This window comes from Chlamydotis macqueenii, chromosome 6 (genome assembly GCF_036417535.1).
Source record: "Chlamydotis macqueenii isolate bChlMac1 chromosome 6, bChlMac1.mat, whole genome shotgun sequence".
NCBI classification, from domain to species: domain Eukaryota; kingdom Metazoa; phylum Chordata; class Aves; order Otidiformes; family Otididae; genus Chlamydotis; species Chlamydotis macqueenii.
The window spans coordinates 33,788,600-33,910,495 of NC_141561.1; the positions used below are offsets into that span (position 1 = coordinate 33,788,600).

The window sequence follows — 121,896 nt, forward strand, 5'->3', positions numbered from 1 at the left end:
CCAGCAACATTGGTTTTTTCATAATACTCTGCACAGCACTGTCATACCAGTATGTTCTCCAGAGAGGGACAAATTTCCACTGAAGCCTTAATTAAATCCACAGCTTGAGCACTCACTGCAGCTGACGGCTTCAGCTTTAACTCGGATGTTGGCATCACCAGCCCAACGGTTCATGCCTGGAGGCTGGTAAGATGTTGGAGTTCCACCACGAATACAAGGTACCAGGGTGGAAGGAAAAGGGGAGTTTGCAGAAAAGGAGAGACAAGGCTTGCACAGTTCCCTGGCTGCTGCGTCCTCCTAGCAGAGCACAGCGCGCAACCAGCCTCACCCGGGGGACACCAAGCAGACCAGACAACGTTCTCATTAATTACAAGCAAAGAACCGAAACGCGCGTTATTGGCTCAAATATAATAATCATCCTTGGCTCTTCATTTACATGTTCATTAGCTTGTTAATAGGGTACCTGTTATGGAACACCTAAAACACAGTCATGCATATATGCACCCGGGAATTTATTATAACAACAGCTTCGTCTCTTTCTATTTGACATATTTCTCCCCTGCCCAGAAAATGGCTCAAACTGCGCCATCCAGGGCAAACCATAATTGATGAATAAATCTCAGGGAAAGCAATTTTGCTTTCTGTGCATTATACAGCCAATTATCTTTGCCAGTACCGAGAACTGTGTTTATTTACTAGCGATGGATCCGGGGAGTTGCTGGATGGAGGGACCCAGGGGAGGGTCAGACCTACTAGCAACCATCAAATAAATCCACGCAGCCTTCAAATAAATACACATAGCCCCCATAAATAGGGGAAAAAAATAATGGAATCATAGAATGGTTAGGGCTGGAAGGGACCTTCAAAGGCCCATCCAGTCCAACCCCCCTGCAAGGAGCAGGGACATCCCCAACGAGATCAGGTTGCTCAGAGCCCCGTCCAACCGGGTCTTGAATGTTTCCAGGGATGGGGCATCCACCACCTCTCTGGGCAACCTGTTCCAGTGTTCTACAACCGTTAGTTTAAATTTTTTTTTCGTAATGTCTAATCTAAATCTACCTCCCTCTATTTTGAAACAGTTACCCCTTGTCCTGTCACAACAGGCCCTGCTGAAGAGTCAAAAGCGAGTCCTTATAAACAACATGTCTTCAAATGACTGTGCCAGAGCAGAAGGAAACTGCCACTGGTGAAGGAAGCATCTGCTGGACAGAGGCAGAGGGGTGGCCTGGGCACAGGTGAGGACAGATCTCCTGCGCCCGGGAAGGGAGGATGAGGAATGACACGTCCGGGGAAGCAGGGCAGTGGTGGCACAGGCAGCTCGCTGGGGACAGGGAAGCAGCGTGCAGCCAGCCTGGTGAGGACAGTTGCTCGTGTACATCACCACACATTTCATCTTCACAGCAGAAAAAGCAACTTCAGTTTTCTCTCTTTTGTTAAACTATTTCAGGCAGCGCCTGGAGGGAAGGCTTTCGCGGAGACGACTGTGCTGGTGGTTTTGGGACAGAGCATCAGTCTGTCAGCAGATTAGATCTATTACAAATGTTATTCTCAAGACATCTTGCAGGGTATAAACTTCAGACCAACAGCTCAGCACAAACTTCATTTCATTATGAAACCGGAGCCTTTTCATATTTCATCTGTAACACTTCTAAAACATTTCTGTTCTTCATTGCACCCTGCTCCATTTCTTTGGTTTTACTCTACCCCTAAATTTGCCGCGTGCCTCAGATTTTTACATGGGCAAGGGACAGCTGCACCTCAGATGCTTTGCTAGCAAAACTCCACAGCCACACAGCCCCACAGCAGTTGGGGAGGACAGAAAAATGGGCTCAGCTGGTGACCTACCTGACAGCAGGGGAGCAACAGAGATTTTGGTAACTGCGTTGGTGGGTGTGTGGAATTTCCCATTGCGCAAAAAGCACTGGAGGAGACTTTGGCACGTAGGACCGGGACTAAATGCGTACGTTAAAATGCTGACTACGTCGACTATTCACTCTGCTGAAGGTTTAAATATCACTAGTCTCCAGAATGAACGGTCGGATAAAACAAATTGCTATACTGAGTTACGGTTGAAATCATCACCCACAAAAAGATCACCACAATGCATCGCCTAAGTTGAGCTCACGTTTCCAAGATCTTCCCCTAAATTTATCAGCAGGGAAATTTTAAATAAGTATACATGGCCAAAGAGCTGCAATTCATGCCAGAATACGATAGAATCTATAGCTAATTCCAGGATCAGAGAAGTATTTTAAGAAGCACACAGAAGGGTAGTTGCACGGTGGCTAACACCAGTCAGTAGCATCCTTGCTGCTGTCAAGGATGGTCCATTGTGGTAAAGATCTCTTGGGGTCATCACTATGTGTTTTGTGAGCTAGCTTTCCCCACAGTTTAAAAAAAAAAAAAAAAGTTCATCCAAGATAAACTCACAAAAAACCAGCAACACTGGGGAACAAACTGTGAGGTTCAAGAAGAGTAGGAGACTGTTCTTCACATTGACGGGTAGTGGTCAGCTCAGCTGGGGCTGGGGCGGCTGGAAACGCGGTTGCTTGGAGCTGGCAGGAGGAGGAAGGATCATAAAGAAAAAGCCCAGAGACCCAAGGAAGGTTGAAGAACACACACACAAAAAAAGAGAGCACGTTGCGTCCAAAGAAAGTTCAACAATTTTCCCAGCTCATTGGATTGTGGGAACTTTGCTTTTCCAGGGAATAACTATGCTATTTTTAGCATTTTTATTATACAATTTGTCACGAGCCGTCTCAGGAGACTATCAACAATCGGTTTCAAGCAGCATCTGACCACAAACACTTCTCTGCATGTGATTTAGAACATCTGGAGTGAGGGAGTCGGCTTTCAAAGCATGCCAGAACCGCGCTGCTCCCTCACATTTCTTCTTCCTTCCATCTTCACATCCATTGTCAGACCACGCGTAGAAAGCAGGCGGAGAAGCCAAGCTCCATGGCCCTGGCAATACACCCACACTCTGCGTTTGCCGTAAGCGCGTGGGGAGCACGCACACACCGCCTGCTTTGAAGAGGAGCGCGGCCAGGGATTGCTGGTGGCACATTCCCTGCATCGCCGAGCTGCAGTGATTTATCCATCACGGCCCCTCAGGATGGAAGATGCGATTCTTGGCCTGGAGGTGGGCCAGCGCGAGGGCTCGTGCCAAAGCGTGCACGCTGCTTGTCGCATCCACAGACCTGACAAGGAGGCACGTGCCCTGCTCCGTTCCTGCCGTAGGCACCAGCTCTGTGTTTGGTGCATGGATTTCTCTGACAACCCGGGGAAACCTTGTCAGCAGAGAGCTCTGGTAAGGAAACCGTAAATTCACACAGCACTTCTTCAGTAAGGCTGAGGAGGGAATGGGAAGATATGAAAAAGGAATTTGAGCAAATAGCAGAGGAAATGACATTATGATCCCAGCTGGAAGCTCTGTAATGATCTGCTTGATGTCTGCGCAGAAACCTGCATGAGAACGGGGAGAGGTTCAGGCCCCTGTGGAGCCGATGAGAATTTTATCATCGGCTGGAGGAGGGCGAAGGTTTCACACAGCCATTAATTTTGCATTTGTCTTTAATTTCTCTGACTAATCCACACGGATGTGGTCAATCATAGAGCAGTCTGCATCTGCACCATCGGATTCCCCACCCAGCTTCCAAAAGCTGTGCTTGTTAGGACGTATGCCGTGGTGCTACCAGCGCTCCCCAGCCAAATGCCGTACAAATCCTGGTTTGTAACAATAAAGTCAGACCAGGGGGAGAGAGAAACCTTGAACCACACTTTATAAAGAGCCAGTGACATGGCAGCAGGGTCTGTATCCACTTCTTGTTCTCCTTTATATGTTTTCAAGGAACAGCTGGTAAAACTCCGGAATGTTTGTCTTTCTTAAAGGTAGAAAATCTGGGATTGTGGCACAGTGTCTTTCAAGAGAGCTCACAAAATCCTTGAAACCCGTTGCGACCGCAGAAAGCACAGCTGCTACCCCAGCACATGGTTTCGCATTGTGCCGGAGCCAAATTCACAGCTCCCCATGCCCTCTCCCCCCCATCCAGCCCCTCGGGGCTGCGCAGGGACCTGTGTCCCCCCAGGGACCCTTCTATAGCGTGTGGCCCCGGCTCACTGCAGGGTCAGCGTGGCACAGCCAGAGCCGCGGGCAGGAAGGACCAGACCACGCTGCTGCGGTGGCAGGAAACGCGCTGGTTCAGCTCAAGCCGAAACATGAAACCTCCCTTTCACTTTTCCAGCCATTTTTAGGAAAGAAATAGCTATAAATACAGGTCTCGTTTGTAGTTGCTAGGATCTGTTGTGTTTCTTTTTTTTCCAGTACTGGCAACTCTTCTAAACTTCATTAGTAGTCAGTTCACTCAAAAAAGGAGGAAATTTGTCCCTCTCTTCCCTCTGTGTAAAATTACATTCTTTTCATGAGGAGAATTATGTATCCTTAAAGCAGCAGGCACCTTTATGTCATATTGCAAGAGCAACAATCAAAAAAAAGAAGAAACAAACACACATGGCCCAGCCAAAAAAAAAAAGCAACTAAAGCTTCCACAGGAGACCAGGCACTATCTCCAAGAACAAAGTGGCCAAGTCCCTTAGATACTAAGGAACTGCATCCAGCAGACGTGCCAGGCCAAAGCTGTTCACACACCGGGCACATTTCCATTTCCTCGAAGTACCTACGTTCACACACGCTGGTTGAAGACATGGAGGAAAGCTTTCCAAGTGCCAGAGAGCAACACGTCCTCATGGCCACCCTGCCACGTCCCAGCAAATGTGCTTCCCACCAGTTAAAAGCTGTCATCAGTACTGACCAGAGCAACTACAAACTCCAAAAGCCACATGCCAAACCGCACAAGCAACCATGAAGCACGAGTAAGATGTCTGCCATTTTGACCGATATTCTGTTTTTTGAGCTCAGGTCTTCAAGACTGAAGCAGCAAAGTAGATAAACCCTGCGGTAACTCCTGGTGCCTTGCAGCTCAAGTGCCTTCTCCAGATGACTCTTTCCCCTGTGTCCTGCTTTTGATTTGGTCTCCCTTCAGAAAAGATTTCCTGCTCCCCCTTAGATCCCACCTCTTTCTAGAAATTCCTCCCAAAGCGTGACCGAGTCCTAGCAGAGATGGGCAGAGAGGTCTCAGGCAAAAGGGAGCTGTAGGACACACTGGAGTTATGAGGGAGAAGGGAACATCTGGCAGAATTGGGCACGAGGAGAAAGCCACACCAAGAGAAGCCTCTAAATAACACCATGGACTGGGTGAAAACACAAAAATAGATCAAATCTACAACAGGCTTTGCTCCACCCTGGCTGGAGGAAGACACAGGTCCCCACCCATGGCATCCCAGGGTCTGGCAGCTGGAGAAAATGCTCTCCTCTCTTTGGAAAGGGTTTCCTTGTCCCCTTTGTACAAAAGAGCCTGAAGATGCGACTGAAACTTGAAGAATAGATCTGGCTCACAGTATCCCTTTCTTTCTCGGTTTGTTCTTTTTTGTTTGTTTGTTTGTTTTACCCAGAGAAATCCTACCTCCACCTCACAGAACAGAGAAAACCACCTAGGCAGGATCAAAACCCACATCCCAGGACCACGCAGTGCTCAGGAGCCAAGCGTGTGCAGGACATCACATGATGCCAATACCGCAATGCTTTTCTAAATACAGCTTCCAAATAAAGGACGGTCAGGGAGAGCAACTCCGTGCCAGTAATGGGCTGACTGTGAGCTGGAACAATCATACCTTTACGTACATTTATGTTGCAATGAGTTTGCTGTTGATCCCAAAGGAGGCTGTGGCCTGTAGAGGACCCCACACCGGGGTCCTCAGAGGCCTGAAGGAGGCTGTGGCCCGTGGAGGGCCCGCTGGGACAGCCGTTCTGGAGGGACTGCACCCCGTGGAAAAATGACCCACGCGGAGCAGTTTCATAAAGGACTGTGGCCCGTGGGAGGGACCCCATGCTGGAGCAGGGGAGGAATGTGAGGAGTTCTTCCCCGAGGAGGAAGGAGCGGCATAAAGCATAACCCCCATTCCCTCTTTGCCCCTGTGCCGCTCAGGGTGAAGGAGGTAGAGATAATTGAACATAAAGTTAATCCCAGGACAAGGGAACAGTGGGGGGAAGCTACTTTGTTCTCTTTCTCATTATCCTGCTTTGGTTTTAATACTAAATAAATAGTTTTCCCCAAGTCGAGTCTGTTTTGCCCGTAACGGTAACCTTGAGGATCTCTCCCTGTCCTTATCTCAAGGCCTTTTTTTTTTTATATTATCTCTCCCTGTTCCCTCAGAGGGTGGGGGGAGTGACTGAGAGACTGCATAGCTTAGTCCTGAGTGGGGCTAAACTACAGCAAGTCTTCATGGTTAAACTTGTGACCAGGTCTCTCTCCATAGCTACAGCAGCACACAGGCAAGTGAAAGCAGATGTAAGTGCATTCGCAGCTATTTAATGCTCCTTTGCATCTTAATATAAATGAGTTCCCTCCTTTTGGCACCAGGGCTTGAAACTACCTGCTTCGTACTCTGCTGGATTCCTTTTTTCAGGCTACAAGAAGCACACACAGCAACCCTGAAGGCTGCGTGCCGTGAATCAAGCCAGCAGGGACTTCATCCCAACATCACTTCAAGTGGATTTCTCTTCTAACAGGAAGAGACAGAGCGCATAGCAACAGCAGCCTTTCATGTTTCAGGCTTCAGTTTTGCTTTCTGTCAAGAGTTTTGGGAAACACTGGTGGTACTGATAGAGCTAGCAAGTTAAATTGAAAGGAAACAAAGCATCTTTCATTTAAAACAGCTCCTGGTTAGAAGGGAAATAAAACATTTCCTGCATGTTCATCTGAAACCAAGGTGCCAAGATGCAGTGGTAGATAATGGAACAGCCAAAAAGAACAGAATGCTGCTTTACCCTGGAGACATACGACTCCCGTTATCACTGCAGAGACGGCCAGAGGCAGGAGGGAGTGGGGGCAGGAGGAAATCAGAACGTGATGAGAACCAGAGCGGGAAACAGCACCCAGCATCTCTGAGAGCACCCAGCATCAAGATACTGGTGGGGAATGGATTTGTAACGCCCAGAAGGGACACAAAGGCCAGCAAACATCACCGTTCATCCCAGCAAAATGCATTGTCCCCCACTTTCAGAGAACAGCCTAAGGCATGCGATGTTTGAGAGGGTGAAGGTGAGACTGGGCAGTGAAGTCTGGGGTGTCTGGGCAAGGACTCCTGCAGGAGGACTCGCTGCAGATCCCAGCGCTTTGACATCTTTCTGGGGAAGAAGATTCCCTGGCCAGAGGAATATTTAGTTTTTCTCTTTTCTGTAATAATTAAAGCCCATAAACAGTAGAATGTTAGACAGCAAAGGGATCCTTACCTTGGGTTAAGTGCAGGGTACACCTTCAAAATCAGTTGAATTATTAAGAAGAGATATTCAGATTCTGCAGATTTTCTTTTAATTAATGTATAATAGCCTTTGTGCTTCATACTTTAAAATTTTGCCTAGTCAGTTCACAATCAGGTGTTAAAGTCTTAAAAGTTCAGGATGAAGGACAGAGGGCATCTCTTTCTAAATATCTTTTAGGATTTGATTTCGTCAGGTGATCATAGCCAAAGTTAACTGCAATGGCCTCAAACTGTCCTAACTCTCATTTCAAGTTAAAGCCTGAATACACAACTCATCCACGTGCACAGGGGAAGAGGAGCAGAGCTGGTTCTAGCTGATAACTAGATTAAGTTGGTATTCCTCTCACAGCGCCAATCCTTTAAATAGCACTAGTTTACCATAGACAAATACAGCCAGGCGTGAAGTAGTGCTGCATTTCCTTAAAAACAACAAATTCCTAGAAGCACTTTTTTTCCTCTTTTCATGCCAGCTATTTTTTTTTGAGACTAGCCAATGCCAATCTGCCCCACTCTATGTAAAAACATTTTTACAAGAATTATTAACAGCAACTGTAAATTCACCCCAATCCTCCTCCATCCTCTATGTACTCCTCTTCAAAAGTGCAGAAGAACTGAGAGACTCAGTTCAGAGTACCGCTGTCCGTGTTACCCTGCAAGAAAGAACGTGGCTTTTCCAAGCAGCGTATACACAGCGCGTGCTTAGAGCAGCGACCGCTTGTACGTATGTTTCAGGAGAAGCAAGTGCTGCTCTGCCAATGAACTCTGGCAGTGAAGTTTTTATTTAACACACTAAACCTCCCTGTACCTACATCTCTAGAGGAAACACTCTAGTTAGTCATAAAATGGAAAGCCTCACCACAACCGGGACTGACACGCGAAGGCTGTTCTCTTTGAGGGAGGATGCCACTACCCGATTTAACTCTCCTGAAACTACTTAACAGGTCACACAATTTCAGATGGACAGGTCTGTGGAGCAAATTAGCAAACACTGTGCTGGAATGGCTACGAGATCGCGCTACATGCCAACAGCCTTCAGTTAACATTTAACTGGAAGGTCATGGGACAGTGACACAACATGTAATTATTTTAAACTACATGATTAAAACCAGTATCCAGAGAATTCTAATCACATTGAGGGGTTTTACAAACATTTGTAAAACTGTCCCTGCCACTCACAGTCAAATGTCTGTGTAAGCTACAAAAGACTCCAATAAGGACGGGAGTCAGAGAGGAGGAAAGCCAGAACTCGTCTGTTAATGATGCTAGAGATTACTTAAAATTCACACTTGTCTGTACTGTTATAAGTTGGCAGCATCCCCATCAAACACTTCCAGTTCTGTCTTTGAAACGTGTGTTTGTTGGGAAGGTCTAATATCCAAGGAAGCGTAGACATATGCATCTCCCTCCTGCCCATCACCATCCCATGACAGTGCAATCATCTAAAATGACCACAACCATTTCCTATAGAATATGGAAATTTTTTTTTTCCAAGATTAAGGATCTAAAAGCTTAAGAACTAACAGTGAAAGTTATGCTGATGGATGAAATGATCTCATTTCATGTTACAATCTTGAATTAATTCTTCAACTTTTCCCCAGAACTCTTTAGAAGAATGCTCTCATTTTGGCAATGAAAACAAACCTGGATTAAAACTGAAGCTGCTTTTCCTGATTTTACATTTTAATTTTTTTCTTCTATAATTTGTATGATGAATGAAAAATACTTAAATCAGGATAAAATTGTTAAGGAATAAAAGAAAGAAAAAGATCGCAAGACAAAACACATGGAATATGATAGGCTTGGGGCTCAAAGCCATTTTTAAAAAAATCAAGTTAATCTAGCTATTAATAGTGTTCTTAGGGAATACATCCACATCCTAACATTAGGAAAGCTGAATTTGCAGACTTTTCAGAGAAGATAATGTCCAGGAAAGGGAGCTGCACTGAAAAAAGTTACTGTGAATCACTGAGAAAGACGTGCTGCCTCTTAAGGAATCACGTAAAAAATAAAGATTTCTTGTGTCTTCAAGACACATACCAATGTTGTATATATTTAACCTAAAAAACAGGCGCCCGCACTTTTTAGATTTGAGATAAGGAAGATACAGAGATAGAGAAAGTATAGGTCTAGGAACGGAATTTTATTTGATTCTGGAAAGTATCATGCAACAAATCTCATTTTTTAAATGATCCTTGCTCAGCGTCCAGATGACAAATTAAAATTTACAAGTAAAAGTATGTGTAAGGTTAGCACCATAGGAAGAACAGTGTTCTCATTTGATAGAAGGTTATATAAGAAAACAGAGGAAAAGAAAAAAGCTAGCTGACCTTGCATTTTTATTTTCAACATCCTAGATACTTAAATCCAAACATCAGGATACCATGACTCTTCTAGCGTATCTAAATAATTCACATTCTGCAGAAATTGCTCAGTACGTTAAGAAATACATAAGTGCCAAACTGTAACTATCACAAAGTACCAGCTAATATGCAAGGCAAAAATTATAAAGGTCCAGAAAAAGAAATGAAGCAACAGAAACCAAAGCAAGGAATTCTGCCCCTCTTCCAGTCTTATGCTAGTAGTGTAGCTATCATGACTTGCTGCAAAGATAAAAAAATAAGAAAGGTGTGTACTGGGTCTGTCTGGGATGGGTCAAATATCCTACTATTATCCTGTAAGACCCTCATTTCTTGGGCCAAATATCCAGATGCACTTATTCTAAACTCTCCCATTTCCTACCTGCAAACAACTACAGGGTTACATCAGACTTGAAATGTTTCTTTTCCTGATTTTTGTATTAATTTTAAAAATTTGTCCCTTTTGGTTTTTACTGTAAGGTTTTCAAGATACTGGACAGTTTTACAAACCCTCCAATCTTTCCCAAGCAGCAATTCTAATATAGGATTTAGGAGTTTTAAACACCTTGTTATTATGTCCAGTCGTCTTAAGGCAATGGAGGTATCCCAATTTTGCATTATAAAGTGATAGTAAAATTTCCTTTGTAAGCATCTCTAATTACAATACATGTAAAATGATTTACTAAACTATTAACCTGACTCAATTATTAAAAGAAGAGTTCAAACAAAGATCATCAGAAGAGGTAACTTTTGGTCGTAGTTTGGAAAATGTATCTTTTGATTACTCCCACCTGTCAAGATCATGTGCATGGACTTCTAAGAGCAACATTAAGCAACCAGTTAAAACAATTGTTTTGCATCCAGATTATAGCAAAATCATTTACTTGAATCTCAAAGCAACATGTGGTGTAGCCCAAACCAGCTGGTTTTTTTGGATCGATAACCCTTAGCACTAGAACATCTATCGCAGCAAACGTCGTTTTAACGCAGAGAGCCAACATGAACGTTGAACTACCCAGAGGAGCCTCCGCAGCCATGCGCGCTACACAACTTTACCAGCGGGAGAGTAACGAGACTCTGAACTTTTCTTTATCTTTCCTTTATTTATGCTTGGACTTCCAGCACTGCACATCAGATACCCAGGGTCTTAATCTGTCCTACATCAGACTGCAAAAATACAATGCTTTCTCAGCTGTCCTCGCATCAACAAATCAAACAGTCACATCCAACAAACCCTTCACTTGAGTAGTTACTTCTACCTAAAATGCATCTCTCCTCTTCAGGATTTCAGCTAAAGCTTCTGGCTTATAAAAGATTAAGTGCAATCTGTTACACTGAAAGTTTATAACGCAGCTCTTGATTGTGTTTTCTGTGCACGCATTTACATCAGGCACACAAGTTATATAAAATAGGTTGGAGTACAAAAATATGGTTATAACACAGGAGTACCAAACAGCACAGAGTTAGAACAGTTTTATTACTGTAATACCAATTTATATACAGACCCCCAAATCAAGGATTTTTTTAAATCTAAGTATTCTTCCCAAATTGACAACTGTAGTGTACACTCTAAAAAACTGCAAATTAACAACACAAATCTATTTTAACCCCTACATTGCCTATGCAGTCTGCACCAATCCTCCCTCTTGCACACAAATCTGTATTATAAATAATTTTTCACAAAATGTCATGTATGTTTTATTGCACATTGTACATGCCAATATCTAAAAAAGAAAGGCTCAAGCCCTTCACTTGATAACTAACCGTTTAAATACCTAGCAGTTACTTGTGTTATTAATACTATTGCATTTTTCAGGCTCTAATCTTAACTGATAATTTAAAAGAAAAAAAAAAAAAGTCAGAACAGAAAATATGCCTTGAACTATATAGCTTTTGTGAAAGAAACACGCTTCTTCAACTTTACTGATTTCTACTGTATAAAGTTGTTAAAAACTTCTGACCTAATTAAAAATTCTGTTTCAAAATTTCTGCATTTTACTAAAAATTAAGCTTATAACTGCTTGTGTAATCATATATTCCTTCTGTTTTGCAGAATTAGGTGTTCCTGTGCTGTGCTGACTAAAAGATCAATTAGGCAGGTCCTAGTGTTTAACTACAGGAGTTAGTGTGCCAGTCTCTGTTCCGCTGGTCTCCCCAGCGGGGCCAGCAAGGAGCCCCTCAGAACACCAGAATGGGTCACTGGGCTCCAGTGGGCTTCAGTGGCCACCAAGCACCAAGGCCACATGTAGTCCCTGTCAAGCGGGTCTCTAGACTAAGGAATATGAGTAATTTATCATTAATATGTGGGTTTACGGTATGCTGCACTAAAATACGACCGCTAAACAAAGAGAATGATTCGTGTGTGACAGATACATGCCAGCTGGAAAAAATGCCTCACCGGGTAAAAATCTGCATTTTGAGGGTTAAAACACTCATGAACAACAAGATTAAAAAGTCGATCGATCAAATGTTTTGCCAAGGGTTTCTAAAGCTATTCGCCGTCAACAGCTCCAGAAAGGAATAAAATCAGCAAAACCAAACAACTAAAATTGCACTGTTACAAAGAAACAAGTCCGTGGAAGGGAGAGTCACCAGCTGCAGTTAAGGGACGGCCACTTCAAGAAGCCGATTGTTTTTTCGCTTGCAAGTTGGGATGTTGCCATTTTTCTGGCTGCCTTGTATGAACTTCACACACACTTTATCTTGTCTGAACTGGACCAGAAACCTAGGAGAGGGAATAAGATACGTTTTAGTTAAAGGGGGAAAAAATCCACATGAAGAGCAGAAGTCTTTTCCCGTTGGTTCTGAGCATCACTCCAGAAGACGTCATTTTCAGGTCTGTATTAATAACAAGAGATAGGGAATTAAAAAAAAAAAAAAGCCACGGGTTATGGTATGGCTTGAGTTTCCTTCAGGTAGTATCTCTTAATTATTGCCTTTTGCCTGTAACTCTCGACCCTTCACAATAGTTAGTTTGCTACTCCTTTAGAAAGAAGGTGGTTTAAAACAGAATTTCCAATGTATCAGACCTGCAGCAAAGACTATTTCCAACTGCTTCACCATCATCCAAAGGGACTTTTTTGTTTTCATGGAAGGAAGCTAAATACTTCTGTAGCAACACTGCGAGCGCTCTTCTGGTTTACGCTTAATTGAGTATATCTGATATTTTAGCAGCTCTCCTATTTCTAATCCTTACTCAGCCTTTACAGCCTCCTGCTTGGCAATTGGGAAAATTCACTTCCTTCCCAGCAATCTCCAAATTGGTTCAGGACAAATTAATCTGGATTTGACTCTTCACTTTTTACTGGAAGAGAAATTTCACTGAATGTGGAGAAGCACTTTAAAAAAGCCCAAAATTTAACAGGCTTTTCCCTGATCTGGATAGCAAGATGAAAAGCAATAAACAGGGCAGCACTGCCTTTTGGCTCACATACAGCGGCTGCTGACCTAAAAAGTCCTTGGTAATACAGCAGATTTTCCCTTTTAGCATCCTTTAAAAGTCCTCCAGCAGAAGCCAAAAACTTCAAAGAATTTGTTCTCCAGGCGGAAACAACAAATCAAGCTGACGGCAGAGCTCAGGGGAGGAAGTGGCCTCTCCTGTGCCGAGCTGCCCTTCGGTCCTGCTTTCCTGCTGCACAGCCCAGACGCTCCAACATTAACTTGTTCGCTGCTCCCAGCTCCCTACCCAGAGTAGGTCTTACAGCCATCATCTCTTGCCACCAATGCTGCATTTTCCTAGACCCATTGTTCCCATGTTATATATATATATACACAACACACGGTGTATGTCTCTTAGTAGACATACCCCTGGATCAACAGCATTTTTCTTATATCAGCTATCTGCCCAAAAAGTAGTGTACAGTAGTCAAAATAAGGCCACATTTTCTCCTCGACCCCTACCTGTGCTCGTACCTAAACTCTTAGCAGGGAGAAGAGAGCACTGCTTCACCATTAACAGAGATGAAACTGCTAACAACTTAAAATTATTTAGTCTGGATAAATTCAATAGCAATACACACGTAGATGTTTTTAATCTGCAAAATAAGAAACAAAACCGCATCCCAAAATGCAGGGCTCCCAGAAAGCAGACTGTTTCCCAGACCTAAGGCAGTGCAGACTAGTGCAACGCATGCTTAAACTTTGTTTTAGTAGTTTATTCCTCTCTAGCCATTGTTAAACTAGAAACTTACTGGGGACAGCCACACAGTTTTAGAGGCTAAAAGCACACACCCTTGAGCAAATGAAATGACATCTGGTAATGGAACAAAGGAAAACAGCAGATGTCATTTTCAAGGAAGGCACAGAATTAGCCTTTAAATAAACCCTCAAATCTGAACAAAATACAAACTGCACTTCCCATCATGACTTTAGAATACAAACAGTGCTGTGCAGCCAGATCAAAGGTTCCATTTTTGCCTACAGAAATTTTATTTCGCTATTGTTAAAAGGTTCCAAATTGTCTTCTTTATTCAAAATTAACAAACCCACCAAATCAACACTACTGAAATCAGGAGGCACTTCGCACAGCAAACTGAGCACACAACAACGATGTTAGACTAAGTGAGCGACTCTTGCTCAGCAGGCTTTAGGAGTTCACACGCACACAAGCATTTTTATCCCATGGCTATAAACCCTGCAAGTGCAGTTCTTTCTTAAGGCCAAAATAGGAAGCTACACCAAGCAGAAAGAAATACTAATTTGAGATGCAAGCTTTTTATCCAACAAAGCTTTTTAACAACCAAAAATCCCAGAACAACAAAAGGTGGTTCAAACACCATCAGCAAGAATATTAAGAGTGCATTTTTTCCCCTTCACAAAAGGGAAGGTAGAGCTTTATAGATCTACAGTACTGGCACCATCATTATGTATGTTTGGAGAGAAGCTTTTCATTCTGTTTTGGTTGTTTTCACTAGAACTTGGCACTTAGTGTCCACTGTAGTCAATAAACATCTCATAGGTATATGCAAACTTTTCAGGCACACACAAAATGATTCTCTCAAATGTAGTATCTATTAATTATTTCTACAGCAGCAATTGTGCTTCATAGCCCTGTCTGAAACTACCTTAAGAAAAGCACATGTTCTCTTATGACTTTCAAGGAAGTAAGAGCCAAAATGAATACTAGAAATGAGTACACATTGAAAATTAGATCCTTATTTACAAGTATTCTGTCAAGAGAAAAGAAGTATTAGTTACACAACAGTGTTTTGTTTTGCTAACATTAGCTACTTGACTTTTTAGCCTGTTGCACTGAAGGAAATGCACTTTTAAGCAAACAAGAAACATACTCATCAGATATCTCAATGTTGAGCTTCTGTTTGGTTTGGCTGAGGGTAGTGCGGTAAAGTTTAGTGGCCATTTCAATAAGGTGATCGCTGCTGAGCAGGAAATCTCCTTTACTAGCTGCTCCTGAACCCTGAAACAGAAAGGAAAGTAGTTCAGACTACCAAAACCTAGAGTATGAAAAATATTAAATACCAGCCAAGGAGGAGGTTTTACAAGGACTATTCTCTTCCCAGGACAGCGAAACAAGATTTACAAGTCTTGTAAATTAAATAGAGATGCAGTGCAGTGTATAGGATCAAAACACAATTAACTCTCAAATAAACTACAAACCTGTGGAGAAAATTAAAAACCCCTTCTGACCCATTTGTCCTACCAAATGGTAGTGTTTGTGTCCCTCTTCTGGCTTCACCGCAGCAAGCTCACGATATTTTCAGAAAGGAACAGAAACCAATTACCAAGGTTAGGATCAAGGTGGCCAGAATGAAAAGACACTACATATGATGTTCTTCAAATCCATTTAAGATAGAACACAAATGCCAGCTTAATGATTTTAGCAGAGCAATGTTGATAGCAGTGAAACAAATATAGCACTGAGCTAAGTTCTTTAGAACCGAGTAACCAGACTAGCTGTGCCATCATGTGGATTTCTCAGCATCCCACAAAGAAGAGAGAAATACTCTGCCAGGGTGTAAGGAAGAATTATATGAGCAGCTGAAAAGGAAAACACTGCCACAAGGTATCTGAACCAGACTAAAGGCCCATATTACAAATGGAAAACTCCAATCCTGGAGAGGCTACAGTGAAATATGAAGTCCGATTTTCACAAGTAAATGATCGTTCATAACATAATAACTGTTCTCACTTGGCTTTAGTAGTTTTAAATCAAAGTTTTTGCAGATATGACGAACTTCAATAAACTTCTAAACCTACAGGCTGACTACTATGATTTAACGCTACAAAATAATTAATAAACAATTTTTATATAACTGCATGTGAAACAGCCATACTATTGCATTATAAAGTTGTAACCAACCTCCTTGAGGTGCACTGCGAAGAAGCCATCATTTTGGGAGCTCATGGACACTTTGGTTACATCTCCCAGTGGAACCTCTGACTTGATATTCCCAGATTTTTGATCCGCAAGAAGAACGTTATTTTTGGTTAATAAGAAAATCCTGGATGTAGCCTGTAAAGATACAAAGGTGCAAACCATTATCTGCACAGAGAGGGAGCTGGTCTTTACTGAGCACTTACTAAGACTACCAGCAGATCGTAGAGTTAATAAGCTTGGCCCACATGAATAAACATGAACATCTGATGGTCAGTAGAAGCTGCAGATCAGTTAAAATCAGGGCAAATTTATTTATGTGTCTAATTATAGATTGAGAAGCTTAGCTCATTTTGGCACATATGCTAAGATACAAACAGATCCTTTAATTACTAGCTTACAGCTATAAAGTTCAGAAACTGAAACTCAGAAACTATGCAAACCAGGATAACCTCATATCTCATGCTCTGTCAATCCCCAGGAAAACCAGCGTACCTTTTCAGTGGTAGCTAATACAGGACTAAGCCTCACTATTTACTGTTATTCACCAAAACCGTGTTGCAGAACAACACAAATCATGTAGGTATTTCCAATGTTATGTTCTCCTCCCTTTATCTATTGGAATTATTTTTTAGGAGGATACACCTTCATATTTTCAAATGACAAATATTTTTAAAGCATGAATGTATGTTCTTAAATTAATCTTAGAAACCAGTAAGAAAGAGAAATTAGAATTTTATTATTACTCTATTATAAGTAAGAAGTAGCTGTCTTAAGCACATAGAACCATAGCACTTTTTTTTTTTTTTTTTTAATCTTGAGAGCTGTAGCCCATGGAAGTACAGGAAAGATATTGTCTTCATTTAATTAGTTTCTTCTAAACCAGAAAAATTAACGTGGCATCAACAACAGGCAATCTAATTTCACTCCTACAAATGCATAAATGACATCTACATCTGAGAAGTTGAGATCTACTGTTTCTAACATTTAGACAGAAATGGTGAAAACAATTACATTTACTAAGGGAGGATAACACATCCTGTTTTAATAAGTATAATTTAAATGCAAACCAAGTTCTGTGTTGGCAGGATAAAAAAGTACCCAGCATATTTAACAGCTTTGTAGACATGATACAAGAAACTTGCCTCTTCATTCCAAAAAGCTTTTGATATCAATCAGAAGACAGGCAAAGGTAGCAGAGTATGCCACTCACAATTTTAAAACATAATAAAATGTGATAATTAGGAGCTTGAATGACAGTGTGAATGTTGAAAGGTTAAGTTTTCTAAATACTTAAACAACAATATTTCTAAATATTTTTTCTTCAACTTGCCAATAGAGGTTAGTACACAAACTACAATTAGTTGTGAATCAATACAGCCTGTTACCAGTTGATGAGATGTCATTTTTGGAAAAGTCACTGAAAACTACAAACACAAACAAGATTTTAGTAATCTTTATGCAAATTTAGAATGGGTGCTTAAAATCAGCAGTTTACATAAATCCAACATTTCCAGTCTTGCCCTTAAAAAAAAAAGGCATTTTTAAAAATCCTCAGATTATTACGTGACAGAAATGAAGTCTCCCTCTGTTTATTTAAAACAAAAATTATTTACATTTCAGGATAAAGCAATGCCATTTTATTACCTTCCCATTAGCTCTATTGATCTTATTCACGACTTCTGCAATAATGATCTTTTCATCCACAGCATCTTTAAGTTTTTTGTACTTGGGGTTCTTGCTGATTTCCAAGTAAGCCCCTTGGAATGGCTGCCCAACACTGCCCAACCAAAAGACAAGAGAAACATGAATTAAACGAATCGCAGGGAAGAAGTAAACTTCCTGAAACCATCACGTTCTGCTTCAGGTTTTGTAGAGCCAGGAGAACCACTAAATATCATTTTCAATGATTCGACACTGCCAGAAGTTTTCTTAAACTTTGATACAGGAAAAGTCATTTGCTGCTTCATTTTTATCAAAAGAACACTCTTATCAACCCAGAAACCTCTACCCACAATTTCTACCTGTTTTAACAATAGCAACGCAAAATAATTTGCCATCGTATAATGGAATAATTAGAGCAATATCTAATTGAACACAAACGGGGCTCTCAACACGGTGTTGGTTTATGCAGCGCATTTGTCCTCAACCCTGCTGAGAAGCTGGAAACTGCAGCCCCCTGAGCTCGGCGGGTCGGTACCACCGTTCACTCAGTGCAGTGGTGCTGGCAACAATCTGGGCCATCTAAGCATACTACATCAGCTGAAAAGAGTTTGGGAATTGCTAGAGAGTAGTGTGGATATATCTCCCAGCACATTATCCCAGGAGAAGGGAAGAGGAGGAGGGTAAGAAATGGTATGTGTATTAGACACAGCATCTTGTATATATTAACAGCACAGTGATGGTGAATAAAGAGAAATTTATCACCAAAGACATTAATAGGATTTTTTTTTCCTTGCTCTGGAAACCATTAAATGGGCCAAATCACTACGGATATCGGACACAAGTACATCCTTGCATATGCAATCAATTTTGATTTAAAATCACCCAATAACAGTCTCTGAAAACAGAGGAAGTAAAACTTCAGTAGGACTGACACCTCTGCTCCTTCACAGTATTCCAGAGTGACAGACAAGAACTTGCCTTCAGGATCTGCTTTTGTTTGTTACATGTGTACCAGCTCTTCCTCAAGACTTGTTGCGCTTGCAAATCACCCGATCTTCATCCACCTCAGGGTTATACAGCAAGAGCTTCGCTATCAGTTAAGAACTGGTGAATAAAGTTGCTGCTTGCTTTGTTTGGCAGTCACTTTAACTAATTGCTTTGCTTAAATTACAGTCAAAGCACTAAATGCAAAGGCTAGAGCCCAAGAGGAACCAACACATTATGGGGAATAGCACTACCTTTGTAACTGCACCTCCGGCACACAGGGAGATGGGAGAGAAAAGGCAGGGTACTGGTATTACAGTACTCACAATAAGTCCCTGTCCATTCTTAAATAATTGTATTACACACAGAAAATTAGCCACATCCCATTAATCATTATGTACCAGCTCATCAGAAACTTTATGCAGTAATTTCCTCCACCCTTAGGCTAATTAAAAAAAAAACCAAAACAACAGGAGCTAATCAGCTCTGAACACAAGACAAAAAGAGATGGCAATGTTTCTCAGTGCAGGGTGGGGAAAGCATTGCAACCTTCTACCATGTTGGAGCTTTGGGGTTTTTTGTTTTTATTAATTAGCATTATGAAACCATAGTCACCAAAACTGTAGGTTCCCTTTGGACTTTGTCCCTAATCAAACGATAATGACTTACAAGCTAAAACTGAAGTGAATCAACAATTACCCTCTGTCACATAAACCACTTAAGAATGTCTTGGATAAAGTATCTCAGATATATATTTTGCTGTATATGTCATTGTTCAGTCTTGGTGTAAGAAGTACCAAACCAGAGAAATACATAAAATTCCCTCCATCCCAAGGAACTCTACACACATTAGAGTGTGTAGACTCAAAGCAGAAAAACCTGCTTGCTCCTAGAGAAGTCCAAAGGCAGCATCTTTCTCTTTACCAACAGCATAAAAAGACATCCCGAAGGAAACAAGGAACAAACCACAAGCTAACATACACAGCCATTAAATAAGTGATGTACTGAAGGAAAAAAAGAGAAACATACACTGAGGCCATTACAGGAAAAAAGGAAATGTCTCAATAAAAAATGTAACAAAACAAACCTAATAAAACAAACACCCACGCAGAGCTTGTCCGTGCATGGAACTGCCCCCATCAACTCTTGCAGATTCCTATTCCTCCCTCTACTGAACCTTACTTCTTGCTTTACAATGCCTTGTTCCTGCTCAGTTCAAACTATGGCTTCTAAAAGAAAACTCTCCTGAGATGGACGAGACCTTTGTTTTCAAGAAAAACACAATTTCTAAGCTCATATTCACTTTAAAAGTTTTATTCAGCTTCTTTCAAGGACATCAGAGCTCTATTTTGTCAGTTTTATTGCATGAAAAGAAAAAAAAAAGTGCATTCCTTAAGTAAGATCAGATACTACTGAACCTTCTTGAGTAAGGTTAGTTCTGCAGATAGCAATGACAAGAACTGATCAGTTTTTAAGAACTCAGTAATCTGAGAAACTGAAAAACTTATCTGCAGATACTGCACATTTTTTTTAAAAGTCTCCAATTTAAAGAAAATATTCTAAAATGGAAATGAGCTTCTAAGCATTTTTTTTAAGTATCCTTTAAAAAAGATATATGCAAATGTATCTAACTCTTAAATTACCTCGTTTTCACATTAGAGCAGTATGCCGAAGGTACTGTTTGAACACAGGAGAGCTCCCCGGCACGCCTCAGCCGGGAGAGACATTGTCACTTACAGTCTTTCAGTTCACTCTACGTTATTAGTTGCAGGAACTAGCGTGATGGAAACTAGGGGAAAGGGCAAGAGTTATTCCTTTCTACAAGTCCTCCAATTTTATTTTTTTTTTTTTTTTTACTATGTGAACAGGTCACAGAGGGTTAGAACAACAAAACATCACCGTTTCTCGACAGAAGTGTTCAGTATCACAGGATCAGTGGTCTGCAACAACATCTAAGTTAGAAGCCAACTGAGGTCAGTTTCCAGGATTTTAAAGTATAATCATGGAGGGACATTGTCAAACAAGGAAAATGAACTTTTCTGCTTAAGATAAAAAACAAAACTCTTCTTAGCTCGCTAGATCTGTTAGGATATTGAATGCATGTACACTAAAAGCAGTAGAATAAGTAATTACCTGGCTGGATATAAAGCCTTCTTGTCCTTGAAAAGTTCACTTGCTTCCAGTTTTTCTTCATATATAAGCTTCTGCTGATCTGTGAACTGGTCTCTGTACTTTTTACACTACAAAACATATTAAAAAAAAAACAACAAACAAAAAAATTATCCTTCCAAATCTGATTTGAAGCGGCAGCACCACAGACTAATGTTTGTCTATTGCTCAAGATGCACATTCTTTGTATACTTCTGAAGTGACTCAGCTCCATCCTACATGCCACTGTAGCTCAGTAACAACCAGCAGAGGTGTTTTTCTCCTCAGCCATTCTAGATAATTCTGAATTACACCAAAAACAGTCTCTAAAACATGCCATTTAACAATGCTGCATTTGAACATGAGCTTAATTTATCAGACACCAATCACTGGAAGACTGTACTAAAAAGGTTCACAGAAACATATATAGTTCCACAATTGCAGAAGTTTATGTAAATAGATAGAAAGAACGAAACATAGCTGAGATGATGAATTTTGCAGAAAGACAAACTGTTCCTTGACAATTCACAGAAACTGTAGCCCACAAGATCAGTAAAACGTCTCATCAGCACTTCTACAGACTCTTGCCGTTTTATCCGTCCAAAGATCCAAACCAAATTTCAGCTAACCACAGTTCGTAAATAAAAAATTCCACCCGATACTTCCAATGTTGGTCTAAGAGCTAGTCCGAGTCCTGGCCATGGACACAAGTATTATAAGCTACCAATTAACAGACATACTGCTTTACTATTAAGTTAAAAGCTGATGGCAGGAAGCAATCCTCTCTCCCTAGCCCCAGAAAGGAGTAGGCAGAATAGTTACACCCCTTGCAGGCCAAAGACAATGATCAAAAGATACATTTCTTCCAAAGAAATAAAATAGCCTGTCTGGAATGGGAAGAAATACATCCTAAAAATAGGCTCTTCAAGAACCACACAAAACTACTGAAAATCATGTGACGAAGTTCTGTACAGACTGGACCAGAATGTATCCTACCCGCCACAAATGGAAAATTCTTTTTAGTTCCTTGTGAGTTGAATCCAAGAAAAGGTAAGGTCTTGCTGGCCAGTTTTTATCTATTGGTGATAAAGAAGGCATCTTATTCTTCATTTCCAGGAAGTATTTTTGCATCTGTGATAGAATTGAAGCAAGATGTTTTATTAATACGCAGAGTTACTGAAATAAGCACGGAAAAGCAGATGCTTTATGATTAAAAGCACAGTTACCAAACCGCAACCCTCAGCTTTCATAAACCTGAATAAGGATTTTAAAAGTCAGGTATACTGAGAAATATAGATTTAGATATCATACAAATGTGGCAAATGCTTAGTTAGTACCATTCCCACACCTTCAAAACACTATCACTATCCTTTCTTTAGAACACTCAGGTTGTTGGTTTTCCATATGCTTAGCTTGGACATTTCCCTACAAAGACTATCAAGGCCATAACAACAGCTGTTACTTTTGCTGGAAAACAAAAATTTATAACACAGAAAATATACATGTGCTTCATATGGATATATACATACAAGTCTCTGAAGGGTAAATTCATAAATTTTTCTTCCAGCATTGGCTCTGAAGAATTTCCTGTACTCTCTACGGACCTGAAAAGTTAAAAAAGCCCTCAAAGTGAGTACAAAGAATGAATTTGTTTGCACAGGTACTGTTTAATTAATCTCTATGTCAGAAAATACTAAAAACACATACAAACATGCAAAGCATTCCCTGAAATAGGAACACAGACTGGGTACACTTAAAATATATGAACTAGATCATGCACCAAGAGGTCAGAAAGTTACCTCAGATGACCTTAGTACACTCACTTGCAAATTTCACAGAGAATTTGAAACACTTTCCTCTCAAAAGCTATTCAAATATTGTTGAATTCAAGGATGAGTCTTACTTTCATAGGCTTTTGCAAAAGTTGGACTGGAAAAAGTGAGGGTTCATCAGTGATATGTATTTTATCATGTCTGAAGTGACACTGAACTGATGCTAATGACATAGGTAACTGATGAATTGTTTCTGATTTTTCTCCTTAAAGAGAGTTTTCTATAATAAAAAGGGATTTTTTTTTTCCAGAGCAGACTTATGCATGAAAAAAATTATTTTCACACAAGCAGTGCTCATTCCAAAAGAAAAATAAGGTTTCGGTGCTGGAGAAGAGCAGAGAATCAACACAAAGGTTGCTTAATGTCAGCAAGCTTGATATTTGCTCTTAAAGAAAATAAACCAAAAAAGCGATCATTGAGACCCATTTTTGCAGGTGATACTTATTTTTCATATGTGCTTGTAAATGCAAGTTTCAGAGTACTTGTTTTGCCCTTGGTTTTTTTATCAGTGCTAATTAGCATAGTATCTAAATCCTGTCCTTCCAAAAATCCAATCTGAGAGCACACACAACCGGTTTGCAGTTGTGTGTGACGCCCAGGCTCACATCAAGGTAGCTGAAACATCCCCTGACATTTTTTTTTTTTTTCAAACTTTGGCACGGCCTGCAACACACCTCTTAAAAAGTTTTGAGCAGAAACCAGGGAAAACGGCGTGGCTTTGCATAATTTACCCCAGGGCAAACGTAGTGATTTTCGCTAACTCGCTATGTGTTGCTGAGTTCACTGTAACCAGAAGATAAAGGGAGACCCATGGAAGAAAAACCCACATCAACTCGTAAGAGAAAGTTCACTTGGGTTACCCTGGCACATCATCTGCCCCATACTGAGTGTGATGCATTTTAAGGCAAGCCAGCATTTTGAAAGCAAGAATCTGTCACCATTCTGGGATTAAAAAAACGCCACAAATAAATGGGCTTTGCTTAATTACACATTAAGATGCATCAGCAAAATGGATAGCATTCAGCTGCCTTCATTCTATGCAAATACAGCATATAAGTTTTCCTCCTCACTTTATAAGAAAAATTATTAGAGTTCTTATTCACCGATTTTCTGTAAGGTTTAGTGCTCTGTAATTAGAGTGCATACTTCATTTATTATTCAGGGATGGAAATTAACACACTCAAAGCCACTCCAACCACAATCATCCCAAAATCTCACCATTTTTCTCATAAACTCTCTGTAATGATGGTGCTTTGTGTTATTCTTCCTGAGCTGCAAGGTGTGCAAATTAGTTTGGAACAAAGGGACTAACAGACACCCACACATCCTACTGCTGCTGCAGGAAAGCTGCAAAGCAAGCCCTGAGAAATGCAAGCCATTCCAGAAAAGCCTAAATCTGGAAAGTACAACAAATGCTATTAAAATCTACTTATCTACAATAAAAAAAAGAAAAAGACTCAAGAATTTATGGGTTTATATTGATCACTTGTATCAACTGTAAATCTTCACCTCTATAGGTCACAGGTGAAAATACTTTGCCGTCAGATAAATGAGAACTGCCCGTGGTAACAGTGATACATTGGAATCACAGAGTATGTTCTCATTCAGAAAAAATCTGTCTTTTTCAGGTGAGACAGAAGAGCCACTAACACTGTTTTAAAAATACACTAAAAAACCACACCACGGACAGACAGAAACATATTCCTGCTGCAATGTGCCTTAAAGGTTTTGGATTCATCAGTTTTCATTTAAATGCTGCTGTTTGATATAAAACAGCCTCCGAGTTCTCAGGAGGGACATATTCTTCTTTTAAAATCATAAAAACAGACCCACTTTGGCAGTAGTACCTAAAGTGTGATTCTGATCTGCAGAACGACTTCTTAAAATGGCTCCTTTGTATTTCCAGCTCTGGTTTCCACGTATGTATTGTAATGCCTTTTTAAATATACATAATATACAAAGATTACATAAAATTATATGTTTTGTAACTATTTTCCCCATTTCATCATTGTTAGAATGAGAATATGAGAGCTGGGCTTTACACTGCATTATCAAGTAAACTGTTCCCTTTTACAGTTCTGCAGTTCTACAATATCCCTATTAGCAAAGCGACACCCAGCCAAACTAAACCGATCGACATTTCTGCAGTTCTTCAGGACTGCATCTGTAAAACTATGGTTGAGAACTGTGTTATGTCAATCATTTGGGCGCAGACCTGAAACATCTCAAGATGCCATTTCCATAGTCTATTTACAGAGCAGAACTACATTTTTCCAGATTACAAATGTGTTTTCTTTTGCCAACCAGTCCTTGAAAGCAAGGGATAGAAAACAAAAAGCCTCTTGTATATCTCAGTTTTTCTGTGAATTCATGGCTGCCACCAACTGCATTCAATGCCACGGCCTAAAAAGGCCTGATGGAAGCGACATCATCATTAGTCTTACACACGCACTCGACACTGGGGTCAGGGGTCTAACGTGAGCAGCAGTGAAAGTCAAACAGCTCCACCCTACATCCCATTCAAACAAGCAGAGGTCACAATAAGAAAATACATCCTTGTAATCTTTCCAGATAGGATCTTTGCCAATGTGGGTCAAGTTTTTAAGTCAACAACCATAATAGGGTCCATTTAATCTTGCATTGGTCTTTCACTTGAAAACAAATTCCTGATATGAGAAAAAACACTGATGCCTACATATTGCTGTAAATGAGGCATTTTCAGCTTATGAATTTTTCAGTCCATGACAACATTAAGCGATGTAATTCCGTGTAAAAATCATGCCTACTAAGTGAGCCCACATAACTGCTTGTTTATTAAGTAAGATGCCACGCTTTATTGAGTTCATGCTGACACATGGGAGTGTTTGAGAAAGTACCTTCAGTCCAAGCCAGTAAGCCCAAATGACTGCAACAGCATGCTTACGCCTAGCCTCCTCCTTCAAGCGTTTCAATTCCCTTCGAGCCTAAAAGGTTTAGATAGTGAACAAAAGAGACAGCCCGATGCAGACAGCACAATGACCAGGAAAAGGCTTCTCCCAAACAGAACAGCCAACTTACAACCAAGATATAGAAAGATGGAAGAATAGTGTTTAATCTTTAAAACCCAGCGTGTTGGTGTGAACTGGTGTGAAGGCCACAGGAGGTCAAAAAAGCCTCCACTGCTACTTAAGTGTCATGTACAGATAAGCATTTTGTCATCCCCATTACTCGCTATCAATGTTTCCATCTTCTCTTCTGCGCACACCTCACCATCAGTGGTAAGTATCATGTAACTTGATTCTAATGGAGAACTTTGCCTGCAGTTGCATGATCAAAATTATGTGTATGAAAACCAAGACTTACTAAAATCTGACTATCTAGTCACTTCTTCCAGTGGCAACTGCCTTGGCAGAACAGAATCAATTCTTAAACTACGTATGTAAGGATGAATTACTGGCACTGTATTCAGGGCTTTTATTCTGGAGGTTATTTTTTATTTTGAACTTTATGTACTTCTAAAAAAATTCTCCAGCCTAAATGTCTGTCTTTATGGAATAAAGGGGTAAATCCCCCAAACCTAGTGCCTTCCTCACATACAAAAAGATAGGCACCCACCTAATTTAATCCATCACCCCCATTTCAGGAACGCAATTTGCGAAGTATTCTAAACACAAAGGCATGTGTGGGCAACCTAACAGAATCTCACATTTTTGGAGATACCAGTACATTTGTTATTCTGTTATCTGATGAGAAAAGTCAAGTAAAACGAAGAGTTCCAGTACTATCAACCAGCAGCTCTAGCGATGTAGCTGCAGTTGTCAAGTTCTATGTTGTCAAACCCACTTGCGCAGCAGCAGCTCCAGCCTGTGCCAGTTACACTTTCCTGATGTAGCTGGAAAGGTTAATTTGCGTTAGATGTAGGCTCTCATAAAGAATGTTTTCACTCATCTGCTTGGAACGAAAGCTTCTACTACACAGCACTGTAAAAACAAGGACTCTGCAAGACTAAGCATTTGTCTTGTGAAAAGGAAGGAAACTGAGTACTTGAGGTCTATAGTTTTTGGGGGTTTTTTCTGTAAAGCAAGCAATCTCTGAAGATAACTTTCAGTAACTTTTGTTTTAAATATTCCCCCGGGGAAAGATAAAACATCACACCAATAACAAGTTTCATCTTTTACCAGAATCTGTAATTCTTTTTCTAATCTTAATTCAATTCAGATTATTATCTTCAGAATTATATCTATTATTCTATTTAGATTCTATTTATATTTAAGGAATAAGGAGGAAACTTTTTGTGAAATTCCTGTGAGCCAATTGATAAAAATAACTACCAAAACATGTTAAAAGTTATCCAAATCTACAAAATACTTAAGTGAGGGTCTCTAACACAGTTAACACTATTGCATTGCTTTCTGAACGTGTTCTTTTTAATTCTCAAGAACATCTTAAATCTAGGAAAGTAAATATCACTTCTGCAGTACTGAGCAATGTTTTGGATGAAAGCAACTCTGGCTAAAAAGAAAAATTATCAATGCATTGCACTTAAACAAATGTAGAGGAAAGTGTGCCTGCCAATTACGTAGCTACCTAAATATCAAGCTAGAACTGAGAAGATGCAAAGTGTCTCTAGTATGAGGGAAGATCTGTACATCTTTGTTTGGATTCCCAGGGTTGCCACTTCATTAGAAAACTAATAGATTTATATCAAAATAGTGAAAGTCAAACTCAGCATTACACTGCAGATGTAATTTGAGAAAATTTCTCCATCTACTTGGCAAGGTGTTCTGACAACATCCCCCCTCCATACACCCCTCCCATGTCAGTAACAACTGGAAGATGTTGTAAACTTAATGCATTTACTGAATGTGGTTTTCAACTAAGTTATAAATTTATTAATTGAAACCGCCAGATTTTTTACCTCTAGTGAACAGCATTTCAAATGTTCACATAACCCACAACTGCAGGCTGGGGATTAGCAAGAATCTTTCAGTGGGACTTTGCTTCTGAAAACAAACAGCTGATGCTGGAATTCCTGGGATTTTTCTAGGGCTGTAAGTTTAGAATTGCAAACTAACAATTTTTTTTGCTAAAAGACCAGGTCATAAAACCGTGCTTTACTTGTATTTACTGAAATTTTCTTACTGGTTCAAATCACAGCCAGAGAATCAATTAAAACTAAAATTTAGAAAAACGTAAACTGTTGGTTTGAACTTGTAAATGAAGACTGTCCAGGGTGCAGAATAGGCAGCCTGGTGAAAATCTCAATGGGATTACTAACACAGTGTCACTGAAAGCACTTGTTAGGGGGGAAGAAAAACCACACCAAAAAACCCCAACCTTCTTTTCCCCCCACAAACCATGCTTTGCATATTTACATGTAGTTTAATGCATTTTCTAATTTCTAATACTGTAGTCTAGTTATTTTTAATCTAGTCTAATGGCTTGTTAGTGCAAATCACTACTTGGCTACCATGCAAAGAATTTCCTACTCTATAAAAAAACTGACATACAGAATGTTGTCAGATTTATTAGGTGTGGCACAAATGGAAATGGAAGGAATCAATGATCATGCTCTATTATTTTAAAGTCAATTGTATTAGTCATTAATTCTCACTATTTACTACCAATTAAATGTTCTTATTGTTGGGTAATGATGGCGGGCATATGGTATGTGCATGAAGTACCTTAAATCCAAGCCAGTAAGCCCAAATAACAGCAATAGCATGTTTATTTCTAGCCTCCTCCTTCAGTCGTCTCAGTTCCCTTCGCGCCTGTGATGCATTTGAAAACGGGATATAGAAAAGCTTAGGAAAGAAAAGGTTACTGCAAGTTCCCAATGATGCAAGAAAGAAAGCAAGAAACCATTCACTACAAACAGCAAATATTAAAGCGTGTCCCAGCTTCCCAGATTGCACCAGCTAAAACATGTTAGCAGCAAAGAGAAACATAAAAATCAGTAGTATAAGCCACTGAAAACATTCCCAGATAGCTTTATCCTGAAGGATCTTCTTTATTCTATGTAGAGACAATTACGTGCACAATTTGTTGCCATTTTCTTACCTGGGTACCGTGCCAATAAGCGGCAATTATTGTGGCAGCCTCGTTACAACGCTTCTGATGCTTAAGCTCCCGAAGAAGTTTCCGAGCCTACACACAATTGAAAACATTATTTTATTCAAATAAATAACTATAATTTCTTAATTATTTTCAAACTAAGGCACTGCAACTTGTAAATCTAGGCACAATCAAAACACAATGCCTCCAAATCCCCAAGCAAATAAATTCATAAATGCTACGCAGCCTAATATTCGCTGTTCCAGGGAGGATGTGGTTCACAAGTGAGAGCTTGGGACTTGCAGTTCAGGGGATCTTAGTTTAATGTTTAGTTTTCTCCCAGATTTGCTGCATCACCTGAGATATCATACAGCAAGACTACTTTTCCTCCAGCACAGTGTATGTCTTATCCATTTAGACTGCAATGAAGAATAAATCACAAGTGAATTGCCTGGCTTTAGATGACACTTAAGGCTGCTGTCATATCAAGCTTTTATCCACGGCGGTGCTACCGCAAAAGAGCGTGCTCTCCAATGACAAACAGAAAACCGTAACTCGAGACAAGATGATGCTTTTACCCAGTTTTCTTCAAATAACACTCATGGGAAAAGACAGCACGTCAACAGTTAGACTGAAAGGATATTTTTAACTCATTTAAACAAAATAAGGACAAAGTAAAAATCAAGAAAATGGTAAAATCAAATTTACGCTAGCTTACTTCTGACAAACTTTAAAACCTTCTGGGGAGGAGAGGGCTGTTTACACCTACAGCTGGTAACTGCAGCCCCTTCCTTCCCTGTCTGACAGGAATGGAACTGACTCCAGAATTAAAGGCAGTTCTCTCTTCTCTAAATAGAGGAGAAAGCCACATTTAGTGGGGTAGAGAAAGGTTAATAAGAACAGAGACAAGCCCAAGGACATTTTTTCTGAAGTTGGACAGCAGTAGTTGCTCTAAGCGCTGTGGCTGCTTTCATGTGAGCTGTTAACCTCATTTTTACCTCTTATTACAGCCTCACTCCTTGAGTCTCTACTGCGGCTGCAGGATTATCCCTTCACGAAGTACAAACCTCTCAGAGAAGAAGCAGAGTTGTAGGAAATTGAGGCAGACAACTTGCTCAACACAAGTTGACCGCAGCACACTTTCCCTCCCTTCACTTAGTACACAGAGGAGAACTGAAGACTTAACCCAAGTAACATAATGCCCAGGTGTCCCAAACTCTTTCTATTAAGCCTGCTTTCAATTTTGTTCATTCTTTGAGACTCCTGTTAACTGTAAAATAACCACCAACCACAACTTATTTCTTCCAAATCAGTCCAGTGTTACAGTTTCCTTAGCACAGTGGCAGAGTCCTGGACCATCCCGCTCTGGAGCTGCTGGGCTGCCTGGTTAACGCACACCAGGCTCGCTCATTCATGCTCCAGCCCATCTAAAGAGAGCACCTCTCTCCAAACTCTCTGGCAGAAGATGCCCCAAGGATAACCCAGTAGTTTAGTGTGGTCCTAGCCTTCCACTTGCACCATTTGCAGGGATTCAGAGTCCAGGCTACAAGCAGATATCCCAAACTCACCTCTTCTATGGCAAAACTGAGTGTTTAACAACGCCTAAAGCACAGCCACAGCTCAACGGACAGAAGGCATGAGAGTCAGGAGGCTCAGTGCACTTGAAATGTGTTTTCTGATGTGCTCCTTACCTCACCACGCAGACGCAGAAAAACTCACCTTCCACCCTCTGATGTAAGACTGCACCACAATAGCTGAACTCTTTATCTTCTGATATTTTTTTTGTTGCTGTATTGGAAATAAATAGGTAATGCTTAGAACACAATATTGCAACTGCAAAATAGTGTGTAATAAAACTTTCATTACTAACATTTGACAATATGATTAAGGATACAAGCACAAAAAGTGAACAAATTTTGAATAAGCAGATGAGAGCATAGATACTGTGTTCAACTGGAGGGGAAGCAAAGCACATCAACAATTCTGCATGGACAATGTCACTCTCTGTTTACAGAAACACTAAGTCCATAGTCAGCAGCACAAAAGTGATATGGATTAGATACTAACAGCAACAGCTTTATTTGTCTTTCCCACCAACAGAGTAGCAGACAAACCACCACAAATGCTCAGGTTTGTTGGCTAAGCTTTTTACTGTCTTTTCATAAGACTTGTGCTGTTCCTATCACCCACAGTCCCCTTTTAATACAAAATGTAGATGATAACTTAGGAATAGGAAAAAAACTCCACGGATTCCTGAATGACATGCTGGAGTATTATCCAAGTATGCCAGTTTGAACAATAAACTTCCTGCACAGCTGAGCATTTTCCTTTTAAAAAGCTTGCTTCTCCAGTAGACCAGTGGTTAGTATAAAATGAAGTGAACAACAGTTCAGACTTTGCAACAAGGCTTCTAGACTTCACCCTCAGACCTCTCAATTACAGTGAGCATCTCTGTGCGCAAGCCGGAAAGAATCCCCTCTAGGCCACATCAAGGGCACATTCATGCCATGACTGATGTGTGCCGCGCCTTGTGAGGGAACAGACACACAAGTGTCTGCAGATCCTTTAGCCAAGCCTCCAGCACAAGCCGTTGTCAAAAAGCTTTGTTCATGGAAGGGATACACACTCCTTATGAAACCTTCCAAATCAGTGCCTAACAGTCATGTTGGGTTAGGAGACTGGGGCCCTCCATCTACATGAAGAGGCTGAGGAAATATCTCTGTCGTCACCCATAAGTAATCCCGAGGGTCTTGCTATGATTTCGTCCTGCATTAGAAGACAATTGCTGCCATGTTTCACTAGTGAACCAATAAAAGTCTACAGTTAAGAAATCCACAACACTGCGAACTTTGTCACGTATTTGTTTTAATTTCTTTAAATTAAAAGTTGTGCCAATCGAGCTGTGGTAACGCCATTTTTAATGCGTTAAGACTGTCTGAGATCATAATGAAGCCATATGGGCACAATGCAGTTCTGTAATGATGCTGTTTGTAGAAATGGTGCATTCAATCACAGAAGTTCAGAGAGAAGGGTTTTTACAGCGAAGAAGCATTTATTCATACTTTTTCCAAATTATCCATACTTCTCTCTGATTATCCAAGATAAATGAACCAAACACTAATGGCTTTCAAGATGATAAACAGAAGTGCTCGTCAACTGAAAACCAGTGATTGTCAATTCTGCAACTTGCACTTTAAGATACTTTCTTTCCATATTATGTATTTTATCAAGCTTCCTGCTATGCACACAATAACAAAATGCAGCCGAGATGTTTAATAATTGGTTTAAGACTTAAAAACCAATAAATTTTTTTATCATATCAGTCAATGTTATTTACTAACTGATGAAAAGATATGAAAGAGCCATATAACATATATACATACCGAACATGTAACTGTTCAGTTCATGACACAGAATACCCAGTCCACAACCAGATTTGAAACTGTTTTAGAACAGTATCAATAACAACTACTGAACTACGAGTCTTATGAGCTATAATTAAAATAAATTCCTGGGATCCTCCCAAGCAGCGTTCTTGAGCCTTAAATGCAAAGGTTCCAAATAAGGCAAAAATACAAAAAGCCTTAGGAATGATTGAATTCCACAGAATTGCACATGTATATTACCAAACATTTTTTACACATTAACCATATGTTTTGAGAGCACTCTAAGGGCCAGGCGGCATTTTAGCTGAATGAAAAAGACTTCCCAGCTGGGCAACAACATCCTGCTCTCCCACAGCTAAAGGGGTCTGGTGAGCTTTTTAATTATTTAAGCACAAAGTAAGTACTTAATAATAGTGGTCTCCAGAAACTAAATTTTCTTTTATTCACATTTTTTGGTACTTAAATACTAATATAAAACTGAATTCTTTCAACACTTCTCCATACATATCAAGGAAAAATATCACACGAGCATTATATGAAATATTATATCAAGGTTATTTGAAACAACATATTAAACAATAAAAAGAACCCCCCCATTTAGTAAGGACATTATCTTACTGCATATCTCCTGTACCAGGAAGAAATCACAATTTGGCTTTTTTTCATTAACAAGAAGCGTGTGCGGCACTTCCAGCCTCTATAAATCTTCTCAATTAGAGTAGCCAAGTCCTCCAACCGCTGCTTTCTCAGATCTTCTAGTTTGAAGAGCTGGGTGTGGGGTTTTTTAGGTTTGACATTGGAAGAAAAACAGTAGGGGACAAAAGACCAAAAAACCCATAAGAACAGCTACTGTAAGAGAAATCTCTCCTTTATTCAAGCCCCCCTTCAAACACCTTTTGGTTTATTCATCTTCAGAGCCGCAGGGAGATACATCAACAGGGTTTGTGGCAGATACATTGCCACAAGTCAATGCACAGAAGTTACATTAAATTCAGGCTGACAGCTATTGTAGAATCTTGATTCACACCAATTTGAATGGGTCTAACATTAAAAAGTGCCTTTTAAAATGCTATATTCCACAGCAATATATCAAAGCACTGTATCTCGGAAAAGCTGTAGTAACCAGCGGGTAAATTATGCAGTTCATAACAGGCTATCCTCATGAAAAATCACTTTATTTTGCAGGGGAAGACATTTTTCACTTACCGTTCTTGGGTTGCGGATGAATATCTTTGATCTACCAAATGAAAATTCTTCTTCAGGGATTTCCAATTCATTAAACAGTACCTCTACTCCAGCCCTAATAAGAAGTAAATGAGCTTAACAAACATGACCCCCAGCTCTAAGACTTCTTAGTTTACATATTCACAGATTAATTTATGGGAAGTATATTAAAGCATATTTTAAATTCTTACATAGTGCTTGACATAAGAAGACTGAAAAATCTAACTCTTTTACTCACTGGTTATTTAGCTAAAGGCAAGAATAATCACTGTAAAGATATAGAATAATTTGATGAAAAAAGAGCAATTTTTATTTAATAGCATCAGCAATGGCCTATTTTTTCCCCTTACATCTATAATGATTTCACTTAAAAAAAAAAAAAGGAAGAGAAAAGGAAAGGCTCTCACATGAACATCAAAATATGAAACAAAGACTGACGAGTTTGACAAATGCTAATGTTCCACCCTCCATCAACTCATTTTATAAATGTCCCAAAAAAGAAAACAGAGGAATTGCACAGAACTTGAGGACTGTAACAATGCTTTTGTTATCAATACTGTACTTCCACCATTATTGTGATACTCTAAAGATTTAAATTGTAGATAAAGATATTAATCTATTATGAAAGAAATTTAAATTGTGCTATTGGTGGCCACATGTTAAAAGAATTAAGAGAAGCGCATTTGCCTACCAAAGACATCATCTGTAAAAATACACGAGTACTATGCAATTTAAAACTACATATTTAATACAATTTATTTGCAAGAGATACTATTTTACAGCTGTTCACAAATCATTATGTAAAATATTTCTTGAAAGCTCAGAGGGAGACTGTGCGACTGTCTTCAAAGGAATGGGTGTTCAACACTTTGAAAGTTGGTTACTAAAGATAAATGTTCCTCTGATCATTCCAGATCTCCTCATCATTTTGATTCCACTCTCGTGTCTCTCTCCTCTCTTCTTTCTTTCAGTAAAGGCTGCCATATATTCTAAAATATTAATTAATTCTAATATATTCTTGCTCACATGCAAAATCTTTTCCATTAGTAGATCAGTTCATCACTAAATCTCCTTTGCTAAAGAACTGTAATTTTTAGCCTACTGAAAAGTACAAGTTTCCCAGTGAATGAACTCACCCAAAATCTAGAACAAGATGCTAAGGAACAACATACAAGTAAAAAACTTGAGCCACACTGGCTTAGTTTTTAATTTACTTTTAAAATACTTGAAAGTTCATTAAATTTTAAAAGTAAAATCAGAACATGTGGCAGATAGTAATTTCAATCACAGAACAGGACAGGTAAGAATAGTGATGTTTCCCTACCTGGCTGGCCCTCTCCAGTGGGGCCACGTCTGCTTACACAGCATTTTGTACCTTTCCAGGCACGGCTCATACGCCTGCCTGAACGCGTAACCTGCCCTTCTGACCCGGACGTTCTCCAGAAGACCAAGGTAGCGGACTTGGTGGCACACCAGGGCATCATTGAAAATGTGTGCAGCCTTTTTGTCATTGGGTTTGATGCACCTGGAGAGGGAAATGGCACTTGTTCGCAGCACTGTAGGTGTCAACAACTATTATTGTGAGTTTAAACATAGATTTCAATAGTTTATCCTCAGATATATATAAATATATATATATTTTAACCTCATCAAACATAAATTCACCAAAGCTTTGTCACAAGCTAATTTACCTAATGTAGTTGGGATTTTTTGTCTGAAGATTTTTCATCAGGGTAGCAACTGAAGCCTTGAACTGCGAACCTGCCGTCGGTGGTCTCTTTAGATTGATCTTAGCAGGGTTACCTTCTGGGAACAACGCTTTGATAAGAGAGTGACTGGCCTTCCACATGGCCTGGGAGAGGTCACGGTACAGAAGATCATTATTTTTGTCAACAAATCCTTCCACCTGGTACATAACCTGAACAATACAGAAGAGTCGTGTAAGAGCATGTTTTGAACAATAACACAGGCCAGTTCAAAACTGAACAAAGAAATTGATTTCTCCTTTCTCACTATCCAAAACAAACAAAAGACATTTCAGCTTTACTTTTAAAATTGACATTTAGAAGACTTCTTTTTTAGCTAAAATTTCTGTAAACATGTTTCCTGAGAAAGATGCATTTTCTCACACTGCTAAAAGTTCCTTGTGCTGATCAATTCTGGTTTCTGAAATGAAAAAAAAACCCTTCTTCCGTGATAACTCCGATACACAACCGCTTGCCAATACTCCAAAACAATCCTTTTTTTTGGCTGACAAAAGGTTTTCTCCCTCTCTTTTGAATCACAACAGCAAAAACACCATTTCCCTTCAAAGTACTAACGTTTATTTGCCTAACTAAAACAAGATAAGAAATATCACCTCTCGGTATCGCAGCAGCAAGCAGCTATCCGTGCAGTCCTCAGGGGACTGCTGTTTTAAAGGACTTTTACTAGGAAAACAGTCCAAGGACAACAAGCATGAATGTAAAGCTCTGACCTGCAGCTAGAGACCCCAGAGGCATCCAGGGGAACTTCTTGTAGATCTCAGATTGCTACTGGCTTTTTTTAATTTTGAGGGTATGGAATTCAGTTTGATAAGTTGTGACAAGTCATCTGGCTGGTAATACAGATTCTTCAGCTTCATGATAGCTCAGTTCTGTGCAGATACGTTCACAGAATACTGAATAAAACTAATACTGACACAGCCATATTTTACACAACAGCAAGTGACTGGGAACTCAGGCGGCATTTTTCTTTGGAGTACACGTTTCCGTTTCTGACAGGTGTAGTAAATGCCACTACTGAAAAAAAAAAATGTTCATATGAGTTTGCTTATATTTCATAAAAGGAGAATCAAACTTTTGTTGTCCAGGGACTAGGTCAAAATGTTCTCAGCTGAGGATGGAAAAACATTCCTCCCAAAATAGGAGGAATTCAGCGACTGCTCGAGTGGGTAAGTGAATGACAGTAACACTCGAATACCCTCACTGCCTGCTAAGACACAGTCTGCTCGCAGTCCTCCTCAAAGCACTGGGGTATTTTCAATTCACTTTGAATTTGGACAACCGAAGTATCTAAGTATTAATCCCTGACCGATTATATGCAATTACAAAATATTCTTAGCAAATACACAATGAATTAATGAATGGCTGCCTCAAAGGAGGAAAGTATGACATTTCTAGCATTATTTTGAATGAGCAAATTATCGAGTTATTCAAAATTATGAGATTGAGAAAATGTTATAAAGTAGAGAAGTATTAAATAGTCCTAGAAAATGGAAACACTTTCCAGCATTAATTACTTTGTGAAACTAACAGTTTAGGTGATTCAAACAAGAGATATAGCTTCAACCCCTATGCTTACTTTTAATTGTTAAAAATAAGTTGTCTTCTTTTTACAAATTTACAAATTTGCAAGCCCTCTGTGTAGCTTTCTCTTCTGTCTGTTTACACAGAGGCTATCAAAATAAACTCAGTTCCTTCAAATGTACAAAAACTCCACTTTCTCATCAACATGACTAAGGACTTCAGCTAGTCCAGTGACAAAGAACATATTTTCCCAAAATATCTTGCCTTCAGATGTGTGTGAATATTTGTCATTCTAACCAACATTTGTATTTCCAGAGACCTAGCAGCGCAAGCAGTTCACCACCAAAGCACATGGGATGTCTTTCTCCTTTGCTGAAAGGAGTACTGCCCTTGATTTCAGTGAGAGCAGGATGATCTCTGAAAACCCTCCAGTTCAAACCACAAATCTTAGGCTTAAGGCAGAAAAGATTTAAGACAGGTCTGGATTTTTTGATCAACTACTGACCCAAGTAATTATCCTCCATTACCCTAACATCAGTGAATGGATGAGGAGCATTGCCATTGTACCAAACCTAGGCTTCACACAGGCACAACTCCCTCCAAACACGGCGTATTCCCTGCTTCACCAGGTACCTTGCCAGCGTAATGCTGAATCCTGAAGCAGCTGTGAGGCAAGGACGTGTCATTGAGGAACCGAGAGCACTTGCTCATCCTGCTCTCAAAATGCTGGTGAGTGGCACAGACTTGGTTCAGTTTTTCTAAAAAGGTGTCATCCGTAACAGTTCCGGGTCTCAGGCATTCTTCATCTAGCATGGCCAGGATTCCAGTTTGGTTCTGAAGTTTCAAGAGAAGAGCTTTAGTGTTTGTTTCCATCACATTTTCATCAAGGCATAAAAAGGAGACCACACTCTCCTGTTTGACTTCTGCTACCCAGAAAAACGTTCTTCAAGCCATCTCAAAGTTTGCAACAGATTTTTGGTATCTGCATTTTTGAAAGACTGCCTCTTAGATCTGAATCTTGAATTTCATGTTGGAATTTCATGTCATTTACTCAGACTGCAGAAACTCCAACTTAACTGAAAGCAGTCAGTTTATGGGTAAAACCAGCGTATAGATTATGTTAACGGTTAAAAACTGTTCTCTTCCGATTGTTAAGGAATTTTATCTTTCTTGCTGCACTAAGTGCATAGGAAGTTCTCTTATTATGTACAAGTACTTTCTGTACCTAAAGCACTTAATGTAAGTCTGAGTTTTCTAGTTTCCATATAAAAAGAAGTGTCAGTTATAACGCAACAGGCGATATCTGCTATTGAAAACAGCACTAAATGTAAACTCTTTTTAAGGGTTATTTGGTGATGGGCTTTTTTGCACTGGTGCTGCTGAGTATTTCTAACAAAGTAACATATAGTCTTATAAAAATATTTTATTAGTAAAATAAACTTTTACCATACAAAATAAAATGACTAGTTCAGTAAGTGGCTTGTTTTATAATATCGAAGTGTGTGAGGACGCGTACAGACTTTACAGCTAAATTCAGTTCATAATTAAAAAATTATACAGAGAGATTCTTGAACATAACTTACATTTTCTATTAGGTCACAAATTATAGCGTTGTTGAAATACTCAATATGAGTCCACTCAATCCCCTATAAGAAAAAAAAAAGTAATGTATGAACAGGAAAACAATCCAGGGAGCTTTTCCTCTAGGCAAGTTAAATTATATTCCAGTTAACTAAGATACTACTTTCAAATTTAATTCTATATGCTTACCCACATTTTATTTATTAAGAAAGAAATGCAATAATCTACTACTAACATTATCTGCACAAAATGCCTGTCCTTGAGCGGCTGCCAAACCCGCGCTCCATTCCTTTCCCCCATCCATGTCAGCTTCCCATGCACTCCCCTGGCACCCCGCCAGGCTCCTCCTGTCCCAGCCCCGCTCTGCCTACGCTCCCACTGGTTGTGAGGAAATAAGCCCATTTCACTGCAAGCATCTGAGATCAAAATTGCTAAGCTCTTAGTTGGCTTTTTTTTAATGGGAGGAAGAAAGAGGGCTAAATTTAGATGAGACTATCTGAAAAATCTAAAGTCTGGCTGTTGTTCAGATTCTTCTAATATCCTAATTTTTTCAAACATCAGCAATAGTATTTCCAGGATGAGATGCTAATGCATCAGGAGGTAGGGCAAAGGACTGGAAAAAGAAAATATTAATTTCATTCTTCATTTGCATTCTGCAGTACATCTTACAGTTTGGTTTTTTTGAGTGTTTGAAACATTGTTCAAGAAGCAAATTGCAGTAATGGAGTTTCAAGAGTTTCACCACTGAATGCAAAAAGAAAAAAGACATGGCTAAACTTCATATTATCCTCAGGATTATAAGGCAGGAACTTTATTCAATTTTTAAAAATGTTTACCCAGCAAAATGGTGTAATCCAATTTGAGTACGGACAGCATGTGCCAGCTTCTACAGCTGCGAGCTGGTATTTCGTCTGAGCTCTGTATGTCAAGGGGAGCACTGCTAAAATCTTATAAAATTTTAACTTGATGTACACTCACAGAATAACATAAACCAGAGTCTAGGCTCCAAAGCACATCTTAAAATTCAGCCATAAAGCTTACACAGCTCCCTTAACTGAAAGAAAACTAGAACCAAAATGTATTGGTAGTTTCTTTCATCTTGCATGCTCGTTTCACCCACCCAGTTCCCTTTTGGAACAGGGATTAGCTGCGGCCACTGCCGGGGTGTATCCCAGATGCTACTGCGTAATTCAAAACATAGGATGTAGGGTACTGGCACTGATACCAGAAAGCAATATTAGTCTTCTAATAAATTAATTAGCCCTTGCTCAGAACTGCCAGTCGTTGATGTCAATGAGTGACAGTTGGGTTTGGTTTATACCTGGAGAATTCATAACATGAAATGAAATCCAACCCAACTTTTTTTTGCCTTATGTCACTACCACACAGTCCTACACCAATGTGCTCCACGCCAGGCCTGTGGTGAAAAAGTGACTCTGCTCCCTGAGAAGAGGTTCCAGCACACATGCAAGGGTATCTTCATTACAGGGACAACAGGAAGAGAAGATAAGGAAAGATCCATTAAGTATTACCTCTCGGATGTACTCCTCCTGCTCTTCTTTGAGTGTAAGTTCAATGAAGATCTGCTGCAGCTTCTCATTACAGTAGTTGATAATGAATTGCTCAAAGCTGTTTTCCTGTCAAATAAAACATGTTTGCATTTGCTGTTGTGTAAACACCCTGGAACTCAGCTGGAGTAAGTTACTGCAGCTGCTGCAAGTCAACAAGCCTCCTTATTAACCACTCCTTCCAGCTTTATGATGTGATGGTTTGAGTAATATTTTATTGAGAATGAGATTAGTTTGGAAATTTTAGACCAAATCCTTCCCTGAGGCTTTCTCCATTGGGAGGGACAAAAAAAGGTTTGTATTTGTGATGCCTCTGTATCAGTTCCTTGGGACAAGTCATAAGGAGGCCTGTGGTGTCAGGGAATAAACAACAAAAGTTCTGTCTGCACTAATCTGTCCCCTTGTGTAATCTCGTCTCCTGCAGGGCCTGATAAATAAAAGTATGACGGTAGCATTAGCTCTTTTCCAACCAGGATCACTCAGTAGCCAGTAAGTATCCTATTTCACTACAGACCGAGGTCCAAGCTGCTCTTCTGGTCGCAGCGGAGCCTGGGTTAAGAGATTATCGACTCCAGAGGTCAACCCACCTCCTCCCTGACAATTGCTCGTGTAATCACCCCCTGAAATGACGGGACTTAAAAAGAATTTTATCAACCAAAAATCCTTTAAAAGGCTAACTCAGATAAAACTGGGAGCAAGCACAGTGCGACCCTTTGCAGAAGGGACCGGGGAACAGAGTAGACCCCAGAAGGAAGGGTGGGCAGCAGGAAGGCTGCTCAGCAGCTGCGAGCAGGGCAGCCTGCTCCATCACTGCGGCACGGCAGGACTGCTGCAGGAGCATTTTTGGTTATTTAGGAAGCCTGAAAATTTGCAGAACACACCACTATGCCTTTCTACACTACCAAGTAAGGCTGCTATGCAATACCTGTGAAGCTCCAGTTATGATGATAGAATTTTTATGACTAAGGGCAACTGCAATCATTTAAATGTTTAAATTAAGGATCTGGTTGCTAAAATAAGATTAAGAACACACAAGCAGATTAGAAAATAGTGAGGTAGCACAGATTACTTTTATAATTTTAGTTTCAGCTAAAGCAAAATCATAGCTGATCACCAGACTTTCTCAGCCACAAACTCTGCCCCTCACACCAACTGCAATTATCAAAGATTGCAAAATTTGCATAGCTCTAGATGAGAAAGTTAATTTGGCATGCATCAAAATCAGCACTGCAAACAAGTCATACTTACTCCATTCTGTGGTAAAAAGAAATTACATAAACTGCAGTCAGTACTTATATTGCTTCCATAACAACATAGAATATAAAATATCTATTAGCATTTATTTGGTGTACCACGTAGATCAGTCTTTTTATCAGACTCATATTTGTATGTCACTGAAATTGTGAAGTACTACCCAAATGTTATGTATTGCTTTTTTTTGTAGATGAATGCATCATTATCCAAAGATTATCAAACAAACCAAGGGCTTAAGGCACATCAGTGTGTAACACAGAACAGCATTCTTGCATCGTCACATCTCTAAATCACCATGTATGTTTTGTCTCAAAAAGCCACATATACAACCTTTGGTAGAAAAATCTCAGTAAAGGGGGGGAGAACGCGGGAGGGAAGAGAGTACCGGAGGAAGAATGAGTCCAAGTTTATTTGATACATTCTGATAAGGCCATCACTTCAGATACACTGAGTGTGCAGTGAAAGGACCCCAACTGACACATCACCTTGGCAAAGAGGAAGGGTAAAACACACTCCACAGCCTCCTGCCAGGCACGTGCCACCCAATGCAGAAAGACTGTTTCTCCAAAAGAGGACATTATTCCCATTACAAGGACTGCAGGGCTTTTAGCTCACATATTATACACCGCCTTCGTCTTCAAAAGAGGATGGAAACCAAACTGCAAATCCAGCTAAACCATCTAATTAAAAGGTCATTAACAATATATTAAAGTACTTGCTAGATGCTTTCCTGATTTGCTATGTACCTAATATTTATGGTTTGCTGAAGAAAGGCAAACCAAAATCCACGGAGTTCTTCACAAATCACTCACTTTAAGCTATGAAATTCTATTTGATGTTGCCAAGCCACGGAAAATTGCTATTCCAGGAAAAAAAAGTCATTGAAGAGTAGTGGCAATTTTGTTCTTTATGTATGATACAGAGCAAAAGGCTAACAGTTAATTACAGCAAAGAAAATGAGAAAAAATGTTTGGAATTACTGAAATCCACAAAACACTTAACTCTGAACAGACCAGAAGGCATTTGGTAAATTAAATACACTTCAGAAAGCGGTATTTATTTATACAGGTCTTAAGAAACACTGTATGGAAACCAATTAGAGTGTTTATCTCTGGGCAAATCTAAGTAAGGCAATAGAGAATGTGAATTTATTCTCCCTTACTGTATATCTATAATTATGTGAGGGCTTCCCAAAGCACAGACAAATGTTCACCAATGAACTGTCTCCTAGTATTTTAACGAAGGCTCCTAGAAATTAAGATGCTAGAACTAGAGGGATCTAAAGGACTTCTGGCATTGTTTTTCAGAAGGCAATAGAGAGTGGTTAATATCAGCGATAGCACATCACTACATCCGTTCAGGAGAAAGGTGCTGGAAGGACCCAGCTGTCAGACACTGTACTTGCTTCTCACGCTGCCATCCGCATTAAGTGACAGAAAAGGTTTTGACCAACACAGAAGCAGCATGGTCAGACCCAACATTTCAGGAAGAGTTAGCAAATTCAAATATTCTTAGGAAATTTTAGGAGAAAAGAAATACTTAAGATCAGCACTTCAAAGTGTCAGCTTCTCTTCCAGGCTGTAATTCTGCTACTTCAATGTTGAGAGCATCACTTCAATCCCTGGATTTTTATAGTAGCATTTCAACCTACGCCTTTGAAATCACTGTGGAATACAAAATATAACCTTTGGAGAAGAAAAAAAAATCACTCGGTCTCTCAAGTTAAATTAAAGGTGCTGGGAAACAGAATGTCATCCGAGATAGGCTGCAAGTCATGTCAAATTTATAGATATAGATCAACCAACCACCCGCAGCTTATCCTCTCCATCTTTTACCAGGTGCAACAATAAATTTAGACAAGTAGAAAAATTCACGGATAAAAAAAAAATCAAAACCTACTTCACCACGTTTTTCACTTCACAAATAATGGTGTCTTGCTCATACAGCTTTATTCTTTATCAAACTTCAAACTACTGGGCATCAGGGTGTCATTTCATGAGTTCCTGAACTCTAAAAAAATTTCTGCTCCATGCAAAAATATAATGCTTGTATATATAAGCAAAACATGATGTTGTACTTGCTCAGATTGCTAATCAACCATGAAAAGGTAAAAAGTTCTAGTTTTGAACCACTGTTATTACATGAATTACATACAGGTGCTTGAAAGTTTAAGGAAAATACTTTTTGTTCCTTAAAATTTTACCTAATTTTTTCTTTGAAAGATTCCAGTCGTGTATCATGGAATCACATGAAAAAAAAGATATGGATGTTCCTCACCTAATACATTGTTACACCAGTAAAATACCAATAGCAAACAGACAAAATACAAATATTTTTGTCACCAAAAAAAAAGAAAAAAATAGGTTACAAGTCTCTTACTGGTCTCAGGCAGAAATGTCTCCATATGCTGATGCTGAGTGTCATTTCTTGCATGAGATTTATGAACACAAAATATCTAAAATGACATTTTCCTATGAAAACCAGCTACCTTCTAACCTTCTCTCCCCATAGAGAATTCAAATTCACTTGAGTACCCAGATTCCAGTGATTTCCAGAGACACTGAGGCAACTAAGATACCTACTTAAAATTGAAAACTGGGTACTTTTCCATACTTGTAGGTAGCAATAAATTCTTCTCTTCCACCTCCCTAATAAAGTCCTAGTTTAAGTGCTCCATTTTCTTCTGTCCTCTCTACTTCCCTGTTTTCCCCAAGTCCAGCATACGTTGTTGATCCAAATCTACAGACCCAGCTACATCACCAGTATCACACCTATACAAGGTGTTTGTCAGTATTTCCTCTTCCTCTTAATCTTTCATCTCATCAGTTCTTGTTGAGAGTCATTTTAAAAAAATCTATATAGTGCTCCGTCTACAACCAAACTGACAAAAAGGTGTTCAGCAACACCTTTTCAAGTATCTTATATGAACACATACGACTGAAAAATGCATAAGAAGTGTTTGAAGGAAAGGTATAATTTAATACAAACCCCAAACATTTCAAGCCATGAGACTGCCTGTTGAAACCAACAGAACTAATACCATTAAAATGAACTTTTTCATCAATAGAGGGGCATGGGGGAAAGACATACAGAGACTGATGCTTTTGCTCTAACACAGAGCCCCAGAAAGTTACTTCTTTAAACACGAATGCAGCTCCGGGCCCCAGAAGCCTCTGATCTCCTCCTATCATAGGCAGGAGATCCCAGGTAGATCCATCAGGCCCCCAGGCTACTGCTGAGGCTCCTGGAGAAAAAGCCAGATGGCAAAAGTAGTGATGATAAAAGACCAATGAACTGGCTTCACGGAGATGGATGGTGGAATGAATGGTGAAACCAACCAGCAAATTTAATTTATATCCTACTGTGGTGTCTGGGGATAGGGATTTTTATGTATGACCATAGAAGCATACAAGTTTATGATATGAAACTAAGAAATATAAATGCTAGAAAATTACAATCTACAAAATGGGGAAAGTGCATATAAAGAAAACAAAGAGAGACATTATTTTTCTCTTAGCAAGAAATGGGCTACATGTAACCCAGTTATAACAATTTTGTTAAAATGTTTTGCAAAGTTAGTGAAGACTTTATCAATGTTTATCCCTTACTTTCTGTTTACATATACAAACATTTGAGTAATTAAACTCACCCAAACATGTAAACTAGACTAAGCTCTGTGCTTTTGTGTAAATATCTCTATAGGCAATGAACCAGAGAAGCATATAATTTAACTATAAATATTCCATATATACGTAATCAAACTGTTTCAGTGCATCTAATGGAATCAAGAAAGATATATGCCGAATCTTCAGGGATTCTCCATTTTCCATATCTGTGTAGCACAACTATCTTCAGTCCTTATTGACGCGACTAGCACTGGTGGAGAACCAGGCACTCTGAAACCCATCTTGGTCTCAGCTGTGGTGTCTGGACACACGGGTCTAAACCAAATTTCGAGTTAAAAGGGCAAGAAACTACAGAGAACCCAGCGCACACAATGCATGTGTGATTCACGGGGAAATGCAGGTACAATCACTTCAACAAACTCAACCTGATAAAACACAGTCCTGGAACAACAGGAATTACAGACAGACAAGGACTGTCTGTATCCACTCCTCTACTAAGACAGAATAGCTGCTGTAGGGCAAAATCTTATTCTCACAACCTGAAGCAGAGCATTTGTGTATATTTGCTCCAGCATTTCAAATATTTCCTCTGTTGAAAACATCCAGTCAATGGGGTTTACGTCATACATGTATATTTTGAAAAATAAGCCTCTCTAATGTGATCTGGGATGCACCTCTGCTTCTGAGCATTCTAGTACTTAAGGAAATTATTGCTTTAACTGTATTTTAAAATCTTCATAGTCCCTAGGAGTCCAACCAAGGGTCCCTCTCTGTAAAGCTCCCCTCTTTCCTAACCCTTGCCAGCAGACGTAGTTTTTAAATTACAGATTAAAACTGCAGTTCTCCTCTTTCGCAGCAGACTGGGCTTTGCCCGGTGCGATCAGGTGGAACGGAGGGCTGGGTACGTGCATTTTGGCACTGCCGCCTGCCAGCTATGATACGCTGATGGGCATCAGAAAAGGGCTGAACAATTTCAAAAAGGAAATCTTTTGCAAGGTAGAGTGTCTAGAAAAGGCACAGCTGGAAATTATGGTCTTGAGGTTAAGGCAACTACACCAAAACAACAGATATCCATGGCTGAGTTAGAGCCAAAGTCAAGGCATGAAGAAAGAGTCCCCAGAGCCTAAAAAAAATAAAAAACCTCATTAAAATATGAAGATAAAAGAAGATCCTGATAAGCCAATTTTCTCCATATGCTTTTTTTTCCTCTCTAATAAGTCATCTTTCTAGAAAATAACTAGGCCTTTCTCCAGTAAAATCATCTAGGGGGAGGGAGGGAGGGAATCTGTAGGCCAGCAGCAATCTCTCAGAGCTCGGCATGCTCTGCAACTGTAGTTTCCTTCATGCAATGAACAGGACAGAAAAAGGCAAAGCAGCTATTCAGCAACTGGACACAGCTGTCATATAGGTTTATGGTAAAAGTGGAAATACCTCTCCAATTTCTTCATGCCTTAAACATCTCAGAAAGGTATTTTCCATGTTTACCCTCTCCTTCTTTGGTTACCTCCCTCTACAAACAGACAATTACCACTACCATGTCATGTTAATGTAATGAAACTGCATTCTTCATATTTATAACAGATGCCCTCAATAAAGATATTGGCATTTCATGAGTGTCCAGATGGCAGTTTACATAGTACATGCAATATGACCAAGTTTCCTTCCATCACCACAAGGGACTCCTATAGACAAGAAACAAGCTAACTGCCGTAAATAAATAGAAGCACTATCAAAGAAAGAAATGGACCTGGTTTTACTGCTGGGTGGTTTGTTTGGCTCTTTTGTGGCATTTTTATTTACTGCTGGGTTTTATGCAGAATGCAATGGGTGCTGCCAGGTCTTTGAATGTTCTCACGTACCTGGAGCAAAAGGAGTTGGTCAGATGCCATCCCCAAAGGCAAGGCATTTACAACACCTCAGGTCAACCCTCAGCAGATGTCCAAGGGCCAAATGTTAACAGTTCCTCTCTTCCTACAGCCTTTACTTTTGCAGCTCTATCCCTGGCACATCCCCGTTTCTCATCAGGCTAAAATACATGGAATAAGCTACTCTGCCAAGGATTGAGCGGAAAGCATTCACACTCTCAAACTGTCTTCTCAGGGCCTGCCAAATTTCAAGAATAAGCCTTGTTTGGCAGCCTTAACTTTCATAAAACTGCACTCCAAATCATTAGTTTCATCGTATGGACTAGCTACATAGTGGCGCCCAAAAATTCAGAATAAAGCCTTTAAGCCACCTCGCTCAGACAGACAGACGTTATCTCTGACAGCTGGGCAGAATGAAGTATTCACCCTTGCTGCATGGCATTTGTTTTTACATACCATAGCCCTCATCTACACAGGAAATGCATATGATAAAAAACTAAACGTTCAAACCAAAGAGAATGAGTCTTCTGCCCATTTCTCCTGAAACCTGCCAAGCTTCCTGTCATCTGCCTTCTACAGCCTTCATTTCTTTTCCATAAACCCCACCCCTTCCACAACCCTACCCTGACATTTTGCAGAGATGCAGAAACCACTTCTGCCCAAAAATACTGAATCAAACATGGAATCAAATGGGACCAGCCCTAAACCCACCCCCAGAAAGTCTGCAATCGAGCTGGTTCTGAATTTCCCAGTGCCACCAACCACCATCCCTGCCCCATCTCCAATCACAGTCCCGACTGCAGACTGACTACGCATACAGCCGCTCAAAATCTAAGATAAACATACTTGGAGCAATTAGTGTCAGGCTTCAACCCATTGCTCAAGCTCTATCAGTGTTACACAAACAACATGGTCTTGATTCTAGTCCCCAAATCCTTGCCCATAGGCAATTCATACAGAGACACCCAAAATTTCAGTTTTTCCCTTTCAAAACATTCGGTCCCAGCACATAGTTTACCAAAAAGGGCATGGCAGGATTCAAAAATGAACACAGCTTTACAGGACCTATTTTGTGGATTGTTTAGCCAAGCTTGCTGTTGACATCTGCCAACCCCACAGAGGCTGAGGATTATCGATAGATTTAAATTCCCTAATCTGAATTTTTGGACAGCCAAGTCCTTAAATCTTCTTTCTTGGATAGCTTTTGGGTTTGTCTGAAAAATGGGGTTTGTGCTTGATAAAGATACTAGCGGAAACCACATCCCAAAGAGTATATGCCAGCATCATCAACACTCCAGGATCTTTCCTTTGTTAAGTTTCAAGAAACCTCCAGTTACTTTGTAAGTTAACTTCAGCTTAAACTACAGAAAACTGTAGAAATTACAGTCAACAGTAAATAAAGTAATCTTTCAAAAATAGATGAAAAATATCTCATTTATGTAAGCTTCAATTTGCATACAACAGAACAAGACTGCTACTATCATCAGAAGGTGGAGGGTAGGATCTTTCAGAATGGTAAATGGATTTCTTCACTTTTCTTACAGAAGGAACTGTAGGATGATGTCAGGAATCATCCTAAACAGGAACAGGGCCCAAGAAATAGTCTGCCCTGCCCATTATGAAACAAAACAAAAACCTCAAAAATCTGTACCAAACTCATGTTTTTGCAATGGAAGCAGACTAGTCCATAATGTATTCCAATAACTTTTAAGTGAGAATCTCAGGCCAAAACAGGTAAACTAGAATATCTTTAGTTTATGCTTTCAGAGATCCTGAGGGTCAAGTGTAATTTTAAAGGAAAAAAAAAAAAAAAAACTCTTCCATAAACACGTATCTTCCTACTTATTTCAATAGTATTAAGGTTCACGTGTAAATATTTAGCAGGTATACAAAAAACTCCTACTACACCACCTATGTTTTTTGATATATTCTGTCTCCAAGGTATAAAGGCACTTTAGGCCAAAGAACCTGATGATAAACCTCTCTGCTTCCCAAGTAGGAACACGATTAAAGTAGGCCCTTTTGCCTTCAGCATATCAAATAGCTTACAAGTTTAAAACGCACAAGTTCACAGATAAAGGAGTCTTTCAAATACATTTTTGCCAAAACACAGTATTTGTAGAGATCATCTTAGTTCTGACCTTCAAGAATAGACATGAAAATCAAAATCTGACTTAAGAATTAGGTTCAAAAGGGAACTGCAAATTTTTAGTCAGTGGTTTTAAGTAATTTATAATTAGGTGCATATAGCTACAGCCATGAGGCACAGCTCGGCTAACGTTTTGAATATTTAGCCATCATGTTTACAAATGTACCGCACACTCCAAATTCCACTATATTTTTAATGCTATGAATCTTAAGACATTATTGAATTTTCCTTGAGTTACTGTATGGTGCAGTGTTAACATTTCATTAATTTATTGATTGGTTTGATATAATTAATTTTAAACAACATATTTTCTGTGAAGGGTTTACTTAAATTCTCAACAAAATTGATTTTGTAAGCATTTTCTCAAGATCCTTAATAACTTTTGTGATATTCAATCATTTGTTACAAAACTTAACACCAAAATATTTGGCAGGCATCCTCTTAATCAACCTTACTACCTGATATTCATCCAAGCAACAACAAGACCAGTTACACTCTGTCGATGCAGTGTCTGTTACAGAATTCTTTTACTCAATTTAAGGCTTGTGACGTAACATCATCTTTTGTTCCAACTAGAGCTGCATAGAAAATATATTTTCTTTTGCCTTGAAAGAATATCTTTGCTTTGATTAAGTTGAGAATAAGTCAACAGTTTCTGACTATAAAGAGGAACCTGTCTGGAAACACAGGGATGGCTAAGTGGGCAGTACTGGAAATGCAGCTGATTTAGGATTTTCTAATGGATTGTTTTTCTGCCATTCACCCTTTGAATTACAGCACTGCCACGCAGTCCCAATACCAGTAACTGTACTATTTACCTCTAGAAACCTAAACCAATCTAGTTTCTATTTCAAACGTCTTAAAATCAAAATATGGCACAATATGCCATGTGTGTTTCTGGCATACTACTTGAATCCCATTTTGACTGTTCAGAAATAATCCCACTTATTTCTGTGATGCTGAACCAAGCTGCATGGCTAGTGCTCTCACCACATGAGAGGAACAGGCCCGTCTTGCGTGAAGGTACTGATGAATTTGATCCTGAGTCACAAGGCAAGCCTTTCCCACCTTTTGCACTAGAAACAATACTCAGCATTTAAAGGACTGAATAACTGCCCATATTATTTTAAAGCTTTTGAGTTTATATGAATCAGGAAAGCTACACTGTAATTCAGTATGTAAAGTAACTGAAGAGAGTCTTGTTTTTCATCTTTCTTCCACAAAACTACATCTCCTGTACCCTACTTATTTATGACCTTCTAAGATGTCGAACTCCTACCAAAAAAAAAAAAAAAAATTGTTACCGCAAAACCATCCCACAAACACAATTACTCAGCTAGCATATGTATCATTGCAAGCTTCCATCTCCCACCTCACCCTGCATATTTATCCTTTATCAAACATAAAAGAAAGAGCTAGTGAAAAGCAACAGTCCTGCCTGAAGATGCCAGCAGTACCACTCCAGCATCCAGCTTTCTAAAGGTACGCCAAGGGCCAGCTCCAGAGAGACCTGGCACCCAGATCTGCATTCAGCCACCTGACTGCTTGCAATATATTTTCATAAATACACTCTTATGTTTAATGCAAACAACACAATGTAGCTTAGTAAACCCTTGAAGCAAGTATCAGCTTTGCTTTTCCCAGTCAGAGGGGTATTTTGATTTGCACATACTTTGATGTTATGCTTCTGAAATGAAACTTATACCACCCTCCCGTATATAATTACTCTCGCCTGCATTACTCCCATCTTCCACACAGTTTAAACACGCTCCTTGAACTATCAAGAAGGATGTAGGTGGGTAAAGATTGCAAATTTCGTACTGATTTTTCTCCCCAGTTGAGTTTCTAGTTTAAACATTATATATAGTTTCCAACTGAGATCTATAAATCTCTTAAAATAAACTGTCAGGGTAAGATTTATGAAAACTCCCTCTCTGCGGTGTTCTCTAACCCAATTAAAAATTCCTCGTTTATTGTTTTTGTTTCAAAATACCACCAGTCTAAAAATACTATCATAAACAAACAGCAGTGAGCCACAGATCATTAGCTAGGAATCGGCACAGAATATTTATCTAAGTGAACTGAAACGAAATGGAATATAATTCCTTGCTTAATTTTGACAGGAAAAAAAATGTATCATTTTTGTTGTGTTTTTTAGAGGATACAAAGCTGTTCAAAGGCATCCACAAAATGCCGCAGGGCAGAACTGACACTGCCAAAGTTTCTCTTATGCTCAGAATGTATGTCACAATGAAATCTATTTAGTTGACCTATCATAAATATTTATTTACCTGTGGACTAAAAACAGAAGTTATGCTTTCATACATTTTTGTTTCATTTGCCAGACATGCTACAACATGTGTTTTCTTGTCAGGAATCACACACCTGATTCAAGTTACATGCATTCTGATTATGCATTCATGAACTAAGCTATTGAGCTTTAATGAAAGCTCTCGCATTAAACGTTCACCATTATAAAGGTCTTACCTCAAAAATTTCAAAGCCATAGATGTCCAACACCCCCATTACCTTCTTTCTCACTTTCGTTTGTGCCTTTGTAAAAAAATTAAACAGAGTCAGTCATCCGCACATTTCATACCCAGGAATCAAGAAAATTAATGTATCTCATAAGTAGGCTGTCAAATTCTGTATAGTTTCCCAAAATACACTTAACATTACTATTTTCATAAGCTTAAAAACAGAGCATGCAGCAGTCTGTTGAACTGTGATACAGTTATTCACTTGTACCACATATAACAACATACAATCATGAAAAATGAAACTGGCAAATACAGTTTTACTGTCCACTTTAATTTAAAGGATTTCTATTGATTTTTTTACACATACAAAACAACAATACCTTAATGCTCTCATTGATTCTGGTAACAAGCCAAGAAAACAGTCGACTGTACAAATTCTTTGCCAGAGCATCACGGGCGTAATAAGCCTAAACAGAAGAAAGAAGAAAAATGTTAAAAAATGCTGGGCTACTCCCAAACTTTTTATGTTACTACTGTATCTTGAAGGTGCTATGAACAGAGTGCGAATGGCTTGGGTAGCAGTGCCTTTGCCTGAACAGGCACTGGAGTTGGAGCAGGGGTGCCAGGACACTCTGGCAACGTTGGCGGCTCACTGGTGCATCCTTTGCCTTCCTGGCTGCAGGATGGCAGGAACAGCAGCCACAGTGAGGGCACTTTGACTCCTTCCCTGCTCATCTGGATAGCCTCTAAAGGGGGTGCCCCATCCTAATCCTGAGCAAAAGGACTTGGGTAGTTGCGATTAAGGAAATAAGAGTCCTGCTAGCCTGAGCTGATGAGACACAGGTGGCAATCACACTGGCTCTGCAGCATTACAGAAAGATAAACTGGCAGCAAAAGTTCTTCAGCAGCCTGGGGCGTACAACCCATATGAAATTACACCAGTTGTTCTAAACAAAACCAGTCTGCCACAATGCTTTCAACATGTGCTTTGTGCAGAACTATTTCATTTTCTCATCCTCCTTTTCCTATCACTCATCTTTTTGAAGTAATTCATACATAAAAACAAAACATCCAGTATATTTGAACACTTAGAAACCACTGAAGAGAAACACTTATGCTATGGAATCATCTTATTCAGTACAGCCTATTAGCTGTAGTTCTAATCTGGGTGGGTATGGTTCGGTCACATAGAATAAACTGCCACTTAAAATTATTCTTTCCTTTAAGATCAGGACTTCTTTTTACCTGAGCCACATTTAGTGTTGTTGAAACTTTTTCTTGCTTGGCTTCAACCGTCCGGAAACTGAAAGCTCTTTCCAATACGGACTGGTCTATACCTGTCAACTCGCAGATTTCTTTCAGTTCTAGCATGAAAAACGAGAGTGTAAACGTAATGAATCCTTTCGTATCATTGCTTTTTCTTCCCAAAAACTATTAGCTTTTAAGTAGCTCAGTATTTTCCCCAAACAAGTTTTCTTCAACAGAAATGTCCCCCATGCAGTCTCCCCTACCCCATCAAGAAAGTTCAGGTTTTTTTCTTAAAAAGTAATGCACAGCATGAGGAAACAGGATCCACCAAGTTATTCGTTTTGAAAGCACTATTTGGTTTTTTGGTTTTTTTTTTTTTTTTTTAAAATCTTCCACTTGTCAGACTACTTTTCATGACGAAAAGCTTTCAAATGAAAATAAATGAACTTTCAAAATGTATCAACTGCAAAAACATGCCCATATGAATCTGACCTTACAGATAGTAATACTCTACTACAAAAGAACTAAAAGCCCCCACTGCAGAATAACCAAGCAGTTACAGAAATGCATAGCACATTTAACATTTCAGTAGAAAGCATTAATAAAGTGGGGGAAAAAAAGAGAAAATCGGTTTTGGAATTTCAAACAGAGTGAGTGAAATTGCACAGATTTCAACCCGTATTTGCCTGTGGGTGAGTTTTGGAAACAATCTAATTTAATTCATCTGTAAGGATATTGTATGTCTACAGAAACTACAAAATTAATAATGACTTCTGACAAATTGGTGGTTTTCTTCCCATCGCTAATCTCATCTTACCATTTTTATCTTTGATTTTACTTTCATCTAAGCCATTCACACGAGATTCAGGCTTAAATTCAATATTTCCCAATTTCAGAACGGCTGCCACCACTTCAAAAACAGACTGTGTTTCATGATCCATAAAACCAACAATCTGCATTGCATTCTGTAAAGGAGACAGATAAAATGATGAGATAAAAGATTTTACATTTAAATAGATCGCACTTGCAAAATTCATCATTTATCTGTATTAGCATAAATTAGAAATGTTTTATGAACACTTTTGCTACAAAAAGAACATGATAAAATTACTATGCTTAGATAAGCAAGTTTTTTAATATAAAAGACACATTACAGAAGATCCAGTAATCAATCTGGCATGTCAGTCCAGTACACTTCTAGGATTCATTTAAGTTACTGGGTTTCCAAAATGCAGTACTTCATTTTTTAGCCAGTTAATTTAGTTTATAACCCAACCCCAATTTCTCCATAGTCAAAGGAACAGGTACTGCTATCTTCTCAGTTCACCCTGTTGCTCGAAAAGCCAGTAATTTTTAGAATCTAAACTGGCATGCACTGGATAACACGGTCTTGTATTCTTCCTGTCTCTGAGTACAATCAAGCAAAATCTTCACTGTAAATCATCCTGAGAACCATCTCAGCTGTGTTTTTCTTTCAGCTTGGTCAGCATCACTTGGTTCATGAAGCTCAATCACTGCCATCACAAGCAACTACACAATATAACCATTTCTGTCATCTGATCAAGGGGTCTGGGCTTTTTTTTTTTTTTTTTAAACTTTTTTTTCTTTCACTTTTTTTTTTTCCCTTTGGTCTTTTTGCATTCCCACTTAAATATCCCAGAAACTTGGTTCTCTATATTTTTCAGCTGTAACTAAGCTTCTCTGTGCAAACACACTATACTCTCGCACGAAGGGTGCACAGCGCTCTGAAAATGACTTAGAAAAGACGGCACTTCCAGACCAGCCCAGCGCGAATGGCCAGACCAAGGGCTAAGGAACTCTGCTTTAGTGCTGAGCCCTTTGGGGGTTTACACCCAACCCCTGTTCCTTCTTACCCTAACTGTTCTGAAGTTTGCAGCATCATCCACTCCGTTCACTTTGGCAGAATCAAGGCCCAGGTAGTTGTATCTGCTGAAGTCCCGCTCCAGTTTGAGTTTGCCTAATAAATCAAATTAAAATATCATTAGTAACAGCATTCTTGTTAGTAGTTCATGTATCCCAGAACCAGTATTGTCAAGAACTGTTGTCATTAGTGGGACTAAGCTTTCTTTAAGGATCTTTTAATTACAAGCCTTCTGAATAAGAAATAAGAAGAGGCTTTCTTCTTTGTTTATAATACACTGCAAAGCCAATTATGACTGAGATATCTGGCTAATACCCAACTATATATTTACTTCAGGTATTACTATTGCCACTACCACCAATAATTTGAAAAATGAATCAATATCACATTTCCCACAAAAGAAGATGTGTGTGTAACAGTACATTTCATATCTGAAAATGGTGCAAGGGCAACACTTACAGAGGAAGTCTTCCGAGGCACCAGACAGTATCTGATAGAAAATGTGAAAGTTTCTTTCACCTCTTGGCTGCTTAACCACACGAGACTTCTCTAGCAGATCTAAAGAAACAAACAAAATCCCATAGGTCAGGGAAAGATTATTGGAGCAAAACACTTCAATGTGAATACAAGCCCCCATCATTTTCTATTTCATTGCTTTATATCAGCAGCAGCAAATTGGAAGATGATAAATGGTAGGCACAAACCTTATCACAATGTACCAAATTAGAACATATTTCTCAAATGAGTTATTTTAGCAAGCTGTAAGCCCAGTACACTCCTGAATGCTGCAGTCTATAAGCTGCAAAGAAAACTCAAGTCAGAGGGGCAGTTCGCTCAAAAGATGTTAACCGATTTACAGTACCACCACAAAATTAGGATTTGGTGAGAATGATCGTATAGGTGAAATTTTGAAAACAACTGGAAGGTTAAAAGGCTAAGCACATGAAAGATGGATAAATCAAAGGGAAAGCAAAATAAAGAAAGAATTTAAAATAATCATGTAGCACTTTGTGATCCTCAGGTACATCAGACTATGAAAAAAATTCCCAATGGGACTGACAGAAGCTCCATCATAAACCATTTAAAGTGAAATGGAAAAGCACCACTTTGAAAAACATCACTGCACTGATGGAGTAGTTTGACAAGATAGATTGCTCCGTCCACCTCCCTTAGTGACAGGCAGATCCCTGGGTCTCACCAGTAAGGGCAGGAATCCGGGCAGACAAAGAGGCAACAATACAAAGGCTGTTCAGCCTGTACAGCACTGAAAGGCTGTGGTCCCCAGCGCACTGTGAGAGGGGAGGTGGATGAGATAAGAGGACCTCTGAACAGGTAGCTGTGTCACTTGCTGGTTTTGTAAAAAAAAAAAAAAAAAAAAAAAAAAAAAAAAAATCAAGTTTTTCCTTCTTTTCTCAGTGCCACAGAGGGGCTCCACATCGTTTCTCCAGATAGCAAACCCGCAGTTTCCAGCATGCTCTTAAGCTACATGTTACGCACAGAGACATCCAGTGCTGCATTCCCAGTGCACGGCAAAGCTCCCCATCCCCCTACCGCTACCTGCCCGCCACAGCTTGCTCTGGCTGGGGTCATGGCCTCTCTAAGCTGTGCCCACGGCAAGAAGAAAGCCCCAAATGGGAAATTACCACAGCTTGGACATCACGCTTCAGAAGAGCTGCCACGAAGTTGAGATCGAGCTTTTCCCAAAGGTAAAACAGAGGGAACACCAATCCACTTAAGGATACCTGGGGTTGCTAAACACTTCCCCTGCCTGGCTGCGGTAATATCCAATGCGTATTCTACTATTCCTTTCCTCAGATTTTAATTTCTACTGAAACTGAACCTGTTTAGTCTTACCAATCCAGAAAGCTGGAGTGCGGCCCCCTTTGTGCTGCAAACACCCCTCCAGCCCCGCCACACAGGAGCAGCTGGGGAGTGGGTGCCCCTGCTCCGGGCTGCAGCCCGCGGGCTCCGGTGGCGTTCCGGCATGCCAGGGCTTCGCCTGGGCAGGAGCGTCTGCCCTGTGGTCTGCTCCGTGAGCAGAGGAGCGAGGAGCAGTGCAATAGTGTACTCCTGTTTTCGCAAGCTACAGGCAGCACGTTGCGCTTGTGTTGCCCACTGTAATTCACCTGTGCTTACATCCCTGCTCGTGCAACAGGAACCAAAGACCAAACTTCAAGCCACAAAGTTATACAAGTCTTAGGAGGCCCTCCTCCAAATAAACCACAGCAAAACAGATTCAAAAATTTATTTCTGCTCTAATAATTAGCCAGTGACAACAACGACAAAGTTCAGACAGTATTATTAGTCTTCTGGTTGGCTTACAGTAGGACGCGTTTCAAATATTTTTCAGCATAGCTGAACTACGCTATCGCACAAACACACGACTGCCTGAGAGAAGAGCTGTAACTAGCGCAGCAGGTGACAGCAAATGGAGCTCCCAGTGACCACAGCACCTAACAATATGAAGATGAATACCTCTTCACTATCAAATGTGTTGTGTGACCACGTCACAACTTTAGCCTTGTTTAAACAGACATTTGTGTTTTTATAACTCAATAACTCTACAGCCTCTTTCCTTCCAAAGGTGGTCCTGGAAGTTTTGCACATCTTGATGACAATGTACACAGAAGATACACTCAGACAAGTGGTTGCCACATATTGCCAGCAGCTCATCTTTACATTAGGATGGGGCAGATTACATTTCCGCTTTTGCTTTTTCCATTTTATTCGCTTTAAAAAAAAAAAAAAAACCTAAAATCACAGCTGACCAAGATCTAATGATTGACACTATGTTGGAAAGACATAGATCAGAAGATGTAGCTCTCACCAGCAGCCTCGTGTGCAATGTCTCTACCTCTGACTTCATCTAAGGTTGGGGCTCCCCTCCTTGAGCTGTAGTTCAAACTCAGAGTCATCCTAGTTAGTCAGCCTAACCATTGGATAGCTGATCCTCTCCAGTTTTTAATCCATAACTGAAAGACAGAGGCTAGTCCACCATCCAAGAGTTAATACTTGGGCCGAGAAAGGCAAGGTGAGCGCCAGGCAGTTCAGAGTCATGCTGGCTGCTAAAGAGTCCCAAGCGAAGTGCTGGAACGGATCGCAGCCAAATTTAATCTCAAAGAAATAAACAACTTCAGCTCCTGCGGTGGCTACACACACTTCAGGAAACGGCTGTATTTTCAAAGGATGTTGAAGCAATGCAGTTTGCAAAGTGGTTTGGCTTATTTGGGTTTTAAAATATTCTCACATATAAATTTACTAAAATGCTGTCATAAAAGCTTAGCTACATATCCTGGCGAAATATTATACATAAGCCTTCTTCTAATTACACGCATGCCTTCAGCAGATTTAACAAACTGTTTCCTGAGCATATGCCAAATTAGTTATGTTAGGAGGATAACTGCCTTGGATGTTTCACTGCAGTTGATCTTATTTATATATTTTAGAAGCAAGGAGGTTAACTAGTTGACAGTCAGCTTTCCAAAGTCCCAATATTACATATTCTATCAGCCTTCGTAACTGAGGGAAAAGGCTCCATAAAGTAGTTACTCATATAAAATCAGGTATTTACCTTAGCAAAGCAGCTGCTACCAATTCTTTTAAAATCTGTATTAATTTTCTGCTTTTTTTTTCCTTTTCTTTATGTCCACATGCAGACTGAAATCAGACTGGTAGAAAAGATCCAGACCATCTGCCCTACTCTTAGGAAACGTCTTCCCTTTTTTTTGCCCTAATTAGCATTTTAATAAATCAACCAGAAATACTTTCCTTAAAGCATCTACTGCACAACCAGAAACTTTTGTAGTAACTCTCACGTGCTTACAAGTTCTGTGGATCAAACAGTCAAAGGAGAAGACGCAAAGATGCACATCAGATTTCCACACATATTCACTTGGTAATTCTCATTACAGTGTCATGTCTGAACAGATGGTGCTTATCTATATGAAAACACACACAAGCAAAAAACCCCAAACTCTATACATATTACATTCTGTTATATATTCTATAAAAATCATGTATAGGGACTATCCAGAATTATCTAGAAAGAACATAGAGAACTACATATGGTGTATTTATGGATTAGGTATTCTTTCTGCATTATCTAACAATGCTTCTGCTTAAAGTGAAACTTTTGATGTGTTGTACCTATCAAAGCAACTGTAAAAATTCAATTGCTTTGGAAAGCTCCACTTGGGAAACACTTCTTAAATAGTGCTGTTTGAATCAATTAGATGACTCAAAATCCAACTACATCCCTCAGGTTCTGAAGACCCCTTGTTACTCTTAGATAACACTTGTTTAAATCAAGAGTTCTGTGTAAGCCTCCTGCTAAACCATTCAACTGAACTCAACATAAAAAAAAAAGTTGATGCTGAATACTTCTGCAGACTTTAATGTACAAATTTACATGATTTCTTTTTGGTTACTTGACCCATGAACTTGACCTACGCAGAAAAATTTCGGATATTTGTATTTCTCTAAATACACTAGAAATTGAATCAACATTCAAGAAAGGAATAAGTAAACATTAGAAACAAACAACAACACTACCTTGGTACATTCTGAATAATCCAGGAAAAGTTTGTTTTAGTCATAGTCTCTTCAGCTGGTCATGACTAAGGACCTTTTTAGCTATTGAACCACAGCTACAGAACATTTTCTAGTCACGGAAGTGTCTCACTACACCCACCCGCACTATGTTAAATTATGTTTTCTGTTTTCCTACCTTGATTCTTCAGCTGTCACCAAAAAAAGTCACTGATGAAAAAGAAAATACAGTAGTTGTTTCTCAGGAACTTTTTCCCTTTATTACCACCCAGTTTATAATAACATTTGCTTGAATGAAATGATCCATAAATGTATCAAACAAGAACTAGTATCTGGGCAGCATGTGCAGTGAAAATGCAAGGACTGCACAATTTTAAGAGTGTTAAATCCTGATTACTGAAGTGATGAATGATGTTTAAAAATGAGCTAATAAAAATATTTATTATCGTTTGAGGTTTTTTTAAACACTTCCGAATTTAGGCAAGGCATTGCCTCAGCAATGGCAACTGTGCTAACTGAAATATCAAAGGAGATGCTGGAATAAGTTAAGAAAAAAAAAAAATCAACAAGAGTGAGTATTGCTGTCCATAATGTCTAATTGTAAAATTTGTCTAATGTTTCCCTGAGCAAAGGAGATTCCCAACAGCAATCACTTAACAGATCAACAGCCCGAGCTGTTGACTTCTCAGTAAGTGGGTAATTACTTTTGTCTTTTAAAATGAAAAACAAGTTGTAAAGAAGAACAAGTTGTGAAGTTATCACTATCATTTTGGTGACTTTAAAAAGTTGTTGATTTAGACAAACATCATAGGTTTCTTTCATGTTGTTGTTGGAAAAGATGGTAAAACAGGGCTCCTTCTTAATCACTTGTTGTTTGGACTTGAAGTACACTGTGCCGATTAAAAATGGCTTTTCAAAAGCAGGCGTTACACACACTGCACTTCACCTGCGCCACTGCTGTCTTCTCGTTAATCATTAAATCACTGAAGGGCTTAGGTAGATTCAGAAAGATCACCTAAAGCTAAAACACTATGTATCTTTCCACAGGAAATCCCAGGTGAAATGTGAAAATTTAAGACTTAGAAATATTCTGAGAAAGATATTGTACTTTTGAAAAGGTCTAAACAACTGTAAGCATGAAGCATTTTGGATTGTACCATGCAAAACCATTTCAACCATAAAATCTTAGTGCACACAAATCCAGTCACAAAACTAACGAACTACATGTGCACACAAACATCACCTGGAGTACAAAACAGATGCAGCATCTGTGGACAGAGAGTCTTATTTTAGAGTTGCACAAGCTACTGCAATTAGCACTCATTACTTTGAGAACAAACATACCCATTTTTACATAAAATACATATTATTCTGTAATTATAGAAGAATAGCAATTTCTTTTCTACCTTTCTCCTGCTCCCATCCCCACTACATCATAGTAGTTACAATAAATGGAAACCAAAAAATAGTACTGGTGGTTTCTGTAACTTATTTCCACAATATCGCACTCAGCAAAAGCAATTTAATTACCCAACACTCCAACTGCCTTTCCTCACAAGTGCTCTGGAAAAAAAAAAAAAAATACTGAGCACATAAGCGCTGACAAGAGTGTTCAGAGCAATAGCAGCGACTGTAACCACCCCGCAGGAGGACACAAGAGCAGACGCACCTTGTACTGAATTCAGTGAGAGAAAAATGTAACTGCAACGTACCCGTTTGTAAAAGCCTTTTAGAGGCACAGCATAACTTTAAGCAGGGACTGGTGTTTGTCAGAAAACAGCGATGGGATGTCTACAGTCACAGGTTTGGTGGTCAGAACAGCTCACAAGAGTAATTTGGGCTTCCTAACCCCACCACGCCAATCAGGTCAGCCTGGATGTCAGCTAGCATTAAGCTTGTGTGTCTCACCTTACATGGATGCCGGTATCTTCCATCCATTAGGAAAACCAGCTGGGACCCTCACAGAAAACTAACGCTGTTCAAACATCAAATTATCTTCGGTTTGGAAACTTACCAGTTCTGACTTAATAGGCGTTACACACCTCTTCCATTACAATCCCTTCCATTTATTATTCCCGTTCTAGTTTTACTCAAAAGATTTACCCTTGCTTTTAGAGCACATGAACCACTTCAGATCTGTCAGCTCCTGCTAAAGCCAATGGACATTTCCATTCACTGCAAACTGGACAGGACAGACATGCAGTACGCATTGTCCTGATAATTTTACCCAATAGTTCCATCCCATGAAAGGTTCATTTGTAGGTTAACCCCCATCATTAAGTAGTAAGAGCTCACTGAAGGGCACCAGACATTGAGCCCAAGGGAAAGTCACAATAGCATCAGCCCCTACATGAAGGGCCAGTGGCAGATTGACTGGCCTTTCACAGAGCTGCACAGCATTTCAGAATAGGACAGACCAGACCATCTCAAACAAGACCTTTTAGCCTAATGGGTCTCTGTTTATCTTTACCAGACTGATAAAATTAGTAGCTTGTTTTCATTACCTTTTTTTGCCAACAAAACTAATTGTTCACCGTGTCTGCTCCCGGCCACTCACAGTATGAAATACGGCTCGGTGACACAGGCTGTGATCCAAAAAGCCCACTAACTTCATTGGTGTTTGGAAAATAAGCTCATCAGATACACCTACCTAAAGTTTAATCAAAATATTATGAGATCATCTTCACATCATGTTAACACTGAACCAACAGATGGTCAGAAAGCAAAGAATATTTATGAACAAACTAATCATACTTTCCCTTTTAAGGATAGGAAACTTCAGCACTACTTGACTTCCTACTTGATGAATTAAGATGACAAATCCTAAAATTGACTAAAACCACTGTAAACTGTAAGTGGTGTAAAAGAATTTAGGCCCCCCGATATCTCCAGAATGGTGATACCTCACAAAAGAAACACTTTTGTTGCAATGCAATGCTGCAGATGTATGGAAAAGATCTAAGGCAGGATAACAAACTTGCTTTAAAACTATACAGAATTCAAACTCCCTTTTAAAGAGAGATGGATGGCCTATTGAATTTTGCGAACGTTAAATCAAAGGTGAGATATATTAACACGCAGCTACGGGAACTCAGTATTTACCTGTGGCAAACTCTGTCAAGTATAGGGTGTTTCACAGTTCAACACACCTCAACAAGTAACATCTTTTCCACAAAAGGGCTTACACATAACGTCTTCATTTTTGAATTAAAATTCATCTTCTTCCTATTAGGTATTTATTAAATGTGAGACAATAAGGAGAATGCCTAAAATAGGCATCTTTTAGGAAAACCTAAAAATAAGTCTGCCCTTGATTACATATGTCATCACATCAGTACAATTACATGCAATGTTATAATTACAACATGCAAAGATTTATGAGGCAGATAAACTGCAGCGTAACTATTTGGATTGCCTTTTGATGTGACACAATATTTTAATGAGATGACTCAACACAGTGCTTTCAAAGACAAACTGTTGGATGTCCACTCTACAAAGGAGGGTTCACTTTAATGTGTCTATTTTGAATGTCAAATAAAACGAAACAAACAACACAGCTAGCCTGCTAGAACCTTTTTGTTCACATTTAATTATTGATGAATACACTGAGTATGCTTGGCCTCTAATTCAGTTGACTGCCAAATGTCAACGTTAATAGATGGCTGTAAACTCTTAAACTGTGACTGCTTTGAGTTTCAAGATCTGCTCTGTCACAAAAATCATACTCTTTCAGGCACAGTTCCAAGAGGTGACCTGGTCCAGAAAAAAAACACTTGCCGTATGAAAAAAAGAAAGCAAAACTTATATTTATGTGTGAATTTTTTCACAATGTTTTAAAGTGTTTATATTATAAACAGAGAGTTCAGTTCACCTTGGATGACTGTCATTATTTCACAACCAGTAAAATTCTAGCGGAGTCAAAAGTAATCTTTAGAAACAGCGATGAATTTGGCTGAGCGGGAAAAGAGGTCAAGGCAAGGTTAGTGACACCTAGTACAGTCACTCACTGCCCTCCTCCATCCCTTTTTAAAATAAGAAAAACAAACCAAAATAGCTTTATATAGCACAGAAGAGCAATTTCTTTTAAAAGCTGCATTTCAACTCTCAAAAGGAAAGAAAGTCAAAGCACCCTGGGCTGGCGTTCAGTGCCCACTCTTTCTTCCCAACAAAGAGCTGGTTAAAATCTCTGAATTGCTATAGATTTCGTAGCAGCATCCTCACACCAAGTAACAACCTCCAAGGCCACCTTCGCCTCCCTAAACTCAACAGCTGTTCATCCCTCTCAGGATAAGCCTTTTCCTCTGTTGTGAGGTGTGTCAACATCAGTACAGAACGCTTTTATTCCAAAATACGCACCTAATGGTGATCTGCAGCATACTTTGTATCACTCTTATAATTTACAAAACAGCGTATCTCAGACATCATCTACCATAAATACATGACCCATCAAATCAAGTAATACAGCTGATCCCAGGGATTCAAGTATAAAAAGAGCCATGGATACCCTTGTCCATCTGCTACCAGCTTCAGAGAAAACATATGAACCCACACACATTACTCAGCACCTTTTAAACACAGTAAATTCATTACTCATGCTTACTTCTTCAAGTCTGTTTTCACTTGCTCTAAGGTACACTACTCAGCACCAAAACAACAATAAAATTTAAAAACAGAATTTATCACACAATGGAGATTCAATTAGACAAATGCAGCCGATCTTTTCAATAATTTAACCATCTTCCTTTTTGAACAAAACATTTTAAGCTGTTAATACATGGCTATCAAGAGTAATACTCACAGTTGCTTATAACTCCTCCAAGTGGGTCACCCTTGAAATCAAACTCAATATCCATGTACTTTCCCTGTGAAAGCAACATATTGAAAGACTGCAAGTTCTGTTTAAGAAAAACTTTCTCAAGACATGTTTTAAGAAGTTAGTTGGTAATTTCTTACAAGCTAAAAGAGCAATCTGTAAACCTCCTGTACACTCAGTCAAATTTTGAAAAATAGAAAATGATCCAAAGCCTCTAAGGCAATTGCATTATCAGAGAGATTTTGACGAGACTAGCTTTAATCAAGTTTGCAATGCCACCCAGTAATTTGCTCAGTTTCTAAGGTTCTACAAAGAAAAAGCATGTTATACAACTTTCATCAGAATGCCACAAGCACCAATACTTGTGGCCATGGAGGTGTTACCATGCTGATCAACGGAAGAATGCAGGAAGAAATTCTCTTCCATGCAGCCTTATTTTCCCAGTGTAAAATCATCTCAGAGTGTGAATCGATGCAGTTGAAGGACAGCCACTCGGTCTGGCAACAATTACTGTTAGTAATCACGGGGTGTCTGTCCCTAAGCGTGTGCCTGCCTTGTAAAAGTGATAAATTTCTTTCACTGAACTCTTTCCCTCATAAATCAGGAGACCAGAGGCAACAACTAACAAACTGTCACTGCAAAAGCAATTTCATCTTTAGTCGTACTGGCGCAGTGCTTCCTTGCCTTCTGTTTGAATTTTCCACATCGCAGAAGATCGCTCTGGTCTTTGCATCATTTTCATTTACATGACAAGTGTTTAATGTCGTAACAGTGACACTTAACAGTGACAAAATGGACAGGCCCATGTAAAAAAGGCAAAAGCAATGCAACTCGCATTGGCAAGGAAGTTTAGAAAGATAAAAACTGCTGGTAGTAACTCAAACAAATTCCACAAACCGTGCACAGAAATGATCTCACCACCCTCTGGTGCTTACTTAACAGAGGACAAAACGACCTATTGAAAAGAGAAGCCTTGTGTTTGTACTTCCTTGTTCACTGCATTTAGGAAGAGTTTTCTTTTTTTTTCTCTTGATTTTAATTACAGAATGTAAATAACAAGGCACTTTACATTGACTTCCTCAAAGATATTTTCTGATTTACTGGATATTTTGTCAGGATTGGCTTCACACTATTTAAACTCTGTTCTCCTTGCTGGCAGCTGAGGCAGGCTAGACAGGACAGTACTTGTACTTTCTAGTTTGAAGCTAACTCTAAGCTGATTCAAATTTCTGAGATAAAGAATTAAATCAGATAATTAAATTTTAATTTCACAAGGACTGGGCCAGCTGGATGTTTCCAAAAGTATTTTTAGCTTTGTGTTTATAATCAAGGACTTGAAAGGCGAAACAGTAGTTGGTTGCACTTTGTCCTTGAAAGATTTCTGTTTGCAAGCAGCATCTCTTCTCCTCTTCACTGCCTCCTCTTCCTTCTGTAGTACGTCATCTCTGTCACCTGCATTTTTTCATGTTTTTTCTACCCTTTCTGTCAAAAATTTTCTACAGTGGCTCATATTTTGGCCCTGACCTTGTGTTGAAGACCCTTTGCTCTGTTCACAAGCAAGGGCAATGACAGCTGCAGAAGGAGCACTCACAGCCTTGTGGAACACTATCAACAACCCACGAGAATCACCATTTTCCCAGTGTATTAATTTGTCTTCTGTTGCGTACTGTACACATCTCACATTACTCTCCTGCACACAACTAAGCAAATTACAAAGTCACATTCAGTCTTCTGATTCTAGCAGGAGAAACTATGATGGGTACTCACACTTCCGAATCTCCCAACTCTAGCTTCAATTTTTTTGTTGGTTTTGGACAATTGTCAGTCCCACAATTTCACATTCAGTTTCATAATAAAAAAGTCTGAATTCAACCAATTGATTACAAAGAATATAAGCAGAAAAGTAACATTACAAATGTTTATATCAAAACTAAAGTTGTAAGCATAGAAACATCATAGAAAATGGGAATGTGAAGTAGCACTTTTAACAAAAAATGTATACATAGGGATGGAAAATGAGATCCTGCAGAAAGATCAACTTGCTAAGCCGACCAGTTGCAAGGCACATGGTCGCTGACATTAAAGCCACCAGTGCCAGAAAACTAAAGAAGCCAGCTGCACTGTAATTATGTTTTCATCCGGTCCCAGACTGTCACATCCTAATTTTTTTCAGCCTCTGCTTTGATTCTATGCCCACATCAGAAAACAACAAGATTTCTGACAAGGAGGTGAAACATCTTTTTAAAAGAGGGGCGACTGCTAATAACACACTGCTAACACTCTGGGGAAGAGAACGTGCTTGAAGGTCGACGTTAAAATATCGATTGCTGCTGAAGGCGTTTGCCTTCTCCAAACACCACGATCCTCAGACAATTATCAGAAAGTTCTCTCTCCAAATTATTCATTCCCTCCTTACAGATGCCTTGATGGCTGATACAAGGTAAAACGGGAATAGCCAACAATGTGACACGATCTCCTAAAAGGAATTCAAACTCAGCCTTGAAGAAAATACTTACAAATCTAGAAGAGTTGTCATTCCTCACAGTTTTGGCATTTCCAAAAGCTGGAGAAAGAAAAAAAAAAAAAAACAACCAACAAATATGACAACCAAATCTATCAGGAAAAAACAGTTAAATGTTAAAATATCTATGATTGTTTATATATTGAAAGGAATCGTAGACTTCTGAGAAACAACACCCTGTTCACTGTATGGGTATCAGCCACCGGGGACAGATGGTGTGTGACAGATGTGATCACAAATGAGAAAACACCTACGGAAGTCCAAAGAAGTTCCGTCTCAATACCTCCTTTGTTTAAAAAAGTGAAAGAAAAACATACAAGAGGAAAGGGTTCGAAGACAAAACTGCACCTGGATTGAGCACATATCCTTGGGGTTTGAATCATCAAATTTAAAATGTTATTACCCAAATAACTTTAAATATAGGAAACACTTATTTCTTTTCAATTCAGTGAAAGAAATGAATCTTAGTTCTCAGAACTGAAGATGGTAAAAGATGGAGGCCAGAACTGAGGAAATCACAGAATGACACTTAAAAATTTTTTGCATGGGACAGTTTAACCAATGCTTTGAAACTGATTTATTTACACTACTCCTACACATTTATCCTAACTTAAGCTGAATATTAATCAGCTGGACTAAGTCTGATTGACAATGAAAGCTTAACACGCACTTTTCAGTTTGACCTAAATTAGCTTTTTAATAGTTTGGTTTTAATTTCTTTAGCCCAAGTTTTCTGACAAGGCAAACTCTCCAAGAAAGGACTTCCCAGGGCTACATTCAGATAGGCAGCCACCAGTGTAGAACATGGGCAGGACAAGAAGTCAGACTGGAGGACGAGTCGAGCTCCAAACATCACACGTTGAGTCAAATAGGAGTGTCCCCTACATTATTAAGTATAGCACTGCTACTCCAACAGGAGACTTTATTTATCCCAGTATTTATTTATATAGCATATATATTTTCAAAGATCAAGTCAATGTTTTTTGGACAGAAATAAATACACGCTTTTAGGCTTCAACAAACTTGTATGAGTAGACTTATTCTTGATCAAAGAACTAAAGCCAAAAGGAAAAGTTTGTTGCTCCTGAAGGCCAAGAAGAAGTGAAAGAATTGTTTTTAAAATCTTTATGCCCTGCAATAAATCATCTTTTCAACAACCAAATCTCTGAGCCGCATTTTCTTAAACAGAGTGCTGAACAGTAGAGTCATTTATAACTGCACAGAATCAAGCACAAGCGTTCCATTATAAAGCATGAGACACATTCCTCAAGTTTTCCCTTAAGTTCATTGTTTCTAAAAGTTAATTTACAGTAGCAACTGCAGTTAAAAAAAAAATTCCTGTAAGATAAATTATGCATATGTAACATTTATGTCATTTTCTTGCACTGGAGCTCGACTGAAACAGAACTATATAACCAAAGAAAAATAAATCTAACCACAAATGCTTAATTTCTGTCTAAAATGTATATATATATAAGCAACCAGGCTTGCTCAGCAGCCTCGTGGAATAATCCAGAGTCCTACCTTCCAGAAAGCTAAATAGGCAATTACCAGCGCACCAAGTAGAAGAAATAATACCTTAAAATGATAAGGTACTCTTTGGTAAGCTCAGTCTATTCCTCTTGCATTAAAAGAAAGATTCACAAATCAACAAGAAATCCAATACTTTTGGCAGTCCCTGGAAAACAGTCTAGCTTTGGCAAGAAAAACCTCTGTACTTCCCGGACTATTTCTGTCTACATCTGAAATCTGCCTTCCAGAACAGTGATAAAAGCAACACGGCTCTTCTCTGTGAATCCAAAACAATGGAAGTCTGCAATCCCCCCATTCAGATTTAAGTAGAACGTATCTGATCAAAGAAAGTTTATCCAGTATTTTTATTATTCTTAAATTTTAAGACTGCATCCTTCCTTTACCAGTCTTTGCTTACAATTTTTGTTCTCTGTGCAGTCAATGACAACATTTTACCCATCCAGTTCACCACTGCTCTCAGCCCACTTTTGCATTCTCTTCCCTTTTTTTGATTTTTCCCTCCTGTTCTCACTTGTTCTCATTTGCTCCCTATAGACTTCAATATAGATAGCAAGGCAATAAATAAAATGTCGACACTCAACAGTCTTACAAATATTGCATGTCATCTGGCCATAATGCAAAATTATTGTACAGCAGTCAGGAGAATTGGTCTCAGCACCACAATAGCTCAGAGCACTGTGGGAAAGACAGAGCCAGGAACCAGCACAATAGACCTAAATAAGTCAACGCTAACCAAGGCGCTTCTGAAGGCAATTATTAGACAATGGAACAAAACTGGAAGCTTTGAGGATCATATAAGCCTATCTCCAGGAAAAATGAAGATCCTGTTTCTGGCAGCCAACATCTTTAAATTAAGATGACTAATTAAAAAAAAAAATCTTTCATGGGAGAGCAGGAAAGGTAGCTGTCAGGAAGACAGGACAACAGCCACCAGACCCAGGGAACAACAGCATGCGTATGGATTGGTTTAGTTTTTTCTAAGATCCATTTCTTCACTCTTTTTTTTTTTTCTAAAAGAAAAACAATGCTTTACAGAGCTTGTTTGTTTACTAGAGACTATAATAATATAATTTGGAAGGAAATGAATCAGAGGGACTGAAGTTAAGTCTTTTGATACAGCCAAACATCATCAAGGCAGGGTTAAGAAAGGGTACACCCTCAGAGAGCAGCAGGAATATGACCTCACTTCCTAAGTTCTCCCTTCATAAAGGAAACAGTTTTCTTCTCAAGAAATTTTCCCCCTTACTGAACAAAAATCTTGTAGCTGTCTTCACAGAAAGCACTTCCTATGGTTTGGGACTCCAAATAACAATGAAACAACAACCGATACAGTTTTCCAAACCAGCTCAGCAGGAACGCTGATACACAGAGGTAATATGCTCGTACATGCTCTTTGAGATTCTTACCTTCAAGAACTGGATTTGACTGCAAAAGTTGTTCTTTTACTTGATTAACCTCTGCCCCTTTTCCACACACAGCAGCTACATACGACATGACAAGTTTGCTTGCTTCTGTTGGGGGAGAGCAAAATAAAACAGTGGTAAGTATGGGCAAATAAGCCATAAAGTGATTTGCAGACATGACCTTCATCGCATTTTCACCATGCCAGACAGGAACTGTAAGCACATTTCATTTCAGTTTTCTTCTACATTGTTGTACCATCTGGAAAGGAGGAAGGAACATATCCTGCTACGAGACCCATGCCATTACATCAGATTTAAATACCTCGCGCCTTCCCAAGCTAAAGAAGCCACCAGTGGATATGGCACCCTACCCGCTACTTTTTCATTTAGTGTCAGTAAGAGGCATCCAGTAAGAAAAGAACATTATCTCCAGCTGACACATTGGAAATGTCTTAATCTAGCCTGAAAAAAATAGGCCTGAGTAGTTTCAAGATGCAAAATTAAATCAGTTTATAAAAGCAGATACACAATAAGTGTAAACATACAACACTATACACATGTAATTACAACTCTGAACTACACTACAAGTAAATTAATAACTGCAACATCACACAACATTATGCAGCCTGTTTCAAAGTATAATGAATAAAAGTAAGGCACTCATTTAAACAGCGAAACTAATTTGAAATTTTAACAAAGTCTGGATCAAGTTCCGGGTTCTCAAAGCTGTGTTCGTACGGGTGTCAATCACCCATGTACAGACAGAAACAACTATTAAATAATCCATCCAACCCTTACGTTTTTGCTGGTCAGGAAAAAGAGCAGCTGAGAAAGGATTCTGTTTATAAACAGAGTCTGTGATGTTTAGTATGATGCAAGGCAGTGAAATTTGAGGCAATAACAGCTGATATACAAGGTAATGACGAACAGCTGGAATCCCTACCAACTCAAGACAGCGGCCATAAAAGACCCATTACTTGTTCTTCAGAGAACTGTTACAAATTTAAGGGTTTCACTTCAGGAATGAACTGACAAACAAGAACTTATCCCTTGGATTTCTGATTCTTTCCTATTTAATCAAATTTGTTTGCTAGTATTAAATTACTATCCCACATTGCAGAGTAAACTGAGAAACCTGCAACACAGGAAGCAAGGAGCAAGAACCACAGGTGTGTTCCTGAGGCCTCCCATCTTCTTGAATTGCGCCTCAAACCCAGCTCTCGTTTTTAAGAATCCGTTCCCTTCAGAGCTTGGAATGATCAAATTATTTTATCTGATATATGTAATAAAACAGTCAACATCTCTAAGTAGAGCTACTCAATCACTGAGAGAAGAAAGCACTGAAGCAGCAAATAAGCTATTATAAAATAATAGGCGTTAAGACAGCACACAATGACTTTGTGTGATAGGCTTTGGACATCGCTGAAAAAAAAACAAAGGCCCTTTCTTTTATTAGGAACTCTGACACCAGGAAGGGAAGCATCACCTTAACATCTAAAAACATTTAAATACACTATTCATTCTAGTATTGTACCATGTTTTCTTGCACAATGTTACTATTGATTAGTAATATAAATATGCAATGAAAGAGGAACAAAATTGGAAGTCATTAAAAAAAACCCTAACTGATGACAGCTCAGTTTCAACTCTTCCAGCCCAAACATGCCAAGTGTTCTGACTACCAAAAATCTCAGTTATACAAGATCTGTACTAACAAGTTTGTTTGCTCAACTTAGGAACTTCCTCTACATGACTGACTACTTTTTTTTTTTTTTTGCAATGATAACCTGACTTCTCAGCTAATAGCCTCATTTCAGCAACAGTGGTTACATCAAATGTTAGAGAGAACAGCACAGACTTTGAGTCAATTATTGACTTGAATTTCAAACCCTATATTATCCTTTATAAAGAAGGAATAATTCATATTATGTCCCATATGGCTATGAAAATTATAGTACGGTCAGAATCTCTACAAAAATCTAATCTACCAGAATATTATCTACAAATAGAGAAGTTCAGAAACTCAACACTGCTACATCTTTCAACTGAATAAATATACAAATGAACAAAAGGTGGACCTCAGTTGTACGAGGTGCTTGATGATTCACAGTTCCTGAGGAAATCAAGACATCAAACAATACCAGTACAGAACTCCTTTCTAAAGTCTGAACTCCTAGACAGAACCTCTAACAATCATATTTATAAGAACTTTATTATTTTAATATATACTTTTACTGAACATGCATGCGTTTTCACATTATTGAACTAAAAAAAAAAAGGATTATACTACAAGATTTCAAGACCTGCCTTTCAATTGGATGCCACTTATCAGACAAAGGAAAACAAAGATGAAGCCTACACTTCACATTTTTACAAAAGGCTTGGAAAGTAACTTCTTATTACCCACTTTAAGCCTTGCTCAATATAAGCATAAAAAGCTCCACATTTTCTCAGATTCAAAGGCAAAATCTCTTAAATTACATGGAAGCAGATGCATGCATTCCTACCCGCTATCTCTTTTGCAAGTCACCTCAGTTTTAAATTGTTATTTCAGAAAATAACTGGCTTCCTTCTTTTTTAAGGTCTACCTAAAATATTCTGCAGTTATGCAATCCTCATGTGATTTCTACCACTCCAGTCTAAAAATTAGCAGTCATTTTCAAGGCAATTTCAGCTTTGCCTGAGAAACACAGTGTTCTGGCACACAAGCCAATCTTAAAATTGCAGCTAAGCACAGCATGCAAAAGACTGACAAAATTTCCAAAGTAATCAGCAACTATTATTTATTTTCCTTGGATAAATAGCATAATCCAGTTTAAATGTATGTATTTATCAAAAGGCATGCAAAAGTATCAAAGGATTGTCTTCCAGTCCAGAAGACCAAGAATATTCAGTTTTCGCCATGTTCATGTTTCTCACAGCAAGAGTCTAAAAGTTTTCTGGCCCTTGCAATATTCCATCACAAACTAGCATTACTTTGGTATGACTTTGCATACTGATGAGGATAACATTTTCATAAATGATTGGATTGCATCATGGTGATAATGTGAAAAAACACACTTTGCAAGCCTTTAAGTAACTCTAAATTTAGTTTCTGAGTAAGACCAAAACTGCTTATTACCTGTTTTTCCAGCTCCACTCTCCCCTGTGATAAGGATGCACTGGTCTTTGTCCTGGTCCCTTAAAGATCTGTATGCTTCGTCTGACAGAGCAAAGCTGCAAAGAAAGAGTCAATTGAGAATTAGATAAAACAAATACCAACCATAACTACAACCCGTCCTTCACATCCAGGCAGGGAGGGGAAATCAAAACAAACAAAAAACCTCCAAGTACTAATGTTCTAAAGTGGTGAAGCATTCATTTTTCAGAATATAAAGAACCACAGAAGCAAAATGGATCCTCTTCCTCAGTGGCTTGTTTAGACCTTCTCCAGGAACAAGCAAGCACAATCACCAAGTTCTTCTAAAGATAGTGAGCTTAAAACACATTAACAAAATTTCAGGGAAATTTAGATAGCTTTCTTCTTTGAACAAAATGTCACATTCTTCATTGAACAAAAATGTCAATGCATCAACAGAATGTGTTCTGTCTGAAGACATTTAAGAAAAAGGAAACAGGAGAATCCTAAGCATTAACAATACCATAAGCTGCAGCTTCTACTCTGAAAAGTATGAAGAAATCTCAGAACCTTATAAAATATTAAGCATGTTCAGCATTCGAGTATTACTGGACTTCTGCATGAACATGCAGAAGTGTTTCCCAATAAGTGTGTTCTTAACTCAGTAAGGGTGATGTCATGCAGTGAAATTAAAGAATATGGTAAGAATCATCACCTTTCCTGTACCAAAAATGTCTTTCCATGGAGCTCAGAACACCACGACCCTGAAACTACCGGGCTGCAATTTGAATCCAGATATGCTTTCTTGCCATGCAACAACATACATTTTGGAGGAATGCTGATGCGTTACCCATATTTAGTTTTCTTTAGTAGTAATTTTGAGATGGAGAAAGAGTAATATTGATTTTGTTTCAACTGCATTTTTCAGTTCACGGAATAAAGGACTCTGCAAACTGAACATTAGAACCCATTGGAAAAACTGAAATAAGTAGTATTTGAAAAAGGACAGAAAACCACCGTCCAAATAAAAAGGCACACTTGCATTATTACAACTTGAAGAAAAAAATCTGACAGCCAAACACGTAATATTTTTACATTAAATAAACATACATGCAACAGACCAAGAGGTTTGTCAGATTACTGCACCTAGTAAAATATTTAATGTTTTTATGAATTTAAAAGTGGCTATTGTTTATTACTTACAGTAAACAAACCATCTACGAAAAATAGAAACAAATTCTCAGGTCAGTATAAAATGCATAATCATCGCAGGTTCAATGCACGTTTTAGAAACTTGATTCACTATTCTATGACAGTTCAGGAGCTTTGCATTAACCTGATAATTACAAATAGATCAAGTATTTGCTTTGAATAACGAAGCCATATAGTGCTTCTACAGGCAATCACAGCCACTTTACAGATAAGCAAGCTCTTTGTCACGAAACTAGTTTGGGGTAGCACAGACAACACAATGCAAGTAGAGAGAACCACACAGAGCCTTTTCTAGAGGCTCCTATTGCCACAGCTTGAAAGCTTCAAATATTAAACTAGATATACTCAAATTAGTTCATATTTATTGCTACCACTGTTCCTTAGCTCAGGCAGTTCTTCCCAGCTTCTCTCCCCTAAAAAGTTTATGGAGAGCACGTCGTATTGTGCCAAATTTATCATCACATCTACACGCAACACCATTTTTACTTCCTCATCAGTATTAAACTCATCTCATATTTGCTTATTTGGATTTGGGGTTTGTTCACTTGTTTGTTTTCATGGTCGCACCATGTTATCAGCTCAGCCATCTCATAAGAGACCACCAAACCAAGTGAGGGGTATTCAGAAAAGGCTGGAAAATAGGTAAATGGAATACCTTATGGCTCCTGTGCTACTAAAAAAAAAAAAAAAAAAAAAAATCACACCTTCCCCTCCCTCTCTGGGTCTTGCCAACGATGCTCACATATTGATTCATCCCTTTGCGTCCCTCTCCTGCAGCACATCTGCCTGTCTCGTTGCATGACCAGCCCAGGGCTCCACCTCTCTCACTGCCTTTCTCGCCAGCTTACACTAAGGCACTAAATTGCAATTTTTCTTTCTGCACAGATGGTTGGGACATCCACTTAACAACCACGATCAAAGGTCATTAACTCCTTTTGATAGATATACCATTGAACGTGAATTAAGACTGATCTCTCAAGACTTAACACTGCTATGGTGATTGAAGCATTTGAACTCAGTAGTTCAACCAGGGGTGAAAACGTGTTTACGAGAAAGCAGCAGGCTGTAATGTTTTTAGCATTACAACGAAGTCCATTTGCGAAGTGGCCAACATGCTGGAGAACTAGCTGCTGAGAGACCATGACACAATTTCTGGCATCCACTTCACTGTCCGGAATCCAAACTACAGTAGCAATAACACTTTACCAGACTCTCTTACAGGACATATTTAGGAAATGAATAATACTTGTTGAACGTTGCTGCAGATATACTTGTAAATTGAAGAGTACAATGTGCAGCACTCAGAAAAGCTTATTCCAGCACACATTATGTTCCCTTCTGTAAGGGGAAAAAAAAAAAAAAAGGCAAAAAAAAAGAAAAAAAGCTGTGGGATGAAGAGGAAAGAAATAAAGCTGCACGGAGCATTTATGGGCCATATGAGAGAACGTTAATACTAACGCTGAGGTTTCCATGGGTTTGAAGACTCTTAGATGCTTTTCAAACTTACAGATTGGATGGCTCATTCTGTGCCTGCTGTCCTTCAAACAATCGCAGCTATCAACTAGTATTTCACTGTTGAAACAACTTTCTTGGCAGTAGTTTCACACTGGAAAATGAAGCCAGCATCAATCACAAGAAAGTATTCTCTCTGTTGATATACTGAGTTACGAGTTAATCAGCTTAGTAACCATTCATCCTTTCTAATACACTGATTTTTAGTTTCCCAACAGCCCCTGTTAAAATATATTTTATTGCTAGATGTATTTATTAACTCTGCCTGCACTGCATAGTTAAAAACACAAAATCATGCTTTTTCTCCTCCCTCAGCAGAAAAACTGAGAGTCTAATGCTGCAACGAGGCCTCTGAAGTTGGAAAAGAGAGTGGGCTTTCATCCAGTTCTGGTTTTATCCAATCTAGTCAGAGATGCTTGCCATACATCATTTTCCCTCCAATCTACACAATCCAGCAAAGCCTAATACTTCACAAGTATATCAAATGTTATCTACTACAGACGAAAGAAAATAAATAAATTGACTCAGTTCAAAAAGTTTTACGCACACACTTATCAAAAGTTACCTAGTAGGAGTGTTCTAAAATCTGACTCTGACGTTCCAGCCAACAATTCAACTGGAGGAGGCATAAACAAGAGCGTATTTAAATAACTAAGATTTCTTTGTCTTTCTGGCACTGCAGAAACAGCATTAGATACATTTATGTCAGAGCCTGAACAAAGATCTCTAGCTCAAAGAAAGACAGATCTATTCATTTGTCACGTCAACTTTCATGGCACACCATTACATCTCAGAGTCCTTCCTATCTAGTACTGCCTTGTATCTTTGGAATAATTAAAAAAAAACAAACCCAAACCACAACTTTGTGTCTTCTGGTTCAAACTATGTGATCCAAAAATATAATTTCATGCTATTTCCTGCTTGTTACAAACATATAAAATAATGTCACTTAAGGTCATTTTAGTTTAACACATTTTAATGATGCACAGACCACAAAGAATCCTTCTATACTTTTCCTTTCAGCAACATTAAGAGAGACGGCTCTGTAAAGTCCACATCTGCAACTATAGGTTTAAACCACATACCACTCTTTGAGGTACCTCACAATTACAGAGCCTAAGTAAAATTTTAGAATAGTTTATAGTTTAAAAAGCAGTTATAAACCATCTGTTTTGAATTAGCTGGTGAGTGTGTCAGCAGTGTCATTTACCATACCTTATAATAAGCTCTCCTTTGATTTCTAGGTTTTCATGAAAGAAGACGACATTCTCCTACCACAACAAACACAGAAATATTTACTGGAGTTCTCTTTTAGCTAAGGTGTAAGTATAGAAGCAATCTGAAATTGAAATGCCACCCACACCTACCTCTGTAAGAAGGCTCTGCTTTTTTATAGCATAGCTTTTTTAGCCGCACAGCTCCAGATGGCCAGATCTGTCACAAAGTCCTAATCCAAAAATTCTAACAAAGGGAAAAAGCAAATAGGCCTCCAAGGCACATTTCCAAGGGGCTCCAGCAATTTTCAGCAGCACAACAGCATCTCTACGCTCTAACAAAACACTGAGGTCAGGAAGAGAAGAGCAAGATTCCGACCCGCTCACCCCGAAACACGCATCAACTGCTAACACTTCATTTGAACGCTCAAGATTGCACCCACAATTGCACCAGGGGTAAAAACCTTGCTCTGACTGTCAGAAATCCAGCTCATGGCAGCAACTCTTCTCTTCTACCATCTTTTTCCTTTAAGCCAAAGTCACAAGGATCAGTATTTGTCAGCCACTGGTACTTCTTTCTGTTACCATTTTCATTCTTCCCCTCATTGCCCTTAGCATTCTCGATTAACAGTAATTAGTTAACAGAGTCTTAAACTCACTCTGATTGCTTTTCTCATGCACTAATAGAGTCAATTCCCTTCCTCCCATCTTCACTGCCTGTCGCTTTGATTCCAAGAGTCTCGGTCCCTATTTTAAAATATCTATTGCTTAATCTTGGCTTGTAACCGTCAACTCATTTGCTACTTTCAAAGGAAATTAAGAAAACCCTTCTTCTTGACTTTTCCAATTCCTCATGAAGTGGAGCCCTGCTACCGCTCAATGTCTGCTCATCTGTGTCTAAACATTTTGGCAGGATACTAGAAGTCAGTGCTTATCAAAGGCTAGATTAAAAAGAACAGCAGTAAAATGTAAATTGTACATACATTTTTTTAATGTAAATGTTACCTAAAATGTATTTTATATTAATTCTTTCAAGTTTATTTAAGAGCCTCATTTATATCCCTTCTCTTTCTGAAAGCAGGAGTGCTCAGTAAGAGGGTAACAGCAAACAAACGATTTCCTCCTCTCACAACATGCAGTTGTGATCAGAATTCACAGTTAGTCTGGGTATAAAAAATTCCTAATAACCTGAGCACAGGAACAGTGCAAGCACATTTTATAAAGTGCTTTGAAGTTTCACGCTGTAAATTAGCACTATTTGCTATGTATGTTCCCCCCGCCCACCGAAGCTCAGTGGAAAATTCACCACTCAGGAAAAACAACCGTAAGAGATTAGTTATAGTATTAGCTCATAGGGCAGAATCATTTCATCTAATTGCCCTAAGGATAAAATGTGTACTCCCATTTTCCATAATTACAAACTGTCTCATGTTCAGCACTTAACACATCTGAAAAGAAAAGGTTGATTAGCCTGCCATTGGAGTGAATAAAGTAACAGCTAAATTGATGGAGCATCGCCTAGGATAGACCTCCACAGGCAGGCAGCTGCTCTTTGAAAAGTGCCAACCAGGAAAAAAACCCCACAAGTTTAAACACCAGGATAAAGAGGTGTGCTAGGACAGATGGAAAGCCTTTTCGCCTATTCATATTCTCCAATTTTATTTTCCTGGTGAGCACAGAAACCTGTTTTATCAACAATACTGTATGGCTAATATACAGCAGAAGGGTACCTCCTGCATACGTTTCCCACTTTGTTATTCATGTTAGCAACTGTGATGTTATTAGACGCAGAATAAAGCCCAAAGCTGTGTAAATCAGCCCATGTGATTTGTGAGAAGCAGCCGTAATTTATGGAAGGAAAGGGAGAGAGGGGAAGGGAGAGGGAAGAGACAGACAAAGCCGCTCTTGATTTGCAAGAGTAGAACACTTAAAAACACAGGCTAATGTTAAGGCAGAGAGATTTCTTTTCTGTTCCAGCAGACTGGGAATATCATATACCCTCCGATGACCACATACACACTGCGGGATTAGTAGAAGAGTTGATTCAGGCCAATATTCTGAGGTCTGAACAAGAGGAAGAAAATGTCCTGTCTGAAAAGAAAAATCTTTCTCAGGACGGAGCAGATTTCAGACGTGTTCAATGGACTTTGCCACAAAAATCTTCCTATAGAGAGGTCCAGCCAATGCTTCTTCCCCAAATACCGTGCCTGCACAACCTCACAGCGCACCGCAGCCCAGTCTGTCCGCGATCCTTTTCCCTCTCACAGGGTGGCACACACTTCCCCTCCAAGCAAGTGGGAGGCTTTAGCAGTTTTGATCACTTCCTTTTTACTGACAGTCCAAAAAAAATGCAGTTTCTCAAAAACCAACAGTGGTCTTTCTCCAGCACCGTACACAAAAGCCAAAAACACAGCCCACAATTTTCTGCCTATTTCAACAACATCTAAGGCATCTCTTTAGAGCTGTGCATTAGCACAGTGGAAAACAAGAAACGTCTTCTACCAGGAGCCTATGACCCAGCTGTTGCATTGTTTTCCTTCAACTGATGGAAAACAGGATCTCCAAAGCTGAGGACGACTGTGCCACATTCTAATCCAGACTACAAAACAAATTCTCCCTCTAAATTTCGGGAAACACTATCAACCCCAGTAAGCACATCCACATCACATTCAACAGCTCAGTCCTGCAAGCCAGCAGCGAAACATGCCCAGCAGACTGTCAGGAGAGTGGCTGGAGCGTGGGTCCAAGGCTGGGTCCTCCACAGTAACTTAATACGGTGGCAGAGCGGAGCAGCGGGCAGAGCTTCGGTGCTGCAGATAACTGAGCCAACAGGTCTGTCTCCTGTCCTGGTAACACGTTAACCATGGAAAGCCCAGGAGGGCATACCAAAGTGAACTGGCATGGACCAGTGCCAGCTGTAGACACCATAAACACCTGCAGCTGCAGACAAACAACAGGTATAACTCGTGACTTAGTGTGCTAAGGAAGGTAATTAAAACAACAAACTCTGAACTGTTGTCAGCTGAAGTGAATATACTACATAAACCAAGGCAGAGGATGGAGAAGCAAGTATCTCCATGTCACAAGCTTTTCAGAAGAGCAGCTTGGCTTGGATTCCCCCTTGACTAGTCCCATTCCCTGGAATGCAATCAGCCGGCTAGATGCCACATAATAACCATCACCTCCTCACCCACTCCCGTGGCTCTAGCATGAATGGATAACTCCCACTTCCAAGGCACAGCATCAACCAGATGAGCTTGTAGCCAAAACAATCTCTCGCCCCATAAACCGGGCTGCGCTACCCAAGGCAGCCAACCAGCTCCTACACAACCACATGGGAAGATGCAGCTGGGCCTCTTACAGACCAACAGCAAATCCGGCTGCCGCAATGTGCACTGAAAGGATTTTTATTTTCTTGGGGGAAAAGGTATTTCTCTTTACAAAAATAGTAACTTTACTGGGCTATGATATCCTTGAAGGGAAGTACAGGAAGTGTTTTCTATTGTTTTATTAAACCCCATATTTAATTAGATGTAATTTATTTCCTAAGATAAATCAGCACGTGTAAGCTTGATTTAATGACTGCCTAAACCAGCCAACTCCTTACACTCGGTGGTTTTACTGCAAAAGTATACGGCTACCAAAAAGGTTCAGCGTACTCTGAATCAGAAGCTCCAGACTTTTCCTTGAACTGGGAGCCTGACTGCACCACACAAGCCTGTGGCCACCTGCAAGGGAAGCACAGTTTCACGGCACACCAGAAAAGCCAGTGGCAAGAGACTCTGATTTCTCCACAGACCTTCAGCAGCTTTGCAGTCCCGGGGGTTGGGCTTGTAAAAATTAGGATTTGTTCCATTGACAAAGACAGTCCCCAGTTCAAATGGAGTAGCAAGAGGTCTGACAGCTGAAGAGGACAGTGAGGAAAGAGAGGTGCAAGCTGATTTTCCTTGCTTGGCTTCTCTCAGAGTTGAACTAGAGGACACAACTTTTTGAAATCTCAATTTACTATTTCATCGACATACTAGCAGATTTGAATTGCACCTCTGAGCTCTTGCATATATGTGGAAATGAAGGGCTGGTGGGACAGTGAAGAAAAAGGGGAGCAGGGGAAAACTCCCCCTTTCTGTGCTGAAATATCCAGACTCTCAGTATTTTACAGAGAGTAAAAGTTTCTGCACCTAATACAGGTGTCTGAAAATTAGGGAAGTTTGCTGGTCAAACACACATTCAGTTCATGTCACCTTCAACCAAATTTCACATAAAATAAATCTTTTTCTACAGAGTAAGTTATGCTTTGAGTATGTTGCTGCATGGTGTGAACAGCACGCTAAAAATAAACTCCCCCAATAAGACTGTAACTCATCTTGACTTGGGTGGCTAAACATAATACGTATTCCATCAAAATAAAACACTGAGAAACAATTAGTCCTCATTTTTAAAACACTGATCGTGGCCAAACACAGTTCCTCACAATTATCCATAGCTATTTCGAAAAACCAGGCCCGGAGCACAGCTGAAGTTAAATACTTAGAAGACAAGACTGTGTAACCCTATTAGAGGAACTATGATCATCATAGCTTGGCTTCTCCTATACAATGGGGATATACTATTCGCAGCGTTTGGTTTTTTTCCCCTTTTTTTTAAATTTATTTTTTAAATAGGATGGATCTTTGGGCCTTGTAGTTTGAGCTTGTACAAACCAGTGTCAGGGCACAGATGCTCCATGTAAAAACACCAGTGACTTTTTGATCTCGCAAATGAAACCACAACAGGGCTGTACTGGTTGCGGGGCTTTCCGGAGGCAGAGGAGGGGGGAGTGCTGCTCTTACGATTTCACATACTCAGGTCACAGAAAGCCACATGCTTTCAAAGGTCTCATCTCCCAGGTTATGCACACTGTAGCATAATTGAACTCCGGTATGCTGCACATATCTGAGAGCTACAGCATCTTACATATAAAGATATATCTTGGAGTAACTTCAAAGCTTTTTCTGGTGAGATGGGTAAAGATAGGTCAGCCTTGCGTTAGTGCAATAGACTGCAACGGAAGGCAACAGTTTGCGATCAGAAAAAAACACCAAGCACTTTGCCAAATTCCTATTACAATGCTGAAGAAATAGGAGTATTATCACATCCTCACAGCTATTTGTAAGCTGAAGTAAGTTACTACTTATCAGACTTGCAATATAGGCTCTAACACAAAAGCTAGCACACAGCTGCCAGTAAGTTTATCAGAGTGACAAAACTGGAAATAAAAGTAATTAAGTTATCTGGAAAACATCTGATGGGCAACACCAACACTATGTAATTACATAGGTATGCTGCTACTTTACCAGAGGAGTTACTGAAATTTTTAATTTTGCAAGTAACTCTTAAGTCCTCTTAACACATCAAGTAGTTTGTTAAGAAGTTAAATCTTACGCAACTTATTTTTTGCCTCCCAGCTCTTTTTTCCATATCAAGTACCACCTGGACAAAGTAGGCACTAAAGCTTATCTCAGCTTCTGAGAGCTTGTTACCTCAGACACAACATCAAGCTAACGCATCTATTCAGTCTATAAAATGGCATTTGCTGAAGTTTGTGTATGAAATTTGTGCATATACACCCAAAATTTCCTTTCCATGAATGGTCAAAGGAAGAAATGAAAAGTCTTCTTCAGATTGCTCAAACGCAAGGCTCCAATTCAACCCACTGGACTATCTCCAGGGACAATGTTTCACCTACGTCCTTGGTTGGTCTACCGATACTCACAGAGGATATCAACTGCACACATCTTGTGTGTCCTGTGGGTAGATCCTCACTAAGAATCATCTCAGAGTCATAATGATCAGTTGCAGTTTGAACTACACAAGGCTTAGCAACTAAAAATCATTTCTGTACTATATAAAAGGAAACGGCGTCTACAAGAATAATGCAAATTTGAACTAATTTATTGAAATAACTGCAATTAAACTGTCTTTATAGTTCAGACCTTTGTTTGTAAACCCCAGATCCAGCTCTCTTATCTATTCAAAACATAAGTAAAAGATTATTCACTGGGCTAGACAGTAAATATTAAGACTGTGTATTTCCTGATGCATAACATGAAAACGTTTATCTTTAATAACCCAAACTACACTAACCATGATGTGCCCAGAGTTGAAGAAATCAGAGCCTTTTGCAGAAAGTTGCCAATAAAAAGAGATTGAATGGAAAACATTCTGCCTCTAAAGGCGGTACAAGAGCTGGAATTTTACTGAAGTTTCTTTAAGGCTTTAAACATTAGCCATGTTTACGCTGCATCTAAAATCATGACAAAGGCTTCTAGCATAGCAGATGGGCATTTCCTGGTGTGTTATAAATTGCTGAAAAAAGAAGAAAAAAGACGACGGCCATTAAACACAATGAGACACTTCCAATGAAAGGATGACAGCTGTTCTTAATGGCAATTTGAAATCCCAGTTCTTAAGAGAGTACCACACTGCCAGTTCAGCAAAGGCGTAATAAAAATTCTGGTCCATGTACACACAATACATGAAATGGGCTTGCTGTCACTTCTGACAGGGCCTCTACCTGCCCTCCCTCTTCAGTCTGCATTTAAGAAGTGAAACATGGAAGTGACTCCTTTTAAGTACCTCCTAGCATGCAATAAGTCCCAAAATTCTATCGGAAAGAAAAATGAAGCTATCTGATCCTTTTTTTTTTAAATCAAGTTATATTTAAAGCCACACAAACTGTTTTAAAATGCTTTTATTTCCAAGTCCTCTCATAACATCAGTCTATTTTTTAATCAGAAGAATCTCATTTTGTAAAGCAGCACATAAAAGGCTGGTCTTATTTCTAGCCTACAGGTACAAATGAAGAGCTGGAAGAACTATCTGAAATGCTGAGAAGCGACAAAGAGCAGTTATGTATTGACAAATTTGGATTACAAAAAAATTACTGCAGGCCTTTTCCTTTATTTAATTAAGCGCCCACTTCATTCACAAAATTCAGTTAGACGTTTTGAATGGATTCCCAGGCTTTTCGTGTGAATTAGTAGGATGCTACTTTACGTGACAATATGAATTAATTAAAAAAAAAAAAAAACCCTCAACATTTTATGTCCTAAAATACCAATGGCATAACATGAATGCTAGCCAGAACGTTCCAATTCCAGGAAAATTAGAGGAATGGGATCTGGCAAAGAAGTTACCATTAGTTTAGACTACTGAAACATTAACACACATCTCCAACGATCCAACATATATTAAGGTGTGCTTTTTTGCCTTTTTAAAAAAAAAAAAAATATCATCTTTGCTCTAACACTCCAGCCAAATTCCAAACTTTTTTTACGCTTACAAATAAACACAGACTATAACAAATACACTCACATGCAAAAAAAAAGGAGAACACATCACAGATGACTAAAAACATTTGACTCTCGATCCCCAACATGACTGAAGTGAAATGTGAAAGTATGCTGTGTACAGAGGTACAAGTAAATATTTGAAAACAAAGTTATTTTGTTGGGGCTCTAAGCCAGTAGTTAATTCATGAAGGATGCCGCGAGATTATTTTCCTTCATACACCATGACAACAATTATAGAGTTACAGAAGCATCTGGAACAGATCTCATTAAGTGTTTCCCTTACAAACTCCCTGTGTTTTAAAGGTACCCAATTCTTGCATTTTTTGCAAAAGTCCACTGGGCATGTGATTTTTTTTTTTTTTTTTTTTTTTTTTTTTAAATCAGCTAGGACCACACACAGCTCTCCAAATGAGAAACTGATGGGTGAGCAGGCTTTACCAGAGCCAGGTGGGTCCTGCCCAGCGCGACTTCAGGAGCTGTGACTCACAGTACTGCCAACTCAGATGGCTGTGGAGACCAAAATTGTTTGTGAGCCAGTGGATTTGCTGCTTTTGAATTATTTTGTCACAGCAGTATACGCTGCTGTAGCTTCTGAGACACAGAAGATTCTCGAGGGCGAGACTTTCCTGGGGTATTTTGGGAGACAGTTTTGTCTTAATGCTTTTTATATCCCCTGTAGTCTACATATACTCCTTCCTAGCCTAGGAAGTGTTTAAATGCCATGACAAGAAAAAAAAAAAAAATCCACCTGGACTCCATGCCACCAGAGCGCCTGATGTCTGGGCAAGCCTGCGTGCAGGCAGCTCTGCAGCTCCACCCTACCTGTGCTACAGCTCTGCAGCTCCACACAGCATCGTACGTTTTCATGTTGGACATCCTGCGTCCCAGATGCTCACAGAAGAATGACAGCACCAGTGCCATATACACAAAGAATTTAAAGGGCCTTTTCATTTCTTAATTTAGGCAGCGCTACTTAGACCGTCGGAAAGGCTCGTTCCAGTGAACTTTGGAACGCAGTCTAAATGTCACTCCAGACCATTTTAAAAATTAAACTAAAGCACAATTTTCATCTATACACTGCTTTTCCATGCTGTTTATACTTCTTGGATGTTTGGTGCATTTTTTTTAGCCTCTTTACAACCGCGTGTCCTTCTATAAATCAGTTCCTCTATTATCATGCATTATTACAAAATACCGTGCAATCAATACTGGTAGGAAACAAGTCACCACTGTTCTTGTCAATAAGACTATATTCACCTCTGAAGCACTGGGGCAAGATGGCTGCATTATGTGCTATCCAAAATAGCCCTGCTCAAATTTCAGAAGAAAGCTAAGTTTACTGTTGTACGCAAGAGAAACCTTGCTAAAGCATACATACTCTAAGCCTTCAAGTTCACAAATCACTTTCAAAACACTCTTCAGAGAATCAGATGGCCATGTCAATACAGCCACACCACAACTGTCTTCCTCAAAACTCTCTTTTCTTGGAAGGACTTCTGAGGTCTTCTACCAAGCATCCAATTTAGGAAACTGTGCATCCCATGGGCGGTGTGCCAGTAGACTGCAATAGAAGCAGCTCTTCTCAGGCATGAAGTCCTTCTGACTCTTGAAGCAAGTGTGCTGCTTCATCCCCTTTTCATCTGTATTCTTGAGGGATTTACATTCACGATACACCATATCCAGTACTGCCTCACTACAGAGGTTAACAAGGCAAAAAGCCTGACCCCTTCCAAAACAAGACTTCAATATTCTCTGCAGGATTTTCCCACCCTCCCCACCCCTTTTTCTTTCAACTCATTCCTAGCATGGGTTTAACAATTAGGTACTGGCAGTCCTCCCTAATTGCTATTTATGATTTCTGTCAGCCATAGATGTTCCCTCCCTGCCCAGCGGTTAATTTTCCAACTAACCTCTGAAGTGACCATCTTCCCTTGGCTATAAATATCTTCTGGAAGAGGCACTCTGCTGAGCCACATGAACAAGTCCAAAGACTGAGTCTCTGGAGAAGTCAGGAGTTATTAGGAGTAAGAACAAAAGGTCTGTAAAAAGAGGATACTGCAAGGTATAGGGGGAGGATTTAAAAAAAAAACAAAAAAAAACCCAAAAAAAAACCCAAACAAAAAAACCCCCAACCAAACAGCTCAAAAAAACCCAAAACAAAAGTAAATGAAGATGAGGAAAGGACAAACTGAAAAGCAAATGCTAAAATAAACACACTAGGGCAATGAAGGACACTGAACTATGGCACAGGCTCCCATCCACCCACCACCACCTCCCCCTTCACCATCCCCTTCTTCAACAAGTAGAGACAGCTTCTGGGTACCTATGGGGAAAAGTATAGTTTAATATATAGGCAAAAACTTTCCTTCACAGCTGGGACTTTATCATGCCCTTCAGACAAAAATATTTGCTTTAAATCAAGGAGGAAAAAGAGTTACTGTAACCTTGGTGTTTCAGAAGACATGCAATCCTGGAATACCAGCAAAAAAAGCCAGAAGCAAAAATACAACTTCTATATTCACTGCTTACGTTGGCTCAAAACTTGAAAAGGAAATACCAAATTGCACCTATTGTCAACGTAATTGCAGATATCAAAGGATAATGGCTTGTCTCAATAATTAACATGATTATCACTGAAATGGGGAACATTAATAAGTTCCTCATTTTTGCATTTTAATCGGCATCAATTTGATACCTTTCTGTTTGTATCCTACACAAAGGCAAGCTGGTTTCCAGAAGTTGCCTGCAAAAGTTTAAGCCACTCTAAATTCAAAAGCTTTTAATGCAAAGCTGTCATCTCTTCAGAAATACTTGACTCTTCTAAATATTTGATTCTTCTAAAGCAAGCAGGTAAGGCGTTGCAGAGCACGAAGGGGAGCAAAAAGCCACATGCCACCCTACCGCCCAGAGACGGAGAGCTGCTAGTAGCCAGGAGCCGACGTTAAGATAGGCGCTTTCTTGCATCTCCTACCCTGCAATCCCTTAAAGCAAATCTGTTACTGGTAGGAAGGTGATACACAATGGGTACAAATAAATGGCATGATAAGCTCTTTATTTCCTATTGCCTTCACTTTGAAGATGCCAGCAGCTGCCTTTATCACTGGCAGAAGTCAATGTAAATTAACAAGATAGACAGCCTGGTTCTCTCTCATATCTAGGTTACTCACAAGATAAGGAAAACAGCAATTACACCAACTGAAATAGTAATTACATCAACTGAAAGAGCAGAACAGAAGCGTAAGGACTGCACAAATCAAGCAGCAAACTGTTTGTACACTGAAATGTCATACTCTGCCCTGTCAAGTCAGAGACAAGTTTGATCCTGCCTTGCAGATAAAAACAAAGCCAGCAAAATTAACAAAACATTGAAAAAAAAAAAAACAATTAAAAAGTTTTGTAAACTTCCTATTACAGCTATGCAAATAGCCACAGACTATGAAAATAAGCATTGAGGAGGTCTAGGAAAGTAACACTTTATTACATGGTCCCACAACAATTGTAGTGTATTTAGAGAGGAAAGAACTCTTAAAATAAAATCTCTTTGATCAAATTTTATCAGGTATAACATGACCCAAAATCACCTGACCAGAAACTTCCTCCCAGAAATTCAGTTTGGGCACCCATTCAAAACGTGTCCATGGCCTTACTCTATAGTTTCCAAAGAACACTAAAAAAAAAAAAACCAAAAAAAACCAACCCACCCAAAGCCTGCAATTAAGTATTAACTAGCGTCACTGAAAGCGTCAGTCACTCTCGCAGACGCTCTTGAGGAAACACAAAGCAGATGACTAGGTGTTCACTCCCTCGCCTTTCAGATCAGGGCTAAGAAAACATATGAACACATTGTCATTCCCATTACCACACGCTTCCTCCAATGACCATACATGGAAAAAAAACCTCTACGTATGGATTTCCTTCATGTTATCACTTATTTCTCTCTCGTTTTCCTTCTGTTTTCATTTGCTCACCAAGCCTGCTATTTTACTGGAACTGCTAGCATTCTCAAGCAAGCCCTCCCTATACCAATCCGTCGCATCCAAACGCTTGCACTTACCTCCAGCATAGACAGAAGCTCACACAAAACTACCGGAAAATAAGCAAAAACATTATTTAGATTCCTAATTTCCCAGGAGCTCCCACACAGAGCCAGAGCTCTGAGAATGTCCCACAGCAGCCTGGCTCCAGAGACATGACACTTAAAATCTGTGATTCCCAAACCTGCAGGTTCTCTCCAAAATAACAGACCTTGGAGAACATGAGCTACCATGCTAACAGGTGACAGCACATCTATTTCTGACAGAAGAGTTTTGGTGCCAGACTTGGTTTCTATCAGAATCTCAAATCAAACCACTGCTAGAAATTTTTTGCAAGAAATTGTTTGCATTTTCTAGCTAGCACTAGTTACAAAATTTGATTATTTGTAGAAAGGAAATGCTGAAATAAGAAACACACTATGTATCATTTTATTTCTAGACACGCTTTTCAAGTCATATACATTAGGTGGTAGATGCCTCATCCCTGAAAATGTTCAAGGCCAGGTTGGATGAGGCTCTGAGCAACCTGATCTAGTCGGAGATGTCCCTGCTCCTTGCAGGGGGGTTGGACTAGATGACCTTTGAAGGTCCCTTCCAACCCTAACCATTCTATGATTCTATGATTAGTTTCCTTATAAACAGTGAAGAGTTTTGCTTTGCTCAGGATTACACAACAGGAACCAAAAGCCTTTTCCCAAAGCACACTTAAATGCTACAGTGAGTTTACCCACAACCAATTCTTCTGAAGAGGCCATGGCTCAACAGAAATTTACACATTAAAGAAAAAATCCACAAATCAATGTGGGGTTTTTTTACCCTCACATCAGAAGAAACACCACAAATTGCAGTTTGTTTCACAGCATCTCTTCATTAAAGTTCCTGAGCAGCTAAAAAAAAAAAAAAAAAAACAAGAAAAAAAAAAAAACAAAAACCCACCCTGAAGATTGCAAGTTCTCTGTGGAAGTGTAGCAACCTCTCCAGATATGCCTGAACCCTGTTTTTAACAGTGGCCTCCTACTCCCAAGATCAGTCAACCCTAGAATTAGCTGCAAGCTCCATGGCTGGGATGATGCAGGCTCTGTCCCAAACCCAGTTCTTGGCCTGCGCTGACCAGCGTGGTAGGCTGCAGCAGGACCACGCAGTCACCCTGTAAGCTCACCTCATGGTCTACTAACCAGCATCCAAGTACCAGCTCTGTGTTCACAAGTGGACTGGCATGAACCCTTAGGCTACAGCACTGTATATTAAAGGGGATGGAAAGTCGTTTAGGCTTGTCAGAAGTGGCACAATGCTGCCTGCGTAGCGCTTATTGTAGATACCTAGAATATTTTAGAAGTCTATTTTAAAGATGGTGGGAAGTTTACCAATTTTATCAGAGACAAAAGTGACTCTTGATTCTACAGTTTTCATAAGCATCTACAGACAGGTGGGAAGGGAAGCAAGGTCACCATAAAGTAAGATAATTTAATATACCTACAGCTTGAAAATGAAACACTATCTGTAAAAGAAAGCATAATAAAGATTATTTTGTAATCCTGTATTTTTGAAGGTATGTTTTCTACTTAGCAGGTGTCAGAAGACAAAATTTTCATACATAAGCAATACCGAATAAAGAAAATTTGTGGAGAGATCGTATCTGTCCAAGACAAATTAGTCTTGCACATTTCATGACTCAGCACTCTATCCAAACTTGCAAGGAAAAATCTATTACTATCATGTAGTTGAGATCTCCTGACATAAGTTAAACCTCAACATTTTCTCACTTCGAACTACTGCTCTTAAAGTGGATTTCAAGTGTTCAGACTCCAGAAGTTCTTGCTCTGAGATGGCAGCCTGACCGTACAATTATCGTCATTAGTGATGAGTGGTGTTTACAAAACATTTTTCTACCAAGGTTAAGACTCTCATAATACATGCAAGAATGACTGTTGACCATTTCTATTCTGGAAAATCATCTCTCAAGATGGAAAAATGCAGATATCAATATATTACTGTGTATGTGATTCAACATGTAACCAAGTACACAGCACTGACTTTGTCAAACTCCCAGATTTTATTTTTAAAATCCTCCATCATATGACAGCAAATTTACGCAACTGAACAAAGTTAGCAGAGCAGAAAGTTTTTTTAGCAAGCAACTGTTTTAATTTAGCAAGCAACCGTGCTCACTAAACGAAACTGTGAAGAAAGAAAACCTGAACATAGCCAGAGTTCAGATCCAAGAGAGCCAAGAACTACCAGAAGATTATTTGATCTGATTAACTGGCTGCTTGCCAGCTAACGTATGTGGGAAAGTTACAGATGAAGTGTAAAGGCAAAAAAAAAAAATCAATCAGAACAAAATAACTTCCAGAACTCTTTCCATTCCCAAGTTCCTTTTAACCTAAAAGCTAACCCTGAAGGAAGATGCACAAATTTACAGTCGTGCTTAGACACTCATCCAATCACTGATCACTCAGGGCAGTCTCCTCAGTATGGGACTGCAAAGTCAGGTGGCAACCTCACAGCACATTGGAAACACTTCCCTATCCCAGCATCGTGCACAGAAGAGGAACAGCTGGCTTTAAGCTCACTGCTAGGATGTCTAACAAGATAAAACGATTACCACAACACACAGACCTTGAACACAGAATGTCTCATTTTCAGCCATACCACCCACACCTGTGATCAAAGTCTTGTCCTGTTACAGACAGGGCTTGACCACGGTCCATTACTCTCAGTAACTCTGACCAGGCCCAGATAACACAGGCCATGTCAGACCTCTATAACCACAAGGCAAGGCCTTTGACTTCTTTGCATCCCTGTAGAAGAATTACAGAACGTGAATGAAAGTCAGAATAAGAGATTACACCTATTTCCCAGCCTTCTATTCTTAAGTTTAGACTTGGAATTTACAACATATGCAAATAATATTTTGCAATATTATATGCCTGTAAATATGCTATATATTTTAGCTTTAAAACTGGCATTATATATTTATGGCACTCTGCCCTCTTCAAATGGGCTCATTTCCATCCAGCACAGAGGTGAGGAGACAAAGTTTTTACTTTCCTACAGTTACCATTCAGACATATCCAATATGTTTCTGCATTCATCACGAGGGTTTGCTCATTTTTTGCATTGTGCAAAGAGAAATTGAGAGTTTCAGATATCAAAAGTAACATTATACGACTCAAACATTTTTAATGCCTCGAGGCTTTGACAAGGCAATCTGGACTTTGAAAGAAACAGATTTCCTCAAAAACAGACTACTTAACTTTACAGTGCAGTAATAAACACTACTGCTAACAATTACGGGAAAGTGTTCTGAAATGCACACACCGGGATCTAAATACATGAAAGAGAAAGAGTAACTCATCTTGACTTCTCTTTTAAAAAAGAATGAACTAATAAAAATTCACTTTGGAGGAGTGGTGGTGTGATTTTGATTTTGTTTGCTTTAACCAACATAGACCTTTTGTTGAGAGAGACAGCTGGCACCATCTGTTTCAGGAGAAAACAAAAACTACAACTTCTTCACTGTACTTACATGTGAGGACTGAGTTCATAAAAGTTTCGGTTTCTGTATTCTTCAACTTTCTCTGGAGTATAAATGGGTAGAGATCTGTAGGGGTTTATTGATATCACCACGCTGCCAATGTATGTCTGTTGAAGGAAACAAAAAAAAAAAAATAATGGATTTTTCTTTTTAACATACTTTTGCTGCTTATATATTATTCTCCCATTTAATCCTTATGCAGAAACAAACAAAAAGCCTGATTGTAGCAATGAATGTACATACACTCTGAAACACCTTTTAGAGCTCTCAGGAATCACTATTGGGTACCACGTTATCATTTCTACATAACAGAAAGCCTCTTATGAACGTTTTGGTTTTGGGTTTTTTTTTTGTTTTTTGTTTTTTTTTTTTTTTTTTTTACAAGAAAGCCCAATCGTACAATATTTCTGTGACTAATTCAGTTGGGGGAGAGAAAGGGAAAAGGGCACAGATGTTCACAAAGAATCAACTCCATCTGCATGACAAATGTCACACGAGCTTTGCTGCAGCCCTGGTGCACTCACACAAAACCATGTATAGGCCAGGCCAGAGTTGGACTGCACTCCCTGACCTGAGGAGAAGCTTCGCACCATCTCTTTAAAGTCTTGGGCATGGAAGAGCTTCACAGGGAAGAAACCTGAAGGCTAAAAGCTTCTGACAGGTTTCTGTCAACAGAGAGATTTACTGTCAGAATTCAAGTCAGTCAATGGTTCCTCAGCAGATGTGAAGTGTAATTTTTGTTTCCAGATTCTAAAAATACTTGCCATGGCCCTTGGAAAGCAGAGTAACGTGTTGCTTTATTCCGTTAGGTCTTGTTCACCACCAAGCTGAATAAAGACTGATACACTACACAGATTACCGTGTTGGCACACGACACAATCAACCTGCCTTCTTCAAGCCTACTGCCGGATGCCCCGCAGCTGTCTACGCCTTCCTCCAGCTGCAAGGGCTGCATTCAAATACACCCAAGTGGCAAGAAATGCCACAACCCCATCCCACCCTGCCTATAGGTACCGATCAAAGATTAATTACACCCCAAGTGTTCGGTATCTCTTTCCACAACCATAAAATAAATAACTAACACCTGGTGAAATACAGTCTTCCAATAGCCAGGGACTCCTTGGGAGGTATAAAGGCTGTACACAAAAGCCACAGGTTCCTGGTATTTGGATTATGCTTGCTGGTAACTACTGAAGAAAAACAATGGTTTTTACATAGATGTACGATTTTTAATGGCTCCTTCCCCACAACACCTTAGCACCTCACAATCACTACTTGGATTTATTCCCCAATTTTCCTTACAGGGAAGTGCTATAATATGCACTTTTAAATGGGAACAGAGGCACAAGGAGCCCAAGTTACTCACCAACGGGTTCAGCGGAGCACTGAATTACCTCCAGAGCTGCAGTCACAAATTAACAATACTGAGTACTGTAACCCTTCCTCTCTTTCATATCTAACATCATTTTCTGTGAAGAGAGTAAGTTTTCCCATCTTCCACAGCATGCATATGCATAGGCAAGCTGCAAACTCACATGGCATTTAAACAGAGTTGAACAAACCAGACTGTAGTGATAAAGCAAGTGGCACAAGGCTTCCGGAGACTCTTGTAGTTCATCCTCACAGTGTTTACTATCCACAGGATGAAACAGAAGCGGCCACTGCTGACAACTCATCCTACAACTGCTGCTACGATGAAATACAATACTTCGCTAGTTGGGCTCAAGACTCATCATTTCTAAACAACGCATGTTTTTTCTCCCCTCCTTTGGAACTGGCCCGAAACCTGCAAAACATTTCTCCATCCAAGCCCAGAACAGATCAAATACCCTAGACGTAGGCTGGTCTCACACCAAGAGCCCATGCGGAGTGCTGTGAGGGGGAGCAAGCCTGATGGTGCCTCGCTTCTTGGCAGCCAGGCTGCAACTCAACAGAGGGACAACTCCAACCTGCCCCACACCGCAACCCGGGAGGAAAGTGCCCCCAAAAGCATTCAGATACGGACTGTTGAGAAAATCTCAAAATAATTAAGACTTTTGCTTCTTTCAAATGCACACCACAGTACATGCTTATACGTTATTTCCTTCAAATAAGAAAAAAAAAAATTGTTCTAGTTCTGTGGTCATCCTCCCCCTAAGGAGGAAGGAGTCTAATCTTTTTGGCTGAACAAGAAGAAAACGCAAAAATTGCCTTTCTACAGTGTTTACTTTTCTCTCTCAACACACATGGCTTTGGCAACTTGCAAGCCTACAGATTCTTGGCGAGAATAACAGGTACCCAAGAGTAAGAAGCTTTCTGGCCTTCACAAGTGCATGCATACCCCAAATAGGACTCTTTCCTGATAAAACATTAATATGTTAAATTGTTTCCTCCTAAATCTTAAGAATTTGTTAATTCAGCCTGTTGTGAAACCAGTGCTGGAAAGTACCAGCAGAAGGGAGAGAAAGGTCAGATCTTGAAGATTATATTTTCAAACAGGAATTCTTCGGAACTCAAAGACTTGCTCTTTTCAGCTATTCTGCTGCCATAATAGCATACAATTTAACTGCTAAGGTCCTTGAAGTACCTCAAGATGCCAAGGGAAAGAAAAATGAGTGAAAGTGAAAACCTTGATTTTTTAAATTTTGAATACAGGCATTCAAATGAGATTTATTTAGAACCATCTCTTCATAGCTAAGTATTGCTTAGACGATGTATTTTGGGAATTCAAGTCAGCTGTTTATTGTCAGACATGAACAAATACAGACCATTTCCTAAAATACCAATACTTCAAAAGGTCAAATGACTACATAGAAACAAAGACATAATCATGTCCATTTTAAACACTGAGCCAAAGCATGCCATGTCATTGTTTCTGCTGCAAAGCTGCTTACAAGAACTAATACATTTCCTCTTCTAAAAACGCCAATATCCCAAAGCTGATCCCTAATAGCTACTTTCTACTGGTGGTCTGTAAGATTCCACATAAGGGGGATAAACAGATCCGGAAAATAGCTTTCCCACATAACATCTGCCTTCCCACCAGAACTCTATTATAAACAAAAAAAATAAATGGCTTAAATCCTTGAGCAAGCGACAAGAACAGAAACATTCCAGTGCTGAAAGCAGAACGCCCAAGAGTAGCGGGAGACCATACCATGGCCCCCCAGGGACTAAAGAGATCCTTCATTTTCCCTGTTTAAGGAAAAAAATGAAACCCCATAGGAATGGGCTGATTTTGATGAACGCACAGAATATAGTCAGGAGAACTGATTTCTTTTCTTGGCTTTGACATAGTCTTGTTATGCGAGTCCGGACAAGATCTGCCATCTCCTCAATTTTTGCTAACTAGAGACTCTTGATAATACTCCTTCCTTCAAATTTCTACTTTATTGCAATAACTCACAAAGGCAAATTTTGCCTCTTGACATGTTTGTCCAGAGCCCAAACCAAAAGGACTCTCAGTCGTCGTTTATCAGTACATCTGTCATGTAGCACAGGAATGCTGTAACACACTAACATTTCATCTGCAGAAAAGAGCATTCAAATTTCCATCGGGTCAAATGAGAACACATTCTGCATTCTCCACCAAAACAACACAGACCACTAATTCCCATTCAGTAAAAGGCTTAAGACTCTGAGTAGGAGGAAACCCCTAAATCACAACTCAACTGGAAAAGATGATATTTGTTGCATCACTTCTAAGCACTGCTGGAGAGGCAACATTCAAGATGCCTCATCATCAATGCAAACATAACCACTTGGAGCAAGATGTTACTACTACTTCAAGCTTGTATCTGCCTTGGAAGGCCTTCTGCGCCTTTCTAACCCAAGCAGCTCTAAGACTGGCTTCAGAAGAGGCCTCAAATAGCAAGACGATGCGAGGCTCCCCTTGTTTGGGAGAAACCTACAGGCAGCAGCCCCTTCCCAGCCAAGGGCTGGGGAAAGCTATTGCCAGAAACTGGCCAGCCGCCCAAAACACCCATGGACCTTTTCAGCTAAGAGGCTGCAGAAACCTTACAGGGAGCCCAGCAAAAGGTCCCCAAACACCTCTGCAGCCAGGACGTGCAAGCACTGCAGTGAAATCTGATACACGGGGCCAACTCGGGAAAGGGAGCTCTTAGAAGACCACGAGTAGAGCTTACAGGAGAGTATTTCACACCTTGGGATATAATATATTAATAAAGCTATTTTGCCTCCAGGCAAAGTTAGTCTTGCAATACCCCAAGGGCCCAGAAGAGAGAAGATTGCTGCTGCAGAAGCCAGGGAATGTTACCAACAGCAGCTGAGGCTGCAGCACAGGAGCTGCTGTAACACCCCGTTTTGTGTCTTTAAAAGATTTTCTGGATCTGTGGCACCCTCTGCAAAGCAACCTTCTGCAGAGTTTAAAATCGTTAAGCATCTACACAGATTTGCTGCAAACCTTCTGGAAGTGTCCTCTACACCACTTTTGTCAGCCCTCTGAAAAACAAACCCATGGCTTCTTACCCATGGTAGTCTGTACCAGTCCAAAAAATTGCTGCTGCACACAAGTCACTCCCGCTGTAAAACACCCAACTGCTAACGTACCCTGCAAGTGAGCTAAATTTCCAGGGCCCAGTAAGGTTTATTTCATTTCTTTATTTCATTTTCAAATGTTGGAGCACAGAAATGGAAAACAAAAATTCTAGAAAAATAAGATTGCTAGTGTGGATACTGATTCAGACTTACACAGACCAATTTTAATACTCCAGATATGCATAATGGACATTTCTTTAGTATTGATTATGCTCAAGTGTGCTGGGTTCCTAGGATTCTGAAGTGTTTCAGATCACGCCATTAAAACAATTCATTGAAATGTGAGACATTAAAGTAAGATCAAAGAGAAGCATGATTACATTTTACTGGAACAAATCCAGAAGGAAGGCTTGGGCAGCACTGCTCTCTTTGTGGGGTGGGGGAGTACTGTGTTATGGTTTTGTGGGTTTTTTTAACGTGACATATGCAAAATTATATTTCTAATATAACACTGTTTTCATTCGCATTCGCCTGAACTACTGCGGTTCTGGATTTTGCCAGCTCATAAGCACACGTGCCGCTGCACGCTCAGAACAGCTGAGGCCAAGGAGATGGCAGACGCAGAGGAAGCCTGTGCTTACATGTTCTCAGCTTTCTGAACTGTCTGAAACTCAAACAGAACCTGGCAAATTTAACACCGCAATATTACTCCATAATGAAGTTTCTCATTTCAATAAACACTAGCAACCAGATCAGTACCTTATTAAAATATCTTCTCTTATTTGAACAATCGTGCTGTGTCTTCAAATTTGTTTTTCATTGTGGTTGGCCACAATAAAACAGCTAAATGCACCCTGCCTCTGGTGCAAAGTTGCAAAAGACTACGTTTGAAAAGAATGAGGAAAAGGGTAACATCAAGACTAAAAGTAAAACCACCTTAGACCATTATTACTGTTTCTGGGGCTTTGATTTACTGTATTACTGTGTATCACAATGCAGGTGTTTGTATTGCTCGGCACAGAGGCACGGGCTGGGTACTTGAAAAACACCCCAAAAAAACCCCAACTCTGATTTCATCCTGTAACACTCCAGGGTTTGCCTGCACTGTCTCATCACAGCACATACAAGATAAACCCTACCTGTGATCCGAGCTGTGCAGCTGCACTTTGCATTCAGCCAGTGCCTCGTGCTTCGGTGAGCTTGGAGCACGAGCAGAGCCTCTGGGTACCAATTGCAAGCAACTGTGCGGGCACAGCCCCAGCATCCCAAAGAGCAATGATCCAGTGGAAAGAACAGGAACTAACAAAGTCTAATTTCCTTGTACAGGAGCTCCTGGGTGGATTTTCCCATTTCCAGTAAGGGTTGGACTCACAGAGCACTAGTCCTTAGTTAGCAAAAGAAACTTAGGTGCTTTGAGTCCTCTCATTAGTCCTTTCCAGCAAATAGAGCATCTCTCCAAAGCTCCTCATCAGCTCTAAAGAGGCTGCAAAAACCAGTGAGAAGCTACAAGACAACCCATTTCTATGTCCATCACTGAAAGGGAAGCCAGTGCTAAAAATTTACTTTTCCAAAGGCTAGTCTGCAGTAAACAGAAAATATAAACCAGACTCTCATACTTCGTGTCTCTCTCTCTCCCGATACTACAGAATATTTTTCACTGTAATTTGGAGTTCTTTCTAATTATGTTTGTATGAGTGAAGAAATGTAATACTGGATTTCTGAACAAACACAGCCTATTCCCCATGACAATTAAAACTCTCTTGCTCAAGACCACCCTCTTGGACATAGCATTTTCACCCTAGAACAAAGTCTGTACATTGTAATAGGGGAAAAAAAAAAAAACAAAACCAACAATCTTGGTAAGCTATTATATGTGCTTAATGCAGTTATTAATCATGATAGGCAGCCTTGTAAAACCTGGATAGGACGGTAAAGACTGTAAAGAAAGCTATATAGAAAAGTACTGGATGCGTTCCTGAAATTTGGGAGGGAGGAAATCAAGCAAAAGAAGAAACTGAGGCAACAGTATGCACAGTTCAAGCAAGACCATCTTATTGCTAGAGGCAACAAAATTCAGTACTAATATGTATCCCAGTCATGTACCAAATATGTTGATGGCTGATATAATGACTCAAGAAACAAAGCTCAGACAGGTCACACAAAGGCAGAAGCGCACATCTATATCCCAAAGCAAACAATCAGGACACAGGCAACCGACGTAACACTACAATATTCTTCAGTAGAGGCTTGATCCTGCAGGTCCCTGTGGAAACAGCAGCAGTCTGAACAAGCTCCAGGTGACCCACACTGGCCAGGATCAAGCTCTTAATCGTCCTGCAACCTGGTTTAGATCCCAGCGCTGAAGTAAGAGCAGAGCGTTTGCCAGAGCAAGACACCCACACGGCAAGTTGAAGCGAGTATTTAAAGGGGATGTGTGCGCACAGATCACCGGGTTTCTCTTCCGAGTTTCTCGAGGGCACAGAAATCGCTCCTCTGCTCAGTGAATATTGCTGCTAACCTCGCGATCACTATGACAGACTCTGATGTTATTATTAATGAAGCAGATTAAGCACCTCAGCCATCCGCCTCTCTGGCTACATTGGGATGTTTTCACACAAACAAACAAAATTCCTACATAGGATGCAATTGCAGATGAAACCTGTAAAGTAAGCGACGAGGAAGACAACCCAAAGTAGACATTATAAATTTTAAAGGCAGTATTTAAATACCCTAGAACATCAGTGCTTGCTCATTTTTGATAGCGATAAAGATTCGCATTTATAATCAAACAGTGGGTGGAGACCTGATAGCGTCTGTGCCAAGAAACCTGTGGTGAAAACATTATCAAGAGCATTCATTCTAAAATGTTTAATTATTTCTGTACAAATAAAACATGAGGGGGATGCCTCCTACCACGCTGCAGCCAAGGCTACCCTATGTTCTTCAGGGTGAAAACCATGTTTTTACAGCACTTGGATGCTTTTGCCTCTATTTCTGTTATTTGTCAATCTTTCATTAATCTTCCTTTTGTGTTTTTACTTCATATAACGTGGACTGAAACCTCTAGTAAATGCCCAAAATGTCATTGTCACCTTAGTGAAGAAATACACAGCATTTTGGGGCAGAGCCAACACTCTAACAGCCCCTGGGGCCCTATGGGAGGCATTTCCTACCCCACCTCCTCTCTTTCTTCAAAGTGGCACATCAGAGGCAAAAAAGAACAGAGTGCGTAGGAAAGGAAAAGACCTCTACACCCAGCCCACAACACGCATATAATTTTCTGTGTTTTCCTACTCCTTTATGCAGATATAGCAGAGAACCCTACAAACAAGTGCCTCAAACGCTATGCTTAGCTTGGTGGGAGCCGTACAGAAAGGAAAGGAAACAAAGCACTGCCTTGAGATAAGTGCCTCTCCTCCCACAAAGCACTTCAAGGTAAAAAGCAACCAAGCTGCTGGCTGCAAAAATCTTCGCTCCTGACTCCGGGCAAGTTACCAAGTCTGTTCTGCCAGAGTGGGCTGATGTGATGGGCCAGAGGGCCAACAGGATTTCTATCTAGATAACAAGAAGCAGCAGGCTTCAAGGTCCTAGCCTGTGGCAGCTGCAACAATATTATTGCTACAACTCAGTAGCTTCCCTCAAAGAGGGAAACTGTTGAGGCACTGCTGGGAAAATCGCTCAAATCGACGCAGGCGTCCCCTGAGGGAGGAAGAGAAGGCGATCTGAGGAATCTCGGGTCCCCTGAGCCCCCATCACAGGCAGACGGATGGCTGCTCTGCTCCGGCTCCCAAACCATCTCACCTTTAAGAAATGACTCGGTCACCACACCTGCCCCTCCTCAAACTCCCAAAGAAAGACCAGCAGTCCAGACTGGACCAATGGACAAATACAAGTAAATACATTGATGTGCAAGAGAGCAGAGCCGAGCCAAGCCTGGCAGGGGGACAGACTCACAGACTCTTCTGCGTGTTGCTGCAGGAGCAGCAAAGGCACAGACCTGCTACCGACAAGCATGCGTGCGGCTGGGATGTACCCGAAACCACAGAGGGCAAAAACTCTCCTCAAAACCCAACAAAGGACTCCATCTATCCTCAGAAACAACATACTAAGCTAGATCAGAAGGTACTGAAATTGAGAATAAAAATTGAACTTCAACAATCACTCAATCAGATTACAATGAGGATTTCCCCAGCAAGCTGCATTTACATCTCCCGATACCACAAAACTCTGTTCTTCACACCAGCAACAGAGTTATATGGAGGGATGGTCAGACAAGGCTGATGCAGACCAGGACAATTGGTCTCATTCACATAATTCCGTCCCCCACCCTCTTCTTCCAAATGTAGCATCTGGAACACCAGGTGTGAGTGCAGCAGGAATAAAGCCACTGTGCTTGACAGCCATTCAGCAAACCCCTAAACACTGTAAGGTAGCTGAAAAAGGGATGAATCAACAGTACAGATGTCAGAAGTCAGTTAGAAACAAAAAGGCTACCTCTAAAATATTAAAACAATAGAAATTGACAGGAAGCAGCTCAGCCTGTGAAACAATCAGACCACAATGGCCACGCCACCAGAAGGATGCTACCTCCAGCAGCTAACACAGAGTTGTTACACTGGAATGCCAAATATTTAATGTTTCAGTGATAAAACAACATGTGTTCAGTACCATAAGCCTGTTCCTGCCCAAAGCAGCCCACAAACTCCACGCACAGAAAATACAAATTAAACGCTGACATCAGAGAAAGATTTTGTTTTGCTGAAAGAACAAAAAGCAAACAAACACTTTGTTGTAAGGAACAAAATGTTGACCTCCGCAAATTTGGGAAGGCTTCAAGAAACAACATAACTGTGGGGAAAAATGTGCAGGGCAGCAGAATAAAGTGATATCTGGCCTCTAACGGCTGACTCCTGTGAGCCTACGCAGCACCGCTCCCCTCCAGACTCTCCACACCTCCCTTGCCACTTCCACATGCCTCACAAAACAAGCCCAGCACAAAACCAAGTTTCAGACTGATACATACAACTTATCCTAAATCTCTACCATTCGTGGGTCACTGTAAATACACATATAGACAGATGGCCCCCTCCCATTTGTCAGCATCTCAAAAAAAAATACAAAGGAAAAATAATTGCTGAGCTGGATTGGCTGATCATATGTCACCCAAATAAAAAAAAAAAAAACCAAAAAAAAACCAAAAAAAAAACCAAACAACCCACAAACCAAAAAAAAAAAAAAACCCACCCAAAAACCAAAATAAAAAGTTCAGGGACAGAGTTCAACAGAATGAGTGAAAATTCATCAGTGACATACAAATTGAATTTTATGAATGTATTAAGTTTTCCATGTGGTCTCTAGGTCACACATTTTAACCGCACAAATTGTTCCCTGGAACCTTCAAATGATCAACATTGTATTTTTTTTCTACTTACTAACTGCATTGCCCACGAGACAGATTGTACTCTGTAAAGTTTAAGAAAAATTCTCCCAGGCTTGTGTTACTGTTATCTACAGAAAAGAACTTTTGTGAAAAAGCAATGCAAATTTTATCAATGAAAAATTTAAGAGTTGCAAAAAGAATATAATAAACAATTACAGCTTTTTAATGAGATTTTTCTTGGTCAGACATAGCCCAGACATTTCCAGACATGACTAAACTCCAAGATCCCCATTTCCAATTAACACATGCGTGTTACCCAATGAGCCCTTCCCCCTTAAAGCCACTCAGCATGAGATTACCGCAGAATCTGATGGGCTTTAGCAGAATACCTGGCCAAACTCCAGCTCCACCAGCCTTCATGCTTATTTTTATAGGCACAGCCTCCAGCTTTGCACTGTGGTATGCAACCTAACACCCAAGTCCATTAAACTTTCCATCAAATACACATAAAACTGAACAACAGGTAATCGAGCTGTAGTCTGCTCTCTGTTAGGAGTAGTCTTATTGCCCTGTTTGCACCACAGCATGAAACTCAGCTAGTTTTCTTGAAGGGCTTACAGTGACCATGCCCAGGATGGTCACTGGCAGGGGATGTAGATCTGAATGCTCTTGCAACAGGAGCTCTTACGGACAAGATCTGGAATTTCAAAGGGGTAAATGGAGCTGGCACTAGGATCTCCAACATCAAACATTCAGCATCAAACATAACCACCGTGAAAGAGACTAGAAAGACAAAAATTGTATTCTCTTCCAGTGGAACGAGCCCATTTATCTTGTCATCTTTGGCTATGGGGAGAAATTTAGCACTCTTCACTGATGGCTCGAGCCGACTCTCACATTTACCCATCGAGATCGGCTAACACGATTATGCAACGTCTGACCAACTTTACAGCATTTTCAAAGCTATCCGTGTTACAGGTCTCATTCCTCACAACAAACCTTTTTGAAGGTTGTAACTGCAACTCTGCTTTAAAACTAACATGTGTAGCACAGACATAGCCGTCAGCCTACAGAAAACTGCCTAGAAACTGATGCTGAGTAAGCCCTGGTTTACTGCTATAGAAACATTTCATTTAATTCATATGGCTTCAGTTTGCCTTAGTTTTTTAAAGTTGGATGCAACTTTTGGTAATGCCTACAATGGAGCACCAACATGAGGGGTAAACTTAACCCCACAGCTGAGCCGTGTAAGGACACATCCATCCCTACCGCCCTCTAAAAGGATCCTGAGAGGTCAACTCACGTAGCTTGTTAGAGCTGAAGAAATCTGCAGCTTTGTTAAGCACCAACAGTAGCTCTTTAACAGTCCAATTTGGTTTCCCCGGGATAGCATGCGAACTACGGATGTTACACGGTAAAACAAACATTACGTCCAGATGTAACAAAGGCTTCATTGTGCTCATCTGAGTCTAAAAACAGAAATGCAAAGTGTAGTTTTCATGAGTGAGGTTTGGGGAGAAGAGAGTGGGTGGCAACAAGAAGGGAGAGAGGAGTTTGCATTTAAAACTTAAGAGGTGGTTGTTACCATCAGCACTGGTCCAACTGTTAACTCTTTTAAGTTTTCTAAAATACACAATAGTGGCATTAAATTTGCAGGGCAGCAGAACTCAACTGACAGGAGATATTACTCCTTGAGTGATCTGGTAAATAAAACCACACAGCATCACAACCTTAGTGACTTGTATACTTGGTAACAGCATGTGGCTTAGACATAAACATCTATTATTTCCACCACTGACACAGTGAATGTTTTAATACTTGCAAAGATCCGCAACATTTTGCCTTCACAGTGTGGATTCACAAACAGTATTTGCAAGACCTTAAAAAAATAATCACATGATCAAGCAAACGTGGAGATTAAAAGTGTAAATGATAGTGCAATAAACTACAAGATTCAGGAAAAAAAGAAAAAAAAACCCACACTATCAAAAATAACACAAACAAAAAAATCCTTTGGATTTGGCAGCAGTTCACACTTCTCAACAGAACATGTTTAAATATCAGGCTTTCCCACCTCCAAGGCAAAGAATCCTACATTGCTAGAGAAAAGTGACACCTTCTATCACCTGCCAAAGCACCTAGTACAGCTAATTACATTGCACATCAGTGCCAGACCCAGCTGAATCAGAAACTGCGGGAAATACACACTCCGCTGTCACTGTCTCAAAGAACTCTGTGTTTGAACATGCTTGTCAGCTAGCATGTAGTAGCTGATAAAAATAAAAGATTACCCATTTGTCATTCAAACTTATCTCTTTCAAGAAAAAGCTATCCAGTCTAAATTAAAAAGAAATATGTAACTAAATACTTTGCAATCCGTATTAGATTACAGTTAAAAAAAAAAAATAAATCTTTAGCATTTCACTCCCATCACGTGATTTATAGCAATCCTTCTTAACAGACTGTGTAGTCCAGGGCACCCTCACAGAACAGGTTTCTATCCTTAACACTTCAAAAAAAAACTTTAAAATATGACCCAAAGATTGGGCAAGGTAGTAATGTCTTCCTTCAATCCCCAGGCAAACAGCTCCTTTTCCTTCTCTTCTCCTTCATATCTTCTTGAGCTCAAGTAGAACGAGGTGATTCAGTATCACCCACTTTTACTGTAGGTATTAGGAATAGAGAGTTAACCCTAAAACTGATGTGAAACAGCTTAATTATACATGTTAGACTGAAAAAAAACTCTGAATCTCAGCAGAGACAGCCACTGCAGCTGTTGAATACGGAGGACCTGCCAGAAGCAGGATGAAAGAGCAGCAAAAGGGAGTCTGGTATCTACCTGCCTGTATCAACGTCTAAGGGTTATCAAGAGGGAACAGACTACATCTTCAAGGAACAAGGAAAATTTAAGACGTAAGTTTTTGGAAAGGTAACTCTCAAAGGTATCAAGGAAGATTTTGGTTTTTTGACCATTGTGGAAGAAATCTTTTCACAAATAAAGATCAGTTTGGTTTCTTTTCTAACAAGATTTTAATGAATACTGAGAGTCTTCATCTTACTTTAATTTTCTGGTTAATTTAAATTGTCAGTCCAAATTCAAGCAGCAAGTAGGTGAAGAAGATACAATAGCAGATAGGTGCAACTGTGTATTGCCCCAAGTAAATGTCTACAGAAAGGGGAACAGGCATGGTTGAGTAGGAAAATGACTCCAGAAGAACGATACTGCAGACCACAAAGAGCAGAGGTAAAAAAGCACAGACTACAACTAAAGGATAGAAGAAGCAAACAAAAAGAACCCAGATCCTCCCCACACTGGAGAATGGAAAGGAAAAAGTATAATGAAACTAGGAAGGTTCAAATGCTTAGTAAAGAAGGAAAAATACAGTCACACTAAAAATTAAAAGGAGGGGAGGGCTAAGTTATAATTAAGTACAGAACACATCTATTTGATGGTAATAAGCTCCAGACACAATTGCTTGCAGATCATAGCTAAACTTTAACTTAAATATTTCAGCTTTACTCTTAAAAGACTTATCTTTCACCAGCAGTCTTAGAAAGTCTCTACAACTCATTAAGTTCACACAGCCTCAGCAGTAAAACAGATACAATATTGTGCACATTTTAACAAAAATGGAACAAAGAGAGATGAAGCAGGAAATGAAAGGCTTCACTGGAATTACCATTTGCCTCTTCACTCCCAGCCTGCATGGCAACTGTCAGTTCACAACATCTCTCCTATTGAAACTAATATGTCTGAAGATTTTGATTACTTCCACATATAGCCAAGCTCGTTATTCCATTCTAAGAAATGTAACTTTGTCGCAAATCAAAGACAGCAGGCAACATTTAAGCTAGCCCTAGCATATTTCAGGCAGACACTGTTTCTACATCAACCTGCTCTAACATCCTGGAAATGAATTATTTATAACTGCAACATCCTCTGAAAACAGGAGCGTCAAAGTTCTTGTCATCATCAGTTCTGGAACTGTTTGGTATGTAGATCAGAGGTCCACCACATTGTGCAACAGGGAAAAAGAAAAAGGAAAAATATCCCAGATGGAAAAGATCAAATGCAAACAATGCAGTACAGGAAAGACTACAGCACAAGCAAGGTTTAAAATATCCCTAATACAATAGATTATGTTCAGCCATCCAGTCTATGTGTATCCTTACAAACAAACACACATTTAAAGAATGACAACGTAGGATGTTATTTGTTAACATATACTCACGTATACTTCATTGTGATCAAAGCGCTTTTTCAGATTATTGATGAATGAATCTTCATTAAGTGGCTCTAAAAGAACCATATCTCCCACTCCTATCATGTCATCTAAAAGTGATGTCTTGACCTCCATTTTGGCCATTTTCTCCTGCACAGACAGACATTAGAAAAAAAAAAAAAAAAAAAAAAAAGAACAAATTTAGCTCTAAAATTATTCTAATTATTCACAGGCACTATTCAGTAACACTATTTAAGAAATACAAGTCAAACATCCATTGCACGACACTGCTTTAAAATATTTTTTCTAAGGAACATTCTCCAGGTCATTCTATCTACACAAGTAGTCCACACAATTCCAAAAAATTAACTTCTAACAGTCAACAATGCCTTCTGGTCCACTATACATTAAAAATGAAACCTCAAGAAACAGGAATGAAGATACCAGTGGCCACCACAGTTTTGGTTTTCTTTTAATTACTTCAACACGCTGTTCAAGTGTACGCAAACTCAAGTTTTACCAAAGGCTTCATCAACATCTCCAGTGTATCAGATTAAGGTTGAAATTTGTCAATACTCTAATCTGAATTTCTTTCTCACCTGTACTTGCATGCCTCCAGTTTCATCAACTTTTAAATGGAAACCAACTAGGTGAATTCATGCAGAGACAACACCCACACTATTTTATCTTGATTCATGCACTCTACTCTAGAGTGCTTCCATTCCAGTACAGTACTGCTCTTGGTTACGTGAGGCTACCAAATTACTTCATTTCCTAACCAGACTTATTTGGATTTATTTGTAATACTGTTGTTTAAAAAAGCATTTTCTTCAGCCAGCAACAATCCAGCTGACAAGTGGAGACTCTGCATCTATAGAACTGGAGTGGTTAAAGGCAGAAGCCAGGCTTAAACAGAAAACTAGGATCAAAGAAAGCAACCAAGGTAAAGGATGTAATTCAGACAAAGAAGTGAAGGTCAAGCCAAAACTCAACACCTATTTGATCCTCTCAGCCTCTTATCCTTCCAATCCAAACTCCACAGAAGATTAACGGAGCTCCTCAAGAACTCCAAGCACACAGTTACTGCTTTCACCTTTCACGAAGAGACTGAAAAATAAATGTATTAGCAGTGGCGGGCGGCAAATGGGGAACCAGACGTGAGAGAACAACTTTGCTGACAACACAAACCAAGAACCAACTACTGCACAGCTACAGCTACACAAAACAGGAGCTGAACCTCACCAGTCAGCTGTAACCTCTCAGTTACAAAATGCTATCACGCTGACCTTGCTCCCCCAGCACTGCAGCATATTTTAATTCTAAATATTTTTCTCATTTTTTAAAATATCTTTGAACAGCTATTAGCTTATACAACCAGCACTAACTTGCCATAAGTAGCCATCTATCAGATAACCTATTTAAAACAAGCGAGGCCTTTTATCTCTTGCTTCTGTCCACAACCACTGCGTTACCACATGCTATTTGATTTTTGAGCAGTGAGTGACATTTGAGGGACACTAGGATCAAGACTTAAGTCGTGTTTGATGTTTTTCCAAATTCCACGAAGAGAAGCGCAGCTCCACAGGCAGCTAACAGAAGCAATACAACAAGATCCCCAAAATCTGAACCAAGCCTGGGAATTACTAGAAATTCACATGGAAAAGAAAAAACAGTGTTGAACTGTGGTAACCAACCAAAGCTGAGTCAACTCTGCTAAACAAACAAAAGAGGATTTATTTTAAACAAAAACACTGGACAAATATTTTTGCAGAGAAAGATACTCTTATTCTTAAAAGTTCACCTCTCTGAATCACCAAAAAAAATTTTAAAGATTCACAAAAACTTTTCAGAGGTATCACTTCCACTTCTGCATCCCATTAAGACAAATTCTTTACATCACCAGTCTTGTTTCAATGACCTAATTACTTCCCATACATCAACTAATGCTCAAATAATTTTTGAAAGTTGAAAAAAGAAAAAAGTCCTTCTCAAGTATGGAACTTATTAAATATTGGGTTTGTAGCCAAAAAAAAAAAAAAAAAGCCAACATAAAAATCCTAATATGGGCAATTCCAACTTAAAATTTAAGTACTAAGTAGTATACCTCATTTACCATTGTGAAATTACATACCACCTACCACACTTTATGCATCACTGCTTGGGAATTTCAAGACCAAAAGGAGCCAAACCCATCAAGAACATTCATTTATTCCCAAGCTCAGAGGCACGTTTTGCAGGAGGGGTGCACAAAGACATCATATCTACTACTAAAAATCTACTACTACTACTACTACTGGATCATAAAGTTGTATACAAATATTACTTTATCAATATATTTGAAAAGTTCAATTTTACGATCAAAGGTTCATTTTCAGCTTGTCTTTTTCCACAATAATTCAATATTATCCTATGGTTAAAATATTTCCATTAACTTGAGAGCTAGAAAATACTACAAACATAGGTGATGAAAAAGGTGGATAATATGGCTAGACACTTTGTTTAACACTGAATTCTCAAAATCATTTGCCTTTGCAAAATATTCATTAAAGATTATCTCATACACTGATGTATGATTCAAGAATATTCTGCCATACCAATGCTGTTAGCCCCCACTTTTGGTGGCATCCAACAAGAATTCCTGCTCTGATTTAGCTAACAACAAAGGAGAATCTGGCAAGCTTGTGGGGTAATTTGGTTGCCCATCTGAAGTAATAAGCGGGGGGAAAAAGCACTGTTAAGAAAAGCCAACGTTTAAACATATATTAAACAATTCTATTTAACTTAATCTATAATTGAATTTAGAAGAATTTAATATCTATCAATATATACATTTGCACTGTAGAAATACAAAATAATAATTTTTAAAATAGCTTTTAAAAAGACCCTCAAAAATTAGCACACTATACAGAAAAAACACACCAAACCCTTGCTACTTTTAGCAATACATCACTAAGCTCAGAAACTCAGTCCAAATCCATGTCCAAGTATGTGTATTTGCCATATATTCAAAGATGCCCGGCAGCTAGAAATCTTCTCCCTGTCAGTGCTGGTGACAGCGTGCTCACCACAATTTGGAGAACAGTACGTAAAAGTAAGCAGCTTCTACCTGTAGATGTATTCATGCACCTTTAAAAACATGAACGTTTCTCAAGAACCAGAACTACAAGAGGGACCAGACCAAAACATGCTCCCAGTGCCTGAGAGATCAGTAATGACTGAAACCACAGCTGTGCTGGTGAGAGCATGCCGGCAAACAGGAAATGAGGGTAGAGGAAAGAAGCAGAATGGGTTGTGTCCTTTAAAGCAAGGACATGTTTAGTGATTTTCAAATGAAGATTGCTGAATGGGGGAAGGTGGATGCAGGTACCGCTGTCAGGCTCTGTTTGAACTGTGCTGTAATTTCAAACTGGAAAATCAATTAAAAATAACCTAAAAATACAAGTGGTACTCCCTTGATTTACCGAATACATTGCTTTTGTGACTGCAACATCTCCTTCTCTTGACATCAAGAAAAACAAGTGTTGTATAAAGATTACAGCTGCAAATTATTAATATAGCAACACATCAGCTCAGCCAAAAGCCTAAAATTCTTCTAACACGTGCACTCTGCAAACCAGATTCTTCCCCAGACATTCCCTGATCTCTCCCACGCCCACTTAGCAGTTGAGCCTTCGCCCAAAAGTACCCTTCTTACCCCCACAGCAAACATCAGCAACACTTCGGAACATCTCCCTTCTCTCTACTCATTGGTCAAACGTGTTCCTCCTCACTTTGGTCTCCTATCCAGGCCTCGATCTAACAGAGTGAGAACACTTGCAACACCTTTCTGTTCTCAGGAAAATAAATAAATAATAAAAAAGATTATTCCGTAATCCTTCACAGCTTGATCTGTTTTATGTTGGACAACATGCTTGCGAGGAGAAGTGCTGGGTGTGCTACGGCTGTAAAATGCTTTTATCCACATGTTCCCACGTTACACAGAGCCTTTTAAAACACGGACTGTTGTATCTACTACGTGCAACGCCTGGGATTGCCATCCAGCTAAGCCAGTTGATTCTAAAACCTTCCTGTCCCTCTTGGTCACAGGGATAGCAAATTAAAAATTACACTGTTCCACAGCCATAGCAGTCCTATCACCAGCCCATCTGAAACGAGAGCTAATTAAAACTATAAATAGATGATACAGAGAATAAGCAAAACCCCCAAAGCCTTGCACAATTAAGTTCACACATCCTCCGAGGGGGAAATGAAGTAATACCCTGCTATTGGCACACCGCACAGTATGGAATTGTCCAAGGTTTTCCACATCACCCTCATGCAGTAAAACAGCAGCAGCTGTCAGTGGTTTCCTACACATACGCATGCGTTTGCATTCGCTGCACTGGAATTATCGCTGGCTGCAGAGGAGGCTTTTGTGGCATGGTAGCAAAAGGACAATTTCCCTACCATCAAAATTGTCACCATAGATGTACTCACACATGCTTCAAGCTCTGACTATTTAAAAAAAAAAAAAAAAAAAAAAGTCTTTGGTTTCAGTACCACCAACTCACTGTAGAAAATAGCCACCTTTTTCTTTTGTAAGAGTTAAAAGGGACAACATGCAACATCAGTAATTCAATATCAGAGTTCAAACTGATTTCATGTTCCAGGTCTGATCCCAAGCCCCCGCCAGGCTGTAATTGTGCTTATCTACTCGGTTCCTTTTTTCTCTGTCAGGGAGCAATCAGCTCACCTGGAGCAGGGACACCGACAGGACACTGCTGCAAAAAGCAGCTAGGGGCACAGTGCCATTACCTGAACAAAACAAAACCAAAAGGAACTACAGCCATCTTCTACTGCTCATTACAAGCACAAGTACCAATTTAGCAAGAGGCAGGGTTTAAATTCATCTTGTTCTGCTGCCCAACAAACCCTACATACCACTAGCCTCTGATGCCTAGAAGGCGTGAGTTCATTGGAAACACCCTGTGCTGGTTCACCAGGTAAGCTGAGGCAGACTGCAGCTGAACTATTATAGTGCCCTTTTTGCTCACAGCTAGATTTCCCAACATCAGCACGTATGAAAAAAAAATGTTTGTATCATCCAAAGAAAATCTTTTGCTTTCCCTCCAGATCCCCTAACCTTTCCAGTGTCTGGATGCTACAGGGATGCCTGGTGGTTGTCTGCGAGGGACACCTGCACCCTCCTGCCCAGCTGTGACTGCTCACAGATGTTGCTCTGCCACCATCATCATGCTGAAGAAAAGAGCATGCAGAAAACAGTGCGATGTTGCAGCCCATGATTTGTTCCTCCAAGAGAACAAACTTGAGGAACCTGCCAGATAGATTGCAGGCAGGAATATTAATAGATATCGCAAGAGCAGTAAAAGCATTCTTAAAGAATTAAAATGCTTCCTCTGACTCTCCATCTTTCCTTTTGGTTTGGCCAATGTCTGAATATCTTCCGAACTCATTTTCCACCCACAGTCCTACTGAACAAATCAGTGTTTTCCAAACTGAAAAAGCTTATGATTTGGGTGTTTTGGATCAACTAATGTTTCTCACATTTTACTTACCAAGCAAGAGCTATTATTTGAAAGCCTTGTCCAACTCCTCTATTTTCTGTAGGCACTGAACATTACGCATGTGTATCAGATTCCTTGAGTAGTTAACAACAAAACAGCTCTGGTGAATTGCAAAAGTAAAATGCAGCATTACAGAGTGTATTTGTATTAGGACCGCAGGAATGTTTGCATTTAGCATCAGCTAAATGGGAACGGCTCTTTAGCAACATCAGATTAGGATAGAGCTGCATGCCAGTGACTGCAATTTAGATGACAGAAGATTTGTCCAGCAGAATTCCATAGGAGGAACGAATGCTCTTGCTGGCTTCTGCGACCAAACACATTTAGCTAAAGATTGGGCAATTTTAAGTAGCCTGTTTCTTTCTTGAAGTATTGCTGAACAAACAGCTGCAACCAATGTGAGGCAGTATCATCTTTGAGCAGTTAAACAATAGAGGCTTAACTACAGTTTAGAAAAACTGACAGTGTAACAATTAGAGGACATTATCTCCTACTGGCATACACAGTGCTGAAACTTCCTTCATTAGCAGGACTCAGGTCCGTTACAAATGCAGAGGGGAGAGCTTCGGTTGCTGTTGCTGGGGTTCTTTGGCACTTGTTGGCGGGGGTATTGCTGAAATGTTTTGTTTTGTTGGGTCGGGTTTTTTATTTTTACATCAGCTTGGTTACAATCTACAATAAGCAGTAATTAGTTGCTACCAATCCCCCAAAAGTAAGAGAGACACCTTTTTCGTGGCTCTGTTCATATCCTTCATCACGAGAGCACGTACCACACCTGTGACAGGTAAAAGGTGTTACGCTGTAAAAGGTACCTCACCACAAAACCACATAACCTGAGCCATGTACGCAGAAGATACAGCACAGCTTTTTGCCCTCCTTCTCTTCCCTAAGAAAAGACTAATTCATAAGCCTGAGGAAAGGAGTGAGGGGCTGCGTCTGCATTTCTCTAAGGCCGCTTTCTGCTACTTTTGCATCCCAGTTTGAATAACATTAGCATGGATATTACCCACAGTAAGAGACCATGGAGTATATCTGTTCTACTATTTCTACTTTATTCTCCCAGCAGTACAGGTTTTCAAATTACTTCTAATAATTATTTTGCAACCACAACACAGTAACTGCCACCAGTAATTGCACTCCGGGGCTGATCTATTTGCTAAGTCAACTTGCAGCTTTGCTTTCCCTCATCAGGATTGGTCATACAGTCACGCTACGTTTTGGGAAAAACATTTGGGTCCTTCAGCATTGCTCAGGCACCCTTCTTTAGCACCTGCTAACATACAGTCTTAAAATAATCAAAGGATGTTTGGTGCTCCATTTTTTTTACCCTGCAAAAGTTCCTTTACAATTGGGATTATATTGACAGACTTCAAATATTATAAGTGCAGAGTAGCCTTTTCTGTAAATGGTTATTCTGGAGCTTGAATTTTTTTTCTTTTTCCCTTTTTTTTTTTTTTTTCAAACTACTTCTTGCTTAATGAGGAGAACACCTTGGGTATTTTCAATGCATCTGGAAATAGGTCTTCACTAATAAGGCTGTTCCCAGTCCAAAATTCTGGTTAAATTCCCACTGACTTCAGCAGAAACAAGATCCATGGTGGTTTCTTACATTTAGGCTTTTCTTAGTCATTGTCTAACCACGGAGTTTTATAATCATTCCAGGTCCACATCTACAGAAAAGGATACAATACTCAGCAATAAAGGGAGTCTCTTTTTGGCACATAGGTTCCTAAGATTCTCCTGAATCTTTTTCAAAACAAGGAGCAAAACGTAAGTGAAAAACCAGAAGTTGTCAAAGGTCCTGCCTTCTTCCCCTAGAGACTAGATTTCAGACTATGTTCTTCAGACAACATGATTTTTTTAAAAATTGTCAGTACAGAACAGGAACACAAAGAAAACGTCCTCATTCTTAAAAAAAAAAAAACCTACAAAAATTAGCTTTTACTATTGGATATCTGAAGCAGGGGTTACCCTTTTAAACTGATTATCTTCATCTTTCAAGCTGCCGCTTAAAGTTTTCTGCCAATTTTTTGGGATCCCGCCCAATCCAAAGGTTATGTTTGCATAGCTGTTGCAGAACAGGGGCACAAAAACCAAGGTAGCACTTATTTATTTTGGGGGCTCTTCTTTGTTTGTTGTATGTCACAGCTTGCTACCACACCAGAGCTCACATTCAGAAGTAGCAGATCCTCACAAAATACTACTTATAAACAACCAGCCCTCACAAAGTCAAAACATTTCTTTCAACTGATGTTTCACTCCTTTGGGAGTCATCCAGCAATCAATCGTAATCTAGATCTTTCATTTATACTTCTATTATAATAGGGTTTTTACTTTCCCTTCCACATAAGTACATGGGCAGAGAGCAAGCCTTGCTTTCCTCCAGTCAGCACACAAACCACACATCCTTCACAGGCAAAAGAAATCCACCCATTGTGGAGCAACTGGAGTAAATACCAATTGATATCATGTCAGCAATGTGGGTGTTAAAAGATGTCTTAATACTACAAGGTTAAAATACCAGAGTACACGCTGATCTTCTCGAATGTTTGTGTGCATTACCTGCTAAGCAGTGGGTGATAAGCCTTGAAGATATGCAGAATATGAAATAACAGAACAGGTGACGCCGCAGCTTCACTCAGCTGCCAACAGCAGAAGGAAAAGCAGCCACAGAAAGCCATCACTGTAGTCATTGAACCAGACTTAAAACTGGGCACCGACAAACACAAGGCTAATCAGGAGCTTCAGGAAACCCAGATCCCAGAAGGGGCCTTGGTGCCCTACCTACCACCAAGCCACCCACGACAACTGAGCGTACCTACAACTCCTAGAGCAGCTGGGAGACACCATGGCACTCACAGAGCAATGGCCAAGTTTCCATGCACTTATATTCTCTTCCAAGCAGTAAAAGTCCAGGTAAAGCTAAAATTTGCACAGTTGAAAGCCCTGTGTATTTCCACACCATTCAATTTCCTTTCCTACTTAAAAGAGAAGGAAAAGAGGTCACCTGAAAACCATCCCAGAGATCTTATTCTTGGCTGTTGCAATTTCCCCCTCCTGGAAACCTCAACCTGATGGGCTCCTTGTAATACTTGTAAATACTACATGGAATGGTTTTACCCTAGTATTTTATCAAAATAAGATAAATCATGCTAACTGTACACGTCTTGGTCTATCTACTCTTTCATACATGTCTAATGTTGAATTTCACTGAAAGGACAGAGAAGTAAAGGACAACACAATAACAAATTCTCCACGCATCTGCAGAAGCAGGCAGGAAAGGAGATCTGAGCATAAGCGTTCTATCACAGGGACAGGCTGCAAGCAGAACAAACACCTTATTAAGTACCACAGAGCCACTGCAGAAGAATCGCCTCACATAATTCCCTAGCCGCAGAAAAGCTTCAAATGGAAATTATTGCTTCTTTGCAAGTCAATCCGTCACAAGTGAAAAACCTGCAGGAAGTCAGCCTTGATTAGTCCCATTTCTCCCAGGACCAGCTGCCAAGGTAACAGAACAGTGCAAGGTTCCACCCTGCAATTTGCCATCACTGTCTATTCTGTGCATTAATTTATCTTCAGCAAAACATTGTTATTTTAAATGAAAAGCAGGGAGGTAGGAGAAAATAAAAATTAAAAAAAAAAATAGATGCAAGTGTTGCAGGAAAAGGAAGCAGTATTTGCCCAAATCCAAGCTAAAAAAGCTTTTAATGGCAGAGACAATGGGAACAGTTCAAGAAGCTGCATTTCAACGCACATGAAGTTAGAAGCCAGCAGAGAGTGGTTTTATTAACATCTAGCATGATAAACAAAGGCATTTCCAAATGAAATGTAACACTTTGCAGATTTAGGGAGGAATACCTTCCTAAAACATCAACAGAAAGCATCTCTCTCGCATAGAAGGAAAAGAGTCAATTTCACAGCAGACCAACTCAACACATATTCACAGGTACTGAGTTTTCCCTCGCTTTTGTTCGGTGAGAACTACCATCTGGCAGTTTTAGGAAGCAAAAAGATCTATTCACATGAGGTACAGGCAAGATTCCCTTGTGTCAGAAATACGTTACGAGGAGCTCCAGCTCTACCTTTGCTTGCCAAAAGATTTTCCAGGGGTTCCTCATGGAGTGAACTTTGTTTTAACACAGCCTTGCGCTCTTTGATCACCGAAGGTAATCTCCAGAGCCCTTTTAACTCCCGCAGCCTGTCAGTCTGTGAACTGAACAATGGCAATAGTAGCTGTATCTGTTCTGCATGTTCAACACCGGTGCCAAAACCACTGTATCAGACAATCATGACTACTATACTGCACTACTCCAGAGTGCGATTTTTCAGCCTTCTGAAGTTTCATGAGAAATAGTTCCAACAGTGTGCCTAATTTCTAGCCTAAATTTATTCATGGTCAGCTAATATCTCCACTACTTCTTTCATGTACAAATGCTATTGGGCTTTTCTTTTGTTTTTAAATTTAAATGTGTTTTCTCCCTCCCAGGAAAATATTTAGAGAGGATCATCTCGCGGTCCTCACTCTGAATAAAGCACATCCAGTATTGCTCATTTTCCTCTCAGTGGCTTCCCCCATCTCCCCGACCACCCCAATAGCCCTTTTCTGCTCCGACTCCCATTTGAGCCCATCTTCGCCGAGCAGAGTTAACCAAAGCTGTACAGAGGATTCTTTGTACATGGATTTGTCACCACAACCAGCAATATTCCTTCAGAGAGAGGGGGATTCATTTTCACCCCCTCCACTACTCCTCCTTCTCTAAAGTTTCACCTGGAATCATCAATTCCCTAGCTTACTAAGCTTGACTGCTCCATCAGCCACAGACCTCCTCTCACACGTGAAAACTAGGAAGGGTCTCCAGACCCTCACCAACCAATTGGTAACTGGTTTAGCTGTAGGTTTAACTTGTTTAGTTTGTAAGTTTAATTACTCCCAAAAATGCCTTTCAACCCCTACCATCATCTTCCTTCTGACCTCTCTCCAAGCCCCTCTTGATGAAAATGTAGAGCAGCTGGTATTCCTGCCACAAGTTAGACATCCCAGGTATCCCTTCTGTTATGTGGGATAAGCATGAGCTCCACTAGGAAAAGCTTCTTTTCTCCACCCTCAAACATGAAGCTCTAGCAAAGCTACTTGGCAGACGGTTAACTGGTCCCCAGAGTCCCAGAAGAAACGGTACCTCTTCACCTCTCAGCCAATGTCACCAGTGCCTCTCCATTAAGCTGTTTATTTGCTTCTGCAGAGGAACAACAGAGAGGATTCACACCAACTTCACTTCCTTCAACAGGTCTCCTAAAAGCAGAACTAACTTCTCATTAAAGTGCCATCCAAAGAGTCCTTATGCAATAAGGACTTTAAGGACACCTCTTTGATCTAAAAGGACACCCTTACCTGTCCTACAAATTGTTTTCACAGAAGGCCATTAAAATATAGAGAGCAAGCACAACTTCCTTTGTTCATGCTTTCCCAAGATACAAAATTCAATACCGAGTGGCTTCCTTGTTTCATTTCTAAGGTGCAAGTTTTCAAAGGTCAGTGGAAAAGTTAAAGCACAGTATCAGGACATTACATATGCTCCACTGTGCATAAAAACTGGTTTCCTTAAGGCCAAGCCTTTACAAAGATATTCAAACATGAGTGTGCTCTTGCAAGACATGCGGAAGAACACACTCCTAAAAAAAAAGTGCAGACTTCATATAAAAGAGTAGAAATGTTTCAGGATATGATTGCTCTGTACCTGTTTTCCTTTCCATTGCAGTAAGCCTTGGAGTTTAATTATTCTTATTCCTAATTCAAAGTACCCTCAGTAGCACATTAGAGCATACAAACTATGAAAATTGTGGAAAATTACAGAAAAAGGAGCAGAGAGAGAAAAGCAAGAGAGCTTGCATACAGAGCATATTTGTGGGCCCAGGAAACTTGTACCAGTGCTGACCAGACTGTGGTCACAAACTTTTAAAAACTACTTTCTGCTGACAGTAGGGAAAAATGAGTCTCTCCTCGTTGCCTGTATTCAGAAAATAAAGAAATCTACAGCAAGTAAACCTGATAGTACAGTACCCACCAACCCTTCTGTTACTCAGCACCTGCTCCCCATAATTATCTCCTCTTTCGCTTTCCTATACACTCTTTCTTTCTCCCTAGTGTCTTTGTTTTTCATGGTCATCTTGTCCAACAGCATAAGGATTTCTGCTAATATAAGACTCTTGTAAGGACTGCTGCAAGGGAGGGAGAGCAAGGCAAAGTTTATGAACATAATTAGTGCACCCACATCAAAGCAATTCAGAGGCAGCACCACACAAAGTCAGGGACAAAGCAATTACCTAAAGCCCAAGATACACCCGCTCCCCACCCTGCAAAGGAGAAAATCTTTGCAACATTAAGTGCTTCTCACCCTCTCTCCTTCAAGACTCTGGATATTTGGATTCCTTATCTTGAGCCCTCAGCTTGTTTGCTGAAATGTTAAGTCTGGCTGCTTAGGCTAGAGGCCACCTCTTGATTGCTTTCATCTCAAAGGCTGAGCATGAGTGTGCGTGTACATGCATGTGTGTGTGTTTTCCACCAGAGAGAAAGGATGCTGCTCTTGCCTCTGGGGTCCATTACTCCTGCTATGCTGTGCACAGAATGATTCCCCAACCAGCTGGGCACCTGAACAGGGGACTTGATAGCGTTTCAGAGATGAAGACAACTTATTTTCAAACTTCAGTCTCTCTCATTGAAAAACTTTCATCACAACAGTGACCCTGCTAGCAGAATTCAAATATATCAAGAAATGGACACAAGTTTGCTTGCTGATGCTACATGAGAAATTTCCCAGTAACAAGGAGTTGGGAGAGACAAAAAGATTGTGTCTGCACAGTTTTGTCCAAAAGCTATGTCACTACCTCTTCACACGCAAAACAACAATTCTGATGGTTCTAGCCCTGTGGCATTAGTCTAAAACCTTGAGTCCGCAGGCAACTCCAAAGAGTCTACAGTTACTTAAACAAAGATAAGAAAAAGGTGAGATAAACTGCTTGGTTTTACAAGTTTCTTCAAACACAGAGCAAAGGATCAAAACTGGCAGGAGTCACTGAAAATGGTCATGCATACCACAAAAGCGCATTCCAGCTCTGCCGAAAGAAGAGCCTGTCACAGGCCAGGCTGGTCCCTGAGGATCAAGTCACACATTTCACAGCTACCCACCTCCCAGGCACAGGATACGATTGCAACAAAAGCATGACATGCCAGTGGCTTCAGGAGGATGGGGAGCAGGTATCAGAGCTAAGTAAAGAACTAGGGGCCACTTGTTTAGAGAAAAGACAGGTTGGCAGGAGATAAAAGGCAAATGTGATGAGGAAGCGTGGAAAAGAGTTAACATCCCTACTGAGGTATGGAAGCTGGGAACCCCAGACAGGGTCATAGAAAGTCAGTGAGCAGAGGTATTTCTCCTATTCAAAGGAAGAAACATCTACTATACTACTTTTATATATTTTTATATATTGTGAAAGGACATGGAAAAGTTTTGAGAACCTCACCTTCCTCTTCCCTCACCATTTTCCCCCAAGATGGTGCTTAAGTTCGATGTCAAAAGAGATGTGATCCTTGTCTCCACACATTGTTCAGACATCAAAATCTGGAGTCATACAAACTAAAAGAGCAAAACTTTGACTATCTACAAGCAAAGTGGGGCACAACTGCAATGGGTAAATGTTTTGAGACTAATGCTCAAACCCACTGGGAAAGATTCACAAAAAGACCTTGCAGCAGTTCCAGTATCCTCTTTAACAGCTACTTCACTGAATATGACAGAGTTGCAGGCTTTCCACCATCCCACCAGCACAAAATAAAAATAATTTCTTTTTTTTTTTTTTTTTAATTCTAGGAATTGCAAAATGAAAGAAAATTAATGTTATCCTTTATTGCTTCTTTATGACAAAGCATGCCTTGATGTTAGTTTATACATCAGAAATCAAGCTCTGGCTTCCTTCTTTTTGGAGGATATGAATGGAGAGGTTACATAAGGGTGTAATAGGAGCTGTTACTTCCTTTCCCAGTTGAAAAAAAAAAGCTGTGGATCAGGTTACAGACTCAAGGGCTGGTCATCACTACTGCAGCTTTCCTAAATTTTTTGCCAGTAGTCCCCCAACAAACAGGAGAAGCTACTTAGAAGGCTCTGAGAATTTAAAAGACATAGCTACCAGAGGGGAAAAAAAACCCTCTATTTTTGTCTTTCATCAACCTCAGGAAATTCCCCAAGCTTGACGCATACAATCATTCAAGTCACCATTTTCCATTTCAGTTCATTCTTCATTAGAAGAATAAAAAGGATGAATAAAATAAGGTAAAATTTATAGGGTGGTCTGACACATGAGCTGCACTAAATAAGCTTAGCACACCGACAGAGCGCTTAACTTTGACAGGTAAGATAGCGTTTGTCCCAGCCCTGACCACACAGGGCAAGCAAAAGGAGGAAACAGAGTGTCCAGATTGGCCTACACAAGCACTAAGCTGTTCTCCAAACCGTCCCACTTGTGGTTTTTTCACCTTCCTCTCTGATTCCCAAGGCACTGCTATTGCTACTGCCGAAGGAAGATGAGATCAGACGCCAACACGAGGAATTTCTGTTCACACAGAGCTCTGAGAAACCGGATGATCTCAGAGAATCATGTGAAGCAAGTCCATGACACTTCCACGAGGCAGAGTATCCCCCGTACATTGCCAGCAGTTTCTTAATAGCACACAGTGGGAAAAATTAATGGCTTTGCTTATGTTTCCAATTTCTCTCTCCCACTTCCTCCTCTCATTTGCCAGACTCTATTTTCCCTTCCCCCAAAAAGCACTAGTAGGCTTGCAATGTACATTTGCCCTTTTAAAGGGAATTACATCAAGTCTTGCACAAAGTTGGAAAGGGCTAACACACATCACTAAATTAAACTACCCTCCCCTGGCATTGTTTCCTCTTGGAGCTACTCCCTACAGATGTGATTTAACAAGGCCTCTTACAAAACACGGAAAGAAAAAAAGGCAATTTTCTGTGATCGAAGAAGCTTTCATGAGTTCTTTCACCTTCGCCTTGTGGAGCACTCAATCTGTTTCGTGGTGCCCATATGGTGCCAGAAGCTTTTAAGATGTCCATCAAACATGCCACCTAACACCACATCAGTGCTTTCAGAAACATCTTTCCTAAGGACAGGGGGGAGCTTGTGGTAACCTAATACACCAGTAATTGCTACAGGATGGTAAACACCAACATGAGCGGTGACCACTGGATGCTACCCTGGGAATAACGGGAATGCTACAACTATTACACCTTCACACAGAATCAAGCCAAAGGCAGCAGCGTTGCATTAAGCACTAAATTAAAGACATTCTTAAACTCGGGCCTGGGACAACTGGAAATAAAAACACATGAAGAGAACAACGGCGTTACCTTTAATATCCTTAAAAGCGGCCAAGCACTGAACTCTACTTTAACAGATGGGTTGGACTATTTATGCTCTCTAACACTGCGCGCCTTTGGGGAAAGCCTTGTTTTTGACACAGGGCTTGACAAAGTGATGATTCATCCAGGGAAGGATGGGCAGCTTGTTGCCAGCCTTAATTCACAATCAACAATAGGACAGCCAGATATGGGAAACTCATGATTCAACACAAAAATTGCGGAGTCAGCCATTTTACCTGATGTTTAAATTTTCCAGTGGTAATTTCTAATCTGGATATATTTTAAATAGTTTCTCCAACATACATTTTAAGAGTAGTTAGCTTTTATTCCCTTACTGTTAAGTTTGTCCTTTAGGGCAGCTATCCTGCTTAAATACATAGCAACTGACGTAATCTGACCATCTGAAACGCCAAAGGTTTAAATTACTCAAAAAAGCAAATAGCGTGCACACACACAGACGGACGCGCACTCAGGTACCGTGGGCAAGGCAAGCGAGCGCTGCACCTACGCGCTTCGCCTGCCAGGATGGCCACGGTTTGGCAGGGGGAGTCTGGCCGCTCTGAGGAACAAAGGGATGCCCTTCCCGAAACGCAGCAATGGCAGCAGATGTCCCACACCGAATCCCGACAGCCTCGGAAGGCGCAGTCGGACGGTCTCAGCGGGGAGGTTATGCCAAGCCATCCTCGCAGGCAAGCTCTTTGGGACAACGACCCTGTCCTGGAAAGCCCTTCCCTAAGGATCTTCTCCAAAAGTTACTCAACTTTAAATGAAATTTACTTATCATCCCGCTCCGAGTTACCGACACTCTTTCTTCCCACGGCTCTCCCGTTGCCGAGCCCGCTCTTTTGAATGAAGCGAAGCCGCGCACACGCGGTAATCATTTGAGACAAGAAGAAACAGATGCCACGCTCTCTTTCCAGAAAAAGCACACACACACACGTTCTTGCTCCACGGGGTAAGATCCGGACCATCACTGCGTGTGTGCACACCAGCATTCCGAATGCCTGAACTAAGCTGCCTAAAGCCTACAACCACCCACCGGATGCTAACGAGAGCCACAGCGACGGTAAACCGTCCCGAAGCCGCAGCTTTGCCCCGAGAAGGGACGCCAGGCAGGCGCCGGGGTTCCCGGGCTCAGCACCCGGGTCCCGGCACCGCCGCCCCCCTCCTCGCACGGGTCCCGGCACCGAACCCCCCTCCCCAGCCCCTGCAGCGCTGACCCCAGCCCTATCCCGCCGGGCCGGGGGTGCGGGAACCCCGCCGCCCCCCCTGTCCCGCAAAACAAAGAGGGGGATTGCCGGGGGGGAGCCGTACCTCTGCCCCGCCGAAGGGCGCTGCCCGCCGTCCCGCGGCCACCCGACGCCTCCCGCCCGGAGCCGGCGGCGCACGCTGCCCTGCCGCAGCCGGAGCCGGAGCCGGAGCCGGGGGGGAGCGGAGCGGGGCGCAGCCCCGGCCCCTCCCCGCCCGCGCGGGGCGGAGGCGCCGCCGCCGCCCGCCGGCCCCGCCCCGGCCTGGCAGCGCCCCCCGGCGGGCGCCGCTCCCCGGGCCCAGCCCGGAGCTGGGCCGCTGCCCCCGGCCCCCCTCTGCCAGCCCCAGTTTGTGCCGGGGGGGTGTGCCCCCTGCGGGCCCGCAGGCGCTGAGGGACGGCGGGTGCCCAGAGCCGGAGCCCCCTCGCCTCATCCCCTTCCCTGCTCACCTGCAAACGGGGAAAGGGGGCTGCTTCACACCCCTCCCTGTCTGTCGTACGCCTCGAGCCTACCAGCATCTG

General features: G+C 40.1%; 1 protein-coding gene across 4 annotated transcripts; it reads right to left on the bottom strand.

Annotated features, from left to right (window-relative positions):
- Positions 1-11,062: 11,062 nt before the first annotated feature.
- MYO1B (myosin IB) lies at positions 11,063-121,537 on the bottom strand. Of its 4 annotated transcripts, XM_086750888.1 has the most exons (31): positions 121,443-121,537; positions 105,149-105,289; positions 91,052-91,167; positions 72,223-72,317; positions 69,105-69,209; positions 66,161-66,207; positions 63,630-63,693; positions 54,743-54,841; positions 54,276-54,379; positions 53,219-53,366; positions 52,399-52,517; positions 51,534-51,620; positions 51,161-51,226; positions 39,744-39,848; positions 38,214-38,276; positions 37,264-37,464; positions 35,035-35,261; positions 34,668-34,868; positions 33,326-33,419; positions 32,738-32,887; positions 30,453-30,521; positions 28,740-28,826; positions 28,364-28,450; positions 25,577-25,663; positions 22,398-22,472; positions 21,865-21,999; positions 20,854-20,960; positions 17,719-17,851; positions 16,057-16,209; positions 15,026-15,153; positions 11,063-12,462 (listed from the first exon to the last, which is right to left on the bottom strand). In XM_086750888.1, exons 2-31 carry the CDS (start codon positions 105,281-105,283, stop codon positions 12,339-12,341), a joined length of 3,411 nt encoding a protein of 1,136 aa, XP_086607014.1. In that variant the 5' UTR covers positions 105,284-105,289; positions 121,443-121,537; the 3' UTR covers positions 11,063-12,338. The 4 variants fall into 4 exon arrangements, with proteins under 4 accessions (XP_086607014.1, XP_086607015.1, XP_086607016.1 ...); XM_086750889.1 differs by lacking the exon at positions 28,364-28,450; XM_086750890.1 differs by lacking the exon at positions 25,577-25,663.
- Positions 121,538-121,896: the final 359 nt, after the last annotated feature.

What these genes read in the sequence shown, in the direction of transcription:
- MYO1B (XM_086750888.1), bottom strand. Translation starts at nt 105,283, where the DNA reads ATGGCCAAAATGGAGGTCAAGACATCACTTTTAGATGACATGATAGGA. An exon ending in TTCAGCATTACGCTGGCAAG is followed by an intron (nt 35,262 to 37,263) that starts GTACCTGGTGAA and finishes TGTATTGTTCAG; the next exon opens with GTTATGTACCAGGTGGAAGG. An exon ending in CTTACATCAGAGGGTGGAAG is followed by an intron (nt 28,827 to 30,452) that starts GTGAGTTTTTCT and finishes AATTGTGTGTAG; the next exon opens with GCTCGGAAACTTCTTCGGGA.